Genomic DNA, 144,179 nt, shown 5'->3' with positions numbered 1-144,179 from the left:
AGAGGGCATTCTCAGTGGCGGCCCCCACCTTCTGGAACTCCCTCCCACAAGATCTACAACACGCCTCTTCCCTAAATGTCTTCTGCAAAGCCTTAAAGACCTGGCTCTTTCAACAGGCCTTCAGGATTTCTGGGGAGGGCTAACTGCTATGATTAAATGCCTCATGCCCTGCATTATTATTGCTTTTGCTGTTGCACTGTTCTATTTTGTATTTTGTATTTATTGTATTGTGTTTTAATTTTCCACATGTAAGTCGCCTAGAGTAGCCATTGGTCAGATAGGCGATGCATAAATTAAATTTATTAAATTTATTATTATTATTACCTTCACAGGCAGCAGCCTGGGAACAACAATGGTAGCCATACAAGGTGCATCATCAGTGGGTTTAAGGGGGTTGAGCTGAGTTCATGGAACCACTGTTGTTGCTTATGTGCATGTAAGGGAGTGAGGTTAAAGGTAAATGAAATGCAAACAGAAAAAGAAAAGGCAGTGATGATTTCCTAAATACAATACCATACCAACCACAACAAGATTCCTATGAGTAAGAGAGAACACTCAGCACCCCCCAACCAGTCAGGATTCCTAACCAAAACCAAAACTAAAAAAAAACATTGCAGCCAGTCAGCTAAGGTATCAGAAATCCCCATGCAGCACTACACTTTGGAACTCCCTGCCTATTGACATTAGGCAGATGCCTTCATTGTACTCTTTTCAGCACCTGCTAAAAACATTTTTGTTTAAGTAAGTCCACCCAGGCATGTAAAATCTATCGTGTTTTTTATGTGTTAACTCATTGTTGGTTTTATTATTTTGAATGTTTTTAAATACCTGTCTTTAATTGTTTTTGCCAATAATTTTATTGTTTTGTTCCTTCTGCAAACCGTGTTGAGATTTTTTACAATAAACCTATAAAGATATTTATAGTGCAATCCTATGTTTGTTTACTCTGAATCAAGTCTCAATGTATTTAATGGGGCTTACTCAAACGGGGAAGCGTGCACAGAACTGCAACCTCAAGTGACAAGGAACTTCACTCACCCAACCCAAAATTCAGAATAATGCCACTTTAAGCTGTTTGCTTGGTTGCTTATTTATTTATTTATTTGATTTATATTCCACCCTTCCTCCCATTAGGAGCCCAAGGCAGCAACTGTTTAGATGTTTTGCAATTGTTTATTCTTGTTTTTATGTTTATTGGATTTTAAAGGGATTTATTTCTTGTTGTGAGCTGCCTTGGTTTCCAGTCAGCAACTCTACCTCACAGGGTTGTTGGAAAGACTCCACACACACATTGGAGATGTAAAAATACATGCACCCTATATTTATTTATTTTATTTATTTTATTATGAGATTTGTTAGTCGCCCATCTGGCTGGATAGCCAGCCACTCTGGGTGACGTACACGATAAAACAGTATATAAAACAGTTAAAAAATTTAAAACACAGTAAAACTAGCCCATTCCAAAAGCCTGCCTAAAAAAACCAGGTCTTCAGGGTCCGGCGGAAGCTCATTATAGACGGGGAATGGCGTAGATCATTTGGGAGAGAGTTCCATAGGGTGGGGGCCACAATTGAGAAGGCCCTCTCTCGAGTCCTCACCAGCCTAGCTGTTTTGACAGGTGGGATCCAGAGAAGGTCTTCTGAGGCTGATCTTGTTGAGCAGCATCCCTGTCGATGCTGGAGGCGCTCCTTCAAATAAGCTGGGCCACAACCGTATAGGGTTTTAAAGGTTAAGACCAACACCTTGAATTGGGCTCGGTACACAACCGGTAACCAATGCAACTCCTTCAACACAGGAGTGATGTGATCTCTACGGTGGCTGCCTGTAATCAGATGCGCCGCTGCATTTTGTACCAGCTGTAACTTCCGAACCGTTTTCAGGGGTAATGTTGACCACTCATGAATGCAGAGATGTGTGTGTTCCATAAAGACTGTGGAGAACCAGCTATTATGGGGTTAACCAGCAGCAGAGAGGTGCCAAGGCCGACAGAGCAGATGTTTCTCACAAGGGCACTGTTTGTGTATTTAATGCTGGTAGAACCAAAAGCAAACTGTGGGGGTTGTGATAGGAGTTAGAGAGAGCTGGAATATGTCTAATGAACAGGCTAGTGGTAATAAAGCCTCTTAAAACTTTAGACTGTCTTGGTTTGTCTGATCTCTGGCAACCCGGCTACTAATCTTTCCTTGGTCTCTGGGCAACGCAACTTTCGCACAGCACGACAGGGGTTATGGGCCCAGCCTAAGGCCCAGCCTAAGGACAGTTTCTAGCCAAAGGCAAGCAAGACAGAAGCTTGGAGACGTGGCCATGTGTTGGAGAGGTGAGCAGAAGTGTGCTGCTGAGTATGGCTGTCGCGTTATCAGCCGGGATGCCTCTGGAACGGCTCACAGAGAAGAATTATGCCAGCTGGAGACTTCGTATGCAAGCGTTCCTGATGAAGGAAGACCTCTGGGAGGTGATTGATGCAGCCCCACCGGCGGCTCCTCAGCTTGCGTGGACAAGAAAAGATGAAAAGGCAAGATCATATATAATATTGGCGTTATCAGACTCTCAGTTGTTGTATGTTCAAAATGAGCCAACAGCAAGGCACATGTGGACAGTTTTGAATGGGGTTCATGTGAGACAAACAGCGGGAAGTAAAATATATTTGGCGAGACGGCTTTATCAGATGAGACTGGCTGAAGGAAGCTCGATGTCTGAGCATCTGATGGAATTTAGACGGCTGTTTGCTGAATTACAGGAGAGACAGGTAGAACACATGCAGCTTCAAAGGGTGTATATCATCCTGTCTTCCCTGGATGAAACTTGGGACTCTCTCGTTACGTCGATGGAAGCCATGCCTGACGCGGGTTTGACGGAACAGTACGTGATGGGCAAATTGATTGAGGAATGGGAGCAAAGAAAGGAGGCCAAAAAGATGGAGCCAAAAGGACGTAAACAGATGCACTTCAAAGACACAGCTCATGGACTGAAAGCATGTTATTCCTGTGGTGCTAGAACTCATCTTCAGCGAGACTGTGCAGCCAAGCGGAAAGGCCGAGGCTGGCAGCAATCAAGCGTGCAATGAGTGAGTGCAGAGACTCATAAATCTGAAAGCACGGCATGGGTGCTGGATTCGGGGGCAACCCATTCTTTGGTAAGGGACCGGAACTTGTTTCACACTTTGAAATCTGTGACAGAGACTGTTGTTTTGGCTGATGGATCAACACGGGACATTTTGGGATGTGGAACAGTGAAATTATGTAAGCTGAAAACAATAATTACTGATGTTTTGTATGTGCCACTGTTAGAAAGCAATATATTGTCAGTTAAGAAGTTGAATGACATGGGTTACATTGTAACATTTGCATATGGGAAATGTATTGTGCAACAGGGGAATAAGGTCTGTATGCAAGGGAGCTTAAAAGACGCTCTATTTGTCATTCCAAGTGAACACGCAGGGTGTGCTACACTGAGTGCAAACGGACAGCCACATGAGAGCTGCGTGCATAAATGGCACAGGAGTCTAGGACATGCTAACTATGAAACTATTATGAAAACACCAAAACACAGTGAGGATGTGAAGCTCAAGGAGTGTGGGCAGTTTGTTGATTGTGATGCATGCAACAAAGCAAAAGCCACAGTAGCTCCAATAAACAAAGAAGCAAAATGCACTACAGACGCACCATATCAATTAATTCACATTGACTTGGCAGGTCCATTGCAGAGTTCAAAGGGAGGTGCAAAGTACTTTATGGTTGTGGTGGATGATTACACATGGTTTTGCAATGTTTATTTGCTTAAGGGAAAAGACGAGGCAGAGAGGAAACTGCGAGAGTTTATAAAGAAAATAGAAGTACAGCATGGTGTCACAGTGAAACGCATACGTTCAGATCAGGGAGGTGAATTTACAAGCAAAGCATTGAGAGAATACTTAGAGAGTAAAGGCATAGAGCAAAACTTTACTGCTCCGCTTTCACCCTTTCAGAATGGGACCGCGGAGAGGAAAATAGGTCCTTGCAAGAGGCCACAAAAGCCATGCTAGATGACTCAGAACTGACAAACGCATTTTGGGGAGAATGCATCCTGTACGCTGCTTATATACAAAACAGGCTGTTGCATAGAGCCCTCGGTATGTCTCCTTATGAGAACCTGACAGGAAAGAAGCCAAGGTTGGCTCACATTGTGAGGTTTGGGGCGAAGTGCTGGGTGCACGTACCCAAAGGAAAAAGGCAAGGTAAACTGGCCCCAAGAGCACAAAAGGGACATGTGCTTGGATATCAAAACGCATACTACAGAGTGTGGGTGCCTGAGCAAAGGCAGGTAGTGCTTAGCAGAAGCATAAAGGTTCCAGGTCAGGAATGGGAACAAAACAAATGTGTTGAGTTAAATGGAGCAAATAACACACACACACAACAGGAGGTGAAAGAAGAAGACGAAATGCCTGGTACTAGTTCAGATAGTGGTGGCACAGAGAAAGGTGTGCTTACTCAACTGTTGAGACGCTCTGAGAGAGCTAATTTGGGGAAGCCTCCAGATAGATTTAAAGTAGAAAATGTCAGAGGCCAAGACTCAAACACAGACAAAGAAACAGATGGTGATACTCTGTACATGACATGTATGAAACCTCGTGTGTGTAAATAAAGGAAACTGAAAAATGTAACTGATGTAAAAGCAGGAATGTAAAATGCACTGTAATAGATGAAATGTGCTGATGTATTAGAGATATGAAATGTGACTGTCTTTATGGAAGGTGGGGGCTGTTGACCACTCATGAATGCAGAGATGTGTGTGTTCCATAAAGACTGTGGAGAACCAGCTATTATGGGGTTAACCATAGAGAGGTGCCAAGGCCGACAGAGCAGATGTTTCTCACAAGGGCACTGTTTGTGTATTTAATGCTGGTAGAACCAAAAGCAAACTGTGGGGGTTGTGATAGGAGTTAGAGAGAGCTGGAATACGTCTAATGAACAGGCTAGTGGTAATAAAGCCTCTTAAAACTTTAGACTGTCTTGGTTTGTCTGATCTCTGGCAACCCGGCTACTAATCTTTCCTTGGTCTCTGGGCAACGCAACTTTCGCACAGCACGACAGGTAGCCCCATGTAGAGCGCATTACAGTAGTCTAGGCGAGTGGTGATCAGGGCATGTACCACCGGTGGGAGCAGATGATTGCGAAGGTAAGGGCGTAGCCTCCGTATCAGATGGAGTTGATACAGAGCTGCCCAACTCACAGCCGAAACTTGAGCCTCCATGGACATCTGGGAGTCAAGAATGACCCCCAGGCTACGGACCTGGTCTTTCAGGGGCAGTCATACCCCGTTAAGCACCAGGTCTATATCTCCCAACCTTCCCTTGTCTCCCACAAACAGCACCTCGGTTTTGTCAGGATTTAGCTTCAGCTTATTCCTTCCCATCCAGCCACTCACCGACTCCAGACATTTGGACATGGTTTCCACAGCCAACCTTGGTGAAGATTTAAATGAGAGAGAGAGCTGTGTGTCATCCACATACTGATGACACTGCAGCCCAAATCTCCTGATGATTGCTCCCAGCGGCTTTATATAGATGTTAAAAAGCATTGGAGAAAGGATAGACCCCTGTGGTACCCCACAAATGAGGGGCCAGGGATCTGAGACCTCCTCCTCCAGTGCTACTCTTTGGTACCTCCCAGAGAGGAATGGAACCACTGCAATACAGTGCCCCCAATACCTAACCTCTGCAGGCGGTCCAAGATGATACCGTGGTCAACGGTATCAAAAGCCGCTGAGAGATCGAGAAGGACAAGGAAGGTGCATTTGCCTCTATCCCACACCCTTCTCATATCATCTACCAAGGCGCCCAAGGCTGTATCAGTCCCATGTCCTGGTCTGAAGCCCGATTGAAATGGATCTAGATAATCCGTTTCTTCCAAGTGTGCTTGCAGCTGTTTAGCCACCACCCGCTTAACTGCCTTGCCTAAGAATGGCACATTTGAGACTGGGCGAAAGTTGTTCAGATCTTGAGGGTTCAAGGAGGGCTTTTTTAAGATTGGTTTTATTATCGCCTCCTTGAGCACTGATGGCATTACTCCCTCTTCAAGCGATGCATTTACCATCAGCTTGATTCTCTCTCCCAGTCGATCTTTGCAGCTCATGATGAGCCACGAAGGGCAAGGATCAAGTAGGCAGGTGGTCGGCTTTAAAGTTGAAAGCACCTTGTCCACTTCCTCAGAGGGAAGAAGCTGAAACCGATCCCACGCCACCGAAGCAACACTGATCACCTCTGGCTCACTTCCTGTATCCACAGTGTATGGAATATCGCATTTAATACGATCGATTTTATCCGCAAAGTATTTAGCAAACTCATCACAGGAGACCTTATCACGTTCCAGCAGTACCAGAGCAACTGGACCGACCAGGCTCCGGACCACTTGGAACAGTCTCCTGGGACAGCACTCTGCAGATGCAATAGAGGCAGCATAAAAATCCTTTTTTGTTGCCCTTATTGCCACATGATAGGCTGCAGCAGCGGCTCTAACCAGTGTTCGATCGCAGAGCTTGGAAGTAACTAGTTACAAGTAACAAATTACTTGTAATTCATTACTTTTTAGAGTAACGAGTGGGTAATTCCTTTACATTTTGATTGTAACAGAACTAGGAGTAATTTTACTACTTTTGTGGAGTAATTGTAACTTTTCCAGAATTACTTTTGGGCATTACTTGGGGGGGAGCAGGGGAAGTCTTCTGCTCCTCTGATCTGTGGATGAAAATCATGTGCCTCAAACTGGGCTTCTGTGCAGTGTCGCTCTTTCCTCATGCTCTGTGGGTGGGTAGGAGGCAATGAGGGAGGAGGCAGAGAGTGAGATGGGGTGGAGTGGAGAAAACAATTATTTTAAAAAATGGATGGCGATGGTGAAGAATGGAGTGGAGGGAAAAAAGATCCAGAGGTCAAGAACATGGATAAAGGAGGAGAAGGAGGCAGCAGCAGAATGGAGATAAAGAACTGTGGAGGGTGTGTGTGTGTGTGTATACTGTGTTTTCACTTGGCACACAAAGTGGCCTCCACCACCCTCTCTGGCTACTGTGCAGCATTTGCAGAAGTTTAACTTTTTTGCATCTCGGGAAAATGTTTGCTTGAGTGAGTGTCCCTTAGTTGGTGGCAGGGCAGAGTCTGGGAGGTGGTTAAGTGAGAGAGATTATGCTGGCTGGCTGACTGGGGGGGTTGCACTTGGTTTGACGTGCAAAGATCTGAGTAGTAGCCTCTGCCTCCCTCCCCACCACCCGTACCAGCAGAGAGACCACCATTGCTATGTAATGAATAAAAGTAATTATTCCACTACCTCTGTATGTGTTTGTTTATTTTTAATGTTGTTTTAGGCTACTTAGATGTGCAGCAGCCAAGGCCAGAACCTTGTAGGTGTTTTTTTTAAGTAACTGAAATGTAATTGTAGTGATTACTTTGGAGGAAAAGTAAAGTAATTCGTTACTTTCAGAGCAATCGTAATTGTAACGGTAATTACTACTTTTTTGGGCCATGCAACTGTAACTGTAATTTATTACTTTTTAAAAGTAATCTTCCAAGCTCTGTTCGATCGTCCTCAGAGTGAGACTTTCGCCACCGGCGCTCTAGCCGTCTCACCTCCCGCCTCAGAGTTCACAACCGTGGGGTAAACCACGGTGCCGTCTGAGTTCTGTTCAGGGGGAGAGGGCATTTTGGAGCCACTCGGTTCAGTGCCCCGGTGATCATGGCATTCCAGCCCTCCACCAGGGCCTCAGCCAAGTGGCTGTTTCCTTGCTCCAAAGTATCCCCAAGCGTATTCAAGAATCCATCTGGCTCCATCAGACGCCTGGGGCGGAGCATCTTAATGGGCCCTTCAACCCCACAGAGGGTTTGCGGCAGTGAGAGGTCCATCCTCACCAGGTGGTGATCTGACCATGACAAGGGGGTGATGGATGTATCTCCAATTTTCAGACCACTCCCCTCCTCTCCCGAGACAAACACAAGGTCGAGTGCATGACCGGCTACATGGGTGGGGCCCATTGAAATAAGGTGCAGCTCCCAGGAAGCCATGGTTTCCAAGAAGTCCTGAGGTGCTCCAGTGAGACTGGCCTCCGAGTGCACATTGAAGTCCCCCAACACCAAAAGGTTTGGGGACTGCACCCGCACATCCGAGACCAGCCCCAGCACCTCGGCCAGGGATTCCGTTGTGCAGCGGGGTGGGCGTTACACAAGCAGAATCCCTAGACTGCCCTTTGGTCCCAACCTCCAGTACATGCAATCTGCCACCTTGGTCTCATAGAGTGGGGGTCTGGTGATAACCAAGGACCTTCGATAAATAACCGCCACTCCCCCTCCCCGACTACCAACCCTCGGCTGCTGTGCATACGAAAACCCAGCTGTGCACATGGCAGCCAGAGTAGGAGCGGAAGCTTCATCCAGCCAGGTTTCCGTAATGCATGCTAGGTCTGCACCCTCATCCAGTATCATATCATGGATGAGGGATGTCTTCTGGGCGACAGACCTGGCATTGCACAGCAGCACTCGAAGGCCGGAGCAATAGTTTATTGGCAAAACCAGTTGGTCACTGTAGAATATATATATATAAAAATCAGTGTTGGTTTCCTACATAATAAAAGCCGTGATACCTAAGTAAGCCCTGCCTAATTGCTTTAAAAATAGGATTGGAGGGGGGAAGAGAAAGATTTACAATACAAACCTAATTCTTTGCTATGTTCACTCAAAATTCCCATTAATTTACAGCACAATCCTAACCATGTCTACTCAAAACTTTCACATTCATACACAGAGATCGGGAATACCATGGTCTGAATGATCCTGACTTTGGTGTTCAGTGATACATTGTTGCATTTGAGGACCTTTTCTAGTTCTCTCATAGCTGCCCTCCCCAGTCCTAGCCTTCTTCTCATTTCTTGACTATTGTCTCCAGTTTGGTTAATGATTGTGCCGAGGTATTGGTAATCTTTGACAAGTTCAATGTCCTCATTGTCAACTTTAAAGTTACATAAATCTTCTGTTGTCATTATTTAATCTTTTTGACATTCAGCTGTGGTCCTGCTTTTGTGCTTTCCTCTTTAACTTTCATCAGCTTTCTTTCTTTTTGTAAATTAAGTTTCTAGGTGATGTGGTTCACCAGATATACACCAAAACATCACCTACCCACCCGCAACTTCTGTTAAATGAGCTCGTAGTTGGCTGTTCTAACCCTGCCCTTTCAGGTTTGTAGCCAATAAGTGAGTCAAGTGTGATTGACACAGGATTTTTTGACCTGCAAACAGTAGCTAGACCCCATTGTAAGGCCAGAAAACTGTTGTTTTTTCCTGCTTATCTGAAAATTTCAGAAATTGAGTATATAGCTTTCAACAGTAGCTAAAGTCTTTTTCTCTCTTGTGTGCAGGATACTGGCACTTGGACAGCACCTCAAAAGTTAGGACAAAAACCTGGAATGGATTTCACTGCCCCACTAACATGGAGCCACCAGCCACCACTTAGTTGTTGTTGTTATGTGCCTTCAAGTCGATTACAACTTATGGCGACCCTATGAATCAGTGACCTCCAAGAGCATCTGTCATGAACAACCCTGTTCAGATCTTGTAAGGGTCCCAGCCAGGTCCCTATGTACAAGCCAAAGCTAATAAGCATGAAAAGGGAGCGTTTTAGCCACTAAGAAGAGTCCTTTTTCTTTTATGCTGATTGGAGCAAATCAGAATGAAAGGAAGTGAGCCAGCCACTGAGAAGACTCTTCTCTGTAGCTAACACACAGGTTCTCCTTTCATGCGATTGGCTCGGGAGATGACAGGGAGAACAAGGGAGGCGAGGGAAAGTGGGAAAGGGGGAGTGGCTGTGAGGGGGCGTGGCATGACTACCATGAAGTTACCCTACACTTCTGAATTTGCCATTACACTACTGTCAGTATGGAGTGGTGTGGCATGGGGGAAAGTCCCAAGGGTGAGATAAAGAGGCTTGGAGCATCATATTTGACCCCTTGGCATGAGGTTTCCCATTCCTAAAGTCTAAAACCAGCACTCTGAGTTCCCTTGCCCAGGAAATTCTAGCATCTAGCACAAAAGAAACCTGCAGCCAAGATATATTTTTTTTTTCCTGGTTGACTGTCAACTCTGCTGTGCTGTGAGATACAGAATGTGGGGACCTGAAACAAAGCAAAACAGTTTTTAATTTGGCAGGTAAAGATGCCAATGGAACAGAGCACCTTGGCCAGTAGCTTCAGGATAGAAAGAGCTCTCAGGTTTCCTCCTCCCTGTCTTTTGCATGGCCTTCAATCAGCTTGGCTCCTGACATGTGGTGACACCAGACTAGAAGTCACCATCTGTTTTCCCCGGCATGGGGCTCCCTCTCTTTCCCGGGCCCAGACCGACATTTTAATTAACACGGCTGTTTTGCAGAGTGCAAGGCAAAATCCTTTCCAAGTGTGTAATTAAAAAACAGCAGAAAGGAGAGGGCAGAATGGGAGAAAGAGGGAGAGAAACTGACACAGAGCATGCAGCTGCCCTTCTGCAAGATCGGAAAGTGATGCTAGCAACAAGGAGACTTTAGCGGTCTTGTCCAGAGAAGCAGCTTGGATCTGAAAGGATATGGGCCAGACTGACAACTAATCTGTTAACAGAGTCCACCTTATTAATCAGAAAAGGGCTAGAGTCAGTGGCCCTACCTTCCTTCTCACCCCTGAGTAGGGAGGGAAGGCTCTGTCAATTTCGCTTTTCTTGCTTCTCACTTTGCCAATCTTAAACTCAGTTCTCTGCATTTCTGCAGCAATTTGTAATTTTTTTAAAAAAAGTCCTCATGAAAATTATTCAGCATTTTACTGTGAATTTCTCCTGCTAAACAAATTTTTGTATGTAGTTTTGACTAATGTACATTATATTTTTGCAAGCAATTCCTCCCAATATAATGCATTTTTGTATGTTGTTTTCACAAATATATTCATGTTTATGCACACTTTCCCCTAATATATGCTTTTTTGTAAAGATTCTTTGTGTGGAGAGGTGCACTGCAACATTCAGATATGTGCAAATTATGAAGGATGTCTGTGTTTCAGTTCTCATATTGTTTTGGAAAGCGCAAATTTGATTAATTTGGCTTGAAATGCAAACTGGTTGAATTCCTCCCCCATCCCTACTCCTGGGCGAGCTCAGGCAGGCAAGTGCTCATTAACTCATTCCTCCCCAACAACTGAGGCTTATTATGCACCAATGCATATTATGTTTCCAAGTGCCCGGCTCTGGCATTGACCTGCCACAGTGCTGTGGTTTTGATTTTTAAGGGTTTAGGACTAGGAATGGAGGAGAAATTTGATTTTGTTTGCATTTTAATGAGCAACTCCCTCATTCACATTTCTTGAACCAATATGCAATCCAAACACAGCTGTCCTTTGAAATCTGCACTTCTCTGAATGTTGCAGTGCACCTCTCCACTCAACGAATCTTTACAAAAATGCATATATTAGGGAAAGTGTGCATAAACATTAATATATTTGTGAAAACAACATACAAAAATGCATTATATTGGGAGGAATTGCTTGGGAAAGCATGTCAATCAAAACTGCATACCCAAATGTGTTTATCTGGAGCACTAAAATGCCTGCTTTAGGTGTTTAAGGGTCATCATTACTAAGGATTTGACTCAATTACATAGACACAACTAGAGGGGCTCTTATCCTAATCCTCAAATGTAGCATGAAGTCATGGCGTTCTCCATAATCTCTCCGGATTGGGCAGGATTGCTGCAATTAAGATTATGGTACTTCCAAAAATTCTATATTTGTTTCAGACACTATCTGTAAAAGCTTCCCTTATCTTTATTGAAGCACTGGCAAAGTTTTTTGGTGGACTTTTGTCATAGGGACAAGAAAGCATGCGTGGGAGATAGAGTCGTGCATAAGCATTCACTGGTGGGAGGAGTGAATCCCAAATTTAAAACTCTATTGGGAAGTGTGTCAATTTAGGCATTTACCTCCACTTTTGCATAATATTGATTTGACTTATAGAGTTTCCATGGAATAATCCTGTGCAATGCCCCCATTATTGGTGGTTCCCTTTGGAATGCTAACACCACACTAAACTCCTTAAAAAATCCTTTCTTGATCAACACCCTTAAAATATGAAGTCGTTGGCAAAAGCATATTGCCCCCTCCCTCTCCCCTCTGTTCCCTGCTTTGGATCACCTGAACGTCGCTCACCTGGGTCGACCTAAACAATTTCAACTCTGGGAGCAGGACAGAGTTCTGTGACTGCAATATATTTTTCTGGACAGGGCCCCTAAGTCCCAGGAGCAGTTGCTGGCCCTCTCCCCTAAGATCAATTACAGGCAAGGAATCAGCATATATCACTCCCGCAGAAGTCGGGTGCATGCAGGAGATGGTTTGACTAACAATAGTGCAAAGGAGCACACCTTAGGGCATGCAAGTCCTTTTAGGGAAGATGGCAGGTCATGGTCAAAGTCCAATGAATGGACCTCAAACCAGTGTCACCTTGTGTGAGGCCAGCAAGGCCTCCAGTTGTGGGTCCTTGGCAGCAGCAGCTCTCCGAGGCAAGGGGTCCTCCAAAGGTGGTCTCTGCAGTGGTTGCTAGTGTGTCCAGCGTATTCAAATGGCATGGTGGCGTAAGGAGTGTGAGGATGTTACACATAGCAGTTCCCGGATTGCAAGGTTACATCCCTTCTGAATGCTCATGGCTTCATGCTACCCAGCTTTGTAGTTTCGCTCTGAGTCGGATAGTCAAACGCCAAATAGATTATTGACGCCATTTGAGAGGGATTATATGCAGTGTCATCATAAGCTAGGGTGACTATTTCTTTAATGTATAACATGGTGATGTCTGTTCTTTTTGGAAACCTAGGAGGTCTAAAAGAAGCTTGGGAAAGGGATTTGGGTGCTACTATTCCAGATGAGGCTTGAAACATGATCTGACACAGACCTCCCTTTAAAACTGTTTCAGCGTCAGTCCATGAAGAGACTTTAAAAGTAATTCTCTAATGGCACCTAACTCCACTTCATTTGAGCTACGTGAACCCAGCTATAACCCAAATTGGTGGAGAGGATGTGCTGAGCAGGGTACCCTAATGCACATGTGGTGCTATTGTGCCTATGTGGCAAACTGCTGGGATAAGGTGTTTGGTCACCTCTCCAGGATTACATCCCAATCGGTGCCTAAGGATACAGACCCACTGACTGTTGTGCCAGTTCCAGTGTGTCTCCACGTTGCTTTTCTGAAAACAGGGGCACACAGCACTAGTCAAGTTCCACCCCCTTTTACTCTAAAACCTGGTCGGATCAGCCCGAGTGCATATTTCTTTTATTCAGCTTCAGACAGATTTCGCAACTGATTGATAGATCAACCCATTTGTTTTCGAGGGTGGCCAAAGGAAACTCTTTGCTGCAAGCTTCAGGCAGAGACAGTGGTTGGCCCAACACTTGCTGTGGGCGGTCCTTAAAGGTCTGAAGTCAGCAGTAGAGGTGTGGCCAGCAGAGGGCAGAATCGCTTCAAAACACACCTGGAAAAGCCATTCTTGCTGCTTTTGAAGCGACTAGTGTGCCCACAGCCTAAGTCTCCGGCCTTAGCTCTCCTCTCGCTGCAGTTAGGCCCCCAAGTGGTTGCATATGGATCTCACCACTTTCCTTTTGGTAGCTGCTTGCTCAACGATCACAAGCGGCTGGAAAGCTTTGGTGGACTTTACTTTAGAAAACTGGTATGGGGGGATCTGGTTCCTTGCTCTCTCTGAAACACTAACTGGCTCGGTTTGCTAGGCTAGAGGAGACCCAAATCTCATCTGAAGAGATGTGGTTTCCCTTCTTTTCTTTTATCAATGAATCAGCTGATGGTAAGCGCCCTCCACTAACTCACAAACCATTTTGGTGGGGGAGGGAGGGTTCTTTGTTGAGACCCTGCTGGATAAATTGTTCTCCGACCCTTGCTTGGTTCTTTCTCTTTTATCTTACCTGTATCATTGTAAATGTGAGACCTGATTTCTGTTTTGGTATTTTGTGTTTTGCTCTTTCTATTACGGAAAACAATAAAATACTTTTTTAAAAAAAATCACACACATACACTTTCCCCAGCCACACTGGCTACTGGCCCTCATTTGCACCCTTCTTGGATGCTTTTTCTTTCCTTGCTGGAATGGGTCTTTGAACCCTGATCATGCCTCTTGCTTGCCCGGATGAAAGAAAGAGAGATGTGTGGGAGTATGTATAGAAACTAGCCTACTGTACAAAGGTAAAATGTACATTATTTGCTCTGACCACTTTTGCCTCTGCTCCTGTCCACCACTGGCAAGTGGCCCCCAGAAGGTTACCCAGGAGGGAGTGTGGCCCCAAGTTTGAAAAAGGTTCCTTGTGCCTCAGGCAGAAGTGACCATGTCATCAGATCAGGGGCATCTAGTGAAATGGGCATCTCTACCAATGCTGGTGCGGTCTGTTCTTCCTGAGGGTGCCACAAGACTCATTTTCTATGTTTGCACATGAAATGTGGGGTTTCATGCTTCTGGAACATGTGCCCACCCTAACTTGCATCTTTGATGTACTTAGGCCTTTTTCCAAGAGATGCAGCCTGGGGTCAGAAAGAACCTATTCCATACCCCCAAGAGCTCCCTTTTCATCTTCATTCCGCTGCCACCAAGCTCTAGCTAAATTGACTTAACACAAAGCAACTGCATGTTAAAGCCTGGTTAAAAATACAACATAACTGGATTGCTATTGATATTTTCCATGGTGTGATGATTTTGAAGAGTTAGCACGGCCGTCAGCAGAAAGATTTGTTTTCTCTGCCAGAGATTGCAAAGCATGCATGCGTCAGAACAGACAGATCAGTATAGTTCCAGTCTGTAATAATGTGTTCACTTACATGTCCCTTTCATCCTGTTTTTGCATCAATCCACGTCGAGGGACACTACACTGGGTGCTCTGAGTCATTGAGGAAAGATGGCAATTCATAGTTGCCTGTCATTAGGGATGGGCGAGAATTTCGATTCAGTTCGCATTTCAAGCAGAATTGATCAAATTTGCAATTTCCAAAACAATATGAGAACCGAAACATAGCCATCCTTCAAAATGTGCACTTATTAGAATTTTGGGTTGCAGTTCGCCAACTAAACAACATTTACAAAAATGCATATATTAGGGAGAAATGTTCATAAAAATGAATACATGAGAGAAAATAACATGCGAAAAGGCATGAAATGATGAGAAATGACTTGCAAATATGTGTACCTTTGTCAAAACTGCCTACAAAAATGTGTTTATGTGGAGAAATTCGCACTAAAATGGTGAAGAATTTTCATGAGGATTTCTTTTAAAAAAACTCACAGATTGCTGCAGAAATGTAGAGAACTGAATTTAATATTGGAAAAATGAGAAACTGAGAGAACTGAATCAGAAAATCTCTACCTGTCATGTGGCAAAGGGCCCCCAAGGCATGTGTAGGATAACACTGTCCAAACAACAAGAACACGTATCCAGAGAAAGTCCGAGATGGCGTCAGCAACAAAAGCATGCTCACTTATTTATGATCATCATGATCACTTATTTACACATATATTTGATATTCATGATCACTTAATTATATACTTTCCACAAAGCAACACTTCAAGCAACAACACTTTCAACACACGCTTTTTCACAGGCTATCAAAGTGGACTCAAAAGAGCCATTTCAGAAATTACGATCGTTTTTTGTGTAACTCTATCATTCCATTCTATAATTGGACTCGAGTCATTATGCACATGCTACTGGGGAAGGCCTCGTAGCAAAAGCGGGTTCAGCGGCTGTGTGGACTGCTTTTGTGATCTAATAATTTTGCAATTGCTATTTTTAGAAGACTTTGATAGCCAGCGAGAATGAGTGTGTTGCTTTTTTTATTGCTTTTGAAATAGCTGCACATGTAAATAAATTAGTATCTACCGATTTACTATTGAGCCTAACACTAAGTTCCTTTGGGCATTCAGAGGAAGTTCATTTGCAAGCCTTGACTGTTAAACAATGTATCCCAGTAACACCCCATACTGGACCAAATCTCAAAAGGGGTGATTGTCATTTGGTCCAGCATCATGTTCTCACGGTGGCCAACTGGAAGCCTCTTGAAAGCTCACAAGCAGGGCACGAACACAATAGCCCTCTCCCACTCATGATCTCCAGCAACTGGTGTTCAGTGTGACATACTGACTCTGATGCTGAATATTAGATAGACAAATAGCTTGAGGCCCAGGAGCCAAATGAGGCCCTGCAGCCTTCTCTGTCTTGCCCTTAGGGCTCTCCCTAGAACACACCCCCTCTTCCCAGGCCTTGCTCCTCACTGGATCTGTTTCACACTCTCCTTGAGTATTTTTCGTGCCTGGAATGTGCCCTTGAACTCTGACCATGCTTGTTGCTTCTCTGGACAGAGGACAGCAAGCGGTGCCTGAGTGCGTGTAGGAACAAGCTACCGTACAAACATAACATTTACATTTGTTCAGAGCTTGGAAAAGTAACTTTTCCAAGCTCTGCATTTGTTGCTCTGCCCCCTTTTACTTTGTCCCCACCCACTGCTGGCATGTGGCCCCTGGCAGGTTGTCGAAAAGGGAATGCGGCCCTCAGACTGAAAAAGTTTCCCCATCCCTCATTTAGAGGATCTTCCTAGGCATCCTATGTTCTCAGGCTCTGCAACAGCTTGCCCACCCCCAGGCAGGCCACTGGACATTCCAAGATAAGATGGAATTGGAAAAATGAGAAAATGAAATTACTAAAATGGACAGATCCTTCCATCCTTCGTCCCCACAGCCGGGTGTGCGTGTGTTTCCCACCGTTTCGCTTGTAAGTATAGCAGGATGCTTTAAGAAGAAAGTAATGGGTAACTTAGGCAAGGCAGCCAGAACCACCACTGACGTGGGTGAGGAGTTGCTGGTTTCCTAGGTGGCCAAAATCTACATAGATAGGAGTGATATGATGCCATTATAAGAATGCTAATTATAAGACCTTGTGCTTGAGCTTGTTTTCTTCCTCTTCCCTCCCCACTCCTTTTTCCTCCTGTGTCTTGTGTTTTTTTACTGTAAGTGTAAGGGCAGGGACCATCTTGATACTGCCTTTTTGTAATCTACTCTAGGAGCCTTGTTGGCTAGAGTAGGGTATAAATGCCCCCAAATAAATGTTATTTCTTGTGGTTGTGCTCTGACAAACCCACCCTGAGCTGGGAAAGGGCCATAGCTCAGGGGCAAGCACCTGCCTTGAATACAGACAGTCCCAGGTTCAATATCTGGTGTCTCAAAACAAGGCTGGGAGAGACTCCTGGCTTGAAATCCTAGAGAGCGGCTGCCAGTCGGTGTGGACAGCACTGAGCTAGATGGACCAATGATCTGACTCTGTAAAAGTTGGGTGAAGATTGGAGCATTGACCTGTCTCAAACTAAATTGTACTCAAAGTAGACCCATTGAAATGAATGGCCTGCGTTAGTCAAGTCCATTAATTTATATGGATCTACTTTGAGTGGGGTTAGCATTGGATGCAACCTATTGCTGCCATTTTGGGGGAGAGTATTGGAGTAATACAGAATCAATAGTCTGGTAAGACAGTTGGTTGGAAAAAAATAAAGAAATTTAAGGTTTATTACTACTGGGAAATAAAGTCATCCTGAGTACAGGACATGAGACTCACACTCACAGCACTCTCTCTGACTGACTAGAAAGGAAGAGGAAGGAAGTAAAGCCTGAGAAAAACAAACAAGTACTTACTAAAGAAGGAATCCGCCAGGAAGAACAGGTTGCCTTTCTGTCTGTTGCCCCCCACTAGTTCAGGTTACTTGTTACCTGCATTGGTGCTTTACTCCCAACAGGGAGCACCAGCTGCTACAGATTAAAATCACAACAGCCCAGCACAGTTGCTGCTTTGAAACCAGCTCCCTTACTTTCAATGGAGCCTGTTAATATCCCAAAGTTTTTAAAAGGAAGTTTTTCAGAACAAAATCCTAGACCGGGCAAGGCAGTTGCAGCCATCTGGGTAGGGTAGCAGTGCACCCACTGGCCCCATCCTGGCTGCAGCCCTGGCCAGCCACTAAAAAAATCTGGGACTGCCTTGTTAAATAAAAACATTGGAGCATGGGGGGGCAGGGAGAGCTCCTTTGAAGCATTTTGTTGCTCCCTTGCTCCTCCACTGACCCGATTCCCGGATAGCCATCTCGCCTGGATGGATCAATAAGACACAGTTCAGCTCCATTATTCCCACCCTGCTCCCTTGCACTCCCAGTGTCTTTGCTGCAGCTGTCGTGAAGGCTGACAGAGCACCATTGATCCATCGCTGAGTGGCAGGAGCCCCTTCAGAATGACACAGTAGCAGCTGCTCTGTGGGCATGCCACAAAGATGCCTCCAACAAGGAAGATGAGGAGAGGCGTCACCCAGGAGGAGGAGGAGAAGGCATTCTGCACAACCTCAGAGTCAGTTTTTTTGCTTTTTGCCACCCAGACTGGGACAGCTCTCTTACGGAGAGAAACGAGACACTCATTTGTCAGAAGGAAAACGAATCCTAGGAGGAAAAGTGGATGGAATGGGGTATACTTAGCTGAAAGAAAAAGCCAGTAGTGTAGTGGCAAATTAAGAAGTGCAGGGTCCCTTCATGATAGTCACAGTCATGCCCCCCTTTTTTGCTGTGGGTTCAGAATGAGATCTTTGTTAATGTCTTCTCCCACAACAACAGATGCCCCTAGGAGCCAATAAGCATGAAAGGGGAGACTGCTAGCTACTGGAGAGAGTCTTCTCAGTGGCTGACTCATTTCCTTTCACTCTGATTGGCTCCAATCAGCAGGAAAGGACAAGGAAGCCCATTCGAAGACTTTTTTCAGTGGCTAAAACACTCCCCTTTCATGCTGATCAGTTCATAGGATGCTGGAGACATAGGGACCCTGCTCTCAAAAAAGTAAGGCGTCTCAGACACACACACCCAAGACTCCAGACAACTATACCACTGGTAGACATTTAAATCAATATCATACCTCTTTAAACAGGCATGGCTTCCCCCAAAGCTTCCGGGGAACTGTAGCTTGTAAAGGATGCTGGGAGTTGTAAGGAGACCCCTATTCCCCTCACAGAGCTACAGTTCCCAGAATTCCCTGGGAAGAGGGATTGACTGGTTAAAGCACTCTGGAGACAGTATTATTGTGTCATAATAAAAACATGTGATCTCCCCACATGCAATGTGAAGTGGTATATTCTCAGGTAATGTCTGACTCTGTGTGTGGAGCAGACAGTCTATAACTTACCTGGATTCCACCCCTTCCTTCTACCGCATGGGTAAACCAGTGTGCCTTTATCATCCAGGTTGCGCACATGTGATACATTTCAAGCACATGGTTTTCCCCAAAGAGTCCTGAGAATTGTAGCCTTGTGAGGGGTGCTACAGTTCCCAGGATTCTTGGGGGGGGGAATATAGGACACAGGATGATGATTTAATTTAGCATGCACTCATAAAATATAAATTTAATTCTCTCTTGGAGTCAATTTCCTTAACTGGTCTCTAGGGATGGAAGGATCTGTTAATGTTAGTTCTCTCGGTTTCTCCTTTTCCCAGCCTTAAATTTGGTTCTCTACATTTCTGCAGAAATTTGTGTTTTTTTAAAAAATCCTTATGAAAATTCTTCAGCATTTTGGTGTGAATTTCTTCAACTAAACCATTTTTATGCAGTTTTGACTAATGTACACATTTTGGCAAGCAATTTCTCCTAATATAATGCATTTTTGCATGTTATTTCCATGAATATATTCATTTTTATGCACATTTCCCCAAATATATGATTTTTTGTAAAAACTGCTTTTTTAAAACATTGCTGAAGCACCTTGTAAAGTTGAAGCTCCTTGAAAGTTCAGACTAAAACCCAGAGTGGATTCCACGGCTCCACTGACATGGAGCCACAAGGTGCCACTGCCAGAATCTAAAACTAACTACATCAGTGTCTGCAAGTGAATTTTTTTAAAGGATTTGTAGCAGGATCCGAACCATACTGGCTGCCCCCCCTTTTTTAATGTCAACAGCACATAAATCAACACAAAAGGAAGCTTGGTTCATTTTGCTTCACATTACAGTCACCTTATTTATTTATTTCCCCCTCTAAGACTGGAAAGGTGCTTTGCATTCCCTTCCTGTACATGAAGCACAACAGCGCATTGTTGTTTGATTAGATATTTTTTGCTACCTTCTTGAAAGATCTAATAAAAGAGATGGTCTTTTATCATACTAATTAGGCGTGATCTTCTAAGACCTTGGAGTTGCATATATGGAGGTGAGGAATGTATATACCTGACAGCAGCAGTGGATGCTTTGGATCTTCCCAAAAAGCAAATGACACGTCTGCAAGTCTGTCTGTCAGCATTCTGCTTCCAAACCCAGCTTTGACAGCGTAGGTGCGTGCAGGTGAGAAACGCACCATCAAAGCTGCATAGAAGAAGAGGGTTGGAATGGGCTGGAAAGACAGGTTCAAATTCCCACTTAGACTTAAAGCTCCTCTTGGGCCACTGGGAAGGGCTGTAGCTCAAAGGAGAGCATCTGCTTTGAATGCAGAAGGAGCCAGTCCCTGGCATCTCCAGGTAAGGCAAGGAAGGACTCCTGCCTGTAATCCTGGAGAGCCGCTGCCAGTCAGTGCCAACTTAGATGGACCAACGGACTGACTCAGAATACAGCGGCTTCCCTTGTTGCTGGAGCTCAGTGTTAGACTCGCTTAAACGGTGGAGTTTGCTTCCATAAGATGTAGCGACGGCCACCAACTTTGAAAGCTTCAAAAAGAGGATTAGCAAATTCATGGAGGGTAAGGCTCTCAGCCAGTGTGGTGTAGTGGTTAAGCCCCTCGCTGGATCGTTACCTTGCAGTGGTGAGTGGGCTTGTGTGTTCCAGTGAACCCTGTGAGTGATGCTGTCGGGAGTCATGTACTCCCAGCAGGGTCACCCATGGCGGTAAGGTCAAGGGAGAGGAACCAGACAAAGAACGATCCAAGAAAGTCCTCAATGGCAGAACAGGCAGAGGATAACAATGTGTAACTTACAACGGCTGTGAAGGCGGATGAAGGCTGCAGCAGATAAAAGACTTCCAATCGTCATGGTATCCATGCCATTGGATCAAAGCCTTTTTCTGTCAAGATTGTGTGTTGATCGTCATGCGCCGATCTCTCCACATAAAACAAATTCACGCACAGGCATCTTCCAACCAAATTATCTTGGAAGACAATCTTACTCGGTCATGAGTGATCGCCAACCAAAAGTGGTTAAGGTGTTGGACTACAACCTGGGAGACCAGAGTTCGAATCCCCACATAGCCATGAAACTCACTGGGTGACCTTGGGCCAGTCACTGCCTCTCAGCCTCATGAAAACCCTATTCATAAGTTCGCCATAAGTTGGAATCGACTTGAAGCCAGTACATGTACATTTTTAAGGCTCTCAGGGGCCGCTCACCTTCCTGGATATGTTCTACTTCCACAATTGGAGGCAGCCTGCTTCTGAATCCCAGTTGCTGGAAACCACAGGAGGAGAGAGTGCTCTTGCACTCAGGTCCTGCTTGAGGGCTTCCCACAAAGGGCATCTGGTTGGCCATTGTCAGAACAGGATGCTGGACTCGATGGGCCACTGGCCTGATCCAACAAGTCTCTTCTTATGTTCTTAAATTAATACATCCAATCTATGGTATTTGGGATGTATTGCCACCTTTGTTGTTGTTTGTTTTGTGGGCATTTCTAAATCTTAAAACTAATACAATTACAATTTTTAAAAAAATAGGTGGTAGGTAAAGCATCCAGGCAAAACGGAGGATGGAGTTCTTGCATGAATTTGATGTTGACCACCCAGCAACCCGCTGTCATGAATTTGTGCGATATTTTGCAGATAAAGTTGCTCAGATTTGCTCTGACTTAGACGCCAAAATTGATACAGCCTCTGTGGATGTAACCTTGGCCCCTGCTTGCTTAATTAAAATGGATTCTTTTCAGCTTGTTCAACCCAAAGATGTGGACAAAGTCCTTCGAGAGGCGCGTCCGACCACCTGCATGTTGGATCCTTGCCCTTCCTGGCTTATAAAAAATGCCAGAGGGGGACTGATTGAGTGGACCAGGGAAGTGATTTATGCCTCTTTACAACAAGGCAGAATGCCCCCTAGTTTAAAGGAGGCAGTGATAAGACCTTTATTGAAAAAACCCTCCCTGGACCCCTCACTATTAGGCAACTACCGCCCAGTCTCCAATATTCCTTTTTTGGGCAAGATAATAGAACGGGTGGTGGCTGCTCAGCTCCAGAACTTTTTGGATGACACAGACTATCTAGATCCATTCCAATCTGGTTTCAGGCCCGGTTTTGGAACTGAGACGGCTTTGGTCGCCTTGGTGGATGACCTTCGTAGGGAACTGGACAGGGGGAGTGTGTCCCTGTTAGTTCTACTGGATCTCTCAGCGGCTTTCGATACCATCGACCATGGTATCCTCCTGGGTCGCCTCTCTGGGATGGGACTTGGAGGCACCGTGTTACGGTGGCTTCAGTCCTTCCTAGAAAGGCGAACCCAGAAGGTGGTTATGGGGGATGCCTGCTTGACCCGTTGGCCATTGACCTATGGGGTCCCTCAAGGTTCAATTCTATCCCCCATGTTATTTAACATCTACATGAAACCGCTGGGAGAGGTTATCCGGAGTTTTGGGGTTCGGTGCCACCAATATGCGGATGACACCCAACTCTATTTCTCCTTTCCACCTCATGATACCAAGGAAGCTGTCCAGGTTCTGAACCGATGCCTGGTATCGGTGATGGATTGGATGGGGATGAACAAGCTGAAATTAAATCCGGACAAGACAGAAGTGCTCTATGTCAGTCGTAACGTGGATCAGGGAATAGGGATTCAACTTGTGCTGGATGGGGTTACACTCCCCCTGAAATCGCAGGTTTGCAGTTTGGGGGTACTCCTGGACTCAGCTCTGAGCCTGGAGGCCCAGGTCTCTGCTGTGGCCGGGAGTGCCTTTGCTCAATTAAGATTAGTTCGCCAACTGCGCCCGTTCCTTGACCTATCAGACTTGACTATGGTGACACATGCCTTAGTTACATCCCGATTAGACTACTGTAACGCGCTCTATGTAGGGCTGCCACTGAAGACTGCTCGGAAACTTAAATTGGTACAAAGAGCTGCAGCCAGAATGTTAACTGGAGCCGGGCTCAGGGAACATACAACCCCTTTGCTGTACCAGCTCCACTGGCTGCCAATATGTTTCCGGGCACAATTCAAAGTGCTGGTTTTGACCTATAAAGCCTTATATGGCTTAGGTCCAGGTTATCTGTTAGACTGTATCTCCCTTTATGAACCTGCCCGGACTCTAAGATCCTCCGGTGAGGCCTTACTCGCTATTCCATCCTTTTCACAAGTTCTTCTTGCAAAGACACAGAATATGGCTTTTTTGTTGGCCGCCCCCAGATTGTGGAATTCGCTCCCTAGTGAAGTGCGATTAGCATCCTTGCTTTTGTCCTTCCGTGCTAAGGTGAAGACGATCCTTTTTAGACGAGCTTTTAATTGAATTGGTTAATTAATTGTACTTGATTTTATTCATTCTAATTGTTTTTAATTTTGTATATTTACTGTCTTAATCTTTTTTATGATTATTCTTGTAAGCCGCCCTGAGTTCTCTGGGAAAAGGGAGGGGTATAAATATTTTAAATAAAATAAATAAATAAATGTAACAGTTACGCAGGAGAGGTAATTTCAGCAGCAAAACATACAATGAATTTATTTCATTACCTTTTGGCAATATGCTTCATATTAGAACTGTAAAACTAAAATAGCATTATAATCTGGAAAGGGCTCCTCTTCCTTTCAACACCTACAGAACAGGCAGGAAGTTTGCAAGTGAGGTTTCTCTGAGCAATGGGAAAGTTTCCTGTGCTGGATTTCTCTGTTTACCTTGCACAGATGTTAAAGGCAGAGGAGTCCTGCGGGGTGGTGGTGGTGCTGGCAACCCTTTTCTGAACTGAACTTCAGAACTGGAGCTTTGGGGGAACAAAGTTGAGGGGAAGGAATGAAGCATATCCAAATGAGAAAGAACAAACAGTTCAGCAGAGAATCCCGAGTGCTAACTCTGGGCATACAGGTATTATTTTTAGAAAGCTTCCAGAGGTTGCTGTTTCCAGACTCACTGTGTTAGTCTCTCGCAGCAAAAACAGTCAAAGAGTCCTGCGGCACCTTAAAGACTAAGCCCCCCTCCAGGCATCATTTTTATTGCGCGTTCATGATTATTTGTGCTCATGATGCCATCGGGGCGGTCACACACAATCCCGCTGTCAATACTGTTTGAAGAAAGATTAAGCATCTGTCTTGCATGCAGAAGGCCCCAGGTTCAATCCCCTGCATCTCCAAGTAGGGCTGGGAGAGACTCCCTGTCTGAACCCCTGCAGAGCTGCTGCCAGCCAGTCCAGAGAATATTGAGCTAGATGGGCCAATGGTCTGACTCTGTATAAGGCACTGTCCTATGTGCCTGCAAAGGTTTTGGGGCAGTCACACCCGTTCATTTCCAGTTAGTGCATATCCCATAACTTCCTGCTGAAACCCCCTAACTTTTTACACCTCAGACGTTCTGGCTTGCTTTTGTTGCGCTTTAGCCTCTCCGGACAGCAATAATGTGGTAGCATTGGGGAAGCATCACAGTACATACTAAAACAGAATAAATCCACCCCTAATGCACTATTATTGTGTCAAGAACTTGTTGCAGAATAGCCCCGCCATAAAGCACCACTCCAAAGGGGCCCCAACAAATTCATTATGGACTCTGCAAAAGCTTATGCCCTAATATATTTGTAAGTCCTTAAGGGGCCACAGGACTCTCTGCTTATTTTTAGAAAGGTCATTTCAGGTTATTCTGCCTTGAGATGGCCTAATTGCTTCAACTTGTCTTCTTGGTGCTTTTCCAAATCCACAAATAGCCCTCTCATGTTGTGTTAACCTTTCTTTAAATACCTCAAAGCAAATTCCGAGGAAGGTTGCCAACTTTTCCCCACTAGCCCAGCTGCTATGCCTTTTAACAGCAACCCTTTGTGTTGAAATGAAGCAGCTAAAGCTTTTCCTCCTACAGTGGGCAGGGGGGGACCTGCGGCCCTCCGGGTGTTGTGGGGCTCAAACTCCCATCAGCCCCAGCCGGCATGGCCAAAGGTCAGCAATGATGGGAGCAACATCTCAAGAGCCACAAGTTCCCCATCCGTGCCCTACAGAGACAAAGTAAGCGGGAACAGTTTGCTGTCTGAAATTACATCAGGCTGATGCTAAAAGGCAGAAGTGCAGAGTCTGCAAAAAAAAAGGAGGAACACAAATCCCAACTTATATAGTATTTTGAAGCTTTTAATGATGCATCCCTATTTCACTCACAGAGCTACAGTTCTCAGAGTGGTTTAACACTCAATCCCTCTTCCCAGGGAACTCAGGGAATTGTAGCTCTGTGAGGCGATCAGGGATCTTCTAACAATGCTCAGTACCCTCAACAAACTACACTTCCCAGGATGCTTTGGGGGAAGTCATGACTGTTTGAAATGGAATCAAAGTGCTTTAAAAGTAAGGTGCAGGTGGGGCCTGTGTGCCATTTGGAAGAAAAAGCTTCCATGTTTGTGTGTTTAGTTCAGGGGGGGAAATGACTACAAAATTATACATAGTTAGCAACCCCCTCACCCATCATACTAGAATTCATTGTTACCCAGTGAAATCGATGACTGACAAGAAGAGAGGATTTCTTCACAAAATGCATAATTTATTTATGGAATTCTCCACCATAAGAACTGGTGATGGCTACAGGCTTAGGTGTTTTCTTTTTTTAAATGGAATTAGACGAGTTTACAGGGCTTGTCCACATGGTGATTTACTGTGTATCTGGTCCTACTTGCATCCCCTTTTAATTTGCTTGGTTCACATGACGTTACTGGCAAACAGAAGAGATCGCATAGTTTCTCCCCTGTAAATCCATACTAACCCAATCCTCTGATAATCCAAAAAGGGAAAGATAAAACATCTTCACTCCATATCTCTAGGGTTTGCAGACGCTTTGCTCCGATGCTTTTAGGTGGGTGTGTCAATTGTTCCCTTCTCCATGCCCCCTCCCTCCTCCTCCCTTCGTTCATTTTATTTCCTGCAACTTACAGCTGTTCTCCCCCATTCTGCAATGCTTTTTTATGGTGCTGCAAACAGTGCCTTTATTTTCTTTCCTCCCCTAACTTGCGCACAAAAGCATAACACTGCTCAAACAAAGATTTGTATTTCAGCTGTATTGTACCAGTGAAAATACAAATAATCACACTTCCAGGTTGCTGTTTTTTTAAATGAAACTTACTGGTAGAACAAGCTGAGCATGCTTGGCTGCCAGGTAACGAGAGGGAGTGGGAATGTTAAATTAGAGGGTGTGGTCTTTAGGAAACTGCCTGATTGATGCTTCCCCCCAAGTGTGGCTAGAAAACACCATGTTTGCAGCTGGCATCAATCCCTTACTGATAGTGCAAACAGAAACAGAGATAAAAACAGTCTCTTCAGCACGAAGTCATGCTCCCATGTGGGCAAGCCCTTCTAGAAGACAGATGTATCAACAGGTTTTTAGCTGCAGTCATAGAATGAGAAAATTGTACAGTTGGAAGGGGCCTATAAAGCCATCGAGTCCAGCCCCCAGTTCGATGCAGGAATACAACTTCAAGCATCTCAACAGGTGCCTATCCAGCTACCTTTATTTCATCTGAACAGCAACATTTGTGGTTTTTCACGTGGAAATCTCCACCTTCAAACCCCCAATTTTGAAATGAACATTTCAAAATATTTGAATGTTAAAACCAGGTGGAGTGTTCAGCTAATTGGGGTGGGGACACACTTGCCTTTGAGATTCAGTTTCTCTCCCCCCACCCCAAAGCAGAAATTGAGTATCAAATCCTTCTCTTTTAAAACCAAACCAAACATTGATTTCTGGATAATAATTTAGGCTCTTCCTGACAGTGGGAAAACAGAAAGATTTGATTTAAGATGCCTTAACGACAGTTAAACCACAAATTTTGGAAGAAACTAAAGAACTTCAAACAATTAATGTGTTTGGATTTGTGTGTTGAATCTACACCTATTTCCCTACCTAATTCAGTGCCTTGAAGTACTTGTGAACGTCTGTCTCCAAGTCTTTGATTACATGGCTAGGATGAGATGGACATCCTCTGGACAAAATTGCACTTTTTGAAGAACAGAAGACAAGAGAAGAACATTGCTGGATCAGTCCCCTGTCCTTTTTTCACATGATTTCAGAAATCCCCATGCAAGACAAGGAGCGAACAGGAAAGATTTAAAAAAACGTGAAATGGTGGGGCCTATCAAAATCTGAAGATAGATGTCAGCAACAGAGCAGTGGCAGCTTGACAGCTCCTTCAAAAGGTTAAACTAAAACCTGGAGTGGATTCTACAGCCCCACTGATTTGGAGCCACTGGATGCCACTGCAACAGAGTGTGGCTTTAACTATCAAGAACATGGCTGCACACAGATCTGCCTGCAAATGCTTGTGACATAAATCTGCATATGGGGCTAAGCCCAGTTCTCTCTCCAGATGTCTGCAGTGCAGACAGCCAGAAAAGTGCAGCCAGATGTGTGCAGAGTGGCCAGATGTGCAGTATTAAAAACAGATCTGTCCGCAGGCTCAATAAATTGAGCCTCTGCATTCAGAGGCAGTCTATCTCAGAATAACATGTGCTAGGAACATGCAAGTTGAGGGAGGCTGATGCCGTCACACTCTGCTTGTGAGCACCCTGGACACATCTGGTTAACCACTGAGGGAAACAGAAGGCTGGACTAGACAGGCCACTGGCCTGATCCAGCAAGCATGCTGAGAAAATAAAGGTCCCTGCAAGCCCATAGTACCCACTTACAAAGGATGCTTCCTGATGGGTCTCTGCAAGAGTGACTGCTTTGAGCTTGCTTAATCAGCCTCCTCTAACCAGATGTCCTACAGATGTTGGACCCCAAGTCCCATCATCCCTGACTATTGGGTATGTTGGCTGGGACTGATGGGAGTTGGAGTCCAACAGCTTCTTGAAGCACAGGATGGGTAGTTTTTATATTGCTTTTAGGTGTAAATGAAGGATGGCTCCAATTTAATTTCAGGACAACAGAAAGCATGCTGCCTCTAGCCAATATTTGGGAAACACTGCCCCAAGAAATTTGCCTTCACTGTGCCATCACTTTTGTATAAACCTGGGATGAGGAACCTGTGGCCCTCCAGACAGTGTTGGATGACAACTCCCATCATCCCTGGCTATTGGCCATGCTGGTTGGTGCTGATGGAGCTTGAAGTCCAATAGGAGGGCTGCAAGTTCCCCATCCCTGAGAAAAGCCCATTCTTCCTCGCCTGTTCTTTATATTTGGCAAAACCAATCCAATCCACCCCTCCAAATGATGCTCACTGACACACTTCTTACAGAGGCTCTTTCTCTGTCATTCCCATAGAAAACTATCCTTATTGCTCTCTAGGAAATCTCTCTTATGATGTGTGTGCAAGAGCATCCTTAGAATTCTGGTCCATTGAGCAGGAGAAAGCTCAATTAGATTAAGTTCCTGGTTTAGCACAGCTGTTCTGAAATAATATAGCTAGCTTGGAACAACAAATGCATCAGGGATCTTTGCAAAACTGCCTCCTTTTTTGCTAGTGTCTAAAAAAAGAAAGGGTGGGAAAAAACCCTTTTGAGCTAATAAAGTAAATTTTAAATGATGGATGTCTGTCTCTCTCCTGTTCCTTTCCTTACTGAGGCCTAATGCATTTTTAATGCTTCTTGATGTGGCTATTAAGTTTGTAATTGAAGGAGAGGGAAAGGAAGACCGGCCTAAGTTGGACCTAACAGGCATGACGACTTCCGCTGAGGAACCGGACAGTCAATTTTGGTTTCTCATTTTTCCAGGCTGAAGTTCAGTACTTCCCTTTTCCACATCAGTTCGCAATTTTTTAAACAAAGCCCACAATATAAATTCATGCACATTTTTGCATGTACCAATTTGCCTAACCTATGCATTTTTGCCTGCAATTTTCTCTAATATAATGCATTCTGTACATTGTCAATTTTGTGAGCACTTTTCAATAATATACGCTTCTTTTGTAGGCATTTTTGGGTTGGAAAAACTGCATTGCAAAATCTGCAGAAGCGCAAATTTAAATGAATTATTATTATTAAAAAATTTATACCCCACTTTTTTGCCACATCCGGCTCCCAAAGCAACTCACAAAATAAAAACACACAAGACCCAAAATGTAAAACATAAATTAAGCACCAGGGATTAAAACATCAGAATAGCATTCATGATGCGAAGGCCTCCTGGAATAGCTGTGTATCAGTTTGCGTATTGGTTTGGGAAATGCAAATAAGGAATGTTCGTATTAAAATGCAAACTGCATGAATTTTTCTCTCCTCCCTACTTCAGCCCCATCTTCCATTAAGTCTCCTTTGGCTAGTTTCAATCTGACCCTGCTTTTTTCAAGAAGTCCTTTCCCACTTAGGAATACATGCAATGAGAAAGAATTTGCTTTAATTACACCGTCTGGTGACTTTGAGTTTGGCCAGTGTCAGTGGAAGCAACGCCTCTGCTAATACTTCCACTGCCTGCAATGACCCCATTGTACAGGGGAAACAATTGCTTATGTCTCCATCCTTTTCTCTGCTCAATCAAATTCCCCCACAACAATGACAACAAACAGCTTGTGTTAGAACAAACAGCACGTATTGTTGCTTCCCACACCTCCTTTACAATGGCAAGGGGGAAGGGAAAACCAGTTCTTCAAAACAACAGAAAACTCGAATCTGGTCAATATAGAAGCCTTTGTCCAAATCCACTGAGAGGGCAGGACCATGGGGCTGTGCTGAAAGAGCCAGAGTGGAGGAGATGGAAACTGAGCAGGGACTCCAGTCACAAGTCTCGCTGTAAAGTGGGTGGGTGGTGGCATCCAATTACAGGCCTTGTCATAAATTGGATGGGTGGGGGCATTGTGCCATTTTTAAACCTCTTATGCAATGTAGAATCATAGAATAGTAGAGTTGGAAGGGGCCTATAAGGCCATCAAGTCCAACCCCCTGCCCAATGCAGGAATCCAAATTAAAGCATTCAGATGGCTGTCCAGCTGCCTCTTGAATGCCTCCAGTGTCGGAGAACCCACTACCTCTCTAGGTAATTGGTTCCATTGTCGTATGGCTCTAACAGTTAGGAAGTTTTTCCTGATGTCCAGTCGAAATCTGTCTTCCTGCAACTTGAGCCCATTATTCCGTGTCCTGCACTCTGGGACGATTGAGAAGAGATCCTGGCCCTCCTCTATGTGACAGCCTTTCATGTACTTGAAGAGTGCTATCATATCTCCCCTCAGTCTTCTCTTCTCCAGGCTAAACATGCCCAGTTCTTTCAGTCTCTCCTCATAGGGCTTTGTTTCCAGTAATCAAAGTTTTGTGCTGTGGAGTGGTGGTAAATTTTGAAGTGCATGACAGCCATCAGAGCCGCATGCCCCAAGGATAGTCCAAAATGCAGCCAGGCTGGTCAACATATTTAGTTAAGTATTATTGTATTTTTTCCTAGCAGGTGGTTGTACAAGTTTGTGTTTTGGGTGCCAAAATCATTTTGCTGACCTTAGCTCATGGGTCAGCAACATGGTGCCACAGGTGCCCGCCCATACTTCCTATTATGCCCATGAAAGGTCTCAGTAAACAGTTAAAAGTATCTTGTTTTGTGGGACCCTTCCCTTTATTAAATCAGTTCTGTTCTGCTTTGATTGGAACAACTTTACTCGAGTTTCTAACTGTATAGCTGTATTACTGTAACCCTCCCATGGACATTATACAATATTGTCCTTCTCCAGACTAAGAATAGATGAATCTCTCAAGTTTGGTTTTTTTCCCTTTCTAATTTTTCCAGTCTTAAATTCAGTTCTCTGCATTTGTTCAGCAATTTGTGTGTTTTTTTGGTTTTTTTTAAAATCCTCATGAAAATTCATTTAGTGCAAATTTCTCCTAATAAACAGATTTTTGTATGCAGGTTTGACTAATATACACATTTTTGCAAGCAACTTTTCTTAATGTAATGCATTTTGATGTTACTTTCACTAATAACTGGATTTTAATATATGCTTCCCCCTAATATATATGCATTTTTGTGCACATTATGTGGCTGGAAAACTGCATTGTAAAATTTGGAGAAGTGCAAGTTTCAAAGGATACCTGTTTCAGTTCACCTATTGTTTTGAGAAGTGCAAATTAGATACTTTCTCATTAAAATGTAAGCAAAATCAAGTTTCTCCTCCATTCCTACTCCAGACAAAAACGTCTTGTGCCAATCCCTCCTTCCTTCTGTCTTTTTTGGGGAAAGTGAGATATACAATTGTGACAAATAGTTAACAAATTAAGGCTACAATCGGGTCTAGTCGTCCGGGGTCTTAGGGAGTCTTAAACCCATTAATTTTGGAGAGTATGGTCCCAGAAGGGTCCCAGCATCCGACAAGCCAATCAGCAAGAAAGGGGAGTGTGTTAGCCACTGAGAAGAGTCTTCTAAACTTCTTCCTTGTCCTTTCCTGCTGATTGGAGCCAATCAGAGTGAAAGGAGGCGAGTCAGCCATAGTACACAGACCTCCCTTTCAAGCTGATTGGGCTCCTAGTGATGTCTGCTGTTGTGGGAAAAGGCATTAACAAGAATCTCATTCCCAACCCCACAGCTAAAAAAGGGAGGGAGGGGGCATGGATGTGACTAACATGAAGGGACCCTGCACTTTTGAATTTGCTGCTACATTATTGACTACAATCCTAACTCCACTTGGTAGTAAACTCCACTGAATCCAATATAAATTCCTACTAAGTAGCCCTGTGGTTAATATTGCACTGTAACGCCTTCTCCTGTGGCACAGTGTTGAGGGCAAAGATAAGCCAACAGCACTATCTAGTGGTGTTTTTAAGTGCACATATTTTGTCAATACCTGCATGTATTTTGTTTTTTTTAAAGGCATGCATGTATTTTACCAAAAAAAAGTACATGTGTTTCACACACACACACAAATATGTGCATACTTTAAAAAACCCTGCAAGGAACACTGCCTCAGTTTTTTTAAAAGCTTTACAACAAGCTCACTTGATGGACATATGGAGGTTCTACAATTCAACAGCAAAGAATTTATCCTTTTTCTTTGTTCATCTTTGTTCACATAAACAAAGATGCTTATTCTTCCATAAACAAATATGAAATACCTAGAGTACATCGTTTCCAACTCTCCTTTTAAATGCTAAGAAATTAATAAGTAAGATTACTTTCAAAAATGGAGCTGAACCGATGACTATCTACCTGTGAGGAGCTGGAACAAAGATTTAACTAACTTCAGTCTTAATGTGCCACCATCAGAGTGGAAGTGGCTATTTGAAATGGTACCAAAATTACTAATAAGTGCTAACTTCAAGGACAATCTTTTAAAGTCATTTTATCAATGGTACCCTACTCCATACAAAAGTTTTATCAGACTAATGTACCCTGTTAGAGGTGTAGAAGCTAAGAGCAGACTATACTCACATTTTTTTTAGTTGCAAAACAATTAGTAACTTCTGGAATTCTGTACTCAACAAGCTATTACAGATTATAACATATCTAGAAATCCCAAAATTATACTCTTATGCATATTAAAAACTGAAGTTGAAAACATAGATCAACAAATGATTCCAACTTTGATTACAAGTGAAAAGATTGGCATTGTTCAGTTATGGCAAAGTAAGAGACCACCTACTTTGACCAAATGGCTGAGCAAACCTTGAGAAGTTTCTTTAATGATTAAAATGATGTATGAAGAGCATTGATTGATCAACAAAACGATCATTTCACAGAGAGCTGGGTCTTTTTTATCAACTACTGGAATGAAAAAATTAGAGATAATATCCCATTTTTTCATCTCTTTGGCCTAATTTAACCCACAGATTAGCATTTTTATTTTTATTTATTTAGGATGAATTGATTTACTAAATTATTACATTAGAAAAAAATTATAGATAGAAGTCAAGAACATAAGTCTGTTCTTTTGTTTTCTTTTTGCTTTCTCTTTCATTCTGATTCTCTGGCTTAATTCTCACTAAATATTGGGGGGGTTGCAATGATAAGAATATAAAGATACCCGATTCTGTATTATATAGAACAAGGAAGGCTGACTCTGAGCTTTTAAAAAAATTGCATATCCAGTTACCCAGGCTGGAGTTACATGTATGTTTTTTTAAAAAAAAATTACAGGCATAGAATCATAGAATAGTAGAGTTGGAAGGGGCCTACAAAGCCATCAAGTCCAACCTCCTGCTCACTGCAGGAATCCAAATTAAAGCATTCCCAACAGATGGCTGTCCAGCTGCCTCTTGAATGCCTCCAGTGTTGGAGAACCCACTACCTCTCTAGGTAATTGGTTCCACTGTCATATGGCTCTAACAGGAAGTTTTTCCTGATGTTCAGTTGAAATCTGGCTTCCTGCAACTTGAGTCCATTATTTTGTGTCCTGCACTCTGGGACAATTGAGAAGAGATACTGGTCCTCCTCTGTGTGACCACCTTTCATGTACTTGAAGAGTGCTATCATATCTCCCCTCAGTCTTCTCCAGGCTAAACATGCCCAGTTCTTTCAGTCTCTCCTCATAGGGCTGTTTCCAGTCCCCTGATCATCCTTGTTGCCTTCCTCTGAACCTGTTCCAGTTTGTCGCATCCTTCTTGAGGTGCGGAGACCAGAACTGGACGCCGTACTCAAGATGAGGCCTAACCAGTGCTGAATAGAGGAGAACTAATACTTCACGCGTGTATTTTTTAAAAAAAAGTTGTACAAAACTGTTGTTTTCCCGATACCTCTGTGTCACAGATATCCAGGCTAGAAATATATACATGTAAGTCATGCATACTTTAGGGGAAAATGTGCATTACAATCCATGTGTGAGAGAAAATAATTTTTAAAATGCATTGTATTCTGGAAAACTGCTTTGCAAAAATGAATGTTGGGAAAAATTCTTGCTAAAATGCTGATGAATTTTCATGAGGCCTTTTTTAAATAAAAAAAATCACAAACTGATGCGGAAATGTTGAGAACTGAATTTCAGATTGGAAAAAATGAGAAACAGAGAGAAACAGAAACAGTCATTTTCACCCATCCCTAATGGTGGTTAAGGCAAGGAATGAAGGCATAAGTTCAGAGTGGAGATGAAGCATGAGCAGCTTGGTAACAATGGACTCATTTGGAACCCACACTTTTGACCTCAAATCCACGCAGGCCAGGCCAGGCCAGGTCAAGCACAGCCTTACTCAGATTTGGGACTAGGGATAGGAGAGAAAGTTGATTCTGTTTGTATTTCAAGCTGAATTTATCAAAGTCTCACTTTCCTAAACATGAGAACTGAAACACAGCCGTCCTTCGTAATTTGCACACTTTAGGGGAAAGTGTGCATAAAATGAAAATAGCATACAAAAATGCATTATAGGAGAAATCGCTTGCTAAAATGTGTCCATTAGGAAAAACTGCCTACAAAAATGTTTTATTAGGAGAATTTTGCACTAAATCAGGAGAATTTTCATGGTTTTTTTTTTAAATGCAAATTGCTGCAGCAAAGTGGAGAACTGAGTGCAAGACTGGAAAAATTAGACGCGTAGAAAACTAAAATTGACAGATCTTTCCATCCGTCTATGGGTTACAGTTTCTAAGGTTAGTAGCGTCAGAGGTTGGCATAGTCAGGCAACTGATGAGGTTCATATCCAGTAAGGAAGCCCACCCTCAAGAGCTCCCTCAACCCACTTTGTTGCCTCCTCCTCCTCCTCCTCACCATTGCTACCTGCTTGCTCTGTGGTCCAGGGGAGCATGTACTATGGTGTGTGTTTCACTGGGAAAAGTCCTATTTGTGTTCTTCTAAGGTCATTCTTAGAGGCAGGCAAAGTGCACTTCCCCAATACGGCTGTTGATTCACATAAAATTTAGAGGTTATTCCACACGTTCAAGTGCAAATGTCCCATTGCTTTTTGAACCCACCCCCCATAGCACTAGTTGCCTTGGGGAATAGATTGTTGGGGGAGAAGGGAAGGGGGGGATGACCACTAAAAAAAGGCCATTGGAGAAGGATAGTTGGAGCTGCTCTGTGAGGAGGCTGGAGAAGAAAAATCTAGTCAGGGAGAGTCAGCACAATGGCTATGAAGAGCAACCTGCAAAGTTGTGTTAAGGAAGAGAGATATTCATCCCATGTACCTGGGCAACAAGCACAACAAGCAGCAGGACTCAGCAACTTTATTCAAGACTCACAAGACTCCGTTCTTTTTACAAGGCTCCAATATTTGTGAGGGGTTTGTCTAATAAAGTATTTGGGTTTTCCCCCGTAAAGACACACTCACTGTTCTGCCGGTTCCAGTGCTTCTCCACCTCTCTTTCCTGAAAACAGGGGCATACATTAGTCAAACTCGGTCCCTTTTTACTGTAAAACCTGGTGGGAGCAGCTTGAGTGCTTTTTTAACAAAAATCGCTTCAAAGTGATTTCGCAAGTGATCGGCAGATAAATCCGTTCCCCCTCCTGGTGTGGCCAACGGAAACGCCTTGCTGAAGGCAACTAGTGTGCTCACAGCCTCAATGTCTGAAATGCTTGCCTGGGTTCAGCTACGCCTCCCAGATTACCCGAGCCTTGGTCACACGAAGCAGACTGGAAAATGCAGTATAACAATCAAATGCTGGCAATGTCATTATGAACTCTGCTCAGATAAGTCAGGATGCTCAATAAACAGGTGCATAATAAGTTTTGTATGCAAACACCGTGTTATCAGCACGGATGCACAACTAATAGCCGCTTCCATCAGGCATTTGGACACAAGTCGGGAGGCTCTGGTCCCCTCCAGGTGTCCTCTTTATCATGCATTTATGATTATTTGTGCTCATGATGGTATCAGGGGAGCTCAATGTGATCCCATTTCAATACTGTTTGCACCTGCAAATGTTTCAGGGCAGACATACTGCTTTGTTTCCAAATTGGTGCATATCCCGTAACTTCTGGCTGGAATCCGGTAATTTTCTATGCCACAAATGTTCCAGTTTTTGTCCTGGTTTTGTTGGACTATAGCACAAGAGTGCCCCTCCAGACACCAATAATACAGTAATATTAAGGAAGCATCGCAGAACTAGTAAAGCAGAATGTGAATGACGACTAATGCACCATTACTATGTCAATATGTTGAATAAAATGACCACCACCACCCAAAAAAAAAAAAGTGTGGAGGGGCCCTTTTACTGTTGCTTTTAGTTTTAAATATATTGGAACACACTTCGATTTCTCCTTTTTCTGTATGCCACCTTGCGAATACTTAAGGCAGTCTAGAAATACTGCAAATCAATTGTCGACATCAGCTCTGATCTAGGTGCGACACACACAGTAATGACAGTCCTCATGACCAAAAGGAGCTGATCAAACAATATCCCCGTGTTCCTTCTTCTCCTGGCTTGGAATTCTTGCAAGATTTGAGTCATGCTGGCAAATGGTGATTTAAAATAGGAAGAACACATATCAATAGACACTGGGTTATTTTTAAATAATAATAATAATAATAATAATAAACTTTTATTTCTAGGCTGCCTATCTGGCCAAATTAACGGCCGCTCTAGGCGGCGTACACAGACTAAAATATAACATATAATACTAAACAAAACCCCAGTAGTCTATAGACATCCCGAGCAGCAGGTTCACGCACACATACACACACACGGTCTCTGGCCCCTTCAGCAGCTGCTGCTTTTGCAGCTGGAGAGAGACAGGGCCCCACCCTTCCAGGCCAGGTGGAAATCAGCCAGAAATGCAGGGAGCAGGTCTTGCAGAAACTCACACAGGTAGATGGTCTCTGGCCCCTTCAGCAGCTGCTGCTTTTGCAGCTGGAGAGAGACAGGGCCCCGCCCTTCCAGGCCAGGTGGAAATCAGCCAGAAATGCAGGGAGCAGGTCTTGCAGAAACTCACACAGGTAGATGGTCTCTGGCCCCTTCAGCAGCTGCTGCTTTTGTAGCTGGAGAGAGACAGGGCCCCGCCCTTCCAGGCCAGGTGGAAATCAGCCAGAAATGCAGGGAGCAGGTCTTGCAGAAACTCACACAGGTAGATGGTCTCTGGCCCCTTCAGCAGCTGCTGCTTTTGTAGCTGGAGAGAGACAGCCCCGCCCTTCCAGGCCAGGTGGAAATCAGCCAGAAATGCAGGGAGCAGGTCTTGCAGAAACTCACACAGATAGATGGAAATGTTTTAAAGAAAACTGCAAAAGAAACTGGATTGGGTGCTTCTTTTATTGAAAACCAAAGACCAAGTTAGTTGTTAGAATTCATAAAAGCACCCAGTCCTTTCTGAGATACAAAACTATTTTCCATCCCTGCTGGAGCACCTTTTTGGAAAGGAGGGAAGGGGCAGGGGAACAGAAAGAGGAAAAATGAACTAACAGAGGGAGTTCGTCAGAATCTCAAAAGATCAGCTAAGATCAACCCCAAAGCCCATCTCTGCTCCATAGTTTCAGCTCATTTACCTTGAAGTGGGGAAAGGTTTTCAACCCGTGGCCCACACTTCCTGCTGAGCAACCTTCTGGGGGCCACATGCCAGTGGTGGGCAGGACCAGGGGCAAACATCAAGGCATTGTAAAGTGATAGTTGTGTGTCCAAAGGGACACCCAGTGGACACATCACATTCCATCAATGAACCAAGAACACAAATTCAGGTTGGATGCCACTGAAACACAGACGAGGTATGAAATTTTAGTAAAACTGAATGGAAACAGAAGATAGGGGCACAAATTTTTAGGGTTACTACAAACCACCAGTCTTCCCGAAAAATTTGTTAACAAAATTTCTCACCCTGTACACTGTGATGTCTGGTTCTCCGTTATCTTTTTTTCCATAAGAATTCCGCTACAACAGGGTATGGATCATGAGCGGCAGTTTTTAATTTCAGTTTGCTTTTTAATTCATGTATTTGCTGGTGTGTGGGTAGGCTAGTAAGAATTTCGCTAAGCTAGTAACTTGCGTAAATGCATTTTCAAGGCTGTTCACTTCTTGGTTTGGTTTTAGTTTGAACCATTTTCGCCTCAGTCCAAATATCTGGACTTGTACATGGCAGGTAGAGGCTTCCACATGCAAGCCATCTGAATTAAGAAAAAAAATGGACAATTCCTTTAAAAATGCCCTGGCAAACATGAACGGACCAATGCATGTGAATTTTACCTTGATGCAGTAGGTTACTTTCTACATACCTCACCACCCCACTCCATTTGCCATCCAGGCAAGCAAGTTGCATTAGCCGCCACGTTCAAGGGCACATTCCGGCCAGGCAAAAACACTCCAGGAGGGTGTGCAACAAGGCCAGTAAGGGGTGTGACCTGGGGAAGAGTTCCAAGGGCCAGACAGTGAGCCCTAGAGGGCCGCATTCAGTCCCTGGGCTTGAGGTTTCCCATCCCCACTCTAGTGAGAAGTGATCATTTCATTTGCTGGGCTCAAAATGGAGTCTCTCTCGTCTTCCCAAACCAGGTTTTTATTGGAAAGGAGGGGCGGGGAAAAGAGGCTTACAATCCAAAACCATGCAGTTAAAAAAAAGTCCACCAAAGCATTAAAAAAGAAATTGGGGTGGGAGGTGGAGGAATACTTTCAAAGGAGAACCACAACATTCAAAACAGGCAACGATAGAAATGTTACAGGTGCGCAACAACCGCTGCAATTCAACTGTCACAAGGCGCCTCAGGAGAAAAGTGCGGCGCTTCGCCTGGGCACAAGAGAGGGGGGAAAGAAACAGCAGAAGAAAAAGGAAACGTAACCTAGTTTTGTTTTGAAAAAGACCATTAAGAACAGCGAAAGCATGGGTTTTGGAACAGACAAAAGAAAGTACTTCATCGTATGACATCTACTTAGTTTAAGGAAGTTGCTAACCCAACCAACGCTGCTTCTGCCCTGCTGCCTCACCCCTCTCAATAACTGGTAGCAACACACAGCATTGGGAAGCCAGGACAGCAACTTTGCCCCACCGGCCAGTGGCTTAGATGGCTATAAAAGGGGGATGAGGCAAAGTCAGAGAGGAAAAAAGGACTTATAAATGGCTACTAGCTATGATGGGTATATGCCACCTCCAGATTCAGAGGCAGTGTGGGTACTGAATACCAGTTGCTGTGGAGCAACCGCAGATACAGCCACCCCAAAGAACTTTGCTTCCTGCCTGGAAAAGGAAGTTGGCACCTCCCCTCACCCATTCTGCATACACATGCTAGCCGGATGAGTGACAGAACAGCATCCTCACCTGCACCCAAGGGCAGCTTGCTAGCTTAAGGGGCACCAGGTGTGTGTGGGGGTCACATGGCGCATACAACTCTGACCTCAAACACTTTTAAGACTGCTCCATGCCTGCTCGCACACTCCCAGCACCTGAGGCAGGCACCTCACTCTACCTAATGGCAGGGCGGCCCCAACAGTAGTAAAGGGCTGTTACCTTTAGAGCCCTGCTTATACTCTCCAGAGACATCTGGTTAGTCAATGAGATGCAAGATGCCAGACTAGATGGCCCTCTGGATGTGATCCAGCTGTGCTTACATTCCTGCAGTTCCAGAATCCTGGATCTCATTCCACAGAACTACAAAAATAGTTACGGCTGAGAACTTTTAGTAACACTGGAGGGAGGGAGCAGAGGAGGGAAACTGTAATTTCTCCAAAGGAGGTGGCCTCCTTCAAAGACTAAGGCCTACTTACAGGAATCCAAGGACACTCCTTTACAAAGGATTGGTTACAGATCAAGTGGCACTTGTGTTTTTTTAAGGTGTAACTGCAACACTTTGCCAAAGCTCCCTAAGCTTGGGTTGGGTGACTGCCTCCCAAATGCTCGCATTTCAGTTGCTAGTTGTTCTGCCAAACCTTCTCCCACCCATACATAATTTGAGTTTTCAAAATATAATTTATATATACAAATATATTAAAAAGGGGAAAAAGATCACTCAGGCGGGAAGATGCACACCACTGAAAACAAGTGGTGCCGCATCAAGTCATAGATAACACTTCCCCTGTTTGTGTGTGTGTGTAGGGGGGTGTTATACATTTCATTACAACTTTGAAACAAGTGTCATCTTTTCTGGGCAGAGGAGAGCGATACGGATCAAAATTGGACATGGGCCATAGCTGAATGGCAGAGCATCCGCTTTCCGTGCAGAAGGTCAGTCCCTGGAGTAGGAATATAGAAGGCTGCCTTATACTGAGCCATTGGCCCACCTAGCTCAATACTGTCTACACTGACTGGCAGCAGCTCTTTAGTGTTTCCGACAGGGAGTCTCTCCCACCCCTACCTTGAGATGCTGGGCCTTCTGTATGCAAAGCAGATGCTCTACCCCTGAGCTGTCACCAGAGGGGGCTGGAAATGTCCCTTGCCCAAAATCCTGGAAAGCCACTGCCAGCCAGTGCAGGCAATACTGAGCTAGACAGACCAAGTATCTGACTATTTCCTATGTGCAGGCAGATCTGGCATGACAGAAGAAGTGTCTGCTGGAGTTGGCATTTTTGAGGTGGGCGTGGGGGGGGGAGAATGGACACTGCACACACATTGCGAGATCTCACAGATGAATAAGTGATTCTATGGAATCTGCTAATCTCAGGGCGCAGGAGCAGTTACTTCAACTCCCATCATCCCTCTGTGTGTGGTGTGTGCACGCACGCACATGCACACAGCTGCAGCAATGTTTTAATGGGGCGGAACCTTGTACACGCCATCCTTCCAACCCCCTCCTGTCAGCTGTCTTTCCCCTCAACATGCCTTGCTGCCTTGGTTTCCCGCCACCGCGGAAGGCCCATCTGCAGGCACATTTACAAGGATGCAACCCCAGAAGGAATGCAGTGGTGGAAGGCAACACTGGGTAGAAAAAAAGACAGCAAAGGTTCACACCCCTCAAAACATACGCACACACACCCCACACCCAACTGTACTTCTCATTTTAAAAAACAGATCTGGAGCTTTGTTAAGACACCTCTGCACGTACGTTTTTTCCCTCAACCACAATGCTACTTTAAATATCCCCATCTGCGCTATGCTTCCTCTCTCTAGCATGGATGGGAAACCAGAGGCCCTCCCGAGGGACTCCAGCTCCCATCAGCCCCAGCCAGGATGGCCAACAGGTCAGGGAGGAAGGGTGTTGTAGTCCAAAAACTTCTGGAAGGACCCTTGGCCTGGCCTAAGAGGGGTCTGCGTTCCTAAGCCAGGGGAGATGTACCCCATCTCACCACTTCCAATAGGACTTTCAGGAGGACGGGAGGGAGAGGGTATGACGGTGGGGGGAGGACAAACCATCTTTGATTTTCCCCACAACTCTGAGGGGACAGAGCATAGAACCAGAGAACAGCAGAGTTGGAAGGGGCCTATGAGGCCATCAAGTCCAACCCCCTGCTCAGTGTAGGAATCCAAAATTCAAGCATCCCCGACCTGTGCCTGTCCAGCTGCCTCTTGAACACCTCCAGCGTTGGAGAGCCCACCACCACCCTAGGTCACTGGTTCCATTGTTGTGCCGCTCTAACAGTTAGGAAGTTTTTTCTGATGTTACAGGAAGCCAGATTTCAGCTGAACTTGAGCCCATGATTCCATGTCCTGCACCCTGGGATGATTGAGAAGAGATCCTGGCCCTCCTCTGTGTGACAACCTTTCAAGTACTTGAAGAGTACTTTAAAAGCATTTAAAAGAAACTGATGGGTGGGATTATCCCAGGAGATTATTACTGTCCCCCTCAATTCATCGCTGCCTTATACTAAATCAGATCTTTGGTCCATCTGGCTTAGTGTTGTCGGCACTGACTGGCAGCAGCTCTTCAGGCTTTCAGGTACAGAGCCTCTCCCAGGACTACCTGCAGAGGCCAAAGAATGAACCTGGGACCTTCTGCATTCAAAGGGGATGCTCTACAACGGCTCTATGGCCTTTCTCCCTAACATCCATTTAGACCTGGTTGCAGCCAAAACAATTAAATAATCCCGGTTGTTAGAATTAGATGAGTAAATGCTTGCGGTTGTAACAAAACTAAAAGGGGGTGCCTAAGAATCAAGTGTCATGTTAAAACATGGGGGAGATTCCTTCCCAGACTGCAAGAGTGGAGAAGAGAAGAAGCTCCATGGTGAAATGTTCCTCCTCATTTTCCTCATTCTGCTCTAGAGCCAGTTTTCTACATACGGGTGTGTTGGGGGGAGGGGGGTTATGGGGAGGAGAATTTTTTAAAAATGCAATCCTCCATTTGCAAGCTGATGTGGTGCAGTCCGGACACGTCTCTGCCACAAAATGTTTCCCAGACAGACATGCCCATTAACCCACGGCCATGGCATCTGTGGGCTTGAACACCTGCAGTTTCCAGTGGGCTCCCAAGTACCTCCGAGCACACGTGTGCACAGACACACAGAGAGAGCTGCATTTCAAAGTGCCTGGTTTTCAAAGTAACACCATGTGCTTCCCAAAACCCACCCAAAGGAGATTCGGCTTGCGCATGAACAGGTGAAGAGGCAAGCAACCCTCTCCCTTCAGGAGAATGCGCGTGACTGGGAACTGAGAGACTTCTATGTGCCGAAAACATGTCATTCACAGAGGCCTCTTCTTAAATAATAATAATAATAATAATAATAGTAATAAAATTGCAAGAGTCCAACACAATGCCTAAAAATAAAAATAAAAAAAAATTGGGGGGAGGCAGCGAAGACATTCATTCTCTTTTGTGCAAGCCACAGTTGGTGCTATAGAAATCCTTATTTCCTTTTCTCTCCAGCAGGAGGAGGCAAGGATCTTTCTTTCTTTCTTTGTTCGACAGCGAAGTCTGTGAAATTTAAGTCGTCTCCAAGGATTTCTGTGACGAAGGAGACCATATCGGTCACTTTGGTGTCGTGGAGGGTGAAGAAAGGGTGGGCCTGCATGAAAGGGAAAAGCAGAACAGTTTCAGCACGGTAGGCGAGAAGGGGCTATGTCTGCACAAATGGCAAAAACGATTGCAGGAAGGAAAGCAGCAGCCATGTCCTTCCTGGCACAAAGGAGGCAACAACCAAATGTGGAACCCAAGCCCAGGCCTGAAAACAGCAAATCTACCCCAGGGAATTAGCTGGCTAAGTAGCTAATTCCATCCTGTTCTATGCATCATACATTTAAAGCCCATGGCTTTCCCACCCCGCAAAGAATCCTGGGAACTGTAGTCCACACCTCAGAACTACAATTCCTAGCAACCTTTTTTTTTTCCTGCCTTCAAGTCGATCCCGACGTATGGCGACCCTATGAAGAGGGTTTTCATGGTAAGCGGTATTCAGAGGTGATTTCACCATTGCCTTCCTCTGAGCCTGAGAGGCAGTGACTGGCCCAAGGTCACCCAGTCAGCTTCATGGCTGTGTGGGGATTCGAACCCTGGTCTCCCAGGTCGTAGTCCAACACTCTAACCACTACGCCAAACCTTAAACTACCCTTAACTAACCTTAACTAACCTTAAACCTTAAACTAAAATTCCCAAGAATCTTGGAAGGGGAAGTCACATGCCTTAAATGTGTATGCTGCTTCTCACAGGTCCATTCTATCCCCTTTTCTGCAGATTCTTTTTAAAGAACGCACTAGAAACTCTTCATTTAAGAACTACAGACTTTGTGTGCACTCTGTATATTACATTAGCACTTTTCAATGCATTCGTTTTGCACACCTTTTGCATAATGCACATATTTTTGGTGGCCATCCAGAGAAGCGCATGATCCAGCTGGGAGCTGGGTTCTGATCTATAAACAGGTTCAGGAGCGTCAGATCGGGCCAGCCTGCTACAAAAAAGGGGATCAAAACAACCCCCATGCACAGGATACCCTTAACTTTAAATTAGTTGCACAGATTGTTTCCTACCTGTATTATTATTTATTTATTTAACAAAATTTATATACCGTTTGAATGTAAAGCGGTTTCTATGGAATTATAGGAATTCTGAAGTTGGCACTTGCCTTGCTTATTGAGACATTTATTTATTTTTCCCAAAGCCCACCCACCATTCTTTTTTTTAAAAAAAAACACAAAATTTTTTTTGAAGAATATCTTCCCATTACAGAATATAACACCAAAGAGGGAGCTCCCCCAAGGGTGATCCGCCTATTCCCACTCCCCCCATTCAATGTGTGTTTCCCTCATTTTATTTCACCAGGGGCCTTTTCCACCCCCCTGCCCAGCAACTTCATTCCAGGTAACTTCCCAATAAAAACATTTATGTATGTGCCTTAGGCTGCAGCCTCAGATAATGCAAAATAAGCAGGTTCTAAAAATAGATGACTTAGCAGTATTTAAAATGTTTCAAATCTTGTTTGTTTGTTTGTTTAGTGTGAGAGTGGCCGCATTCACACCATATAGCTATTCCACTATTATTCCACTTTAAAGGAGTCATGACTTCCCCCAAAGACTCCTGGGAAGTGTAGGTTGTGGGGGGTGCTGAAAGGAGACCCCTATTCCCCCTCAGAGCTAAAATTCCCATAGTGGTTTTTAACAGTCAATCCCTCTTCCCAGAGAACTCTGAGAATTGTAGGTCTGTGAGGGGGATACGGTTCTCCTAATAACTCTCAACTCCTTTCACAAATTACACTTCCCAGGATTCTTTGGGAGAAGCCATGACTGTTCAAAGTGGAATAATAGTAGAATAAATGTATGGTGTGAGTGTGGCCTGGATATATGTGTGCACGTCCATGTGCATAATTCAAAAACTGCCAACAGTAACTCTATGCACCATGCATGCACAGACACAGACATGCAGATACATACTGGGCAGCAAAGAGGTAAAGGGGAGAAACTCACCATAAGTTCCAGGTAGCTCATTCGTTCGGCAGGATTCTTCCTCAAACTGGGGGGGGGGGGGGGAAGAAAAGCAAAAACAAGGAAATTAGAGAGAAAAATAGGAGAGTCAGAGGTCAATCATTCAATAAGTAAAAAGAGATGGCAAGAGAGGGCGACGGGACAGATTTTTACACGAATGGGAAGAAAGTCAAGGCGATATGTAACTTTTAAGCATTATTTAAGTGTTGTGTGAATACGGTTGTTGGCTTAATTTATGTGGCAGTTTTATATAATCCTGAATAAAGTTACTTATATAAATAATAGTTTCGTGATTTTTGGAGGTTTAACACACACACACACTCTCTCTCTTAAAAATGAGAGAGACACACGGTATATGTATCACCACATAATAATCTTATTCAGAAAAATAGAAACCCAACAGTTTCCATCACATTATAGCTGTCAAGACAGGGGGGCAGATGTCATTATTCTGCTGCTTATCGTAGTCTCCTTTTATGGACACTATCTGTCTATTTACATGCGTCGCAACTGTCTTCATTAATCAGGGACAGTCCCTGATTTCTGTTATCTGTTCCCAGAAAAACAGTTTTTCTGTTTGTGCCTTTTCACATGCCTCGTTGAAAGGCTGTTAGTGTGAATGTCTAGATTTGCCATACTTAAGGCTTCAGCTTGCTACCATGAGTCTGTAAGGAGACAAATGTGGTACGCACTGGGGAAGGGGGGGGAGTCGAGGGCTGGGAAATACCCCTCATTTCCAAGGCACATACATGTCAATGTATGCGCAGGAACCTAGAGGCGCTTCCGCCAGTCATGTCACATGCTGGTGAAGCTCACTGTGAACTGCCCAAATGGTGCTGACCCATGACAGGATCTTTTCAGTGGTGGCTCCCCGTTTGTGGAATGCCCTCCCCGGTGAGGTGTGTCTGTCTCCCTCACTATTGATTTTCAGGAGGAATCTGGAAACATTCCTGTCAACCCAGTTATTTGATGGCTAAAGGGGACTTTCTTGGCAACCTGATCACGGATGAAAAGATTAATTAATTAATTGATTGATTGATTGATTGATTAAATTTATTAGTCGCCCATCTGTCTGGTTGTCCAGCCACTCTGGGCGACGTACAAGATAAAAAACAATACATTAAAACGTTAAAATTTAAAACCATAACAGTAAAAACCTAACCCACCCCAAAAGCCTGCCTGAAGAGCCAGGTCCTCAAGGCCCAGCGGAAGCTCATCATAGAAGGGGCATGTTTTTTAACTGTGTTTTAGAATGTTTGTAATGGTAATTGTTCTTTGGAATGTTTCTAACTGTGTTTAGTATGCTTTCCTTTTTCTCGTTAAATTGTTTTGTTTATGTTTGTCGCCCTGGGCTCCTTTGGGAGAAAGGGCATGATATAAATTAAATAAATAAACAAACAAACTGCTGATAATAGATTGTAGACCAATGAATGCATATTGGCACTGTGTAATGGTGGGGGTGGAAGACAGGCAGACAGTGATTCTTAATATGAAAGCACAGTTATTCCAAGTATGCTCCTTTTTTCATTTGGAAAAAGACAAAGGAGGTTATTTTACTGTTGGTCACTTTGCATTTTATATTGGGGGAGAAAAGCATTTTCTTTACACTAAACAAACAAAAGCAGTCAAAAATCAGCAGCAGAAAACAGTTTTAATAAAACAAACAGTCATTGTATTAAACTTCAAACCAGTAACAGCTAAGGGGTCCTAAATCAGTCTAAATGTTTGCAAGATAAAAACTTGGATAAAACTTATCTAAAGATGTGGAGGATTAAACCTGGGACCTTCTGAATGCAAAGCGGATACTCTTCCTTTGAACTATGGCCCTTCCCTTGGGCCATGTCCTACTTTTTTGCTATTTTTATTCTGCAATTTGTAGACATCTAGTTGTCCCCACTTCTTGCTCAAGTAAGGTTAGTTAAGTATTTTTGTGTAAGCTATCTTATTAGGAGAAGAGAAAAAACAACCCTTGGTGTTTCATTGGTGATAGCAAAAGCCCGGTCAGTGGCAGAGAAGACCAGAAAAGAAGCTAGTGAAATGGCACTCATCAATTGTATTTTGAGCCATTAGGCCAGAAATGGAGCTCTGGTTTTCTTGTTCCAGGAATTTTATTATTATTATTATTATTTCCCACCCTACCTGCCAGCAGGAATCCAGGGCAGCATTACCTGGGGCAATGGTTATCTTTTGCTTGCTTAGTACCGTACTGTAAATGGCAACAGTTCTTCTACACAGTAGTCATTATCTGCATCTGTACTGTTCCTAATCTTGGTCTACAGCAAGGCTGGGGAACTTTTTTTTTAAAAAAAGTCCTTATGGTCAACCTTCCAAGGGCCACATGCCAGTGGTGGGTGAGGTCAGAGGTCAAGTAGGCAGAAGAATCAACGCAAGTGTTACCTTTGTACAGTAGACTAGTTTCTCCTCACACTCACACACCCCTCCGTATCCTCCGTCCAGACAGGCAGGAGGCATTACCGAAATTCGAGGGCGCTTAACAGCCACGGAAAAACAGGAGGGTACAAAGCAGGGCCAGCAAGGAATGTGACCTGAGGAGAGTTTCAGGGGCCTGATAAGAGAGGTCTGGAGGGCCGCCTTTGGCCCCCTGGGGTGAGGTTCTCCAACCCTGGTCTGAAAATCACAATAATCTATAGGCTGCAGAGAACATCCAGAGTGTACATGTGTTGGGGTGGGATGTTCTGATGCACAAGCGCTGTGCTTAAGTGAAGAAGATTGGCGCTACAGCAGAGTATTCTGTTGGGTTTCTGTCCAACCACAGAAATGACGGTGGACATCTTGACAAAACCATTGCCAAGAGACTGTTTCTAGAGACTTCGGGTCAAGATGGGACTCTTGGGTTCTAACATGTCAGCTTGAGGAGTGTTGGGTTTAAGCAAGCTTGCATGCTGCCCCCTTTGATAGGGAGATGTTCCCTCTAGCTAATATTTGGGGAATCTCTCTATATACCTGTTTACCATGATGTAACTTTCTCAAAGGGTGGGCTTATTTACCTTCTTCCTCCTCCTTTGTCTGAGGATATTGTAGATTCCTGCATATCCACCATTACTGAGATTTTACCTCTAGCAGAGGCAGCATGGCAGATGCTCTTCCAGAAGCATCATCACCAAAGACTAAAATGGACTAAGACTTCTATTTTTTCCATCTAAGCTAGAGCCTAAGTTTCCTGAACATATGAAAGGTTGTGAGTAAATCGTGACTTCCGGGAAGTGGTGCTGGCTGGTGGTTGTCTCTGAGGGAGCTCTGCCTCAGAGGAAGCTTTTTTCAGGTTAAAAGTCAGCCAAGAGGAATCTTGGACTGGCTTAAATGTTCTCCAAGGTACAGGAGAACCGATCAGATCTTCCACAAGACTTCGTTGAGCTGTCGGCGGCTGGAATTGATCAGGAAATTCCTGAGATAAGAAGGCAAGCCGATCGGCTGAAGACGGAGTCAGGATTTTCACGCAAGCTGGACTGGAATGAAGCGAAGCGTTTTTTCTTTTCTTAAAAAAAAAACGTTCTTAACCAGCGAGCCCACTTCTGCCTAAACCTTATCATTTGGCTTAAATTACTGCAATAAAAGGGATTTGTTTATGAATCAGCAATTGAGAAACCTGGGTGAGTCATACTTTTTCTCTTTTAAATATAATTAAGGAAGAAAGAAAATATAAACAACTTATTTACTTTTCTACGACAAAAAGCTGGCTTGAATTTGGACTTTTAAAGTTTAAAAACGGATGAGAGGTAATTATTATATTTTGGACTATTTTTCTCTTTGGACTATTTCTTGTTGGATGAATCCGCTGCTCGTATATGCTACTAATTGTTTAGTCTTGGCAACCAGAATTGTTTTGCATTCTTGGATGCAGATAAGGACTGTGTTGTGCTGGCTGGATTCCAATTACAGGCCTGGAATATTAACTCTTCTTTTTGGTGGAGGGAAAAAAAGAAGAAATAGACTGCCCTTAGGTTCTGAAACAGTGATTAATTTTAGAAATTAAAGGCCTCTTTTTGAAAATGACAACTAAAAAAACAACTAAGGCCCAGGGGCGAAGAGGTTCTATTGATACACAGGAAGAGGATATACCCCCAGAAATGTTTCAAAAAATAATGGAAGGGATTAATGCTATAAAACAGGAAATTAAACAGGAAATGAAAATTGAATTGACAGATATAAAAGACTATATTAAAACACAAGTGGATGAGATTAAAGGGACAATTGGGCAAATAAAGGAGGATGCAAAAAATACTAAAGAAAAGGTACAAACCTTGGAGAATAGAACAGATATACTAAATCTGGAACTAGAAAAAAATTTGGACTATTTAGCTATGACTGAAATGAGAAATAAAGAGCATTGTTTGAGATTCCGTGCAATCCCTGAGGAAACAGGTGAAGACATTAGAGACAAAATTGTTAATGCTTTAGTAAAATTTCTGGACTTGAATGAAGATAGGATGGAATTTGAAATAGACAAAGTTTATAGAATTAACTCCAGATATGCAACAATGAAAAAAATTCCAAGAGATGTGCTTGTTCACTTCGTAAAGAAAACGACCAGAGATATGGTTTTACAGCAACACTTTAAATATACCTTTAAAATTGATGGTAAGGAAATACTGGTGATGAAGGAAATTCCTATTAGACTTTTACGTAAGAGAAAAGAATATGCTTTCCTTACAGAAAAACTTAAGCAATGCAAAATTCAATTTAGGTGGGACGTTCCAGAAGGAGTGATTTTTACATTCAGACAACAGAAATATAGATTGAATACTGTTCAAAAAGCAAGGGACTTCTTGAGAAAAGCTTCAAAAGATATGGAAGAAGATAAACTCAAAGATATGGATACAGTTCCTGGGAAACAAAGTCAACAAGGATACGCAGAGGAGGGGAAGGAAGATGATGGATCAAAAGGAGCATCAGGCAAATTTTAAAATACACGTTTAACGATGGATTACAAATACCTAACTTGGAATATAAATGGAGCCAACACGGCGCAGAAGAGAAAGAAAGTGTTTCATTATTTGAAAAAATTAAAATTGGATATAATTTGTCTACAAGAAACTCATATTCAGAAGAAAGATTCTAAATATTTGATTTGTAAAAATTTGGGTGAAGAATTTATTTCAGCTGGACCAAAAAAAAAAAATGGAGTTGTTCTCTATATTAACCCACAATTGCTTCCTAAATTGGTATTATTGGACGATAGTGGTAGATTTGTGGGGGTTGAAATTACTTTACAAGGTACAAACATTTTGATAGTGGGTATTTATGCCCCCAATGAAGATAAAACAAGGTTTTATACAGGACTTATGGAAAAATTGTCAGAGTTTTCATATGAGCATTGGTGTGTCATGGGTGACTGGAATGGGGTAATCTCACCAAAAATTGATAGGCTTTCTGAAAAAAATATCAAAGAGACACAAGGTAAATTACCGAAGATTTGTTTTGAACTCATGGAACATCTAGAATTGGTGGATACCTGGAGATATATAAATGATAATGCAAAGGAATTTACTTATTTTTCAGAAAGACATAAAACATTTTCGAGGATTGATATGATTTGGATGTCAAAAATTTTAGCGAAGGATATTTTTAAAATGGATATATTACCAAAAACTTTTTCGGACCATAATCCTGTGATATTAACTTTAAAAAAAAAAATCTTGGATTTAGATGGAGACTAAATGAATCTTTATTACAGAATGATAAAGTAGTACAAGAATGTAAGAAGAAATTAAAGGAGTTCTTTGAATATAATTTACATAAAGGAACAAGTGAAAATATTGTTTGGGATACAAGTAAGGCATTTATGAGGGGATACTTTATTAAATGTAATTCTGAATTTAAAAAAAAGAAACAACAGAAAATGCAATTAATTTTGGAAGAAATAAAACAAAAAGAGGAAGAATTGAAAAAGAATCCAGCTAAAGTTTCTATTGTAAATCAAATTAAAATGTTACAGAAGCAAGTATCAATGTTGACAGTTAGAGAAATTGAAAGGAAATTAAATTTTGCTAAACAAAGGACTTTTGAATTTGCAAATAAACCTGGGAAATGGTTAGCATATAAATTAAGAAAAGAACGTCAAAAAAATATTATTTTAAAGATACAAGAAGGAGATGAGACGCTGACAGACAATGTAAAAATTAAAAAGATTTTTCATCAATATTACTCAACATTGTATAAGTGTCAAGAAATTCCATCTGAAAAAATAGAAGAGTATTTATTTAAACAGAATTTGCCTAAAATTACAGATTTTCAGAGACAAGTTATTAATGGCCCTATTACGTCAAGAGAGATATCTGAAGCTATAAATAAAATTAAATTAGGAAAGGCACCAGGACCAGATGGGCTATCTGCAATGTATTATAAATGTTTGGAGGAAGAACTCCTGCTACCTTTACAGTCTACAATGAATTCTATTTTGCAAGAGGGAAAGATACCGGATAGTTGGAAAAATGCTAATATAACATTAATACCTAAAGAGGACCAAGATTTAACTAAAACAAAAAATTATCGGCCAATATCTCTACTGAACAATGACTATAAAATTTTTACAATGATTTTGGCTGAAAGATTGAAAATAATATTGCAACAATTTATTCAGGAAGATCAATCAGGGTTTTTACCTAAAAGACAATTACGTGACAACGTCAGGAATGTTTTGAATGTGTTGGAATATTTAGAACAACGAAATGATAAACAAGCAGCTCTGATTTTTTTAGATGCTGAAAAAGCATTTGATAATTTGAATTGGAAATTTATGTTCCAGGTTTTGGAGCAAATGGACTTTGGAGACAACTTTATAAAATGGATTAGATCGATTTATACATCACAGAAGGCCCAGATAATTGTTAATGGAGACTTAACGGACTCATGTGAAATACAAAAGGGTACAAGACAGGGATGTCCATTATCTCCCCTTTTATTTATTTTGGTTTTAGAAGTGTTGCTTAGAGATATAAGGCAAGATAAAAGGATTTCGGGATTAAAAATAAAAAAAGAAGAATATAAATTGAGAGCATTTGCTGATGATTTGATAATTGTACTAGAAAACCCTTTGGAAGGAATTCATATACTGATGGATAAATTAAAAGAATTTGGACCTTTAGCAGGATTTAAGATCAACAATCAAAAAACAAAGATGTTGGTGAAAAATTTAACTTTAAGGGAACAGAAAGAGTTAATGGACAAGACAGATTTTACAATAGAAAAAAAGTTGAAATATCTAGGCATCATCATGACAAATAAAAACTCAAAGTTGTTTCACAATAATTACGAAAAATTATGGACAGAGATTAAGAAAGACTTGCTAAGATGGGATAAACTACAACTGTCATTAATGGGTAGAATATCTGTGATAAAAATGAATGTATTACCGAGAATGATGTTTTTGTTTCAAACAATACCTGTAATATCCTCTGATTTACCTTTTAAACAATGGCAAAAAGATATTTCTAAATTTGTATGGCAAGGAAAAAAACCAAGAGTTAAATTTAAATTACTTCAAGACGCTAAAGAAAGAGGAGGACTGGGATTACCAAATTTGAGACTTTATTTTGCTGCCTGCTGTTTAGTCTGGATAAAGGAATGGATCTTATTGAGGAATAAAAGACTATTGGATTTGGAGGGCCACAATCTGAAGTGGGGATGGCATGGATATCTATGGTATGACAAAGTAAAAGTAAATGTAGACTTTAATAATCATTTTATAAGACGTCCTCTGTTGAAAATATGGAATAGATACAAACCAAGGTTTTATTCGAAAATACCATTATGTGTCTCAAGTCAAGAAGCTTTTTATAGAAGAGAAATGTCTGGAAAAGAGAAATGGTTAACTTATCAAGAACTATTAGAAAATGTACATGGAGAATACATAATGAAAGAGAGAGAACAATTGATAAAGGAAGGATATAGTTTTCATTGGTTTGCCTATTTACAATTGTTAGAAAGATATAAAATGGACAAGAAAATGTATGGGTTTGAAATAAATAAATCTGATTTTGAAATAGGTTTGTGTACAAATGATGAAAACATAATTGCAAAAATGTATAAACTTTTATTGAAAATGGATATGGAGGAAGAACAAGTAAAAGAGTGCATGGTAAAGTGGGCAAAAAATTTTGGTCATAACATACAAATGGATCAATGGGAAAATATGTGGAAAAAAGGCTTGAAATTTACATTATGTTATAATCTTAAAGAAAATTTTTATAAAATGATGTACCGTTGGTACATGACTCCAGAAAAGCTGTCAAAAATGTATAGTAATGTCTCTAATGTTTGTTGGAAATGTAAACAACAAGAAGGATCTTTTTATCATATGTGGTGGTCATGTAAAAAGGCGAAATTATTTTGGGCACAGATAGGTAGGAAGATGCAAAAAATTCTAAAGATAAATATTCGGTCAAAACCAGAATTTTTCTTATTGGGTTTTATGGATAAACAAATAGAAAAGAAATATGGAAGAATAATATTATATATGATTACGGCAGCAAGATTATTATATGCACAAAAGTGGAAAATGGAATCAACACCAACAATGGAAGAATGGTTATTGAAATTAATGGACTTAGTAGAAATGGATAAATTGACATGTTTACTTAGAGAAAAATCGACAGATACATTTCTTAAGGAATGGAAACCTCTCTTAGACTTTTTGTTGAAAGATCAAAATAAAATGATGATACTGGGATTTGACGATTAATTAAGACAGCCTATGGAGAAAAGGGACTCTGTATGTATACATTAAGGGACAGGTTTGATGTATATTATATACTTATAGCTGATCTGCGACAAATCGGAAGTCAACTATTTTATTTTCATTTTTTTGTTGATGTATTGTTATGTCTTTTTGACTTTGTTTTGTTTGTTTTTGGAAAAATTTGAATAAAAATTATTAAAAAAAAAAAAAAAAGAAAGGTTGTGAGTAAATCACCTTTATACTTTTTACCTAAGAAGATTCTCTTTGTTGTTATTTGTGTCTGAGGAAAGGTGGGCTGGTTGATTCTCAAAATCTGCTGTTGTTACTAAATACTTCTGCTAAGAAATAGGACTACATACCCTTCCTATTTCATTTCTAAACCAAACACATTCTGGGTGGGAGAGAGAGAGAGAGGGCAGGAACTGATGGGAAGGGCACCTACCACTGTGCTGTGAAGTCCACAAAGTCCTTTGAGAAACGGTCGGCAGGGAGCTGAGGCGAGGGCTCTTCAACCACCTGCTTCAGCTGCTGGAAAGGGGTCCCCCAAGATTCGTATGGGAAACGGAGAATGGCCATTTCAATCTGAGAGGGACAGGCCAGAACAGAACATAAGCAGAGCCCTGCTGGGTCAGATCAAAAGTCTACCTAGTTCAGCATTTTTCTTCCCACAGTAGCCAACCAGAAAGCCCCTTTAAAAAGTGTAAAGCTAACAGCCTCCTAAATCCCCAAAATTTCATATTCAGAGGTATACTGCCTTGGAATCGAGAAACTTCATTTAGCTATCAAACCCAGTGGTCACTGAAAGAGCTGTCTCCATTAAATTCATCTCATCCCCTTTCAAAGTCAAGTAAGCCAGTAGGCATCACAGCATCTAGTGGCAGGGAGTTCCTAAGTTGTGTGAGACACCAAGTCTAGACTGGGGCAACCAAATTAAACAGTGACAATATACCACAGAGACATTTCATGGACTCCCACAGTGTTCATGTGTTTTCTAGCTGAAGAGTTCTTAACCCCACAGAAAGACTTATCCCTTTCCAGCCCCCCCCCACAAACTGCTTGGAACTAAACAGGCTTGCTTCTCACACTGAATGAGAACCAACCGTCCTCTCTATTTCTTACCAAGGTGATGCCAAGGCTCCAGACATCCGATTTCACATTGTACCCCTGCTGGTTCAGTTCAGGATTTATTCTCTCTGGCTGCAAAGGAGAGAAATCAAAGAGGGTTGGTGTGCTGCAGTGGCGGAACTATGGACCTGGGTTAAAATGCCTGCTTAGCCATGAAGCTCACTGGGTGACCTTGGGCCAATTGCTGTCTCCCACAGCCTAAACTACCTCACAGGGCTGTTGTGAGGATAGGAGGGGGAAATGCATATACCCAAGTTCCTTGCAGGCAGAGAGATATACATACTGTAAATCTGCTAAATGTACATACGTACATGCAGACAAGGCAGGCCCACAACTGGAAACACACACCCCAGAAGGGGTATGCAGCGAGGGCTCTCTCTCCACTTTCTCTGTGCCACGCACAAAAACGTCCCATCATTCCCCTCATCCCACCCAGGCATCTTTTTTCTAAACTGAAAAGGGCCCAAAGTTCTAACATGAATGGTTACAGCAGACCAAGTCCAGTTTATTTCAGCTTAAAAAACAGCCATTTCCCTCTAAAGGGCAAAGCAAACTACTGGGGGCCCCTCCAGACGTCCTGTTTATTGTGCAATCATGACTATTTGTGCTCATAATGGTTCTGGAACGGTTATACACAATCCTGCTTCCAAGACTACTTGCGCCTGCCCAAGTTTTAGGGCAGACACGCTGCTGTGTTTCCAATCAATGCTTGTCCTGTAGCTAAAATCCTGCTAAAATCCTTTAACCTTTCATACCATAAATGTTCTGGTTTGTTATTCACCCTGCTATAGAGCAAGAGTGCCCTTTCAGACCACAATGGAACCCCACTGGGGAAGCATCGCAGAACAACTAATAAAGCGAAATGAGGAGCGGATGGCGGTCCAGTATAAATTCATCACAGAGGCATGATTATTGCGCCAATGGCATGGTTGCAGAAATCACTTACAAAAAAACACCAGTCTGGAGGGGTCCTTGGCGAAGTGATACTCTCTATTCAAAAGAAAAATAGGGGGAAGGGAAGACACCCCAACAATTGCATAAAAACTCACAGCCATGTAAGGTTTGCAGCCGGCATCCAGGGTCTTTGCAACCGAATCTACCAAGTAACCACTGATGCCAAAGTCACACATTTTGACGTGTCCTTGTTTATCGATAAGGACGTTGGACGGCTTCACGTCTGTTAAGGATGAAGAGAAACGCACAAAGAGACTGATGAACGCTCCTTTCTCCGCAGGGGAGGTTTCCCTGAGTAATGTGCGCACATGCTCAAAAAGCAGACAGCTGGCATTGCAAGCGCCTGATCTGTAACTCCCACTGCTCTAGCTGTGGGCTAGCACACAGGAAGCTGCCTTACACTGAATCAGACCAATGGTCCATCTAGCCCAGTACTGTCTACTCTGACTGGCATTCTCTCTCCAGGATTTAAGATGAGATCTCTCAGCCTTACCTGGAGATGCCAGGGATTGAACCTGGGACCTTCTGCGTGCAAGGCAGGTGCTCTGCCACTGAGCTGCGCCCCCACCCCCTCAAGACTTGTAATGCATGAAGCATTAATACAGAACACCTACCTCTGTGAATCACAGACAGCTTACTATGCAAATGCTCCAGTGCTCGGACAATCTGGAGAGAGAGAGACGGACATCTGTTAGCTGCAGACCAGCATTTGCCAACCTGGTGCCCTCCAGATGCTGGGGCTAATGGGCGTTGTGGTACAAAACATCTGGAGGTCACCAGGTTGGCAAAGCCTGTTGCAAAGCTTCACAAGACAGCCCACCAGAGAAGCCAGGCGGGCAGGCAATCACTGGAAAGCAGCCAGGACATTGGTGCAAATCACCCAGTATGTCTTAAAAGCTTTTAAGTTGCAATGAATATTATTGCATTATTTTTTTTAGAATCCATTAAGGCCCCAAGGATAGTAATTTTTCCCAGGGTCTTTGCAAGAATAACGGAAGGCAGGGGTAAGTTTACTTCTTGGTGAGGAACTGGGCAGGATCCTGCCCGCACAATTTTCCTTGGATCTCCAGCAGGAGAACCAGATCAGGGACGGGGCAACTTTTTCAGCCTGAGGGCCACATTCCCTTCTAGATAATCTTATGGGGGCCACATGCCAGTGGTGGGTGGGGCCAGAGCCATAAGTGGGTGGAGCAATGAATACTAATTTTACCATTGTACACTGGGACAGTTTCTCTATACATACCCTTCTCTATCCTCCATCCAGGCAAGCAAGAGGCATTATCAGATTTCAAGGACACCTTAGAATCATAGAATAGTACAGCTGGAAGGGGTCTATAAGGCCATCAAGTCCAACCCCCTTCAGGGCAAGCAAAAACACTCGGGGGGGAGGGGAGCAGAGCCAGTGAGGGGCGTGGCCTGGAGAAGGCTTCAAGGGTCAGACAGAAAGGTCTAAAGAGCCACATTTGCCCTCCCAGGCCTTCCCCACTACTGTATTAGACTTACTACTCCCTCTCAAAATGTTTAGCTTAAAAAAAAAAAACATCTCCAGCTTCCAGGCATCAGAACAGGCTGGCCACCGCTTCTTCCCCAGAACATCAACATATCCCTAATTTCAGCAAGGACTGTAATTTCAAATATGAGAGGCCCCATCAGTATTGGCATTCCACCGGCTCTTGAAAACACACCTGTTCAGGCAAGCAAGCATTCCCCTGACCTTGAACTTCTTGATTGAATAGTTTTGATTGTTTTTTTTAAAACTGGTTTGTTATGCTTTTTTGTTTGTTTGTTTGTTTTGACTGGCTTGTTTTATTGCATATTTTAATTATGGATGCTTTCAGTGCTTTGATGGAATTGTGTATTTTAATGATGTATGGATATTATAATTGATTTTATACTCACAAAACACTTAGATGCCATTTTGGAATCTAAACCGCATATAAATAATAATAATGTATTATTAATAATATTAATAATATTACTATTATTAATAATAAAATAGTAAGTTAGTAGTATGAGAATATTTTGCAGGGACATTAATTGTAAGCAGTTTCAGGAGCCAATTAATTATATATTAATTATACTGGGTATATAATTAATAAAAGTGCTTTCCCTAAACCCACCCCACTTTTAAATGGAAGCTCGGGCTTCCATTCTGAGTTGGCCGCTAGATTCTATGCTCAGCAGCCGCACAGACTGTCCTGGCCCACTTGCTACAGACAGCAGGTTCCGCCCGCTCCACCAAAACAAAAAGGTGCCACTCACAGACACGGTTATTTTCCCAAGTATATCTTCGGGGATCGTTTTCTTCTTTTCCAGGACCTTCTTATAAAATTTATCCAGTGATGTATCCATTAACTCCATGCAAATCCACACATCACCCTGAGAACAAGCAGTGAGATAATCAGTCGGCCTTTACCAGGGACCGAGTCTTTGGCACAGCAGGCCCTGCCCTGTGGAACTCCCTGCCAACAGAAATCCAGCAGTAGTCATCCCTGCTTTGCAGTGCATCCAACTACATCCTACTCAGAGTAGACCCACTGAAATTAATGAACTTAAGTCAGTTGTGTCTGTTAATTTCAGTGGGTCTCCTCTGAGTAGGGCTAGCATTGGAGACAGACGTTTCTTTTTAAAAAACACACCATTCAGAAAGAACTTTCAAACCTGAATTTCTTTTTAAACCACCAAGTTTCATTGATACTGATGTTTTTGCCAAATTATTATTGTTGCATTACATTTTTATGTTGTATACCCTGTTGTTTTAAATGAAAGTGCGGTTTATAAATAAATGCTGCCCTGGGCTCCTGCTGGGAGGAAGGGTGGGATATAAATCAAATAATAAATAAATAAATGAATAATAAAATACAGTAATACCTCAGTTAACAAAGTAGATGTGTTCCTGGGCATAACAGAAACTTTGGTACCAGAGGAAGGAATAGCATGGAAAGAACAGGAATAGGTTCCTAGACCCACTCACAAATGGTGGGGGCAGCTTCACCAGGGGCTTTAAAGGGTTTCTACCCGGCATCTACCTCCTCCCCCAGTCCCCTTCTTCTGCTTCTCTGAATGTATTGGATCCTTCCCTCCCCAGCCCGGGAGAAAGCAAGAGATCTCTTTAATGCAAAGCAAATACACAGACCTGTCAGTTTCACCCTAGCAAAGCAAAGGCACAGGCGTTAAAGTTTATCCATAGCAAAGCAAAGACACAGGTGGTCAGTTTCAACTTAAACCAAAGACACAGGCTTGGTAGTTTATCCACAGCCAAGCAAATCCGGTCAGTTTCACCTCTGAAAAAGTGGCCTTCAAAAGGAACTTTGTTACTGGAGGATTCTTTAACTGAGGCATTACTGTACTTAAATAAATCAATCTGGGAGGGCACCATCTTAGCTCCCCCTGTTTTGAGAAAATTCTTGTGAAATTTAGCTGCCTGTGTCAGGCTGCCAGCAAAAAAGACTGCATTTCCTGCTATTCATCTACCTCTCTGAAAAGGGCTCCGTAGAAAGTGACAGTGTAAAAGCAGTCTACTGTCCTCATAGAGATGTCCAAGTCCATCACTAGCCTCTTTTGCTCCTGACAGTTCACAGTGGCTCGGATTCTCTAGAGAGAGCAAACAAAAAATAAAAAGCAAACCATATGATGGAAGAAATTAAAGCTTTCCAGAACCACCAGAGAGCCTGCACCTCTCCCAGGCTCTCCTAAATTCCTAGTCACTGGAAATATTCATCTCATTGCAGCATATGACTTTTCCCTTCTGTCTTCCCTCTGCTACTTCCTTCCCTGTAGCAATTTAATTAGGATGCGCCTTGGGGCACAGACCTGACATTAACTACCAATGCGGTGTGTAGCAACTGAAAAACACATCAACGATTGCCAGAGATTTGAAACAGTGAGAGCTCAGCGACTGAGCCAAATGAATGGGAGACCGCAGATACCATATTTCTGCCTCCAGGTGGTCTCAATCCAGGGGCCTCACACAACATAATTAGAATTGACGCTAGGGTGGGATAGGAACACACAGGAGTTCTCATGAGAGATCCCAAAGGATTGTGGGCAACCACCCATTACCACTTACTGCAGAGGGAAGGGGGAGCCTGTGGCCTTCTGGATGTCAGTGGACTTCAGCTGCCGTCAGCATGGCCAACAGTGAGGGATGAGGAGGGCTGCAGTCCCAACAAAATCCAGAGAACCACAGGTTCTCCGTTCCTGACATACTAGGATTCTTTGAGCTCTGAACCACCACTCAAGAGCGGCCCCACAAGAATCCTCCAGGTTCTAGTTGTGTGCCAGCATTTGATGAATGAAACCTTCTCATTTTATGAGTGAGTTAAGCAGCCACGCTTGAGTGGCTGAAGCTTAGATTATCACCCCCACGAGGCCTTTTCTATAGGCTCTTCAGCTTCACACTGGGAGAGAGCTGTAGCTCAGTGGCAGAGCGCCTGCTTTGCGTGCAAAATGCCCAGGCGTCAATCCTTGGCTACTCTAAGTAGGATCGGGAAAGTCCCATCTCTGAAACACCGGAGCCATTGCCAGTCAGTGTAGCTCAGGAACGGCCAACCAGTGGCCCTCCAGATGCTGTTAAACCCACTCATGTTCTTCCTGACTATTGACCATGCTGGCTCAAGTGCAACAACATCTGGTTGCAACAACATCCAGTCAAGATTCTCACACATCATCGCAGAAGGACCAAGTACTTCATTGTGGATATTACCTTCACAGCCATGGTGGTGTCGCTCTGCGCATGGTACACTTTCTCCACCACACCATAAGCGCCTCTTCCCAACTCCATAATGCTGACCAAGTCATCTGCCTCTACTTCAAAGTTCTGTCGATTGGGAGAGAGACACACAACAATGTCAAACTCATTTAGATACCTGTTTGGACATACGGACTGCATATATTAAACTATACGTTCAAGTTAGGATTGATAGAATATTCTTATCGCTAATGTCAGCTGGCCATGTTGTTCCTTCTCTTTGCCTCTTTGTTTCCTTTTGTTATATTTACAAACTATTGTTTGAAGTGCTAAAATTAAAAAGAAAACACATGCACAGAAAAAAAAATGGTAAATGAAGTATCTGCAAGTTAACAAAAGAAGGTGAACAGGTTACACTGAGACCTGAGCCCATGCCAACTCCAACAGGGCCCCAGACGACAATGGATCAAGTCTAATAAACAAAATCCCACACTATGACCATCAGAGGTATTTGCCAAGGGTAAGTGAGAGCAAGTGAAGGACAGTACATGGATGTGGAAACTTGGGTTCAGAACTCCACTTTGCCACGAAGCTCACTGGGTAGCATCAAAAAGAAAGTTACAGCCCTAGTGTTAAAGGAAATAATTACCTCCATATATTTAAAAGTAACTCCATCAGAATTGGTCAACTACAGCAGGTTTGCAAATTGCCATTCATTAATTTATTTAACAAAATTTATACACTGCTAGATTGTAAACAGAACCTCTGAGTAGTTTACAAAAAATAAAACAAGCATTAAAATTATCAATAAGAGTCAAGAGTGAAAAACAGGATTTTTGAAAAAAATAATTAAAATCTACGATAAGCTAAAAAAATTGAAACACAAATTTACTTCTACATGTCTGGATAGGCTTGCCTAAACAAAATTATTTTTAGAAGGCACTGAAAAAGAGTACAGTAAAGGCACCTGCCTGATGTCAAAGTGTAGATGACGCCATGCTAAAAGATCAATTTCTTACAACTTCGGAACAAATATTATGTGGCACCTCCAACAGTGCCCATTCCACAGATAAAGCAGTCAAGCAAGCATATATAGGGCGAGGTGATGCCACAAGTTAACTGGTCCCAACAGGCAGGGGTGGGGAACCTGGGGCTTCTGGGCCAATCGTGGCCCTTCAAGGGGTCCCATTGGCCCCTGAGCTTTTCCCCAAAGACACGCCCACCTGTCCATCAGTTGACATGAAGTAAGCTCATGGTTGGGACAGGGTTTAATCCTGCCTTGCTGGTAACAGGATAGCACAGCCAAAACAACCAATTTAAATGCAGCTCATCAGCTGAGCAGGGATTAAAGCCCTGTGCAAAAGCACTGTTTGGAGCATCTCACACATGAGAGCTATTTCAAAGAGGCTTTTGCAAAGACTTCTGTGCTCCTGTTTGCTCAAACGGGAGCGCGAGGGCTGTCTTAAAGCCTTTTCCAAGTCTCCCTGTGCTTTTCTTTTAAATCCTCCAAGATCAGCGACTTAAGGGGGGGAGACTTGGAAAAGCCTGTTCCAAGTCTCCCCACACTTTCCTTTTGGATCTCCAACTTGGAGGAGGCTTTTGCAAGTCTCCTCCCTTTCCCTTTAAGTCCCGAACCTCAGAGATTTAAAAATGAAGAACAAGGGATTTTGACAAATGGCACACCTGTTCATCGGTCAATCATGCAATGACACAATAACATCATGTGATGAGCACCCTCAAATTATTGTTGCAGAAATGTGAAGAACTGAATTTAAGGCTAGAAAAATGAGAAACTGAGAGAACCAAAATGGACAGATCCTTCCAATCCTAATCTGCTGTATGGACCACATTGAACTAGGTGGCTAACGAAAAGCTCCTACGTTCCTAAGATGAAGGCTGCTATTCTTAGCACTATGACTGGTAGCTCAGCGGATATCCAGTAACAAGAGGAAGCGAAGAGGCAACAGCTCTTTCTAGCCAGTGATGCATGCATGAGGTTTCATCACCACCACCACCTCCTTAGCCCCATGCTGGGTTGGAAGTGGAGCCCTGCTGGATCAGACCAAAGGCCCATCAAGTCCAGCACCCTGCTCATAGTGGCCAACCAGATGCCTATGGGAAAGAAGGCAGGAACGCAACCGCACTCTCCCCACCTGTAATCAGTGGAGGCTGGTCCATCAGGGCATATGGGGCTCTGCCCTACCATCCTCAGTCGGCCCTCAGCCAGCCCTCACTCTGCCTGCCTTCTTAAGTACAATCAGTCCAGAGGACGGCTGTGGCAGTGAGCTTCCTCCTCCTACAAGGGCAACGTTGCAACTAAGAACTCAGCAGGGAGGAGACTGGGGACAAAACTAGCATTACTTGGCTGTGCCTGTTGATTGGCTCTGGCTCCACCTACTGTTGGGCTCCCTGCCTTCCGCCCTCCCAGTCCCAACGGGCACCAGCCACCACGGCCTGCAATTATCTTTAGCTCCCTTGGAGTTTTTAAGAGGAAGATGGAATAAAAATGTTTGAAATGAGGTTTATTATTTTAAAAAGGAAAAATTAAAATTAAAAAACAGGAAGTAGGACATCAGGTAACGAAGATTGCCGAGTGCAACCAGGGGGGGTTGCTCATCAAAATGGGCAGTGATAAAATTAAAATGAGAGGGATGAGAGCAAGAGAGAGGGAAGGGGAAAGGCATCCAGCTTCCCTTCTCTAAGCCCAAGACACACACACGCCCCCCAAAAAACCTCACCAGAAGAAAAAGAGCAGAGGGGGAAAGGAGATTTTTGCTTGCCGTGAAGAGGAAAGTGAGAGGTGAGGGGGTTGATATTACAAAGAGGCATGGGAGTCCTATTCCCTATCCTGATTAGGTCTGGCTTTCTGTTTTACAAAAGCAAAAACATAAAAGCAAAATAAAACTATTTTCGTGGAATAAGAAAACAGTAGTAAAAATAGAAAACACAACATCAGCATCAACATACCTTCTCACCAACAGTAATAAAAGTCCTGGAATCCAAGTTCCTGGGAGGTCTGCAAGCGAAACAAAACAATTTCTTCAGTCCAATATCTATCACATGGTCTCCATTTTTGGACACGTGTATTTCAGTGGCTGGTGAATATCAAATGGGTACTCAGTACTGGACGATGCAGCCCCTCGGCTCCAGCAAAACGCCACCATGGCTGAGGAGTGCCCAAATGAGGAGGAGAATCTAAAGCAAGGTTGAGGAACCTGTGGCCCCTCCAGAGATATTGCTGGACTCCAACTCCCATCAGCCCCCAACCCATCATGGCCACTGGTCAGGGATGATGGGAGATGTAGCCCAGCGCCACAGGTTTAGCCACCCCTGATCTAAAGGAAAAAATTTCCATGCAAAGTACATACCAGTTAATCGAACAGAATACTTTGCACTGGCCACATTCAACAATATCTTGGCTTAATAAGCAAGGCTCCAACCCTAACCCCACTTCCTTCGGGATCGAATCTTATTGAATGCAACCCAACCTAAGATGCATGGTTAGCACTGCACTGTAAGATATGAACAAGCCTTTTGGCCATACACGCAGCCCTGCTCCTCCCTCCAGATGAAGGAATGAACAAACCAGAAAGCCCTCCACTAACAATGAATCCCCATTTCATGCCAACTGCAAGAGTGCACGTTAACAGCTCCAGAACGTATAGTGTGGATGCGGCCAGAGAGAGAGAGCGACTATAGAATCTCACCTTTAAAAAAAAAGAAAAAAGTTTCTAGTCCTTATGGCATTGATTTATTTAACCATGTGCTCTATTGCACATTCCTATTTCTACTAGAAGCCACTTTGATTATTTCTGCAAGAAACATTTGGAGCTCAGTGGCTACTCAGCACAGCTCCACCAAGTGGGTGGGCACATGACATGCTTTAATTGTCAATGCAAAGTGCAGATGGGGCCAAAGCCCAACAGTATGTGAATACAGAAAGGGGGGGCCCTCTAGCCCACAGGTCATATTAAGTCCGGCACAGGTCCCAGTTTGGCCCATGAAGCCATTTCCTCCAAACCACACCCACCTGCTCCACACCAGATGTCTTATGTGACATCAGATGTGGACAGAGAAGGGCATGGATGCAAAGGGACAATCCAGAGCTTGAAGTGGCCTGTACTAGCACTTTACACACTAGGAATTTGCATGACAGCAAAGCAGGTAACCTTACGTTGGGGGGACAGATGAGTGCTTGTTGGCCGAAGGCATTCTCAAGATGGGCGGCCGCTTCCTAATCCCTGGAAGAAAGAAGACACATATATTTCTTACAAGAGAGCCAGCAAGGAGTGTAATGTCTACAGTGCTGCAATGAGATTAGGCAGACCTGGGTTCAAATCCCCACTCATCCACAATGCCACCAGGTAATCTTTGGCAAGTCACTATTTTACAGTCTAACCTACCTCACAGGGTTGTTTTGGGGGATAAAATGGGGGGAGTACAACACAGACTTCCTTAATCTTTTTGGAAGAAAGAGGAGATAAAAAATGTACCCCCTCCCAATAAAAACCCTGTAAAAAACATCAACTCCTAGGCCACAATATCATGGGTATATAGGCAAGTCAGGGTCTTTTCAGTGGTGACACCATGATAATGGAATACACTCTCCATGGAGGTCCACCAGGTCCTTTCTCTTTAAGAAATCAGTTGAAGACTTCCTTAATGTCACTATACTATAAATGTAGTTTTAGTCTGCTAACCTGCTAAATATTATATTAAAGCTCTTTAATTTTAATATAAATTCACTAATAGGTAAAAAACCTTGTGGTTTAAGAACATACCTATAGCCCACAGATATTTCTATCAAACTTTAAAAAACAGGGAGATTGGGCACCTATGTGAATACACCAGGAGACAAGGAGACCGGACCTCCTCTCTGACATATGGCACTGCGCCCTACAAATTTGTCAAAATGCAAAAACAATTTGGGTGGGTCATTCACAGTCCAATCCACTTGCTGTGTAGCTTGAAAGAATTTGTAACATGTGCCTCTGAGCATATGGTGAGTGGTGACAACACCTGCCATCTCCAAAGATGGAGAATTACATTTCTGTATGTTTGTTGGTGTTCTTCTTACTTTGCTTCTTTCCTGTGTTACTACTGTTTCTACAGAGAATCTAACCTAGAAAATTACATTTCTCTCATTATTCATCCTAGAAATCTGTGTCAAAATTTTTATTAATTTCAAAGCCTTTTTATTGGTCCATGTCATATTATGGTGAAGACAGCCTTTTGTGTTTCAAACTGGAAGTTATATTCTATTTCTCTATTGGGTGCGTTAACAGTTAAATCTGAAACTGCAGTTTGATGTAAAATCAGACTGATTACAGTATGTTGCTACTTAAGCAATGACATCAGCTGTTGGAAAAAACACACTTGGCCTCCCCAAGATGCATGTGTTCAGCCTGCTATCCTTAAACCACTCCACTTAAGGAAAGGAGGCCATGGTCAATTAAAAACACAGAGCACACCTAGAATTTTGCTAGAATATATTTCATCTCCTACTGTTTTATCTTGTGCAAACTGAGACACTCCTCATGTCATTGGAAACTATTCTGCAGAACAGTTAGTGCCATTATTCCACAATTGTTTTTGGAGATTTTTAGTGTTGCAAAGTGTTGCTGTACTTCACATATTCACAGAAACAGAAGCAAAAGAAAATGATTTACTACAGGAAATTTCACTAAAATGGCAAAGTAAATCAAGCATATTTAAAGTGACTATCTAAACTATATCAACTCTCTTAATATTGTTGCTTTCTCCCTGCTAAAACAAGATCAGCACAGCACATGTCTTGTTTCTGTTATTTGGGCTGATTACAGGTGTTCCCACCACTAGAGTAGAAGGTCCATCTATCTGCTAACTGAAAGGTAGTGTCCCAAGGGTCATGCTAAAAGGCTCTTTGCAGAGGACTGGGAAGAGATGGGGGGGGAGTATTATGGAGAGGAGGAAATGATTTAGAAAAATTAGGTCATTTCTTACCTCCTTTTGGCTTTTCCAAGGATCCTTTAGAATCTGTAAGGAGGAGGTGGGGAAGGAACAGAAAAAAATTAAGGATTTGTATGGTATAATTAGAGAGCATAATTCTAGCCATGCCATCAGGTGGGCACACAAATCCTAACCAGAAAAATAATTTGCAGAATTCTGTGACTAAACAACCAAGAAAGATACATGTACATAACAGTGCTCAAAAAACTAATTTTCATATAAAATATAACATTTAAATCACATTAAGGCTGCAAACACATGTAGCATTTGAAATGCACAGGGGGCTGCTTTTTCCACAGTGCGCTGTTGCATATTGCGATTTGCAGTTGTATACATGGGATAACGTCATCTGAAGAAGCAGCTACTATCTCAAAATGCATCCAGCTGTGTGCACAGACAAGACAAACTTCCCTCTGATCCTCAATTAGTGTTTCTACAGACCTTTTTTATTATTGTTCACAGTCTTTCAAAAGAAGGGCTGGAAACTGGTGTGTTGATATACTGATATACAGATAGATATATCAGCATATAGAGACAGCTAAGTTACTGCACTGCTTCCTGTTTTGCTTGATTCATTCTTAGACAAGTTAGACATGGGGAGGGGAAGTGGCACAGTCTTGCAAACTCAGTAGATCTGCCCCAACAAGAGGCACCCTGAGAAACCCTTCTCTGTGTACGCAGGTATACAGCAAGCGCTTGAAAAGTGCACTCTCAGCGCAACATGGATCACAAGCATTCCAGCAGAATGTGCTTTAGTGCAGGACAGGGACAACATGGGGATTATGTTGTGGGCACAGCACCCCAAAAAGGCACTTGTATCGAACACTGAATGCACATTTTCCCGGAGTTTGTACATGCCCCAAGGCTGCACTTCTAGACACATTTATTGGGGAGCTGCAATCCACCAAAATCCATGGGACTGACAGAACAGAAGCTTGTTCTGCCAGCGTGCTTTATTTAATTCCAAATCCCCTATGTACTACTGCATGGGAACCCACATAGAAACTTTGTACAGTTTCCTAGTGACTTGAGAATCAGGACCCTGCCTCCACCTGCACTACAAGGTAACCGGGTCCTTCAAACTCATGAACGAGAGAAAGCCTCTAAAAGGCAATAAAATGTAATTATTCAACCTGATATATTACAAATACAATCAGTACTTATGCAAAAGAACACATAGAGAGTTTTGGCTTATTTTACCGGTGTCCCAATGAAGTGAATTCGAAAGGGGGTTGGGATGAATAAATTGTATTTTACCACACCTTAAAAATGGGGAGGAAGCCTGCAACCAACCAGATGTTGTTGCTCCAATTCCCACTGGTTCCAACCTGTGTGGTCAAAATGTTATGGATGCTAGTCTATCAACATCAGGAAGGCAACGGGTCCCCCACCCATGCCTCAGAATAGCCTCGCTGAACCTGCTGTCCTCCAGATACTGTTGAACTACAACTCTCATAATCCTTAGTGGGCTGGGGTTGATGGGACTGCCGTCCAAATCATATAGAGGACACTAGGGCCATATTTGCGGCCATGGCTTCCCCCAAAGGATCCTGGGAAATGTAGCTTGTGAAGGATGCTGAGAGCCATTAGGAGACCCCCTCTTCTCCTCACAGAGCTACAATTTTCCAGTTTAACAGTCAGTCCCTCTTCCCATAACTGAAGATAAGATCACCCAATCCATCCTTTTAATTTGTAAAAATGATTTAAAGAAATAAAAATTACTTAAACTGAGTCTATTTCATATACAACTGGACCTCAAATATATTTAAATCTCTGTCCAATCCTCTCTCTCTCAATAAGCTATAAGGATTTATCACCTCCTGCAACCTCCATTTTTCTACAAATCTATCGTCTTTATGTCGACCTTCTCTAAAACGTATATAACATTTGTAAGTTGATCCTCTCAGCCACAGCCCAAAACGGAATTAGCCAATTTTTTATCCCTGGATGCCACACTTTTAATTTTGGCATTTGACTTTGGTGCTTTTTGCGACTAGCATGAACCAGATCTGGGCTGTGGACACACAGTAAAGACTCTCTGAAGGCAGAGAAGGGTCTAAATTAAGATTCCCCAAGGCTCGCTGCATGGGGAGCCAAGGGTGAAGAAGGTCTGGGTTGTACCACTTCATGCTTTTTGACCACTAGAGGTCATTACATCTCCAGCATTCAAAAAAAAAACAAAAATGGAGCAAGAGACAAAACCCGGTTTGGGACAACACTGCCTTTTTCGACTGTTTGCACAAACAAGGCTTTAATTCAATTGCTAACAGGGGGTTACGCTAGTTCAGGTCACGAAGTTTCCAAAGCTGGTTCAAACTGGCAATGACTTGCGTAACTGTCAAGTGTTGCTATCTGCTGGATAGCTCCAGAGACGGTGCAAGATTCCCATCCATTCCAAAAAGAATTTTGATTCTGGCTGCTCCATCGCCAACAGGGTGTGGATGTGCAGGGCCACGTCTGCACATTATGACATTAACGGTGTTATACCACTTTTAACAGCCATGAATTCCCCTGAAGAATCCTGGGAACTGTAGTTTGTTTACAGTACCGAGAGCTGTTAGAAGATCCCTATTCCCTACCACAGAGCTACAACTCCCAGAGTTCCCTGAGAAGAAGAATCGATTGTTAAGCCACTCAGGGAATTGTAGCTCCGGGAGGGGAATCGAGGGTTTCCCAACAACTCTCAGTACCCTTCACAAATAACAAGTTTCTAGGATTCTGTGGGGAAAGCCATGACTATTAAACGTGGATTTAGACTGCTTTAAATGTAAAGCACTCTTACAGAGAGCTATAGTGAATTTCCACATACGAACACTGGTCAGAGGAGGGAGTCCTTGAATTAAGGAAACTAGAAGCTCCTTTGTATGAAGTCAGACCTTCCATCCTCAGTACTGTCTACACCAGGAAAGGGAAACCTGTGACCCTCCAGGTGTTGCTGACTCCAGCTCCCAGCATCTCCATCCATTGGCCACCGTGGCAGCGGCTGACAGCGTTTGAAAGCCAACGAACATCTGGAAGGCCACAAGATCTCCATCCGTGGTTGAAACCAGAGGTTCCCAAACTTTTCCCCCACGGACCACTTGGAAATTGTCGATCATCTTGATGGACCACTTGATTTTTCTGCCTGTTTTAGTCATTCTCATGCTCTGTGCTAGATGCAGTATGATTTTTAATTGTATTTTTATTGCATATTTTATTTCTTATATTGTTATTACAATTTGAATTGCACAGAATTCAAACTGTAATACGAGAAAACACAAGAAATAAAAGAAGCAGTAAAAATACAACCAAAAATCAGTATGAATGGTTAAAACAGACATGCTGCAGACCACTGGTGACCCATGGACCACAGTGTGGCAGCAGCTTTTCAGGGTTTCAGACATGGAGTTTGTCCACCTTCAGCTGGAGATGCAAGGGGTTGAACCTGGGAACACTGGCATGCAAAACATGCACTCTATTTTTATTTAGGGAGTTTTAAAAACTGCTTAGCAAAAGGGCTTCTAAACAGCGTACATAAAAACGCAGATAAAAAAACATGGCTCAAATCCACAAAACTTATCAAAAACATATATACAGAAAATATTAATAATTAAAAAAACACATTTTTGAAAAAAACAGTAAAACATTTAGAACAAATATGGTGCTGGCTGAGGCTGATGTCCGAAACATCTGGATGGTGCCAAGCTGACGAAGGCTGCAGTACTTTATAGCTTGGCCTTGGTAGTATCTGTTGATGACCCTCCGTCTGATTAACACCTGCAACTGGGTCCCCCAATATAAAGCACTAATTTGGCACCTGCCAAAACACAGCCGACAATCATTCTGCGGGAGTACCCTGATAAGCACCAAGATAACGGCAGTGTTGTAATAACTCTGGCTAAACAAGGGTCGGCAGCTGTGCAATGGCAGCTCTAATACCGGTGCAACATCAAATGGAAAAGGCTGTCGCTGAGTGACAGAACACGTGCTTTGCACGCAGAAGGTCCCAGGTTCAATCCCCTCATCTCCAGTAAGGCTGGAAAAGATTTCCCTTCTGAAACCCCAGAGAGCTCCTGTCAGCCTGTGTACAGTTAGAAGGATCAATGGTCTGATTTGGTATAAGGCAGCTTCCCAACTATAGTATAAGCTCCAAACCACGACTTGAGTCCCAGATATCCCAGTAAACCGTAGTTTCTATGGTTTTCTTTCCCCCGTTCTTTCCCTTAGCAACCCTCAAATGCGATCTCAAAAGAAAGCCTCTCAGGTCAAAGCCACAGCTTGGAAAAGTTACTTTTTTTGAACTACAACTCCCATCAGCCTCAGCCAGCATGGCCACTGGATTGGGCTGATGGGAGTTGTAGTTCAAAAAATTAACTTTTCCAAGCTCTGGCAAAGCAACATCGCAAGTTGCAATTTGTCAATTCGCAAGCAACACCAAAACACAGTTTGCCCGAACTATGGTTTGGGGGGGGGGGATCAGCTTCAAACCATGGTATCGCATCCTGGTTTTGACAGCCACTCGTAAAACCATGGCTTGACAGATGGGAGCCAGTTCAGACATCGCAACAAACCAAGTCTGCAGCAAATCATGGTTTTGGCATCAAGACTAAACAATTTTAGTCTCGACTCAGTGTCCTCAGCAGCTCACAGCTCTCAGGCAGTTGTGGAAGTGTACCATGAAGCTTGCAAAAGGCACTTGCCTCAAGAGATAACCAGGGAGGAGACTGCAAGTACATCAGACTGAAAAAAACAAGACAATGGGACAATGACTATCCATTGCAGGAGGCTGCAGCGACAATGGAGATTCCTCCTATGTTCCCCTAGCATTTAAAGATAACAGAAGCCATTAACTACGAGGGACCTCTGCTGCCCTGGATACGTTTACATGAACAAAATGTTCCAAAACACAAAATGGCCTTCATGCATTTTTCAAGCCATTTTTTTTAAATCAGGAGAGAGGGAATTGGCCTATATAGGGCAACAGCAGTCAAACTGCATCAATCTACTCTTCACAAACCCTGGGATTCCTCAGAAATTTATCAGGGGTTACTCAATAGAAGACAGCTGGTATAGCACAGTGGGGAGGAGAGCCTGGCTGGGAGCCCAGAGTCTGAGTTCAAATCCCTGCTCGTGTCTCCTGGGTGTCAAGGGCCAGCTAAAGATCACCCCCACAGGGAGTGGCTCGGGGTGACATGCCCTGCCACCTGTGCAGCTGTGGGCAAGCTGCACAGTCTCAAGGAGCCCAGTTGCCCCTCAGCTGGAAGTTGCGGACAAGGAAGGGGCTGGCTTGTGCAGCTGTGGCAAGCTGAGCAGGCCCTAGCCAGTTGGGGAGGACTAGCCTCAGAGGGAGGCAATGGTAAACCACCGCTTACCATGAATACCGCTTACCATGAAAACCCTATTTATAGGGTCACCATAAGTCGGGATCGACTTAAAGGCAGTCCATTTCCATTTTCTTACTCAATAGAAGGCCACATCTGCCCCATACAGCACTATGATATCACCTTAACGGCCATGGCTTCCCTCAAAGCCTGGGAACTGTAGTTTGTGAAGGGTCCTGAGAGTTGTTAAGAGGCCCCTGTTCCCATTCCCAGAGCTACAACCCCCAGAGTTCCCTGGGAAGAAGGATAGAATGTTAAGTCACTCAGAGAATTGAAGCTCTGCGAGGGGAACAGGGGGCTCTTAACAACTCTCAGCACCTTTTACACACTACACTTCCCAGGATCCTTTGGAGAAAGCCATGATTGCTGAAAGTGGTATGATACTGCTTGAAATGTATAGTGTGAAGGTGCCCAGAAAGAGAGAACCTATCACAACCTGCCTTCCCTTGCAAACACACAGCCAGAGCATTTTGGCATATAAGCGATATATAAATTCACTAATAGGCAAAAAAACACTTGCAGTTTAAGAACGTACCTATAGCCCACAGATATTTCTATCAAACTTTAAAAAGCAGGGAAATTGGGCAGCTATAGTGAATGCACCAGAGGAGCAAGTGATGGTGATGCTAATAATGTGGGGAGAGGGGGCTGTTCCAGCCTTTGCCCTTTTCAATAGCTTGCTTTAACCCCAAACCCGGAAAACATGGGACCCAACTCTTTGCACAATGCATCCATTTTGACAACCCACAGCTGCTGCCTCCGCTCTGCCCCCAAATCCAGTGGCACGAACGAGAGGGAAGGTAGGAGGATGGGGAAATTGACAGCATTATGTTTGTTAAGCTCAAACCATTACAGTTGCCAATTTAGAGATTTTCCCACTAAATCTAGTGCTTTTAAGCATGCGTCTGGCGGCAAATTTTCCTGTCTAGTGGCTAATGGGAAATGTAGTGGATGTCAAACATTTTATGGTGAGAATCAGGTCATTTTTACAAATATTCTACTTCACTTTTTTTCTCTTTTATGTAGTTCATGAAACTGTCTAGATAAAATCTAGCCTTTTTTAAAAAAATCCCCTTTCAGACATATTCTTTTTTTTCCCCTATGTACACTCTAAAGAACTACTTGACTATTGTTTAATTTCTACAAGCCATGGCTAGCTGGCTACCTCTTTGATCGAAAGGATAGATACCAGAGTAATGCACCCACCACACAATGAGCCAATGACAGAGGAGGATTTTAAAGGTAAGTCTCCAGATCCTCTGGTGTGCTTGCTTTTAATTATGCTGCCTGACAAGATCAGCCACTCAGGACCTTCTCTCAGTCCCACCAACTAAAACAGCTAGGTTGGTGGGGACTAGAGAGAGGGCATTTTCAGTGGCGGTCCCCACTCTCTGGAACTCCCTCCCATATGATCTTCGGCATGCCCCTTCCCTGAACGTATTCCGCAAAGCCTTGAAGACCTGGCTCTTCAGACAGGCCTTTGGGACTTCCGGGGAGGGTTAATTTTTAGCACAAATTGCCTATTACTCTGAACTGTTACTATTTTACTGTTATGTTATATTTTATTTGTATTTTATTGTGATGCATTTGCAATTGAATTGTACGTCGCCCAGAGTGGCCATAGGCCAGATAGGCGACACACAAATTAAATTATTATTATTATTAAAGACAAGGAGGTTCATGCCAATTGGCTTACTGAGAAAGAAAATGTACAGGCAGTATATTACTGAACCGGCTCCCACAGACTTGAGCAGAGGAGACATGATGATTAGGACGTATTCTACAATAGGTACTCTTTGTATAAACAGTACATCTTATAATCATCACAGGAAGAGTCTTGTGGATCAGGCCAAATATTCTGATTAGCAAGCTAGCTAAATGTGGGCTGGATGGAACAACTATCAGGTGGATCCACAGTTGGCTACAGCATTGTACTAAAAGAGTGCTTATCAATGGTTCCTTCTCAAACTGGGAGGAGGTAACGAGTGGGGTACCGCGGGGCTCGGTCCTGGGCCCAGCGCTCTTTATTTTTGGTAATGACTTGGATGAGAAGGTGCAGGGAATGCTGATCAGATTTGCAGATGATAACAAAACTGGGAGGGATAGCTAATACCTGAAGCCCAGAAACAAAATTCAAAGTGAACTTGATAGGCTGGAGCACTGGGTTGAAAGCAACAGAATGAAATTTAACAGAAATAAGTGCAAAGTTCAACACACAGAAAAAAGAAACCAAATGCACAGTTACTACATGCGAGAAGGATCTTGGGATTGTTGTTAATCACAAGCTGAATATAAGCCAAAAGTGTGATGTGGCTGCAAAAAAGGCAAATGCTATTTTAGGCTGCATTAATAGAAATATAGTTTCCAAATCCCGTTAAGTATTGGTTCCCCTTTATTCAGCAACAGTTAGGCCTCATCTTGAGTACTGCATCCAGTTCTGGACCCTGCACTTTAAGATGGATGCAGACAAACTGGAACGAGTTCAAAGGAGGGCAACAAGGATGATCAGAGGACTGGAAACTAAGCCCTATGAGGAGAGGCTGAAAGAACTGGGCATGTTTAGCCTGGAGAAGAGAAGACTGAGTGAAGGTATGATAGTACTCTTCAAGTACTTGAAAGTGGCCACACAGAAGAGGGCTAGGATCTCTTCTCAATCGTCCCAGAGTGCAGGACACAGAATATGGATTCAAGGTGCAGGAAGCCAGATTTCGGCTGAGCATCAGGAAAACCTTCCTAACTGTTAAAGTGGTATAATGGAACCAATGACCTAGGGAGGTGGTGGGCTCTCCAACACTGGAGGCATTCAAGACGCAGCTGGATGGGCACCTGTCGGGAATGCTTTAATTTGGATTCCTGCATTGAGCAGGGGGTTGGACTTGATGGCCTTACAGGCCTCTTCCAACTGTGTGATTCAAAGGCCCATCTAGATAGCTTCTGGCAAGCTGAACAAGCCTCAGGCTTTCCCCCAACTTTGGTGGGGAGAAATAGGTGAATATGTCAGCGTTCCTCAGTTTCTCTCTTCTCCAGTCTTAAATTCAGTTCTCTGCAATTCCACATCACTATGGATTTTTTTAAAGTCTTCATGTAAATGCGTGGTGCAAATTTCCCTGACAAGATATATGTTTGTGTGCAATTTTCCACACTACAATGCATATTGGACATTTTTTGCATTGAAAAATTCATTTTTGTGCACGCTTTACCCTGGTATATACATTTTTGGACACACTACTTGGGTGGAGAACTGCACCACAAAATTTGGGGAAGCATTTCGGGAAGTGTGAATCAGGTAAGTTTGCCTTAAAATGCCAACCAAATCAAATTTCTCCCTATTGACAACTGGGGCCTACAGCAAGAGGGATGGTCTCTTTCGTCCCTTCACAGTCGAAACGTTCAGAGGAAGCTTGGGATTTGATTTGGTTCCAATCTAGAAAGGGGAAGCAGTCAGCTTGCAGCACCTGGAAAGCAAAGTGCTGAAGCAACCCCCCCCCAATCTAGCTCCAAGCGAGAGAGGAGGGGGCAGAGGCTCCCGGCCCCCTTTGTGTAGGATCCCTTTCCAAGAGATATGGGTTCTCTGGAAAAAAATTGAAATGCAAAGATTTTCCATTGCCCTAAATTGTGATCTGAACTCCAAAAGGCAAAATGTATGAATTGAACTATTTTATTTTGGGGGGGGGAATCCATTAAGCAAATTTTAATGTAACATTTAAACAATGCAAAGCTTTACTTGGAAAGTAATTTTACTGGAATGCTTGGAAATATTTCAAGACACAGCATGAGGTTTCCTTACATTGTTTAAACATTAAGGCAGGGTGGTGGTGGTGAATGAAAGCACTGAAAAGCTTTTAACACATTCAATGTTAGCACACACACACCCCAAATCAGTACACCTATGCATGCTATCTAGCCACTTGCAATTTTAAGTTGCAATTAATTCAACTTTAAAACTGACCAATTTGACTGGTGTCACACCTCTTCATAATGCTACTAATTCAGTTTAACAAAACAAAGCATTTTTAGAAATGGGATGTTTCCTGATTTTTTTTTTCCCCATGAAAAATTTTCCATCCGCTCCCAAGCTTAAAAATGTAGGTTAGTGGTGGCTTGAGAGTAGTGTGGTGCAGTGGTTAACAGTGTTGGACTACGACCTGGGAGACCAGGGTTTGAATCCCCACAGCCATGAAGCTCACTGGGTGACCTTGGGCCAGTCGTTACCTCTCAACCTCAGAGGAAGGCAACAGTAAACCACCTCTGAATACCACTTACCATGAAAAGCCTATTCATAGGGTCGCCATAAGTTGGAATTGGCTTGAAGGCAGATCATTTCATTTTCAATTGTGGCTTGCGGTGGGGGCAGGAGAGAGGGTGACCTGGCCCACCTAGAACCTGGCACGGGCTAAACCCCAGACCGAGTTATTGTGTGAACAATCCCTTAGTCACTCTAAGTGACTAACTACAAGGCTGGTCTGTCTAGTGTCATGTACTGTAAATCTTTTCATAGCTAAGGGTGCACATTCTCCATGGCGACATTCCAAAAGGCATGGAAAAACCCTTAATTTTGCCCTCTGACTAGACACCAGTTTCAAAAAGAATGTCCTTCTGTTATCATTTATTAGTGGACTCTGGTGATAGGAACTTCTGCAGAATTTATGTATGTAATTTATTCTGAGTTTCTTTCCTGGACATTTTTTTCCTTAATAATGTTATTTGTTATTTAGTTTAATTTTTGTAAATTGTATTGCTTTCATTGTTGTATTTTTATACTTGTGTTTACATTTCTTTGTGAGCCGCCTTGAGGGCCCTTGGCCAAAAGGCGGGGTATAAATACATAATATATAATAATAATAATAATAATAATAATAATAATAATAATAATAATAATAATAATAGAAGGGCTGGAAATATGGAACAGGTGGCAACAAAAAAGGTCCTGAGAGTTAAGGGCCAGAAACAAGAAAGACAGACAGAGACCCCAACAACAGTCCATGGGGCATGGGCATATGCCCCCCACGCTAAAAAAAGAAAAACTGTAAAAATGAAAAGTTTGCATCTTTCTAGGCAACCCAAAATCATGCATCAAGAGAAAATGAAATTCTGCAGCTTGCATAAATTACGCCAGTTGGCTTATTTTCCTTGAGTGATTCTGCAATGCTTTGCTATTTTGCTCAATTTATTTTCACTGTGCTTATCATCGGGAAGGGCAAGGAACAATGCCAGCCACTGAAGCCCTGCCTCCTGGAAGTCTTACTGAGATGCGTCTTTGGCCTCTGAGGTTTCAACAGGCATCATCCACATGCTTCCAAGCACATCCTAAGAATCTTGAGGTCTAGAGATTTATTCTATAAGTAAAAACTGAGCTTATCAGGAAGCTTGGACACTGTGACCACAATTACATTACATGTCACACTTCTCCAAAGTTCCCACATGAGTGCAGAGAGAACTCTGCTCACCAGGAAGAAAGCACAGCTGCTCATTCCTGTAACACTGGAAAGTCTTTCATAGGCTTCTGAATCTTCACACCCTTTCCTCCACAATCATGAGTGCTAGTACCATGTTTCAAGCAAATCCTAATTTTTCAGGGATCAAGGGCGAAGGGGCCCCTCCAGATGCCCTTTTTATTGTACATTCGTGATTATTTGTTATCATGATGGTATCAGGGCAGTTACATGCAATCCCACTTTCAATACTGTTTGCACCTGCAACCCTTTCAGGACAGACAAATTTGATTTGTTTCCTGGTGAACTCCTGTAATTTTTTATGGCACCAATCTTCTGCACTATAGAGCAAGAGTGCGCCTCCAAACGGTGATAACATAGCAACACTGGGGAAGCATTGCAGAACTAATAAAGTGGAATGATGTCTGGATGGTCCACCACTATTATAAACAGTATAAATCCACCACTATTGTGTCAGTGACATGTTGCAGAATAACCTGGTGGGAAAAAACACTCTGGAAGGACCCGTCTAGGTTAGAGTCGTCACTCCACAGGGTGGCAGAATATTGGCAAATTAGATGCCAACCTTGTCCTACACAGATCTTCAGGATGCAGCTTGTTTAAAAAAAAAAGGAAGAAATCTAAACCAACCACCACAGTCCTTGCACACTAGTTACATTTGTATTTCCTCAGTCCCATTGCAACACTAAGATTATAGGATGGTTTGTAACCTCAGGTTGCATTGCTATCTCCACCCTTCTGACCCATCAGCATCTAGGAAACACCTCAAGCCAGGAACATGCATGAAAATATGCACATTTGGGTGACCTGTTCCTAACCCAACAAGCTGTGCTGGAAAATCCACCTTTTTGTTGCGGAGGCCTTGTCAACATTGCTATGGCTACAGTTTCACATTGCTTTCCCAAAGCTGCAGCTTTTCCCTCCTTGCCTTGTATACCTCCTCATCGCCACACAAACACACATGCACGCGCACATACACACCGGGTGAAGGAAAATTATAAATAGCACAAGGAGATTTAGGCTCAGCTGACACTTGTCCGAATACTTTGTGAGCAATCAGAAGGATGACAAACCAAAAAGTACAGAGAGAGAATTCCAACTGGTTTAAAATTCCCCCCTCCAGCAGGAATTGCACTTTAAGTAAATGCCATGCGGGGTGGCGGTGGTAAAGTCATTGCTCTGGGAATCACAGGACTGCTCACTTGCTGAACCAATTAGCAGATCACATGAAGCTTTGGAGCCTGCCTTCCTCCCGAGGTGCTTAGACAGAAGCACTGTGCCTCTGAATGTCAGTTGCAGGGAATCACAAGTGAGAAGAGCGATGGTGTTGCACTCAGGTCCTGCTTGCGGGCTACCTACAGGCAATGGCATCTGGTCAGCCCCCGTGAGAACAGGATGCTGGACTAAATGGGCATTTGGCTTGATCCAGCAGAGCTCTTCTGTTCTGTCTCATGGAGGGTAAGACTATGGTGGCTGCTAGCCACAATGGCTATGTTCTCCCTCCACTGTCAGTGGAAGTATGCCAATGAATTCCCTTTTCTGGGAATTGCACATGAGAAGAGGGCTGCTGCACACAGGTCCTGCTTACAGGCTTTCCATAGGCATCTGGCTGGCCACTGTGAGAACAGGATGCTGGACTAGATGGGCCACTGGCCTGATCCAGCAGGGTTCTTTTGTTCTTAAGACTACCAGAACAAAGGTTTTTGCTGATGCTCCGTGAGCTTTGCAAAGCCAGTAGCAGACGTTTATTTACAAACAGATTCCTAACCTACCTTTGAGGGTGGGGATGGGTTTTCACAATGCAATAACAAAAACCATCAACGATTTACACGCTTTATTACTGGCCTGCACACATGCCAGTGTTGTGTGGCCCAGAATGAGAAATGTGCTGACTTTTGTGTAGCTGTGTTGGGAATTGGGTCCTGCAACATTTTGCTGGCATTAGTAGCCAAAACATGACTTTTCTCAAAAAAATGCCTGCATTTAGAGCAGACAGCCATAGGACACACTGTTCGATGCCAAAGGTTTGCCCCAAACTGGAGCAGGAAGAGGAGGCAAGTAGCCCCCACACATACCCTTGTTAACAAAACTGACACCAAGAATCATATTGAAAGATAAGCTGCCACCTGCACAGTGGCATTCTGGGCTTTGCGGAATATTTGGTGATTCTTGACCATGGACAAATTCACTAATAGGCAAAAAAAACCCTTGCGGTTTAAGAACATACCTATAGCCAACAGATATTTCTATCAAACTTGAAAAAGCAGGGAAACTGGGCAACTATAGTGAATGCACCAGGGGAGAGGGAGACCGGACCTCCTCTCTGAGATATTGGACTACCCTACAAATTTGTCAAAATGCAAACACAATTTGGGTTGGTCTTTCACAGTCACCTGATTAGCCAAGCCAAGCAGCTGTTAGTCTGGTTTTTAGAACACTGACAGTTGGTTCTTACTGAGTACGCCCGAAATTATAATAGACTTCAATGTTAAATTTCTTAAATTAATTAAATATCAGCCATGCAATTTTTTAACTTTTAAACTGCAGAAGATGATAGTCAGAGTATGGGGCCAAGTCAGTAACAGAATTAGAGGTATGCTACCTTCTCTTTCACCATTAGGCCTTCCTTCAATTTTCCCAACGCACAGCTTGTGCTAAACACATGAAAACTCTCCATGTATGCACCCAAAATCATCCAGGGAATTAGGCTTGCTATTTTTTACATTAATGATATGTCACTGCCATTCACAGATAGAAAATCTGTTCCAATTCTTGGAACTCAGAATTAAGCATTTAGCAACAAGCATCAAATGTCTGGGAAGCAGCTGTACACTCAAGTCTTTCCCCAAAATTCTTAAGATTTTTGTTGTTATTGTTGCAGTTAAGATTATTCGAAAACCTGAGCCTGGATTTTCCCGAGCCTTCCTGGTATTCATTCCCAAAAACATTACACAGCTCCTTCGTTTTATTCTGGATTACCAATTCTGCAGGGGACAACACAAAACATTTCACTTGGTATTCTCCAGCCTGCAGATCTCAATGTGGTAAGAGGAGGGCTTTGAATCTTAAGAGAATCACAGCTCCTCTCTCCAACCGACATGTGATAGGAAATCTCAGCAGAGGGCAGGAAACTTCTGTTACCAGTCTGAAAAAAACTAACATACTGTTAGCACAAGATTCTGGCTTTCAGAGAATGTAGGTTGTTGGAGGGTGAATGGGAAAAAATATATCTTTAGAAAATAAATTAAGATCAGGGCAGCATATAACCAGAGTGGAGCAACAGGGCACATTCCCAGGGCACAAAATGATCAACTGAAGTCATGTGCACCCAGGAGACCTGGGTTCAAATTCCCACTCTGGCCCAAGGTTGCCCAGGAAAATTTGTGACCAATCATACTCTTTCAACCTGAGCAACCTCACAGGGCTGGTAGCAGGCTGCTATGAGCTCCTTGAAAAAAAGAAATAATAATAGTAATGATAAAAATAGGGCCTGCAACAAAGTGTTGCAGTGTGAAGCACTCCTGTTCAAGGTTCCAGCCAGCCAGCCAGCGTCTCTTCCAGAATACACCATTCTAGTCTTCCCTCCCCACAAATAGACCTCGGCATTATGTGGTCACTGAGCATCCTCAGTCTTCATTAGGGAAGTGGGACTGCTAATAAAGCATTGCAATGTGGAGTGCCCCTGTTGAGGGTTCCATCCAGTCAGCTACACCCCCTTCCAGAGTAATCCATTCCATTCCCCCCACTTAGCATTCCACGAGTCCTCATTGGGTTTTCAAAAGATGGGTATATTTCTGCAAACCTCCTATTTCCTCTGAGCATACCAATATCTCCCTCTAATTTCTCAGTAGCCCCAATTTAACAACAATCCTGTCATCTTTCCCCAGTCAAGTTTGCTATTAGATGGAGCAATACTAACAATTATTCATGTCTGGTCCCATTCTAGGTTTTTATTGCCACTGGAAGTTAGGAAGGTGGTGATTATCAACAGGGCTTTCTCAGTGGTGGTACCAAGGCTAGAGTTTCCCTCCCTAGAGAGGTTTTGCTTGATGTCTGCTCTCATCTTTTCAACACCATGTAAAAGCAGTATTGTTTGATTCTGGGGAAGGGCTGGCACTCTCCAGTCATTGTCCTGCGGCTGTAGGTTAAATTGGGTTCTGTTTGACAATTTCAGGCATTTTGATTTTTCTAAAATGTCTTAATCCAGTCTTCTGCAACCTGGTGACCTCCACATGTTCATGGGCTACAAATCCCATCAGCCCCAGCCACCATAGCTAATTATAAGATGATAGCTGTTATCGCCCAGCAACATCTGGAGGCTGCCAGATTGGGAAAGGCTGCATTAGCCACCTTGAATGCTTGGGTAAAAAGGTCTGGCAGAATTTAAAATATATATTTTTAAAAAGGCAAACAGCTAAACTCATTGTGAAGGTTGTTGGTGAAAAGCTAAATAGCTGGCTGAGAGAGGAACAGCAAGGATAGGCATACTTTTAAGTCAGGGGTGAGGAACCTCCGGCCCGCGGACTTAATTGGCCCCACAAGGCAGTTTCTGCCAAGCCACACTCACTTGAACTACACCTGTCATCATGTAGGACGTCAGACGCAGAGCAGATAAAGGCAAGGTTTGGACAAAAGGGGCTTGACAGGCTGGGCCAATCAGCAGATCAGCGCTACCCAAGCACCAACAATCAGCTGACAGACAGGGCTAGGGAAGCACTTTTTTGCCCATGTGGTTTGATTTCAAACTGGGTGAGTAAAAATAGGTCACCGGACATCACTGCAACATCGGGCAATTGTGACAGGTGGCCAACTCCCACCCACCTGCCAAATTTGGCCCCACAGGGGCAGTAGAGATAAGGATCTGACTTGCCAGCCTGATCCAGTTCCCCACCCTGCCTTAAATCAACAACCCTTCCTTATTTCCCTTAGATTTCACCAAACTCTGCCCACTGGGATTAGGCCCTCTTTAAGTATCTGAAGGAGTACATCCTCCATACCAACCTGACCATGTGTTAAAAACAGGGGATACCTTTCTCCATGTTTCATCTTTAGGGTCACATCCATGCCATACATTGGCTTCCCCCAAAGAATCCTGGGAACAATAGTTTACCCCCTTCAAAGTGGAAATGGACTATGGCGACCCTATGAATAGGGTTTTCATGGTAAGCGGTATTCAGAGAGGGTTTACCATTGCCTTCCTCTGAGAGGCAATGAGCCAGTGAGCTTCATGGCTGTGTGGGGCTTCGAACCCTGGTCTCCCAGGTCATAGTCCAACACCTTAACCACTACACCACACTGGCTCTCTTACCCCTACAGAACTACAATTCCCAGGACAGTTAAACTACAGTTCCCTTGGTGAAGCCATGTGCTTTAAAAATATGGTGTGAATGTGATCTATGAAATATATGTTCAAAATGAAGGATCCCCCTCAAATGAACAATGCCCTCCCGAGAGAGGCACACCTGACACCAACACTGTGTTCTTTCAAGTGCCAAGTTAAAGAGCTTTTTTATTTGCCCAGACATTTTAGACAACAATATTTTTTGCTGGTTGAATTACTTCTCTCAGTCTTGTTATTATTGTTTCTTTAAAAGTTTTACATTTGGGGGGGATATGCTGCCCTCGAATATTGAAATAAAAATAAATTGATTGCCCAGACCACTCTTCTTTTTAAAGCTGTATGGGACCAGGTATTCAGGTGCCAAAATCATTCCTTGTGGCACATGGATGAGAGAAGGGAAGGTGGGCTGAGGCCACAGAGATCATGAAATGTTCGCCAAGCACATATCTGCAAATGGAACTCCAGCTTCCTTTGGTTACTTTAGGACAGGGGTGGGGGGACCTCAGACCCGAGGGCCAGATGCGACCCTTCAGGTCTCTCCATTTAGCCCTTAGGATTCTCCTCAGGCTACCTCCCACAACAAGCCTACTCCTCACCGTCCTTGAGCGCTTTTGCATGGCTGGTCAAGAGTCACATATATTTCTCCACCCATTTTTGCCTCTGGCCCTACCCACCACTGGCTTGCCATCCCTAGGAGGTTCCCCACATGTGAATGTGGCCCTCGCAATGGAAAACATCCCCCACCCTACTTTAGGAGTCTACCAGAATTGCAAGAAGCAGCTGGGGACAGTAAGAGATGGGGAGAGACTATTCCCTTTCCCCTAAAAATTCCCCGTGATTAAAGTCACCGCTGTGCGTCCTAGCCTGAACTGACATTGGGTGAGCAAGCCTAGTGGTTAAGGGCCCAAGTTATGACCTGGGAAGGCTTAAATTTCAGCTCTGCATGAACTCACAGGGTGGTCTTTGGTAAATCATCCTGCCTCTGCCTTACCATCTGTAACAGGAGGATAATATTGGCCTACTTTACAGGAGTGCTGCAATAAGGTGTGCAAAGTGTTCTGAAGGCTTAGAGTCTGACCACCCCAAGGATGGCAGAAGGTGCAGGGCAAGGTTGAGGCCACAAAGCCAAAGCCAGTCTGTGCAGCGCGCACTGCAAGCATGCATGTAAGAGGAAAGGACAGAGAAAGGAGGAGCACTTGAAGCCCTACCCTACCCCTTCCTGTTAGAGATACGACAAATGTTTTGTACGCATTTGCAAACTTTTCTTTCTACTGATGAACTATTCTCTTCAGGCATGAGAGCTGGAAGCTTGCTTAATGCACATATGCAAATTCAATGAATTCTCAGGAATTCCATCCAGACACCAGAGATAGTTGGCAGTCATGCACTAATCCAGCAGACATGCAAGGACGCACATGGAATCCTGAACTTGGAGACCCAATATGGAGTTATTTTCTTAGGAGACCTTTCTGCACAATCAGGTTCCCCACACACACACACAAAATACACACTTTGCAAGTCATACTGTGCACTTTGTTTCGAAAGCATGCACAAGAGGCAAAAGTATGCCATTAAGCATGTGCAGAGTGCATAGCCCTGCACTCCAGGATATAACCACAACTGACTCTAGCATTAGAGAGAGGGGAGGTAAGGGCTTAAGAGGAGTAAAATACGAGTTGACAGCACACGTTGGTTTGAAAACTGAAAACCAGAGGTGCTCTTAGGTGCGCGAGCACAGGCGCGCGCGCACGCATACACGAACTGTGGACATTGCAAGGCTCTCAACCGGTGGGGGAAGGGAGTTGGAAGCTGACGCCCATCGTCCAGTCCGACCCTTAGAAAGCTTTCTCCTGCAAGGCCGATTTACTTTTCTGTTTGCAGAAGTTGCAAAGGAGGCGGAGGGGGAGGAAATAAAAAAAAGCAGAGAGGAAAAAGCAGCTCATAAGCAGCCCCCTTCAAAGTCACAGCGGCCTGTGCAAAGAAAAAAAAGGGGGGGAACCATCAGCGGCAGCTGCAAAGGCAACCCCAGAGAGTGTTACCTGTCAACTGCCAAGCTAAAATCAGAACTTTGAAAGGGAGGGGAAGCTGCAGGCACCATGCAAAATTAAAATGCTTTCGGGAATAATAACGCGGGGGGAGGAAGAGAGAAAACGGGGAATTGTGCAATAGAAAAAACGTTTCCGCGCGCGCACACGTACAGAATACACCACCACCAAGTCTCGTCTTGCAGAACTTTTTGCACGCTCATGGTTGTACCAGGATGACATTTCAGCGCCCCCCCATCCTACCCTCCGGCTGTTCCCAGCATCTCCCCCCCCCAAAAAAAGCATACAAGTTTCCTCCAACTCTTGGCCAGACTCTCCTTGCAAAAAAAAAAAATGGGTAGCAACTGCAGAGGGCATTTTAACGAATCTTGGGGAAAATATCTGAATTGCAATCGCTCTCTGTTGCGGGTTTGCTTTTTCCCTTCTTTCTTTCAACCGTTGCAACACATCTACCTTGTTTTCTGTCCATGGTGGTTTCCCAGAAGCGAAAGAACAGCAAACGGCACGCCTCGGAGGGGTGATTTTGTGCCCTGCAAAAGGCAATTCCGGCTGGCTGCAAAAAGCGGCGGCGGCTAGTCGAGACAGCACGGATGCATGCTCCCGAGTTCTTGGGGACTAGCACCTTGAACCCGTCAAGTGCTTTGCTTTTCGCCCCCTCCTCCCTAAAAATCTTCCTCGCACTCTTGGCGTGCACAGAACCGCAGCGAGAGGTGGGGGTGGGGAGGGAAGAGGCAAAGCAATCCGGATTCCCCCCCCCCGGCAAGAGAGAGAGAATCAACTCTCCACGGGAGTAAAGCGCAGTGCGTTCCTTCCAGGCGGCAGCTGAGGTTGCCCCGCTTGGGGAGGGGGGGACTTTTCGGGTTACATCTGAAATGCAGCCCAAGTTGTAAAAAGAGCAGCAGCAGCAGCAGCAACAAGCTGGGGCAGCAGGAGGCGGAGGCAGCGGTAGAGCTGCCCGTGACGTCAAACAGGAAACTGGAAGGGCGCCAGCGCTGGGAGGCAGCCGCCGCCGCCAGACTGTCCCGTGGGGAGGGACGTAGGAAGCTGTCTTCTATTGAGTCAGACCAATGGTCCATGTAGCTCCATACAGTCTACTCTGGCTGGCAGCTGCTCTCCAGGGTTTCAGGCCAAGTGTACCTGGAGATGCCGGAGATTGAACCCGGGACCTTCTGCATCATGCAAAGCAGATGCTGTGCCGCTGAAGTACAGCTCATCCCCAAGGGAAGCGGCAATCCAAGAAAAAAACAACACTGGAATGAAGGTGTGGGGCTGCCCTGGACTGGGTCGGGCCACCGCTCTCGCCAAGGAATTGGACCAGCGAGGGAGCCTTTGTAATGGAAACGCCCGCGGGCTTGAATATGCGACCTTCTGCTAGGGATGGGGGAGAAGTTCGCTTCAGTTCGCATCTCAAGCAGAATTGATCGAATTCGCAATTTCCGAAACGATATGAGAAAACCGAAACAGGCAGATCTTTCCATCCCTTCCTTCTAAGCGCCAAGGGGGCAAGCGCCTCCTCTCCACCGCAATCGCCCCTACTGGACTTCTCTGGTTGTCTGAAGGACAGTCACGTTTATATACACAATTATAACCGATTGGTAAACTAGACGGGAAAACCAAGATGCTATCCTAAATATGCTTGCTTTCTTATTGATCATGAATTCCTGTTGAACTTGTTAGTCGCTTGTTAGGCAAAAACTGCCTCCAAGAGACTTGCAGCAGAGCATAAGTAAAAATACATGATAATCACCTTAATTAATGAAGCATCTAAAATGTAAAGTCCTGTAAACAGATTAAGGAGTTACCTGAAAGTCAGCTCCACCAAGGTGAATAAGGCGTACTTCAGAGGAATGTGTTTAGGACGGGAGCATTTGTGTGCAATGCAGTGTTAAGATTTATGGCAGAGAAATGCCCTCCCAAGCCAAAGTGTGCCCACCTTCCTAGAAATGTGCATCTTTGCACACGAATCTGAAATTTTTGTCACCCCTCTTTTTAGATTTGGAAGTGGAAAGGGGGGGGTTAGTTTTGAGAAGTGTTAAGGTGCCTCCCATAAATTAGCGTGCAGAAATAAACCAAATTACTCTCAAATACTTACAAATAAATGCAGCTAGCAAGTGCCTTTTTCATAAATGCATTTAGAATGAGAGTGTGTGAGAGTCCAGAGAAGGTGTGATTGCCCCATCAAGGATGATGGTAGGCTGCAAGACATGCATGCATTATCCTAAACACACACACTCGGGGTACATCTTATCTCTGTAAAACTATTCTCTCATACTCAGATTTTTAGTTAACTGAATATATATATTTATTTATTTAGTATTGCATTTCTATCCCACCTTTCTTCCAAGGAGCTCAAGGTTCTCCCCCATAGGTCTCCCCCTCTCCATTTTATCTTCACAACTGCCCCAGTGACTGCCCCAAGGTCACCGGTCGCCCAGTGGTTAGAGTCCAACACTCTAACTGCTTTGCCACATTTAACTCATATAGTCAATCAAAGATACTATTAAAACAGTTGTTGCCTAATAATTGTGACTTTTAAAGCTGGCTGCTGTCTCAAGAGGCGGAGCCTTGCAGTGAGGGGGTGGGGCCAAGTACCATATCATGGGGTGTGGAGAAGAGGATGTCACCAAGTGGGCCCTGGGGCACAGCCTAGCTGAAGCCCTGTGGGGCATGGGGTGCAGCCAATAGCAAGAAGAGAACTTCTCAAGTCAAATAGAAGAAAGCCATCCTTTTATTCCAACATCTCTCAGATTTTAACTTCTTGCCCTGAAACTTCAAATGAAACACAGAGACATGGCAAGCCTACTTGACCATTTCAAAGCCGAGTTTCCCAACTCTGTCCTCAAACAGGAAGGCTTGGTCCACAAATTCATGTGAATCGCTTGGCTTCTCTACCCTCACATTACTCTTATGAGGTTTCCCTTGGAAGACGAGATCTATAAATGAAAGGGCCACAACAGAGAAAGCCCTGCTAAGAGCTGTCCTATTATTTTGTCACACCAAGACTGAATTCACAGGTGGGCCTAACTGATCTGGTCCACACAAAATAACAGGCAAGACTACCGTGGCTCAACTGCTTCAGGCTGCAGATACAGAGAATCACATGGTCAAATGGTCCTTTATACAAAAAAAACCCTTTACACACACAAGCTGCTGCATGTTAGGGAGAAATATGCTAGACTAGCCTTACCACCCCCTAGTTTTCTACGTGTAGCCATTTCTTATGTATGTGGCCAACTGGTGAGCCACTACCCACCCTTCTAAAGTGGTACACTTCATGAACTGTTCCATGGCCACATTGAATACTCCTATAAAAGCAGGTCACAGTCTTAATATGCAAGGAGCTTAATAGAAAGGAGAGATGCGCTGTTAATGTTAATTTATATAGACCAAGGCGGTTCCAAACTGGTTCATGGACCACCAGTGGTCCACTAGATTCATTCATTCATGTGGTCCGTGGCATGTCTGTGGAGAATGTTTACAGTCTGAATTCTGTAGAATTCTGAGGAATTCAAATTGTAATACAATAAAATACAATATAAGAAATAAAAGCAGCAATAAAATACTATTAAAAGTCATAGAGCATCTATGATGACACCTTGCAATTCCTGCATGAAGCAGAAAAAACATTAAATGGTCCACCAAGACCGTAAGCATTTTTCAGGTGGGCCATGGAAACTACTGATATAGACTTCTTGTACCCCGCTCTTCAGGCCAAAAGGCTCCCCAGAGTGGTTTACATACAATTAGTTAAAACAAGACAGTCCCTGTCTGCAGGTTTACAATCTAAAAAACAGAACACACAAAGGAAAAGGGACAGGGAGGGAAGAGGAAAAAAGCAAACTTGGGCAACTAGCAGGTCTTATAATGGCCAGTTGGCATAGAACGAGTTCAGGGGCAGGAGTTGCCTGATGGAGCTGGTCTTCCAACAAAGCTGATGGGATGAGCCCCATTTCTCATCTTTTCCACTGAGGCAGCCTGAAGGAATATGCCCAAAGGATGCATAAGTGCTGATCAGTTTATTCCTCTCTGTATCATGCACTTATTTTTAAGTTGCAATCTGTTAGCTCATATTATAGTCTATTATAATTTATAAGTTTTTCCTGTCCTTGTTAAATTTTGCTGCCAGGACCCAATACCCCCAAGGGACGGGGTTCTGTCCTCACCCTTACATACAGTAAACCAAGGGAAGTTCTCCTGCACCTCTTTTCCTGGTCTTAAGTTTTGAGCTGAGGAGGGGGCAGGCAGACATTAAGCACTCATACAACATTGCTGAACTAGAATTTATGTAAAAGTTTGATTCCAACTCATTTCAGACTCAAGAGAGACCAAGGATCTCTGTCCAATTACAGATGTTAAATTAGCAGAGCAAGACAAGGAATATGGCATCATAGAGATGGCTTAGAACAGGGAGCCTGTAGCTCTCCAGATGCTGTTGGACTCCAACTCCCATCAGCCCCAGCCATCAGCCCAATGGTCAGGGATTATGGGAGCTGTAATCCAGCAGCATCTGGAGGGCCACAGGTTCCCCATCCCTGGTCTAGAGGCACGCCGTGCAACAAACTTGATTGAAGCGCAACAGGACTGGGTATGCTGCCTGATCAGCACCTGGATGAGAGAACACAAAGTATTACTGTGTACGTTGCTTTGAGTTCAAGAAACAAAAAGTAGGATGTAAATTAAACAAGCCACCCACTACTCTCACTGTGCGTGCTTGTCTCATATACATTTGAACTTTGCACACAAACATGTCTGACCTTTATTCCATTTCTTAATAAATTATTTCTTCTTGTTGTTACATGCCTTCAAGTCGATGACTTATGGCGACCCTATGAATCTTTTTGGATGTATTCATAGGGTTTTCATGGTAAGATGTATTTAGAGGTGATTTACCATTGCCTTCCTCTAAGTCTACGGCACCTGGTTTCCTAGGCAGTCTCCCATCCAAGTACTAACCAGACCTGACCCTGCTTAGCTTCCGAGATCGGACGTGTTCAGGGTAGCCCTTTCTCTGAGATGATCTACGTGGCCGCCGCTAACACTATTTACAACTACAGCGGCGGGATTGGGAACAACATCCAGGCTATGACCCACCCTGCTGCTGCAGGAGCGGCTGGTGCTGGGGAAAACTTACTCGTATTTTGCAGTCAGAGAAGCTAATCAGAAGTTCAACTGAAGGTGTCGGACTTGCAAGCATAGAAGGAAAGAGAGAGAACCAACTCACAGCTTTGTTGGGGGCAACCTGAGATGTTTCTGCCGCTCCAGGCGCCTGCGCCACCCTGTATTTTCACTGGAAGTTGTAATCGCTGTTTTTTAATAATGTTATTTGTTACTTAATTTTTGTAAATTGTAATGTTTTATAAATTGTATTTCTATATTTGTGTTTTTCTTGTAAACTGCCTTTCGCGCCTTTCAGCCATAAGGCGAGGTATAAACAACAACAATAATAAAAATAGTATGACCGTAGTTGTTATATGCTTTCAAGTCGATTACGATTTATGGCGACCCTATGAATCTTTTGGATATATTCATAGGGTTTGCATAGGAAGAGGTATTTAGAGGTGGTTTACCATTGCCTTCCTCTAAGCCTATGGCACCCAGTATTCCCAGGTGGTCTTCCAGCTTGTTAAATCATCAAATAATTTGAATGGTCTGTACCTCTTGCATGCTGCAGCCTTGGCTGTACTGTTAACACCCCGCCTCCCCTTTACCCATCTGTGGGTATGACTGATATAAAGATACATTTAATGCATCTGATGCAATAGGCTCTAGGCCACAAAAGCTCATGCTTTCGTGTAGGGGTTGTCACACTTCGGGGACATGTGAACATGTCTACAAACCAGTGAGGCTGTAGTGGGCACCTCATGCAGGCCACAACTCTCCTCTCCCCAACAGCCCCCATGCTGTGATTATTCAATAGAAAGCTTTTTTAAAAGCCTAAAAGTGTCTTCTTTCCAGCCTAGGCTGAATACGCACTATACTTTAAAGCACCCCCCCAAGAATCTTGGGTACTGTGGTTTGTTAAGGTTACTGGAAATGGTATCTCTGTGAGGGGTAAACTACAGTTCCCAAGATTCTTTGGGGGGTGCTTTAAATGTGTGATGTATACACAATCCTAATTTCAGCAGCAGGGGAATGGAGCCCTACAGGAACCAGGGAACGCCTTTGTGGACACATAGGCGCCCGCAGGTGCCATGTTGGCAACCCATGTTAGTGCTACAAGATTGTGTGTGCGCACACATACAGGCATGCACACACCATCCACACGTGTGTGCAAGCTCACCATGTGCCACCTCAGAAGCATCCTAGTCTTTTTTTTATTTCCACTCCAAAGTATCAAAAGGAAGCTATCGAAAGGAAGCCAACAGCAGAAACAAAGACTACCCAGTAGTAGATGTTGGTTTTTAATGGCACTCGTGAAAAGGTTTTGTTTGTATTCAGCTGTAGCCGTGTTGCTATGGAACTTTTGGAGAAGAGGGAGGAGTTTGTTCCTCCTGGTGACAGCTCTCACCTATCCGGTGGATGCCAAACTCCCAAGCCCAGCCTCCTTCATCGCAACCTGCGTCAGGAGAGAAACAGGAGCTCTTTTGGAACACGGACAAGCCAGCTGCCAGCAGGAGAGCGGAATGGGTAACCCTATGCCAGCAATATGTTCCTGGTTTTTTGACTTGGAGGGCAGGGAAAGAGACAGAAAGAGAAGAGATACCAAGGACTTGTTTGAAGTTAGGCAGATGGACACGGGAGGAACACGCTGCTTGGTGCAGGATGTATGCTAGAAGGAAGCACAGTTAGGAGGAGCTCACCTTGCCCACATTGCATGGTCTTGCACATGTATCGGTTGCAGGGTAGAGTTTGATTTGTCCTGAAGGTGTCACCGCCACCATCACCACAACAAACAGAAGCAACTGCTGTTACGTTCACAATACGCACACACACACACACACACACACAAAGAGGACACAGCTTTAGAAAGCCATTCCAGAACAGCAGCAGAAATGCATTGCAAGAGGCCAGCTTTAATTCGGAATGTAGGAAGCTGCATTACACTGGGTCAGACCATTGGTCCATCTAGCTCAGTATGGTCTACACTGACTGGCAGCAGCTCTCCAGGATTTCAGAAAGGGAACTCTGCCAGCCCAAATGGGGATGCCGGGGACTGACCCTGGGACCTTCTGCATGCAAAGCAGATGCTCTACCACTGAGTACTCTTACTTGGGAGTAAATCCAACTGCATTCAGTCTGGCCTACTTCCAAGGAAACATTGACAAGATTATTAGGCTTTTTACAGCGCAGTGTGGTTTGGAAGTCCGTATTTGGAGCTCATGACATATTTTTATCTTTGAAAAGCAGCTAGGTTGGGGATTTCGACTGGAGCCACATTGGGGTGCAGAAGAAGGGTAACCTCCTTGGCTGTGACAGCGCTAGTTGCCTATAGCAAAGGGTTTCCATTGGCCACCACTGGAGGGGCAACAGGTTGATCTGCCAATCAGTTGCGAAATCTAAGAACATAAGAACATAAGAAGAGCCTGCTAGATCAGGCCAATGGCCCATCTAGTCCAGCATCCTGTTCTCACAGAGGCCAACCAGGTGCCTGGGGGAAGCCCGCAAGCAGGACCCGAGTGCAAGAACACTCTCCCCTCCTGAGGCTTCCGGCAACTGGTTTTCAGAAGCATGCTGCCTCTGACTAGGGTGGCACAGCACAGCCATCATGGCTAGTAGCCATTGATAGCCCTGTCCTCCATGAATTTGTCTAATCTTCTTTTAAAGCCATCCAAGCTGGTGGCCATTACTGCATCTTGTGGGAGCAAATTCCATAGTTTAACTATGCACTGAGTAAAGAAGTACTTCCTTTTGTCTGTCCTGAATCTTCCAACATTCAGCTTCTTTGAATGTTCACGAGTTCTAGTATTATGAGAGAGGGAGAAGAACTTTTCTCTATCCACTTTCTCAATGCCATGCATAATTTTATACACTTCTATCATGTCTCCTCTGACCCGCCTTTTCTCTAAACTAAAAAGCCCCAAATGCTGCAACCTTTCCTCGTAAGGGAGTCGCTCCATCCCCTTGATCATTCTGGTTGCCCTCTTCTGAACCTTTTCCAACTCTATAATATCCTTTTTGAGATGAGGCGACCAGAACTGTACACAGTATTCCAAATGCGGCCGCACCATAGATTTATACAACGGCATTATGATATCGGCTGTTTTATTTTCAATACCTTTCCTAATTATTGCTAGCATGGAATTTGCCTTTTTCACAGCTGCCGCACACTGGGTCGACATTTTCATCGTGCTGTCCACTACAAGCCCGAGGTCTCTCTGCTGGTCGGTCACCGCCAGTTCAGACCCCATGAGCGTATATGTGAAATTCAGATTTTTTGCTCCAATATGCATAATTTTACACTCGTTTATATTGAATTGCATTTGCCATTTTTCCGCCCATTCACTCAGTGTGTGAAGTTGACTTAAAAAAAGAAGAAGGACTTGAGCTGCTCTCACCAAGTTTTACAGGGTCTGACTAGGGTTGTGTGTCCCTGTTTTTAGGAAAGAGAGGTGAAAATGCCAGTTGTAGTCTAGCAGCATCTGGAAGGCCACACAGGTTTTCCATCACTGGGATAACAGATGCTTGACTGGGAGGTGTCAACACTTTTCTTGCAAATACATGGTGCCTCACCTTCTCCCCTAAAACAGTGTCAAGAACCAGTGTGGTGTAGTGGGTAGACGGTGCTAGACTAGAACCTGGGAGGCCAGGGTTCAAATCGTCACTTAAACACGAAGCTCACTGGGAGACATTGGACTAGTTACTGTATTTTAATCCAACCTACCTAACAGGGCTGTTGTGAGAATAAAATGTGGAGGGGGAAAAGAAGCCTAACCTACAGGGCTGTTGTAAGGATAGCACTGCAGGTTGAGCTCTTTGGAGGAAAAGTGGGGTATTAATAGAAATGGAAAGATCTGTCCATTTCAGTTCTCTCAGTTTTCCAATCTAAAATTCAGTTCTTCATATTTCTGCAGCAATGCGTGTTATTTTTTTTTAAATCCTCATGAAAATACTCCAGCATTTTAGTGCAAATTTCTCCTATTTGTAAGCAGTTTTGACTACACATTCTTGCAAGCAATTTCTCCTAATACAATGCATTTCTGTAAGATATGTTCATAAATGCATTCATTTTTATGCACACTTTCCCCAATACATGCATTTTTGTAAACACCATTTGAAGAACTGCATTGCAAAATTCAGGTATGTGCAGATTTTGAAGGATGGCTGTGTTTCGGTTCCCATACTGTTTCAGAAAGTGCACATGTGATAGATTCAGCATCAAATGCGAACTGAATTGAATTTCTCCCCTATTTCCAGATATAAAATGCATTTTTAAAATGCACAGTTTATTACTGCTTGCCAAGAGCTTACAGGAAGGCACCTGATCAAAGCCAAAACCAAGTTTCAGTGCAGCTGGAGAAACTTATTCATCTCTCTTCCCCCCACCCATCATTACCAAGTGCATTAGTCTAGGAAACAATAGGACACCAAGTTGCTTTACCTTCAAATGGGGGGGGGGAGAGAGAGTTTTGCCATCTCTGAAAAATGCCACAATTACATTATGTTAAGCTAAACCATACATGTTGAGTCAGCCTTAGAGGGAAAAGAGAGGGAGGGGGAAAGCATCGTGGCTGAGGTAACCACAAAATTCTTGCATTATGAGGCTGTGCCTCTAAGCCCCTCCATAATGGGACCCAGATGGTCCACAAAGGGAGAGATTTCCATATACAGATGCACTGAGGTTTGCTGCGCAAAAAAGCCTAAGAAGTGCATATCAACATTTTCCCCAAGGCTGGCTCTGTCAAACCACTTCTGCTGATTGGGGTTTGGGACTGTGATCTCATAAACCCATGCCAGGGGGGGGGGGGGAGGGGAGAGATTTTTTTTTGTCAGCTCAGCAAAAATTTCCAGCTTGCACAAGGCTCATGCATACTAGGTGACCTGGCACAAAACTGGAAAGATCCAGCAGGCTCTTGCAAGGAGGCTGTGGGCAGAGCAGTTTCACTAGCTTAGAGGAAGGGAAACTAGGGAGAAGCGCAGCTGTTAAGCTTTGGGGGATGTTACTGAAGCCTAAAGAACCAGCAAAGAGGCCGTTTTTTAAGACTTTCAGCAGAACTAAGCAGAAAAGCCATTTCTGAACAGTAGGGGTATGCGTGGAAGGGGACTGCACACTTGTGGCATGCCTCCACACTGGAAAAAGAAGCATCACAGGTACAAGCACGGGTGTTGCTGGGGGGAGGCAAGCCCATGTCATGAATTTGCATAAAATTTGCATGTGCCTATATATATAGATAGGTATAGATATATAGATAGATATAAATATAAATATATAGATGCTAGGCTGCGTACACACCATACACATCCCCCCTCAAAGAATCCTGGGAATTTTTTTCCATCCCTAGTGAAGAGTAAGCAAATCAGTCAATTTCAGTACTCTCGGTTTCTCATTTTCCCAACCTTAAATTCGGTTTTCCACATTTCTGCAGCAATTTGATTAAAAAAAAAAAACCCTCATGAAAACAAGCATTTTAGTGCAATTTTCTCCTAACACACGCATTTTTGTATGCTATCATGACTAATGTGCACTTTTTTTGCAAGCAATTTATCCTAATCTAATGTTATTTTCACTATTCATTTTTATGCACATTTTCCAGTAATATATGCATTTTTGTAAACATTCCTTGACTGGAGATCTGCATTGCAGAAGTTGGATAAGTACAAATTTCAAAGCATGGCTGTGTTTCAGTTCTCGTATTATTTTGGAAAGTGCAAGTTTGATAGATTCAGCTTTAAATGCAGACTGAATCTAACTTCTCCCCCATCGCTAATCTTCACAGAACTACAGTTCCCAGCACCTTTAACGAACTACAACTCCTAGGAATCTTTCAGGGAAGCGATGTGTTTTAAAGGTATGGAATGTACACGGCAAATTAGGTCTCCAAGCAAATTAAGATGCTGGGCCGCTGAGGTCTTGCCAGCACTCTGCTTTGCAGCTTGACCACAAACCCTGTAATCAAGTTTTGGGATATGGGTTTTTTTTGTAGTTGTTTAGTTTTTAAAAAGGGGGGGAGGGAGAGAAGGGAAAGGAGATCTGGAGTCCAGCTCAAGAGACCCAGGGCTTTCCTACCACCATCCCCAGGCTGAAGGTTCCAGATTAGGCTCCCTAACACCACCACACACTGGTTTTCTGTTTGCATGGAACAGTGATATAAGGAGGCGGTGATTGCTGTCCAGTTCGTCACAATCAGCTCTGTTTCCATTCCACTGCAGTTCAGCTTCTTCTGAAACGTATGTTTGTCTCACTCTCCACTATGGTCAAAACTAATGTAATTACAAATTATTTTTTTAATTAAATTCAGTGATCCAATGGAAGGGAAACATCAAAAATTATTTCAGGGACTAAAAATGATAGCAAATACCGCTTGTATCCCCTTACATGATTTCCATTAATGACCTTAACCAAACATGCAAATGTGACAATTTCTGCTCCCATTCTAGACAGAAGTTTCCAACATCCCTAACAAGCAGATACAACAGACACACACACAAACACACACACAGGGTGTACCTGAAGACATCATTTGGGGTAATGCTGGTTCTACAGAATATATAACGAGATTCTCAAAGAATTAAAAAATTCAGTATCCCAAGAATTTCATTCCCCCCCCACAAAATTTATTCCAAAAAAATGAAAGAGGAAGAGTCCCAAAGCAGATTTCTATGATTCATTATTGTATTTCTATCTCATCTTTTCCTCCTCAATTTCTTGTACATGATTCTCTCCTCCTTACTCTTTATTTCATCCCCATAACAACCTTGTGAGGCAGGTCAGGCTGAGAGAGTGACTGGTCAAAGGCGACCTAGTAAATTTCAAGGCCAAGGAACGATTTGAACCCAAGTCTCACCGGCTCCAACCCACAACTAACCACTACCCCTCACTGCCTCTCCTAGTTCTGATGTTTGCAGAGATTAGCTTCCACACTTGGAAGCAGTATTTGTTGAAAGCTCAGAAGCCAGGAGAGGAGGCAAGGAGGCCTTCCAAACTACAGGGACAACATGGTGCTGGATATTATTTACCCCTCCTCTGTAGCAAGCAAGAGATGCAACTGAATGCATTTCTGCCATCTCAGAATTAGAGTTGCACAGAAGAATTTGGTTTCTTCAAGTGGATGGCAAGAGATAGTGACTGGAGCAGGAAAAGATTGGGAAGTGTAAGGGTTAAGCAGTTCCTCTCCCCACTGCAAGGCTGCATTCCAGGAAAGAAAGAAAGAAAGAAAGAAAGAAAGAAAGAAAGAAAGAAAGAAAGAAAGAAAGAAAGAAAGAAAGAAAGAAAGAAATTTGCAACTGCAGATCACATAGCAAGGTCCCAACATGGTATCTTTCTGCATGCAAGCAGTTTGACAGGTGGGGAGGGGAATACTGAAATATGCAATTCTCCCAACCTGCAGTCTGAAGTTGTACAGTTCTAGGAAGACTGTGGCACTTGTTTTGGTTTTCTGCACTTTTTTGGCATTACTATCAACATTCTTGGGCTCTCCAGGTCACCTCAGAAATAAGTAGTACCTTGAGACCGGGTCAGCCAGTACAATGGCTAACCTCACTCAGAACACAGCCTGAACACTCACTATTCCTGAAAGGGAAGCGATTCTCCAAACTAGGATCAACTGGAACAGACGCAACAGTGACTCAGCACCTTACCGCAAGTCTGGCACCCAGCCCACGCTCTGTCCTAGGACAAGGGCCTGTCCAGACTCTGTATATGTGTGAAGATAGCACTTGCATTGCAATGGAAAGGAGCAGCCCTGCTGGAGCGGGATAACAACGGTTTTCTTTGACACATGCAGCAAAAATGTGCACTCAGCATTGTGGGGAAGAAAGAATGCAAGAGGCACAAAGCGAAAAGCACAGTAGCCCATTATGCATGGCTCAGTATACAGTGGGGGCACAAGACAGAAGCTTCTAAGGGTCACAAGAAAAAATAAGTTATAGGCACAAAAGGTTGCATGTAGTCAGCCTAAGCTACCCTACAGGGTTGTTGAAATTTTAAAAAAAATGAGGAGATGGAAAGGAAAGAGTTGTGTATGCTACCTTGAGCTCCATGGTGGAAAGGCAAGATATAAATGTAATAAGTCCCGTCGATTTCAGTGGGTCTAGTCTAAGCATGGCTAACAGCACAAACTCATCTAAGATGCACCAGGATGAGAAGATTCAGCAGATTTTGGGCTTTCAGTTATCCTGGCATAAGTACATCACCCCAGCTGAGCTGGAGATACAAGATACACCAGTTCTGCTGGAAGAATTTATGCTGGCATAAATTCCCAAAAAGGGGCATACCAGGGTGGGGGACAGGGCAAGGAGCGACTTACACCTATTCCAAACTCCATTCAGCTTGCTCACATGACCTAGCAACCCAGAGGAAGTTAGCCAGCAAAAAGGGTGGTGCAAGTCAAATTCCTCCAAATTCTTCCCAAACGAAGCTTGGAATAGGGGTAATTCAAGCTTCTGTAGGTTATGCCAGCTTTCCATACTTAAGATTGCTCTGTTAGGCTCAAATCTAGCTGTATTTATCTTTTCTTTTAAAAAAATAATGCATTTCTTGAAAATGGAAATGGACTGCCTTCAAGTCAATCCCCAATAGGGTGTTCATGGTAAGCGGTATTCAGAGGGGGTTTACCATTGCCTCCCTCTGAGGCTAGTCCTCCCCAGCTGGCTGGGGCCTGCTCAGCCTGCCACAGCTGCACAAGCCAGCCCCTTCCTTGTCACAACTGCCAGCTGGGGGGGCAACTGGGCTCCTTGGGACTATGCAGCTTGCCCACGGCTGCACAGGTGGCAGGGCACGTCACCCCTGAGCCACTCCCTGTGGGGGTGATCTTTACCTGGCCCTTGACACCCAGGAGACACGAGCGGGGATTTGAAGTCACAGACTCTGGGCTCCCAGCCAGGCTCTCCTCCCCACAGTGCTACAAGTGCCCTTTATTCCAGGATCCCTTCTGCCTTTTCTTTTTTTCTTCTGCTTTCGGCAGTCAAAGTGCTTCAGAAACTTCCACTCAGATGGTTTGTGAATATTGTTTCATTTTTTTACAGTGCTGAAAATTGCTAAGCACTACACCTCAATTAAACCAGCCCTTCCTACAGGGCTTAGCAACTAAGTAGCCAGTTTACTTTGTTTGGATGCTTGCTATTTTTCTGTTGGTTGGTAGTGTGTGTGTGTGTGTGTGTGTGTGTGTGTGTGTGTGTGTGTGTGTGTGTGTGTGTGTGTGTGTGTGTGTGTGTGTGTGTGTGTGTGTGTGTGTGTGTGTGTGTGTGTGTGTGTGTGTGTGTGTGTGTGTGTGTGTGTGTGTGTGTGTGTGTGTGTGTGTGTGTGTGTGTGTGTGTGTGTGTGTGTGTGTGTGTGTGTGTGTGTGTGTGTGTGTGTGTGTGTGTGTGTGTGTGTGTGTGTGTGTGTGTGTGTGTTTAATGTTCACTGCTTTGGGAATTATTGAAAAATAGTATGATTTTTAAAGCAGAAGCTGAACCCATTCCAGACAGAAAACTGTGGCAGCTTGTCTTCAGCAATGCAATGTGAAACCCAACAAATATTTCCATCTGTTATGTTCCTAATAGTTTCACATTTCCCATTGTATGATGAAACAAAAATCCTGATGGAAGACCCTCCTGTGTCCAAAATGGCACCATCCTTCAGTAATAACTCGAGGAAGGTGCCATCCAGGCCTAGCATTAGCGCATGGCATCTATAAGCAGCCAACATGCACCTTGGCCTCTTCCTTTAAAAACATGCCTGGGAACTTCCATTACAATTTCTCACAGTGCCTCCTTTGTAGCACTGCTCTGGGGTATTGTGGGAAATTGTTACCAGAGGTTCTGTAGCTGCTCTGTGCTGATTCTAGGGCTGCCCACCGCTGCTACCACCAAGATAGGCGGGGCCCTGCTTGAGGACACTTTGCCGAGAGCCCCGACAAACCTGGAGTTTGCCCTGGCTCCATCTTTGCAGGTTTTCATCATCTACCATCACGTGGAAGCAGTGGCAGCTGATGGCTCCATGTCAGTGGGGCAGTCTGGGGTTTAGTCCAAACTTTAGAAGAACTGTCCAAGCTGCTGAACCTGTTGGGGGAATCGATTTCAGCACCTTGGACAGCTCATTCAAAGTTTGGACTAAAACTTGGAGTGGCCTCCACTGCCCCACTGATATGGAGCCACTAGCTGCCATTGGGCGGAAGGGGGTTAAAAAGGCTGCTGGAGCAAAGGGTAAGTGCAAAGACTGGCTGGATGTGTAATGTGGCCTTTTATTATATGTTATATTATATTTATAGTGTGGTATTAATTCTTGTATTGTTGTAATATTTGCTATTTGTTTTTTATTATTATTATGGTTGTATTGTTTTGCTTGAAATTGTTTTGCAATTATTTGCTCTTGTTATAAGTTATTTCAATTATTGTGTTTTTTCTTATTGTAAGTTGCTTTGAGTTCTACTGTTGAAAAAAGCAACTAACAAATGCCAGTAATAAATAAATAAATAAATAAATAAGAATGAAGAAGTGAAGAGGTGAACTGGGATGTGGGCTGAAACATCCCCACCATTTTTCCTAGCTGAGGCAAAAAGATTCATGCCCCTCCAGATTCTCAGGGTTCAAAACCACTGACCAGTAGGGATGGGCAAATGTGTCAATTTCAGTTTCTCATTTTTCCAATTTCAAATTCAGCTCTCCACATCTCTTTGCAAATTCATTATTAAGAAGTCCTCATGAAAACTTTCTGGCTAAAGACCATCAAGTAAAAAAATGGGGTAGAGGAAGAGAAAAGGGATCTGTGTCTTTTTTTTTTTAAAGAACATCAATCTAACTGTGATGGGAGTTTCCCAGAGTTGCATGGAGATCTAGCTTTACAGGTTTTTCCTTGTACTCCACACACTTATGACTAAGCAAAAAAAAGAAAAAAAAGGTCACTCAGTTCTACGGAAATTAAATTTTCCTGCAGCAGGCTAGTCCCTACAAAAAGGTATCCCTGAATCAGTCCTGCTAGTTAAACTGGTGCAGGACTTTCAGGCAAATGCCCAGGCCCTACTCAGCAGAATGAGCAAGGTGGTCTCCCAGTAGAGCAAGGCTGTCTCACCACATTTTGAGGCAAGTGAATAAACAGATGCTACAATCTGGAGGGGGAATGGTGGGGGACATTGCACCCATTCACGTACAGTTTAAAATTATCTAACTGCATCCAAGCTGTTCCTGCTACATTTTCGTCTCCTAACAATATTCCAAAGAACAACCTGGTGCAATTCAGGTGCCACAAATCCCAGCCTCCGAACCTTGCTCCCTGCTACCTACGCTTTTAGTTTTCCTCACACCAAAGTTTGCCATGATGCCCAAACATACAAAACAAAAAATTACAAGTCCAGCACAGCACGCAAAAGACAACGTTCATTTCCCACACACTCTAATCAACACTGGAGGTCCTGCTGCATGTTCAGGTGCAGCAGGTGGACACAGAAGAGGACCTTTCAGATGTGGTGCCAATGCTCTGGAATGCCCTGTCCCCAAGAAAGTCCATCTGGCTCCATCATCACAAACATTTCCCCCACTAATTAAAACCTGACTTTCAGGATGCCTTTGGGGAGGTTGGTATTGATCAGCTGCACTGATTACAGCGGGTGTAGGGAACCTTCCATATGTTGCTGAACTACAGCTTCCATCAGCTGCAGCAAGCATGGAGATGGCCAGGGATGATGGGAGCTGCAGTTCAGCAACATCTGGAGAGCCTGAGGCTTCCTACCCCATATAAGGAAGTTCACCTTATATGCTCTGCAGGGATATAGAATCTCCAGCCCTTCAGATGTTGCTGGACTACAACTCTCTTCATCCCAGACCATTGGTCAAGCTAGTTGGAGAGGATGGGTGTTCGAGCCCAACAACATCTGAAGGGCCACAAGTTCCTGGCCTCTCTCATGCAGAGTCCACTGGTTAGTCTGCCTCAGTAATGACCAGGATTTCTGCAGGGTCTCAGGCAACAGTCTTTTCCAACCCTTCGCTAGAGATGCTGGGGATCAAACCCAACCAGAGATGTCACAGAATTTCAGCAAAAACAGGAGTGGAAATTGCCAATGTTCATTTATTTGTCCTATATCCAGAATGGAAATCAATCTAGCAAATAAGATTGGTATTCGCTGTTGTTGCTCCTTTCAGTCCACAAACAATATGTAATTGATTACATTCCCCAAACACACATGTGCATTGTGTTTCCTTTGCCCTGAAATGAACGGGGTGGAATAACGTAATGACGATGTAATTTAGGTAATTAATTATGCAAGTTACATAATTTTATCTCATTGGACAGCGAGATAAATAATGCCATTTTTGGCAGATGAACTGCAGCAGAAAGGCAACGGTGCTGTCTGCAATGAGTACAGGATGGAACAGAAAATGTTGTTTTCTTACATCCCTAAACACAACACTTTTGGCATGCAAAGCGAGTGCTCTATGACTAATCTACTCGTCCATTTCTTTGGGACCTTTTTTATGGTTATTGGTTGAAATATGTTTTGCTGCTAGCTTCTTTGGGCTTCTGAATGAAGAAGAAGAACATTTGTTTTTGAAAATACATTAAAAGGTAAATAAAAATATATAGGACCAATGAACACAATTTTTAAAAAACCAGGTTTGCCATGAAGCTCACTGGGTGACCTTGAGCCAGTCACTCTTAGCCTAGCCTACTCTGCAGGGCTCTATTGACATTAAAGTTAAGGTGGGAGAGGACCACGGGGACTGCTTTGAGCTTCTTGGAAAGATATTATTTTTTAAAATATAATTATTAAAATGACCAGTAGAGAATGCAGGAGCGGAAAAATTAACCAACCAGTCAACTCAAAGATTATTTGGAAAAGAAGGTCTTGATCCAGCAGGGAAGGATTTATATTTACATACTCAAGAGCTAGCATCTTGCTTTCTATGCTTAACACCTTGATTCCAAAAACTAATATATAAAACCCGCTTCTTCTTTTTCATGACTTGAGCCTGAACAATAGCAGGGAGGATTGAGATTCAGGATATCTTGAATTGGACCAACATCCCTTTGCTTGTGTAACAGAAACCCTGAATAGGTGCAGGAGGTGGGGAGGAGGGGTGTACAATCCTCCAGGGAGGAACTCAAGAATGGCGCAAACAAGAATGGTGGTGGAATGGTATGCACAGAAGTCAGACCATCTGCAAAGATGAAAGAGGGAGAAAGCATGCCTCGGCTTCTTTCCATGTAATTGTTACTAGCACAATTCAAGGAAAGGAAGTTCAACAACAAAAACCCAACTTGTAACTAAAGCCTTGTCCATCCCTATCTTAAAAAAAAAAGTAACCAAGGAAAAACTTTGGTTTTCTTGCAGATAAGACAACAGACTTGGAGTCTGAACACCTGGAGAGACAGGAAGCACATGTCCCTTATGCTTGCTGTTCCCCCATCTCTCTGTATATCTGACACGGACATTTTGCATCTCTCCGTGCATTAGAAACAGGTTTGTATCTTAGCTACGGCCCTCCAGATGTTGCTAGACTATGGCCACATTCACACCACTATTATTCCACTTTAAGCAGTCCTGGCTTCCCCCGAAGAATACTGGGAAGTGTAGTTTGTGCAGGGCAACGAGTTGTTAGGACTCTTCCTCACAGAGCTACAATTCCCTGAGTGGTTTAACAATCAATCACACTTTCCAGGGAACACGGTGAATTGTAGCTCTGTGTCGGGAAGAGGGGTCTCCTAACAACTCTTCGCACCCTTCACAAGCTGCACTTCCCAGGATTCTTTAAGGGAAGGCAGGACTATGTTAAAGCTGTATGACAATAGAACAAATGTATGCCATGGTTGTGGTCTACAACTCCCATTAAGCCCCAGGCAGTGCGAGTAATGACCAGGGATGATGGGAGTGGTATTCCAATACTGTCTGGAGGGCCGTATGCTCCCCATGTCAGAAAATGGAAATGGACTGCCTTCAAGTCGATCCCAACTTATGGCTACCCTATGCATAGGGTGTTCATGGTAAGTGGTATTCAGAGGGGGTTTACCATTGCCTCCCTCTGAGGCTAGTCCTCCCCAGCTGGCTAGGTCTTGCTCAGCTTGCCACAGCTGCACAAGCCAGCCCCTTCCTTGTCCGCAACTGCTAGCTGGGGGCAACTGGGCTCCTTGAGACTATGCAGCTTGCCCACGGCTGCACAGGTGGCAGGGCACGTAACCCCTGAGCCACTCACTGTGGGGGTGATCTTTACCTGGCCCTTGACACCCAGGAGACACGAGCGGGGATTTGGACTCACAGACTCTGGACTCCCAGCCAGTCTGTCCTCCCCACTGTGCTGTATCAGCTGTCCCACACCAGAAAAAATGTAAATGTACTGCCTTCAAATTGATTCTGACTTATGGCGACCCTATGAATAGGGTTTTTATGAGGCTGAAAGGCAGTGACTGGCCCAAGGTCACCCAGTGTACTTCACAGCTGTGTGGGGATTCCAACTCTGGTCTCCCAGGTCGTAGTCCAGCACCTTAACCACCACACTGGAGGGAGAATTAAGATATCCTTGTCTTGGATGACACAGGGCTCCTCCAGATGACCTATTTTTTCCAGCATTCATCCCAATTTGCTCACACAAAGATTACGCAGTGGTTATACTATGGCTCGTCTTTATTGAGCATTAGTTCTGATTTGCTTATGGAGCACTTATATGACAATGCACATTCATCCTGATTTGCTCGTAGGGCATTTCCTTATCTTCCCATTAATATTTCATTCATCCCATACTTTTCCAATGTATTCACCTGTCACTTTCCAAATAGCAAAAAGTCATCCCCCCCCCCAAGTGGATTTGTTGTGCTAGGGTGACAGCACTCTTTCATCCACTTTCAACGCACTATCCAAACATTTCAGTAGGGACTCAAATCCCTCCCACATGATACTGACTGGAGAAGGGCCCTAGCTCAATGGGAGAGCATGTGCTTTGCATGCAGAAGGTCCCAGGTTCAATCCCTCGTATCTCCAGGCAGGGCTGGGAACGTTCCTTGCCTGAAACCCTGAAGAGCTACTAAGAACATAAGAACATAAGAAGAGCCTGCTGGATCAGGCCAGTGGTCCATCTAATCCAGCATCCTGTTCTCACAGTGGCCAACCAGGTGCCTGGGGGAAGCCTGCAAGCAGGACCCGAGTGCAAGAACACTCTCCCCTCCTGAGGCTTCCGGCAACTGGTTTTCAGAAGCATGCTGCCTCTGACTAGGGTGGCAGAGCACAGTCATCATGGCTAGTAGCCATTGATAGCCCTGTCCTCCATGAATTTGTCTAATCTTCTTTTAAAGCCATCCAAGCTGGTGGCCATTACTGCATCTTGTGGGAGCAAATTCCATAGTTTAACTATGCGCTGAGTAAAGAAGTACTTCCTTTTGTCTGTCCTGAATCTTCCAACATTCAGCTTCTTTGAATGTCCACGAGTTCTAGTATTATGAGAGAGGGAGAAGAACTTTTCTCTATCCACTTTCTCAATGCCATGCATAATTTTATACACTTCTATCATGTCTCCTCTGACCCGCCTTTTCTCTAAACTAAAAAGCCCCAAATGCTGCAACCTTTCCTCGTAAGGGAGTCGCTCCATCCCCTTGATCATTCTGGTTGCCCTCTTCTGAACCTTTTCCAACTCTATAATATCCTTTTTGAGATGAGGCGACCAGAACTGTACACAGTATTCCAAATGCGGCCGCACCATAGATTTATACAACGGCATTATGATATCGGCTGTTTTATTTTCAATACCTTTCCTAATTATTGCTAGCATGGAATTTGCCTTTTTCACAGCTGCCGCACACTGGGTCGACATTTTCATCGTGCTGTCCACTACAACCCCGAGGTCTCTCTGCTGGTCGGTCACCGCCAGTTCAGACCCCATGAGCGTATATGTGAAATTCAGATTTTTTGCTCCAATATGCATAATTTTACACTTGTTTATATTGAATTCCATTTGCCATTTTTCCGCCCATTCACTCAGTTTGGAGAGGTCTTTTTGGAGCTCTTCGCAATCCCTTTTTGTTTTAACAACCCTGAACAATTTAGTGTCGTCAGCAAACTTGGCCACTTCACTGCTCACTCCTAATTCTAGGTCATTAATGAACAAGTTGAAAAGTACAGGTCCCAATACCGATCCTTGAGGGACTCCACTTTCTACAGCCCTCCACTGGGAGAACTGTCCATTTATTCCTACTCTCTGCTTTCTGCTTCTTAACCAATTCCTTATCCACAAGAGGACCTCTCCTCTTATTCCATGACTGCTAAGCTTCCTCAGAAGCCTTTGGTGAGGTACCTTGTCAAACGCTTTTTGAAAGTCTAAGTACACTATGTCCACTGGATCACCTCTATCTATATGCTTGTTGACACTCTCAAAGAATTCTAATAGGTTACTGAGACAGGACTTTCCCTTGCAGAAGCCATGCTGGCTCTGCTTCAGCAAGGCTTGTTCTTCTATGTGCTTAGTTAATCTAGCTTTAATAATACTTTCTACCAGTTTTCCAGGGACAGAAGTTAAGCTAACCGGCCTGTAATTTCCGGGATCCCCCTTGGATCCCTTTTTGAATATTGGTGTTACATTTGCCACTTTCCAGTCCTCAGGCATGGAGGAGGACCCGAGGGACGTTACATATTTTAGTTAGCAGATCAGCAATTTCACCTTTGAGTTCTTTGAGAACTCTCGGGTGGATGCCATCCGGGCCCGGTGATTTGTCAGTTTTTATATTGTCCATTAAGCTTAGAACTTCCTCTCTCGTTACCACTATTTGTCTTAGTTCCTCAGAATCCCTTCCTGCAAATGTTAGTTCAGGTTCAGGGATCTGCCCTATATCTTCCACTGTGAAGACAGATGCAAAGAATTCATTTAGCTTTTCTGCAATCTCCTTATCGTTCTTTAGTACACCTTTGACTGCCTTATCATCCAAGGGTCCAATTGTCTCCAGTTGACTGCCAGTCAGTGTAGACAATACCGGGCTAAATGGACCAGTATCTGACTCAGTATAAGTCAGCTTCCTATGTGGGCACCCGCAGCAGCACAGGAGATGTGCACTTGGGTGTTGCCAGCATGTATTACCCAATGTCCAAGGCCACCCACAGACATTTTAATTTTAAGTTACTCTACATTACAGTTACTCTACACTTTCCTCTTTCAACAAGCCTTTTAAGCTGAGACCTATCCCAGTCTGCATCTGTGTCAGAATTGTTTAATATGTTTTAATGTTTTTAACCCTTTTTTAATATTGTTTTTTAAAATGTTTTTAATGCTGTTTTGTTTTAATGTATTTTAAGATCTGTTTTTATGATGTTTTAAAGTGTTTTAGTGCTTTGTTTGCCGCCCTGGGCTCCTGCTGGAAGGAAGGGCGGGATACAAATAAAATAAATAAATAAATAAATAAATAAAATTTTAAATGCATATTGCTGCTGGTATTTAAGTTTGCACTATGTCACACTGACTGACGATGTCCCCCATTGTACCCTTAGCACCCCCATCATCTCCCTTCTAGCTGTGGGCTTGACCCTTTAACAAGCAGCAATAATCTGAGACCCCCATCTGCACTATACATTCAAAGCAGTTATTGTACCACTTTGCAGAATTCTCAGAGTGGTTTAATAGTCAATCCCTCTTCCCCGGGGATCTCTGAGTATTGTAGATCTGGAATAGGGGTTTCCTAACAACTCACCAACTATAGTTCCCAGGATTCTTTGAGGGAAGCAATGATTCTTTAAAGTGGTACAATACCGCTTTAAATGTATAGTGCAAACATAAGGCACGATGGATGAGAATATTCAGATAACCAGACACTGTTAATCTGCAATTAAATGCTTACAGATGTTCAAGGCTGAAACTGTGTTCCAGTCTGTAAAAAGGAAACAAAACAAGGGGAAAAAAACCTCAATACTACCAGAAAGATAAGAGAGAGCCTTAGCTATCATCCCATTCACAACTTAGCCGCCCACACAAAGAGCTCTTTCCACAGCAGCTGCCCAACATCCTCTCTTTTTATACTGTTGCTTTATTTGGCATCTATGAAACATCAGCCAATAAGGGAGGGAGTCAACAGGAAGTGTAGCTAGCTGACCGGGTGTGAATTAAATGGGCAACGCCAGGTGGAAATAGAATGATTTTACATAAAGAAAGGAGGAGGAATACTTTTTTCCTTTCTCTTGTTTTTAATAAACAGCAAATCAAGCTTGCCTACATGTTTTCTAAACAGTTTTAAAAATAAATCCAAAACCACTACAGACAGCTCTTTTGTAAATGCACTCCAGAAAGGCAAGTTTGTAACATCCAGCAAGGCAGTCAGTCTATGCAAAAGAACTGTGCTTGTGCATAACATCCAAAGCTTTCCAGGAATTCTAAGGTTTGCTGAGATTAAATCAGTGTTTCTAATCCAGAGGATTAGGCAAATTCATGGGAGATTAAAGCCATCAAGAGAACCAGTGTGGTGTAGTGGTTAAGCTGTTGGACTACGACCTGGGAGGCCAGGGTTCGAATTCCCACACAGCCATGAAGCTCACTGGGTGACCTTGGGCCAGTCACTGCCTCTCAGCCTCAGAGGAAAGCAATGGTAAACCCTCTCTGAATACCGCTTACCATGAAAACCCTATTCGTATGGTTGCCATAAATCAGAATCAACTTGAAGGCAGTCCATTTCATTTTTCAAAGCCATCAGTGAATACCAGCCATGACGGCTACAGTCACTTTCATAGCATACAACCTGAAGATCCCTGATGAAAGAATGGTTTTAACCTGTGTTTTAGAATATTTTAACTGTGCTTTACAATATTTTTAACTGTTTTAGAATGTTTTTAATTGTGTTTTGGAATACTTTAAACTATTTTTAGTAGGTTTTTCTTTTTCTTGTCAAATTGTTTTATGTTTGCCGCCCTGGGCTCCTTGGGAAGGAAGGGCAGGATATAAACTTAATAAATAATAATAATTTAAACCACATGGCTTCTCCCAAAGAATCCTAGGAGCTATAGTTTGTTAAGGGTGCTGGGAATTGTAGCTCTGTGGGATAACCTACAGTTCCCAAGATTCTTTGCGGGAAGCCATGTGCTTTAAACATATGGCAGTGGAGGTTAGTCTATCAGGGCAAGAGGAGCACTGCCCCACCAACCTCAGCTTGCCCTCAGCCAACCTGCACCTGCCTTCATACATCCAGTCCAGCGGGTGGTGCTGGCTGCCAGCTTTCTCCTCCTCAGTCTCAGTGTTGCCCTAGAACTCAGCGTCAGTTGGCTCCGCCTATCATTGGCTCTGGCTCCACCTCCTGTTGGGCACTCTGCTTTCCGCCCCACAGTCTCAAGGGACACCAGCCACCACTGAAGTACAGAGGACGTAACCCCTATGCTCCCTCCAGGATCAGAGGCAAAAAAATAGCTCTGAATACTGGGGGACAACAGCAGGAGAGGGCCAGTGCATCCATGCCACAATGGACTCGATCTGAGATGGAGAATCTGTGACCATCCAAAAGTTGTTCAACTGCAACTCCCATCATCCCTGACACATTAGCCATGGGGGCTGGGGCTGATGGGAGTTTGAGTCCAACACTGGAGAAGGGGGGATGTACCATTTGCCTTGAAGGAGGGTGTGGTGTCCCAGGAGAGGGCATTCTCTGTGGCAGCCCTTAAGTTGCGGAACTGCCTCCCCATGGAGCTGCCTCTGGCAACTTCACTGTACAGTTTTAGACAAATGCTGGAGACACACCTCTTTGCCCTGGCCTTTGACACCTGAGACATGAATTTTTAGGACCTGCCCTGTTTGGGGATTTTAGGTTGTTTAAATGTTGTTTTCAATGTCGTATTTCAAAATTGTTGTAACCCGCCCTGGGACCTTTGGGTGAAAGGCAGATAATCGAGTCCCAACAACCACGAGGGCCACAGGTACACCCTCCCTCAACTAGATGGACCACAAGTTCTGGTCTGATCCAGCACAAGTCTTCTGTTCTTAAAAGCAGCAACAGAAGAGCAGGGTAGAGACTCTGGGCTTTCAAGGGTTGGGTGGGCAGTTTTTGCAGAGGAGCTGCCAATTGCAATAGCTACCAGCCATGATGATGATGTTCTGCCTCCACTGTTGGAGGCAATTTATTTTATTTTATTTATTTATTTATTGTATTTGTATACTGCCCCATAGCCGAAGCTCTCTGGGCAGTTTACAGTAACTAAAAACATTAAAAACAAATATACAAATTTAAAACACATCTTTTAAAAACAATTTAAAAGACAATTTAAAAAATTTAGAACAATTTAAAAAACACAAGCTAAAATGCCTGGGAGAAGAGGAAACTCTTGACCTGGCGCCGAAAAGATAACAGTGATGGTGCTAGGCACACCTTGTCAGGAAGATCATTCCATAATTTGGGGGCCACCACTGAGAAGGCCCTCTCCCTTGTTGCCACCCTCCGAGCTTCCCTCGGAGTAGGCACCCAGAGGAGGGCCTTAGAAGTTGAGCATAGTGTACAGGTGGGTTCGTATCGGGAGAGGTGTTCCATCAGGTATTGTGGTCCCAAGCCGTGTAAGGCTTTATAGGTTAAAACCAGAATATACTTCTGAATGCCAGTTACTGGGAATTGCAGGTGAGGGAGAGCGCTGTTGCGCTCAAGTCCTGCTTGGAGGCTTCCCCTGGGCCAGGAGTGGGGAAGCTTTGGCCTTCCAGATGTTGCTGAACGACAGCTCCCATCAGCCCCAGCATGCATGGCCGATGACAATGGAAGTTCTAGTTCAGCAACATCAGGAGGGTGAAAGCTTCCCAACACTTGGCCTAGACATCTGGCTGACCCCCGTGAAAACAGTATGTTGGACGAGGTGGACCTTTGGCCGGATGCATCAGGGCTCTTCTTTGGGCTCAGCATAAGAACATAAGAGCACAAACTTTGAAAGATCCAGATCAACACCTCCCAGCACGAGCGTGGCGAAAGTTCAGAGTAACTTCCGCATTCACCGTACACAAAAGGGAAGGAAGAGCTGGTGGGTTTCAAGAGCTGCACGTGTGCTTTATGGGTGCGGGCACCTGATGGTTCTCTTGGTCCTTCCTTCCTGTCTTGCTGAAGAACTTCAAGCCACAAGAGAATGCATTTCCTTCCACTATCTTCAGCCACCACCAGCAGAGAGGATCTTGCCCCATTTCCAGCGCAGCTCTTTCAATGCTTGCTACACTTTTAATTTCCTGCAGACCACGTTCCAAAACAGTATGTTTGCTTCCCCAGAGATAAAGCACATCTCCCATGCCTTACTCATCACATTCTATTAATAGAACAAACAGCACTTGGGCTGGCCATCCAACATTACTGATTTTTACCTGGCTGGTACCAAAATGAATATTGCAGGGTGGGGGTGGGGGAAGAGAGGAATTCTGTACTGCATGCTAGCTTCCACATTGCATACTTGTTGCAACATCAGAAATCTCAGTTCTTGTGCCACTTTGGTGCTAGCTTACATCCAGCACAAATTCAGGTATGCATGCTGCGCAACCTTCCTAGGGTGATGACACAAAGGATTCTGGGACACCCTTCTCCCTTTGTGCTTCAGCAACACACCAGACCAATTTGAGTAAGGCTGTCAAGGAAGTTTGGGGCACTCCCCCTTTGATGGAACAATATCGCAGGCCGAATTTGAAAGCAATGCAACAAAATGGGAGGTTTTTTTAAAAAATGGTGGAGCAGTTTCTTCGCCAATTAGTACAATACATTTGGTGCCCATATTGTTATCAGTTCAAGCATTAAAAAAACTTTTATTCTGTCGACAATCAGGTCTTGCTAGCTCGCAAGATCTTTAAAAGCGCAGCTGAACTGAACAGTCAGCTATTTAAAAAAAAAAAAAGGAATGAAGCTGCAAATTAATGTCTTCACTCAGAAACAAAGCCCAGCCTACAATAGTGGGCATTAAGTGCATCATACTATACATTTAAAGCACATGCTTCTCCCAAAGAAGGGGTAGTCTACCCCTTACAGAGCTACATCTCCCAGCACCTTTTATAAACTACAGTTCCCAGGATTCTTTGGGGGAAAGTCATGTACTTTAAAAGCATGCTGTGCACAAAACCAAAATGAGAAGTGCAGGGATGGCTAACCTATGACTCTCCAGATGTTGTTGGACTACAACCATACTGGCTAGGGTTGATCAGAGTTGTCGTTCAGCAACATCTGGGAGGGCCAAAGTTTCCACACCCCAGACTTAACTGGACAACCAACTATAATTTTATACAAAAGAAATACAACACTTCAGAAAAGCTGCACATCTTTTATCACTTTCTTTCTCCCCTGCAGAGCGTCTGCCATGCAAGTTTGCAGAGGCTGTGCAGACTAATGCTTCCCTTATAGTGCCAGCATTCTCAAAGGCTGTTCTGCTGAAGTGATACAATAAGAGGAAAAAGTTCACAATTGCTGATTTGGGATCCTGATTTTATACATTCAGATGATAGCTGGAATTATCAGGTGCGCACACACACATATGTATATAGGTCATCCTTTAAGCCTGGCATTAGCACCCAGTACCCAATGGTGGCTCCCATGTCAGTGTGGCAGTGGATTCTGCTCTAGGTTTTAGTCCCAACTTTCAAGGAGCAGTCCAAGGTGCTGAAATCCTCTGTGCCTGGCAGAAGCAGTCATTTTATGTTCCCAACAATGTCCCAGAGTAATGCTGCGTCAGATGCTCTAAAGAAGAAGTGGGGAACCTATAGTCTATGGAACAATCTTGGCCTGCCAGAAGGTCCAATTTGGCCAGCAAGGCCGTTTTCCACAAACCACACCCACCCATCAGCTGATGTCACTGTCAATGTTAGCTGATGGGCATGAAGATAAGGTTAAGTCCTGCATTGGCTATGAGGGAACAGTCTCATGTAGCCACCTGATGAGTGGGGATTAAATCCTGTTTAGTCCAAGCTTCAAACAGGAGCAGGGTGCTGTCCGAGAGCCTGAAAAGGCCTTTCAAACAGCGCTGCACTGTGCTTTGAAGTCCCGACAGCTGGCAGCCTACCAAAATCAAAGGTCGTGTTTTACCAAGTGCAACCTCAGAACTAGAGCCAGCTCTAGTGGTAAACTCGGGGGGGGGCAACACAATCAACAGAATCAAGGAGTTCTGAAATGAGCTCTACCACTGTAGCTTATCCCAGAGATTGTTTTTAATATATGTTTTTCTTGCATTGCAAAATTGCTTCTAAATGCTTCATAGGAAGCAATTCAATAAATAAATAAAGTATGTTGGGGGAAGTTGCATGTTTAAGAGCCCCCGTATATAAACCCCCCCCCCGAACCTAAATAAAATAGCATGTCACGGTAAAGATTAAGCTAGAGCATTTATCCCTATCATGTTTGTTTTTACATAGGGCAGCATCCAAATATGCAAAAGCACAAACATGGTATAGCCCCACCTGAGCTGCACCATGTGACTCTACTCTTTCTATAGCTCTGCTGTACTACATCACACCCAGCTGTTTAGTGTTGCTGCAGCTGTGCTTAAACAAAAAGCAAAGAAGAAATCTAATTCCCCTCTAAGCAGTTTTGCTTTATTCTACATAAGGAATGTATTCTGCCTGTGAGGTTTATAAATGCTGATCCACACCTGGGTGTGTGAGAGAGACAGACCCCCTAACCCTTCCCTGTCATCTCACATGTATGCATCACGTTCAGAACTTTGAAACTGGAGAACTGAATTCCGAAAGGTACAAAATCATCACCACAATTATAATCAATGTATTTACTGCCTTCCACAATAGTCTCACAGCAAAACAATTTAACACACACAAATTTAAAACAATTTTTAACACACACAAAAGTAAATATATTTTTAAAAAGCTAAAATTGACACCCATGGCAGAGACCTATTCATCCAGCTGGGAAAGCCTGTCTGAACAAAAATGTCTTCAGTTGTTTCCAGAAAGTACACATAGTGGCCCGTCTATCGTGACAGGGATGCAGCTACACTGAAAGCCCTGCTCAGAGTTACTGTGGAGAAGGCTCCTGATATCTTGCAGGAGAAGCTCTCCCAAAGACTGCAGTAACCTACTAGGTCACTACCTACTGGGTCACTATATAAGGACAACCAGTGACGGCTGGTGACTCCATGTCAGTGGAATTCACTCCAGGTTTTAGTCTGAACTCCTTGAAAGTTGAGACAAAACCCAGAGTGGATTCCACTGCCCCACTGACATGGAGCCACCAGCCGCCATTGACGACAACCACACAGCAGGTAGATCAAATGGAATGACTACCATCAGGAGATGGGCAAAATTCCAGCCAGCCAAAGGCATTGGAAGGAACTGACCAGTCTGCTAGAATGTCTTTGTACTCAGCTGCTAGAAACCTGGGCGAAGCCGCTCCGCAATAAGAGGTGGAAACTGGCATCATCCTGGTGGCATCAGCAACTCCTCAATTCTTATTTGAAGGTTTAAAAGCCACACCGTTTTCCATTTGTTTTGGAAAAGGCTCGAGCACAGGGCCTAGACTTAGCAATAAGAGCTGTTCTATTGTTCTTTTGCTTTTTAATAGGATGATAACCTTTCCTCTTTCAACAAGCCTTTTAAGTTGAGACCTATCCCAGTCTGCATTTGTGTCAGAATTGTTCAATATGTTTTTAATGTTTTTAACGTTTTTTTTTAATGTTTTTAATGCTGTTTTGTTCTAATGTATTTTAAGATTTATTTTTATGATGTTTTAAAGTGTTTTAGTGCTTTGTTTGCTGCCCTGGGCTCCTGCTGGGAGGAAGAGCGGGATACAAATTTAATGAATGAATGAATAAATAAATAAATAAATAAATAAATAAATCTTATATTCTGGTGTCACGACTCCTGAATCTAGCAGGGCTCAGGACACGGGGGCTGCAGGAGTACCAGATGGGAAGCCGGGTCAGGTTAAGGGCTAAACACTGAGAGGCCAGTGCACCCAAGTCTGTTGGGAGGAGCCCCCAGAGGAGCCTCCCAGGCCACCAGGACCCAGAGGGCCAGAGCCCAGACCTTCGTGAGCACCTTTCCCCAAGCCTGAACAACCAGATGCCCTCACCACACATCACCAATCCGGTGGCACAGGGAGCACACCAGGAGAGAGGCTATGGCATGGAGGAGTGCCTGTCTTCAGGCCAGAGGGTGGGTCCTTTACGGCTCTGACATTCTATATAATGGGGTGGCGCCTAGAGGAGGTAGTCTGGAGACAGAGTCTTTAAAAAGCCTCAATCTGCTGCCAACCTTTGCTGGGGCAAGTTGCTCACTCAGAGCTATCCATGGTCCAGCAAGCTCTGACCAGGCTTGTCTCTGTTTCTGTGGAATCTAGCATCAGACCTGAAGATAGCATCTGCACTCAGCAAACCCATCTCTCTGAAAACTGCCACCACACCCATTCCGAGTTCTGTAATATGTGCAAGTTTGGCATCCTATATTAATTCAACGACAACAGTGGTTGCCCGAGGACTAGCAACCTGAACAATTCCTCAATTATCCTGAAGATACTGTTCTACCATCTAATGTTGGGGAGGGAAAAAACCTAGTTGTGAAGATTCCAGGTTATGTGACTCTGTTTTCTTGTGCCCTTTAATCTTTTGGTGCAGTACATTAGGGTTAAGTACAAGTTCACCCACCAAGGCCTAGCCCTGAACATTTTCAGAACCATGGCCTACTATGGAACATATAAAGAAAAAAGAAGCACCCTTGAGCAAGTACAGAGCGCCTTTTTCACTGCAGGAACCGGACACAATATCTAGACGCGGAGGATGTTGGAAGAGTTACTGACCTCCCATGTCTCATAAGGACTAAAAGAAATGGCCTTATGGGAAAGGAAACACAGGTTGCTCCACCCTGCCAAATGGCCGCTTGAGAAGAGACTGGGCCAAATTCACACCATACATTTATTCCACTTTAAACTGCCATGGCTTCCCTCAAAGAATCCAGGGACAGGGAGTTTGTGAAGGGTGCTGAGAATTGTTAAGAGACCCCTTTTATCAGAGTGGTCTAACAGTCAGTCCCTCTTCCCAGAGAACTCTTGTTTAAAGTGGAATATTTATATGACGTGAATGTGGTCTTGTTAACATATTTATTATTCCAAGGCCAGCATGCTGGATCTGAAAGCACTGCAATGGCCATTCGGAGACATGTGCTAAGATAGTCCTAGCTCAGGGGTAGAGCACATGCTTTGGTTACCAAGCATTCCAGGTCTAAGTCCCTGGCATCTCCACCTAAAGAGATCACAGGTACTGGTGAGCGGGAAGGATTCCTCTGACGGGCAGTGGTGGAACTAAGAGCCCCTCCAGACTTGTTTTTGGTGGGCGTTTTCCGCAACATGTGATTGATGCAATAATAACGCATTAGCGGTGAGTTTCCACTGGATTGTCCACACAATAGTCCACTTTATCAGTTGTTCTATGATGTTACCCCAGTGTTACTACATTATTGCTGTCAGGAGCAGCGCTCCTGTGCTATAGCACAGCAAAAGGAGATCAACCGCCGCACCTTCCCAAAAAACATTTGTAGTATAAAAAGTTACAGGATTTCAAGAGGAAATTACTGGAGGTGCACTGACTGGAAATGCAGCAACACACTGAAACAGCACACAGTTAAAACTATGGAATTTTCTCCCACAAGAGGCAGTGATGGCCGCCAACTTGGATGGCTTTAAAAGAGGATTAGAGAAATTCATGGAGGATAAGGCTGCTAGCCACAATGGCTACGCTCTGCCTTCATAGTTGGAGGCAGCCTGCTTCTGACTACCAGTTGCTGGAAACCGAAGAAGGGGAGAACACTCTTGTGTTTAGGTCCTGATTGCAGGCTTCCCATGGGCATTTCGTTGGCCTCTGTAGGAACAGGATGCTGGACGAGATGGGCCACTGGCCTGATCCAGCAGGCTCTTCTTATGTTCTTATGAAAACATAGCAGTATGCCCACCCTAAAACGTTTGTAGGCATAAACAGTATTGAAAGCAGGATTGACTATTACTGTCGGTAATACCATCATGAGCGCAAGCCACAAATGCACAATCAGATTTCTCTTGCTTGGTATCCAAACAACTCACTTATCAATCACAGCTCTGACTTAACACCATCATGGGTAAAAACAATGCATGAAGCAACCACCAGGCTGTGCAGGCTAAGGCCACTCCCACCGATAATGCACCTGCCAGCCGCATATTTGGGAACCAAAAGAACAAGCCCTACATGCATGCACACACCTCCTCCAGGATGGGAGGGGTGGAAGCTGGACCACTCAGAATCTAACCTTGTACCTGCACTGCGATACTTGTCACACCTGAAGGCAACACCATTTCCCCTTTAAGGAGCCGAACAGCATATCTCAAGGCCAGGAAGCCAGGCTCACATGCTTCTGCCTGTGAATCAGCTTCTTCATTCAGAAACATGACTGGTGCTGACTCATAAGAGCGTTACACACCAGCAGGCAGGAAATGCAAATCCAGGTTCTCTCTAGTTAAATACACACATAGCTCAACTCACAATGATGTGTTGGGAAGCCCTTCAACTTTCCTTTGCACCACCTCCCTGGAAGGATGAGTCCCTGACTATCGAAACCGAGGTGAACTCTAATGGGAAGAGACTGTAGCTCAGTGGCAGAGCACCAGCTTTGCACGCCAAAGGTCCGAGGTTCAGTCCCCGGCATCTCCTGTTCAAAGGATCTCCACAGTGCTGGGAGAAGAGCATTCTCTGCTAGAGTCTGTAAAGTGCCACCAGCCAGAGCTGACAATGCTGCTGAGCCAAACAGACTAAAAGGCAGCTTCCTAGGCTCAAATGGCAACACACACACACCGCTCTGTCTCAGCTAGCAGACCTACATCCCTGCCAACTCCTTGCCATATTGGAGCCATCATCACGTCGTTCTGGGTGGAGGCTACATGCCCTCCAGTCACTAAACAGGAGTGCGGGATGTCTCAGGCCCAGGGGCTCAATACAGCCCTCTGTTCAGTCCTTGGGACTCTCCGCAGGCCACACCCACTCTCTGGCCACACCCCTCACTGCCCGTGCTTTGCAGCCTCTTTAAGTGTTTCTGCCGGGCTAAGAAGTGTCCTTGGACTCTGATGATGCCTCTTTTGCTTGCATGGATGGGGGATAGAGGGGGATGTGGGTGAAGAAACTGCCCTGCTGTACAAAGGAAACATTTACATTCATTGCTCCACCCACCTTTGCCTCTGGTCCCGCCCACCACTGGCATGTGGCCCCCAGGAGGTTACCCAGAATGGAATGTGGCCCTTGGCCTGTAAAAAATTCAATGGTTCCCCAGGCCTGCACTTAATAATACTGCCAGATGCAGCTTCCTTTGACTCTCTAGTGAACCCCTACAATTCATTCCCAGCTTTGCTAACTGAATCAGCACACACTCCTGTGCCTCACCAGAGACCCATGCGCTCTGTTTAGCTTAAAGCCAGATCTGAGTAACTGCTCACTTTCATACACACAGAGAAAGTTAGGGAGAAGTGTCATGGCATGGAGGGTAGAGCCTCTGCTTTCACAGGTCAATCCCTGGCCTCACCAGGTAGGGCTGAGAGACAGCCCTGCCTGAAACATGGGAGAGCTGCTGCCAGTCAGTGTAGACAATACTGAGCTAGATAGAGCATTGATATGACGCAATATGGGGCAGCTTCCTCTATTCCTACACCCAGGTTTACACATACTAAGCCAGTGGCAGATCCACATCATACATGTAATCCACATCCAAAGCACATGATTCCCCCCAAAGAATCCTGGGAACTGCAGTTTTCCCCTCACATGATTACACATTCCCAGCAACCTTAAGTTAACAAAGTACAGTTCCCATGACTCTTTGGGGGAAGCCATGTGATTTATAAGTGTTTGGATGGGCTTTAACTGAATGGTGTGGATCTGGCCTCATATTGTCTAGCGAGTCCAACTGCAAGGCTTTGTTGCTAACCTTTAAAGCCCTCAGCAACTCGGGACCAGGATACCTAGCAGACTACCTCCCCCAGTACAGACCAAACAGATTGTTAAGTTCTTCCGAGATGACCCTGCTGGTCACTTCTTGGTGGAAGCATCCACTCTCTGGAGTGCCCTCCATCAGATAATTTGCGAGGTGGAGATAGTAATGACTACCTTAGGCCCATTAGTTTCATTGGGTCTAAGCTGAGTACAACTGAGTTGGATGTAACTCAGTTAACGCAAAACCACTTTCCGAATTCACCATGCAACTTCCAGCTACAGTATGGAAAATATAACTTCCTTTTGTCGGGCCATAAATCAGTGGTAGAACTTCAGTCCCTGGCATCTCCAGGGAGAAGCCCTGGAGAGCCTCTACAGGTCAGGGTAGGCCAGTGTTCTTCAACTCTGGATCCCCAGATGTTAGACTACAACTCCCAGGATCTCTTGACCAGCAGCTAAGCTGGCTGAGGATGATGGGAGTTGTAGTCCAAGAACATCTGGGGACCCACGGCTGAAGAACAGTAGTGTAGGCAACACCAAGCTATAAGGACCAATGATCTGACTCAACAAAAGACAGCTTCCTATGCTTTAGAAAAGTACTTCAAGTTCATTGTCACCACACTCACCTGTAAAGGCACATGGCAAGCCAATGATGCCCTCTAGGCAGTGTGGCTCATTCACAAGCACAGGTGATCTCCTCCAGCATCCTTCCCACATGAGGTAAGCAGCCAAGAGCTTAGATAGGCTCACATAAAAACAGCCAGCACCAGCATGTACATACACACCAACACAACCTAACAATATTATTTTGGAAGCTAATAGGTAAGAGGAAGAATGGGCCCATCTGTCAGTTACTGCTTTGCTCCATTTCTTGTCTTTCTAGCCTTAAGTCCAGTTCTTCACATTTATACACCAGTCTGAGCTTTTTTTTTTAAGTCCTCATGAAAATTCATCCTCACCTAATATACAAATCTTCCTATGCAACTATACTTAATATGCACATTTTTGGAAAAACATTTTCCCTTCATGTAATGCACATTTAACAATCAGTTTACTACTGCATGCATTTTTATGCACATCTTACACTAGGACATGCATTTTTGTACCAATTACTTGGCTGGAAAACTGCATCGTAAGATTCAGAAAAGTGCAAGTTTTGAAGGACAGCCGCGTTTCAGTTTGTGTATTGTTTCGAAAAGTGTGAATTAGGTAGGTTCGCCTTTAAATGTGAACCGAATCAAATTCCTTCCCCATCCCTAGATAAGGGAGAGTCATAGAAAGGGCCATTCTTTGGTTGTACCCAGTGATAGGAACATAGAAAGCTGCCTTATACTAAATCACACCATTGGTGCACCGAAGTCAGTATTGACTGGCAGCAGCTCTGCAGGATTTCAGGTAGGGGACATTCCTGGCTCTTCCTGGAGATGCCAGGGGTTGAACCTGGGACCTTCTGCAAGCAAGGCCACATTTACACCAGACATTTATCCCACTATTATTCCACTTTAAATGCTCATGGCTTCCCCCAAAGAATCCTGGGAAGTGTGGTTTGTGAACACAGCTGAGGGTTGTTAGGAGGCTCATATTTTCCTCAGAGAGCTACAACTCCCTGAGTGGTTTAATAGTCAATCCCTCTTCCTAGGGGACTCCGGGAATTGCAGCTCTGTGAGGGAATTAGGAGTCTCCTAACAACGCTCAGCATTCTTCACAAACTACACTTCCCAGGATTCTTTGGGGGAAGTCGTGACTGTTTAAAGTGGAATAGTAGTGGAATAAATGTACAGTGTGAATGCAGCCAAGTCTAATGCTCTACCACTGAGCTATAATCCGTTCCCCAGTGATGTGGCTTTTCAGATTTTTTCTGTTGCCCCCAGTTGATGGCGATCTGATACTTTATAATTTAAACAGTTTGTTATATTAACTTTGCGTACATATAAATATCTTCAAGGGTTTTATTCATAATAGCCCAAAGTAGTTGAACTGAAGTGTTTTATTAGGAGTGAACATTCAATAAAGTGCACTTACAGTGCAATCCTATAAAATCTTCCGTTAATCCCGTTAACCCCTAGCAAGCCCATTAAACTCAATGGTCTTACTTCTGAATAGACAGGTACAGGAATGTGCTGTTAACTGTGATTTTCAATGTTATATCGCAAACCAGATTCAAAGCTTGATTTGGGAGTTATTTTTATCAGAATACTTGTAAATATTTTAAGGCATGACAACTCAGCAGCACACTCTTCCCTTACACTAGAATTTTAAGGGGGGGGGAATAAAGGCACTGAGAACAATTAGCAGACTAATTATAGGGTGCTTGAAGAGCTGAGGGCATAACTATATGCGTTTCCTAGTAAATCTGAAAAAAGTGGGCTACAACTTGCATGTTAGATTTTCAGCCAGTATTGTCATCCATTCCTGTCACCCACCGACTCGTAATGTACTGAGTTCATTTATTATGTTACTAAATTAGTTTTGGTATGCAATGCATTTTTTTTCCAGTAGAAAATTTCCCACCCCACATCACGGGCCATGCCACAGTCCAACGGACTCTGCTCTTCTTTTGGTTCTGTTGCTGTGAGCTAACCTATAGTTTCAGTGACAGCTGGCAGCTCCATGGCATTGAGGCAGTGGGATCCGCTCTGGGTTTTAATCTGAACTTTCAGGGAGCTGCACCTTGGACAGCTCCTTGAAAGTTTGGACTAAAACCCAGAGCGGATTCCACTGCCCCACTGACATGTAGCCGCCACCCGCCACTGCATGGTTTAGCTTAGCATTGCATCCAAATCTGGGCTCACGGTTTACCTCACTCCAGACAAACCACAAGCAGTAAGCCATAGAACAAACCTTGGCTACAGCTCATGGTTTGTCTGGAGCAAGATACGTCCAAACCCAGGTCATGGTTTAACAGTAAGCCAAGGATGGGGAACCTCCCGATGTTGTTGGACTACAAATCCCATCAGCCCTAAGTAGCACAGCCAATAGTTAGAATTATGGGTGTTGCTGTCTGGCAACAATTGGCTCTCCATCCCTGCAGACAAACTGGAGGAAGAGAAAAGCAACCTCCATCTTCTCTCAGGGAATCCACTGAATAATTGTTCCTTCACACTAAGCCATGGTTTAGTGTTACATGCAAACTGTTTCACTGCATGTTTTTAGGCAGTGGTGGCTCCATGTCAGTGGGGCTGTGGAATCCACTCTGGGTTTTAGTCCAAACTTTCAAGGAGCTCCTTTAAATATCGGACTAAATCCTGGAGTGGGTTGCACAGCCCCACTGACACGGAGCCACCAGCTGCCACTATTTGTAGGTGCTTAGTTTAAAAAATTGTTATCAAAAGTGGCTTTCAGGCAAAAAAACCCCTCTTTTGTAAGTTGTGTTAATGCTGTTCGCTTTCAAATTGCTTTTTTATATATCATTATTTAATTGAATTTTGGGACTTAGTGTTTAAAATGCTGCTCTTCCACAACTGCTGATTTAGTTATCCCTGATGTATTTGTTTTATACATTGTTCCAACATTTTATTGTTGTAAACTGCTTTGAGTTTATTTTGCTGGGGTGGGGGCGGGGAGGGAGGAGAAAAGCAGGGTATAATTTTTTTAAAAAATAAAATGCCACCCTGGGGTCCTTCTGGGAGGAAGGGTGGCTTATACATTTATTATTATTATTATTGATGATGATGATGATGATGATGCATTTGTTAAGTGGCAAACTGAGCCGATCCCTTTTCATTTCAACTTATTTTACAACCGCATACAAAGTGGTTTTGGAGTTGTTGGGTTTTTTTTAATGGACATAATTAATTAGTCCACATCACTAAGTGGCTTACAATGTCACATGCAGGCCCTCTCATCATCCAAAGAGATTTCTGCAAACGTGCCAAAAAGGAAGTGAGTGATGACAGGCCTCCAAGTATGTGCTGAAAGTTATTAAGGCCCAATTTTACAACTCGGCAACCTTTTTCATCACACCAGATTAGGGGCATTTCCAAATGCTTCTGGTTGTCTCCAGCTAAAAACTATTCAATAAGCAGGTAGAATTTCACCAAGTCTAAACTGGCTGCTTTGTTTATTTATCCCTGCCTGCTTGCTCCAAAGCTCTTTCCGAGTAAACAAAGGTGTTTTTTAAACAGGTTGCTGTAGCAGCTACTTAAAAGATCCATTCATTGTTTGCCATTTAGCCACGCGAGCCAGTATGCAGCAAAGTCCCTCAGTTTAAGCAGTGCTTTGCCCTGTACACTCAACGGTACAAATCTTTAGGGAAAACACCGATTTGAGGGTGGGGAGGGGGCAGAGACTCAAAATAGCCCAATGAGGATTAGGCATGTTCAGTGGGCATGGAATGCTGACCAACTGTTTGGGCTGAAGACAGGAGTTGGGGGAAGGTGAAATGGAATGGAGTATCCTGAAGAGGGCATGGCTGGCTGCTACCCTGAGCAGGTGCATTCCAGTTTGCAACATTTTGTTGCAGGACCCACTTGTAATAGCTAGTAGCCATTACATAGGTTTCTCCTCCTACAGGAATCTGTCTAAGCCCCTTTTAAACTCCCTAACTATCTCTACTCCTTGCAGTGGATAAGTGTGAATTTCAAAGGATGGCTGTGTTTCATTGCTCACATTGTTTCAGAAACTACAAATTTGATAAATATGGGTTTAAATGCAAACTGAATCAAATTTCTCCCCCATCCCAAGGTTGTATTTATTGTATTTATTTAAAATATTTAAATTCTATTTATTTAAAATATTTCTATCCTGTCCTTCTACCCTACAGTTGGGCACTCAGGGCAGCTCACAATGAAATCATACACAGTAAACAAAACAAAACAGGAATATAGATAAAAATACAGAACGATTCAAGGGGAGCGATATTAAAAGGGGATTAAAGAGGTAACGGGGGGGAGGAAATAAGGGGGGGGAATAAAATCAGTTTCAGGCGATACTTTCAGCCCCGCCCAAAGGCTCTCCGGAACAAGGTGGTTTTCAGAAGTCTCTGAAATACTATCAGGGAAGGAACAGAGCAGGCTTCTGGAGGTAGGGTATTCCAAAGCCTGGGGGTCATGGCTGAAAAGGCCCTCTCCTGCACAGGGCCGGCACCAGCCTGTCCCGGGCCCTGGTGCATGCACGTATGTGCACACGCACACACACACCCTACCTGTCTCTCCTGTCTTTTGCAGCTGCACGCGCAGGGCTGCCATTAACCAAGATGGTGGGCGAGGTTCCCCTAAGGGGCTGACGCCTCCGCCACCATCTTGGTTGATAGCATGCATGCACGCTACATGCGCACATCCCTACCATCAACCAAGATGGTGGCACATGTGTCTGCACATACCTATACCTGGGTTGTAGTCAGCTAAGCAATACTCAGAGTAAACCCATTGAAATTAATGGACCCAAGTCTGTCACCCACTATTTTCCAATGGGTCTGCTCTGAGTAGGATTAGCACTGACTGCAACCATTAGACTGCAATCCAGTACACACTTCCCTAGGAGCAAGTCCCATTGAACCCAATGGAGCTTACGTCTTAGTAGATGTGTATTGGATTGCAGCCTTAGCCTTTGAAACAAAAGAACTATCCTCCAATTTTCAAAATCTTCCCCAGTTAGGTTGCGTGCAGAGGATCTTTAGTCACTCTGGCCATACTAGGCAAGCTATTGTTTACAAGCCTGCCATAAAGCAAGGTTGGCAAATGAGAACATCGAAACACAAGAAACATTTTGGTATCTTCTCACCAGTTATGCAAGTAGTAATTACCCTATTATGTGTAACTATGCAAACAACATGCCATCCATACCTCAGTAGTCATTAACAGAGTACTTGAAAGGGTTTCCCAGCCTTTGATGTGGGGCATTAACAAATAATGAAACATTATTGTTTTAACCTTCATCCCCAAGCAAGGGACATGCCCTTATAATAAAAGTTTTTAAATGATTTTACAAAAACGCACACGGAAACATCAGATGGGCGGTCCAGTCAAGAGTGTCAGAACAGCACGATTCCATGCATGTTGACCAGTCCCACTGTGTTCATTGGAGCTTACTCCTAGGCAAAAGTGTACAGAACTGCAGCCCAAGGGATGATTTTGCATGTTTTGACCGTGCTGTCAATGCAAGCTAAGCTGCCCATATTTCCTTTGCAGCATTATTTCAAACAGAATTAAATGCCCTCGAGAAACCCCAGAAACAGTGGGTCTAAGGCTAGGGCAGCCTTTCACAGCCTTTGGGTCCCAAGATTTTTGTTTATTTATATTTATATATAAATATATTTGTACACCGCTGTTTCGTTGAAAACAAAGCAGTTTACAAGTTCAAAACCAACCATACAATAAAAACAAACATCAGCTATTGAGAAAAGACATTGTCTTAATTGCCTGCATAAGCCTGGCAAAACAGAAATGCTCAAAAGCATATAAAAGTTAAAACGGAAGGCGCCTGCCGAAACTCTGTCTGCAGAGCATTCCAGAGAACTGGGCTGATGACAGTGAAGGCTCGATTTTGTGTCGATGTGAAATGAGCCCTGCCAACTTGGGGAACAAGCAGAGCCGCTCCTGCAGATGATCTCAGTGACTGAACTGGGATATAAGAGTTCAGGCGGTCCCCAAGATACCCTGGACCTAAGCTGTGCAGGGCTTTGTAAATGAATACAAGGACCTTGAACCTGGCTCGGTAGCAGATGGGCAGCCAGTGCAGATTTTTTAAGAGTGGTGTGACACGTTGTCAGCCATGTGCTCCCATCAGCCCCAGCCAGCACGGCCAATGGTTAGGAATGATGGGAACTGTAGTCCAGCAGCATCTGGGGACCCAAAGGTTGGGAAAGGCTGGGCTACGGTAAGGCTGAGGAAGAGCTTGGAAAAGTTACTTTTTTGAACTACAACTCCCATCAGCCCCAAGCCAGCATGGCCACTGGATTGGGCTGATGGGAGTTGTAGTTCAAAAAAGTAACTTTTCCAAGTTCTGCCTCAGACCTAGACCTCAGGGCTAAATGCAGCCCTCCAGGCCTCTCTGCCTGGCACTTAGGAAGGCCCTTCCCAGGCCATGCCCTTCACTGGCTCTGGTCTGCCCCCATCAAAAGCTTTTGCCTGGCTGGAATGTGAACTGTGACAATGTGGCAATGCTTGCCCGGAGAGGGGATGGAAGGGTGCGTGTGTGTGCATTAGAGGTAGAGAAGAAATTTGATTCAGTTCGCATTTAAAGCTGAATTTATCAAATTCTCACTTTCTGAAACAATATGAGAACCGAAACACATCCATCCTCCAAAATTCACACTTATCCAAATTTTGCCATGCAGTTCCCCAATCAAACAATGTTTACAAAAAATGCATACTATTAGAGGCAAGTGTGCATAACAATAAATACATGAGTGAAAATAGTATACAAAATGTATTATATTAGGAGAAATTGCTTGCAAAAATGTGCACACGACTCTAAACTGCAGACAAAAATGTGCATGTTGGGAGAAATTCACACTAAAATGCTGAAGAATTTTCATGAGAATTTTTTTAGAAAATCACAAATTGTTGCAGAAATGTAGAGAGCCAAATCTAAGATTAGAAAAATGACAAACTGAATGAACCAAAATTGACACATCATTGTTTCTCTAGTGTGCAGGTGCATATATAGATATCCAGCTTTTTCACAGCTGGAGATGTATCTTGCTATACAAAGATAGAAACAACCCTTGTGCCCCACTACTTTTGCTCCTGGCCCCACCCACCATTGGCATGCTGCACTCAGAAGGTTACCCATGAAGGCTGAAAAAGGTTCCCCATCCCTGGGCCAGGATGTCCACTAAACAGTCCTCTGCACCACACAGAACAACTACATTTCTTAGAAAGTTTTTTGCAAGGTAAAGTCAGGACTATTGAAACAGGTTTCAAACTGGTTCTGACCTTGTAGTGTAAACATACCTCGAGTGACAACGGCATCTCTGCACAAGTAGCGAAGCAAGTTCATCTAGCACCAGAGAATTATTCCATCTGGAGTTCAAGTGTGAAGTGGGACACCCCAGTGCAAGTGTCATTAGGGGAGCTACAAGCTCATTCCCCAGCCAATTTGCATGATAATCTTAACAGGCAAATCACCAAGGATCTTCTCACTGTGTAGCTGATATTCTCAAGTGCATACTCACAATGGAGAAGCATACTTAAAACCAGGCTGTGTACACACCGGACATTTAAAGCACATGGTTTTCCCCACAGAATCCTGGGAACCATAGTTTAAGGGTGCTGGAAACTGTAGCTCTGTGAGGGGTAAACCACACTTCCCAGGATCATTTGGGGGAAGCCATGCACTTTAAATGAATGGTGTGTACGCAGCACCAGCCAAGGAAGGGGGACCCATAGCTGAGAGTGGCCAGGCACAGGCTTTGTGTGCTAATCCCAGGTTCAATCCCAGCCATTGCCAGTTAAGGATTTTGAGTAACAGCCTGAGTTGCTGAGGGACACCGGACACAGATGCATGTAATTCTGCACCAGACTAAGCCTTGGCTTCCTGTTACATCAGAACAGTGGCGGCTGGTGGCTACATATCAGTGGGGTGGCAGAATCCTCTCTGGGTTTTAGTCTGAGCTTCTGCAGCTTGGACAGCTCCTTGAAAATTTGGGCTAAAACCCGGGGTGGATTCCGCTGCCCCAGTAGCACAAAGCCACCAGCCAACACTGCATCACAAACAGACAGAGACAGCTGTTTGTGACTCCCCAGTCAGCAAGCCATTACCAAACCATGGCTTCAGGTTGGCTGGCAACCACAGCTTGCTGGGAAGAAGCTGTCACGACACCACCAGCCCCAATTCCAAAACAACAGGAAGGAAGCCAAGATTTTCTAGTTTGTTTATCCTGCTCATGCCACGGAAGGAGCAAAGAGAGAGCCATCAGGCAGCATGAATCTGCATGCTGCTCATTTTACAGCAAGCCATGATAAGCCAGAAAAGCATTACATGCAAACAGAGTCACACTGCCAAAGTAGGCAATACTGGGCTGAAGGAATGAATTGTCTGAATCAGCTTAAGGGAGCTTCAAATCTATGCCTATGTCCATACAGGAGAACAACTCACAACTGCGTTAGGACTTGTTTCCCCCACCACCACAATCACAGAAATGGTTGTTGGGTGTAGCCATGAATAGATTTGATAACTGTTTCACATATGAACCAAACAACTGCTTTGCTGGACCAAACCGTCATGTTGCTTCCCACAGGAGAAGCCCCTGCAAGCCCACAAACAGGGCAGAAAGAGAATGACCTGCTTTTTTGTCCGTTCCCCAACATCTGATATACTGCCTCTATACATGGAAGTTCCACCAAGCTGTCAAGCAAACAGCCATTGGGGGACCGGCCCTTTAGGAATGTGCATAATCTTTTTCAAAAGCCATTCAAGCCAGTGCAGCACCATCTTGAAAATGACATCAATATGTAGTCGCGTTTAGATGATCAAATACAGAACTGGTCCACTAAAAGATAGCTTTACACTCAAGTGACAATCCCTGCTGCATCAAAAAGAACATCTGTCTAGTCCAGCAGCTTGCTTCTCATAGTGGAGAACCCTGAAGAGCGGCTGCCAGCTAGATGGACCCGTGGGGTCTGACTCTGTACAAGACAGCTTCCTGTCCAAGCACCATTCAGTTAAATCGCTGTTATGGTACTTTCACAGTCTTGGCTTGCCCTAATGAATCCTGAGAACTGTAATTTAAGGGTACTAGAAACTGTAGCTCCTGCGAGGGGTAAACTACAGTTCCCAGCATTCTTTTGGAGCAAGCCATGACTGTTAAAGCAGAATAAATGCATGGTGCGGATGTGACCTTAATGCTGTGCGAAGAACACTTAGTGCTGTGTCCTGAATCTCCATTCAGCTTCCTTGGATGACCCCCATTGGGTTCTAGCATTATGAGGGAGGGAAAGAAACCTTCAATCCACATTCCCCACCCCACACATAATTGCAGGCACCTCTCTTTTATTAATTTTCCCCCTGAACTAAATAGCCCCCAAAGTGATGTACCTTCTTCTCACAAGGAAGTGCTCCAGCCCCCTGGATCATTTTTTATATGCAGCAGCCAGAAGCAGACACTGCATCCCAAGTCCATAGCTCAGTGGTAGAGCCTCTGCCTTGCATGCAGGAGATCCCGGGTTCAATTCCTGGCATCTCCAGGTAAGGTTGAGACAGACTCCCTGTCTCAAACCCTGGAGATTCACTGCCAGTCAGTGTAGACAATACTGAGCTAGAATGGTTTGATTCAGTATAAGGCAGCTTCCTGTTTTGTTCCTATGTCCAAGTGTGGTAGCACCACAGAGTGGTGAGGAGGCCTTGCTCTAGCCTTCACCAACCTGGTGCCTGCCAGTTGCTTTGGACTACAACTCCCATCAGCCACAGCCCCACCTTGCCCCTTTGGTTTGCCATCACCATCTGCTCTTCCCAACTGATTGAAAGCTTCCTCTTTGCCCATGCCCACCGATGTTGCTGCTTCCTCTTTGCCCATGCCTACCAATCTTGCTGCCGATTTTGCTGCTTCCTCTTTGCCCATGCCCACTGATCTTGCTGCCGCCAGCCATAACACCCGCCAGCCACTTAGCAGCTGACCACCTACAGGAGGCTAGGAAGCCAGGCCATCAGTCCATCTAGCTCAGTATTGTCTACACTGACTGGCAGTGGCTCTCCAGAGTTGCAAGCAGGAAACAGTCCCAGCCCCTACCTGGAGACGGCAGGGATTGACCCTGGGACCTTCTGCATGCAGGGTGGATGCTCTCTGCCAGAGGTACAGCTCTTCCTTGCGCTCATGCCTCCCTAAATACAGCAAGCTGTGAGATCAGCAGGAGCTGTGGGATATAATGCAGCCAGATCTCATGCAACTGGCCAGTTATTTGAAAGCTGAGGGTTACAGCAATGTGAGCAAGCATCCCAAAACAAAGCATGACACAAGCTGCCCATCTCATCAAGGTTGGCTTACCACTCAAAGCCACTGCATGACACAGAATGCAGCTCCCCAGCCTGTCACAACAGCAGATATATAAAGCTACTCCATGGTGTGCCCCTCCCCCAGAAAAAGCTGACACAAGAGAGTCACAGAATTGTAGAGTTGGAAGGGACCTATAATGCCATCAAGTCCAGCCCCCTGCTCAATGCAGGAATCCAAATTACAGCATCCCCAACAGGTAGCTGTCCAGCTGCCTCTTGAATGCCTCCAGTGTTGGAGAGTCCACCACCTCCCTAGGTAGCTGGTTCCATTGTTGTATGCTCTAACCATTAGGAAGTTTTTCCTGATGTTCATGTGAAATCTGGCTTCCTCTAACTTGAGCCCATTATTCCATATCCTGCATTCTGGGATGATATCTGTACCATCCTCTTAGGAGCTCAACATGGTTCTCCACCCACCCGCTTTATCTTCACAACAACCCTGTGAGGGAGGTTAGGCTGACATCAACAAACTTGCTGGGTGAGCCAGCTGCTAAAAGGGGATATGAACCTAATACAACACTCTAACACTCTAATCCTTCTCTAAAGGTTCAGGAGAGCTGCTAAGAATGTTTTTATTTCCCAAGCATTTCATGCGAGTTCTGCCTCCCTGCTTTTTTTTATGCTGAATTGTTTTTTAAACCCTGCTATTGGGTTTAAGACACAAACTTGGTTTTTAGTAATTTGAATTTGAATTATCTTATTGTGTTTTTAATGTATTTTTTCTGTAAGCTGTTTAAGTCTATTTTGGAAAGAAAGGTAGGCTATAAACTTCTTAATAAATAAATATAATACACACCATTTTGTATGAGATCAATTCTTCAAATTCTACTTTACCACAATGAAACACCCTCACAGGCTAGTAATGACCCTATGTATGTGTGTGCATGTGTTTGGTGGCAGGGAGAAAGAGGGCTATCCCCTCCATCTTTATGCCACGTTTTACAGCTCTTTAACTAGATGATGGACTTGTTTATATTCTTTATCCAAAAGGGGAGTGGCACCGAGACATCTTTTGGAACAACTCACCAGAAAGAAATATAGGGTTGTAGAGTATACCCCCTGAAATTAATGAACCTAACTTTGTCATGAGCCAGTGTGGTTAGAGTGATGGGCAGGGGCCTGAGAGACCAGGGTTCAAATCCCTGCTCAGCCATGAAACTCACTGGGTGACCTCAGCCAGTCACTGTCCCTCAGCACAACCCACCTCACAGGGTTGTTGTGACAGTAAAAGCAGGAGGGAGAGGACCACATTTGGATGCAAACTATTAATTTAGTAAATAAACTTCAGTGGGTCTGCTCTGAGCAGAAGTAGCAGCCTAGGAGGACACCAAGCTGGTTTACAATCCGCTAGAGATGGGCAAGAGGTCAGAGCTTAGCCATTTGTCCTGGGATAGCAGAGAGGCACAATAACTGATAAACTAGGTCTATTAACTTCAGTGGGCCTACTCTGAGTAGACTAGCATGAAATACCAGCCACACTATAATTTACAGGGACAGGGGAGGGAGGAAGATTAAATCATTTCTGTCTTCTACTTTCACACCAGAACATCTTACAACAAACACTTAAAAAAAAAACCAGCCATCCTAAAATACAACACACACAATTGTTTGCAGCCATAGCTGCAATTACAGAGGATGTACAGGATTACAGAGGTCATGGGACTGAGAGAAAAAAGAGACACCCAAAGAGGAAGCGGGACTGGAGAGCAGGGCTCCCCTTCCCGACGGTCAAACTCCTGCGAACCATCCTCCAGATGATGATGATAAAAAACAGCACGGGTAAACTGCCTTTTTCCCAACACAATCCCAAAGGCAGCGTACTAACATAACAACAACTGAAAATAGAATACATTCAAGAAAGTTCAGTTCAAACAAGGGTCACCAACACATTTACAGCTCATTTTAAAAAGGGTCCACACGAAACATGGACAGGCTGCAACTCGGAATCGTAACAGACGGCAGCAAAACCACCATTCGGCCTGACCCCCAGGCTTCCAGGTGCCCTACAGGAGGGCAAGTTATGAAGATCCAGCTTGCAGAGGATTACTCCTGCTCCCAGATCGCTCTCGTCCTGCTCCCAGACACCTCTTACCTTTTGGAAGAGACATGGCGAGCTGTGGCGGCCGGTTGTTGGGTTGGTTAGTTCCTTCCTCCCTCGCGGGTTCTTCTGCCTGCTTAGATCCGGCTAAACGCCCAGGTAAGGCAGTGGGAGACGTCGAGGCACGGAGCACACCGGCGGCACCCAGGACATGTCCGAACACCCTCCGCGCCAGCCTCAGGAATCAAGCGCAACAGCCTCTGCCCGAGCAAGCCGCCGAACTTGCCTCGGCCACGGCCCCGCCCAGGCCGGGACGCTCTCCACTCAGTCATTGGCTGACTCCTCTAAAGGGGCGGGGTCAGTATGGAGCCACGCCCCTTCTCGGCCCGCCTCTACTTCTTTCTCAGGTAGCCTGTAAGGAAATTCCAGCCGCCCGCCCCGCTGCGGTTAAACGTCGGTCCCGGCGCTTAGTTGCTGACGCAACAAAAGAACGAGCTCACCCTCGGGTGGCACAGGAGTCTTCATAGGTCTCACCTGCGAATTAGGTTTTGGGACGCGCTGTGTTGCATTGGAGTGCTCTGTTCAAGTGACGTTTGGCCGGAGATTACCAGGAACGTAGGAAGCTGATCATCATCAGTACCAGTGGTGGTATTATTCGTATTAGTTATTATTAAATTTATTACCACACTTCTTCCTGAGTTCCCAGGGCGGGTTACAACCGTTTAAAATAAACAAAAAATTATCCATTTATACCGAGTCAGACCAAAGGCCCACCTAGCTCAGTATTATCCACACCAGTGGTTCCCAAACCTTTCCCGCCACGGACCACTTTAACATTGCTGATGGTCTTGGTGGACCGCCGAAGGATTTTTCTGCCTATTGAAGCAATTGTAATGTGCTGCACTAGGTGTTTGATGACCTTTAATTGCATTTTTAATTGTTTCTTTTATTTCTTATAGCTGGTATATTGCAGTGGGGGAGGAGAGCCCGGCTGGGAGTCCAGAGTCGATGAGTTCAAATCTCCGCTTGTGTCTCCTGGGTGTAAAGGGCCAGCTAAAGATCACCCCCACAATGAGTGGCTTACATTGTGTTTTATTGTATTTTTGTTTGCATTCCATAGAATCAAAACTGAAAAGCAATATAAGAAAGAAAAGAAGCAGTAAAAATAGTTGAAAATCAATGTGAATATTTAATGTGGGCACATTACGGGCAACCTGAAAGAAGTTCACAGACCACTGGTGGCCCATGAACCACCATTTGGGAACCCACAACTCTGACTGGTGTTAAGTAATGCACAATAGTTGCCCTCTCTCCAGATGTCAGCCCTGACAAATAGCGATTGCATGGATACTATCTCTCCACACACTGCATGCAATGACTTTTTGTACTGGGGTGGGGGATTCAATTCTTCCTCCCATATAACACATCCGTTGCTGTTGTGAGCCACCCATGCAATGTGTGGTTATGCCCAAGTTACTGCCTGGGGCATATCATCAGTGCACATATCATCAGTGCACACCCTTTCTAGGCTTGTGCCTCTATTTGTCCCAAAATCTGTTTGTCACAAAAGAATAACACCAGTCAAATTTATCTTCCCTTTGGTTGGAAATGGTGTGTGAGACCTTGGAATACATTATGGTTTGACGATCCCCAAAGTCTCTCAACATATCATTGCAATAGAATAAATGGACACAAATCTGACATCAGAAATTGGAACATTCAAAAACCAGTAGGAGAATGTTTCAGCCTTCCAGGACACTGTAATTTAGCTTACAATGGAACAAGGGAGACTGCAAAGTGAAACAGCGTAATCGCAATACATCAAGAGCTTGCAGTCATTTTGGGCTGAATCTGGACAAAGGATTTTTATTACACCATATGTGCTAATTAGTTTATCAATGTCAGACCATCTGTGTTATCTACAACTGTTTTGTTGATAACGGTTTTATTTATGGCCATAGTTAATTATTTAATTATCACTGCCTGTACTTTTCTGCATTTCATTTTTCACTCTTTCCAATCCCCCTCCCCAAGCCATGTGTATATATACACCTGTAACTCAGGATAACACATCATGCATCTGACAAAGTGGACTGTAAATTCATGAAATGACTTATGGCATAACAAATGTGTTGGTCTTTAAGATGACACAAGATACTTCGTTGTTTTCCCTGCAACAGACTAACATGGCCACCTTTCTGACAATCTTAAGCATGCTTGCTTCCAGCACAGTGGCTTCAGTGGCACTTACAGTCTTGTTGTGCATGCCTGACATATTCATAGGTTATTGCATTAAGGGAAAACATGTTCACCTATTACCTCCAAATGTATCATTTGATGCATCATCATGGGACAACATCACCATAAAGCAAACTGTTGCAGCACTGAGCAACATGACATCCACGTGTATCACATCCCATCAGGTTGCAGCCGAATGATCCTACATTAGAATAGCCCATTAAGAGTTGCACCCAAATGTTCTTACAGTGCATCACACCACATGGAGGTGTTGCATCATAGTTGTTGCTGGGTCTGTAGGCAACTCCCCATGTGGTAAATCAGTGAGCTGCAGGTTGTAGCCTTCCCAATGAAGAATCACTCAAGCTGGGCCATTGGATTTCTTGGACAGGATGGACTATAAAAGTGGCTTCCTGATTGAGCAGTTGATGCATTCCTAACCATCAAGGCCACTTGAGCCTGAAGTAATAATGTTGGATTCAGGAGTATCCTCAAGCCATGGACCTCCTCTATGCATCTTACAAGTCCACAGTGTGACAAGAATCTCCACAGTAGCATCAGCCATGTCAGATGGAAAAATCCACAGAGCATCCAGGAATCCATCAGATTCTGCAGATCTCCCAGGGCAGATCATCTCATAGAATCATAGAACAGTAGAGTTGGAAGGCTCATATAAGGCCATCAAATTGAACTCCCTGCTCAATGCAGGAATCCAACTTAAAGCATACCCGACAGGTGGCTGTCCAGCTGCCTCTTGAATGCCTCCAGTGTTGGAGAGCCCACCACCTCCCTAGGTCCCATTGTCATACTGCTCTAACCATTAGGAGGTTTTTTCTGATGTTCAGCCGAAATCTGGCTTCCTGCAAGTTGAGCCCATTATTCTGTGTCTTGCACTCTGGGATGATTGAGAAGAGATCCTGGCCCTCCTCTGTGTGACCAGCCTTTCAAGTACTTGAAAAATGCTATCATATCTCTCTTCAGTTCTCTCTTCTAAATAGGTTCTTCATCCCTGCAGCATGAAGAAGCCGTGTCCATCCCAAACCTCACCAGGGAATGATCCATTCATGACAACGGATTCAGGTGGACTTTACTTCCCTTATCAGGCTGGTACCTATTGGGCATAGCCAGAGCAGGGATATCAGGAGCCCTGGCTTACCTAACCACCCACCCACCCATTGCACCCTAGGAAGGCATAGGAGCCCTTAATTTCAGTTTGCCAAGCGTTTGAGGGCAGAAGACTCCTGTCTGCACTGGGGGAGAACCTCCCCTGGAATACTGAAGCAGCTTTGAGAACAGTGGAGGCTGCCCTATTTGGGCAAAGGGGGCACTGCTCCACCAACTGCAGTCACACACACCCCCACCTGGCCCAAGCTGTTAGCTGCCTTCTCTTTGGTCTCAGAGTTGCCCTTTGTAGAACTCAGCAAGGAGGAAGATGGGGACAAAACTAGGACTAGTTGGCTCTGCCTGTTTGTTCCAGCTCCACCTGTCATTAGCTCTGGTGCCACCTACTGTCAGGCTCCTTGCCTTCTGCCCTACCAGTCCCAAAGGGCACCAGCCACCACTGCCTGAGAAGCAAAGGTCTGCTCAAGGATGTGGAGCTAGAAGAAAGTGAGGCCTGCACCAGGGGAAGTGAAGAAACCGTTCTGTAATAAAGCTGGATCTACAACTGAACACATTTGAGTAGGCGCCTTTATTCTGATCTCCTCAGGTGGGCCTCACAAAGGTATGGAGCAGGGCCCCTGTGATGTGCCCCTTCCCTGGGGGTACAGGGCAACAAGGACGATTCAAATGCAAACTGGCCCATGCATCTGTGTGTGTCTTTATCTCTGGATGGACAGAGTTGGTGTACAGGAAAAGAAAGCGTGGAGGGAAGGAAACATGAAAGGAGGGGATGGAAAGGGTTTGGGTGGCATGCGTGGGTAGCAGAGTTATTCATTTCGGTAGGAAAGAAAGGAGTGGCAAGGAAGCTCTTGGGCTGCTAATTTGTCATGTCATGGATTACTTGAGTACAGCAAGCCACCACCATCGGGGAGGAAAAATTCAGAAAGATTGCACGTCACCCCCAGGGCCAAGCCAGGCGGGATGTTTAACACATCTTTGCATGAAACATGCCATTTTATTTTGTTTTTAAAAACACTTCCACTGGGGAAGAGCCGATGTGTATCTGGACTGCAGCCGATGCGGAGAGGAGAGTTTAACCTTTTCCCACCCTACTGTGTTCCTGAGGAAAGTCCCTTTCTCTGAAGCTGGGGCATCTGCGTTAGGAGGAAATCCCCCACTGATGCACACTCAGAGTTCCACCACAGCTTCCTGCACTGAAAGGCGGAGTATAATCCAGGGGTAGCCAACCTCGTGCTCGCCAGATGTTGATAATTAGAGTTAGTTGTTAATCACCTTCCACATATATGTCTGAAGGCAATGGTTTTCATTTATTTAACAACATTTATAGGCCACTTGATTGTTGCACAATATCTAAGCACTTGACCAAAATAAAACATTAGAATGATCAATAGAAGATGATTAAACAATATATAATATACACAATGTAATAGTACACAATCTACAAAATATAATTCAAAAAAGCTTTTAAAAACGAGTTAAGGCAACACAGGAAAGGACAGCAAATGAATTGGAAAAAACAATAAATGAAAGGAGACACATAGCAGTGACCTGTCTATCCAGGTGGGAGAGATATTGTGGACAATAACTCTCATCATCCCATCTAACACCTCGGCTGAGAGATTTGCACTGGTTGCGGATTTGTTACCGGGCCACATTCAGGGTGTTACTTTTGGTATATAAAACCCTTAACTGCTTGGGACTAGTTTACTTACAGGATCGCCCTACTCCCTATGTGTCCACTTGACCACTTCAATCTGCAGAACTGTTACAGGTGCCGCATAATCCTTGTTCTGCGCTCGTAAGAACTCGATCTTTTAGCATGGCAGCGCCTACACTTTGGAACTCCCCGCTGATTGACCTCAGGCAGCAACAACTCAGCAAAAGACAGCTAGCCACAAACACCATCATAGTCCATCAAATGCTTGGGGAAAGAGGTACATGTTTGCCTGGCGCCAAAAAGATGTTAGTGATAGTGCCAGGTGGACCTCACTGGGGAGAGCATTCCACAAACAGGGAGCCACAACTGAAAAAGCCCCTCTGCCTCGTCATCACCCACTGAGCCTTCCTCACAGGGGGGAACCAAGCAGGGCCAGGCCAAGCAGTGGCAGGAAAGCAGAGGAAGGGGAAACACGTGAGGAATATTAGGAACATTCCAGCGAACGCACATGGACGCCTTGGCATGAGCCAGGGAAAGGAGGGGTCAGCGTTCTGCAACCTTCTAGGTTGTCGTTTGGTCCTAACTTGCTCTGAGGTCCTCCCCACATGCCTCATAAGTTCTAGTTACTGGCTCACCTCAGATTGCACCCACAGCCCATCCCTGAGAAGACCTCTAGTCACTTTGCTGCTCTCTGTTGAATACAGAATGTTGGACTAGACTGACATTGATTGCTCCAATGAGGCAATTCTGATTCTAAATTTGTTATGTTACTTGAGAATGGGAAATCATTTTCAGTCCAAGGGCCACATTCCCTTTCAGGTAACCTGTTGGGGGCCACATGCCAATGGCCAGTGGGGCCAGCAGCAAAAGCAGGCACAGCAAAGAATGTAAATTTTGCCTTTGTACAGTAGACTAGATTCTTCACATGTCGTCCTCTATCTCCCATCTAGGCAAGCAAGAAGCATTCTGAGGGTTCAAGGACCCTTTCCAGCCAAGCAAAAACACTCAAGGAGAGTTCAAAGCAAGGCTGGTGTGGGGGGTTGCCTGGGGAGAGTCCCAAGGGTCAGACAGAGAGGCCTGGAGGGCCTGCATTTTGTCCCCAGTGCACAAGGTCCCCTATTCCTGTGTTAGGCAAATCATCTTCATAGTAAGATGGGAATTCTCATGGCCTACCTTGGAGGGTTGTTGTTGCAAGTCTTAAGAAATATAAGGGCTATAAGGCACTCCCTTTTTCATTAAAACACTAAGCAGATTCTAATCTAGATGAGTGATGTCAAAGATCTGTATGAAAATATTTCTTCACAGTGTTGTTTTTGGTTGTGTTCATTCTGCCACCTAGTGCTGAATGCTTAGTCACAGAAATTTGGCACCAAACTTGATTAGATTAGTGCTCTGATTAAACATTCTCCTGTGTCGTCCTCCTGCGCCGCAACAACCATTCTCCATCAATTAATGGGAAAAGAAATTGGATTCAAACTTTATCAAAGGGGAGAAAAAAATTAAGTGAAATGCTCATGGGTGGGGTGCAGGTGTTTTGCTTTGACACACTTATCTTACATTTGAGGTAGCTGAGGGGTGTTTGTGGTTGTCCTTTCACTTTATTTGTTGTTATTAATTAGACTCATTACTCACTTGTTACACAGAGGTCACCAAGTGACTTGGAACATATTTAAAAACATAAACATAAATACATTATAATATTAACACATTCATACAAAAATGCATGCATTTCATAAAAATATACAAAGCCACCCCACCAAAACAGTCACAGGCAGCTTTGGCAGCACCCTGACAGCAAAAACATCATCACCCCAGGCTGCGTACACACCATACCTTCAAAGCACATTTCTCCCCCCACAAAGAATGCTGGGAACTGTAGTTTGTTAGGGGTGGTGGGAATTGTAGCCCTGTTAGAAGTAAACTACAGTTCTCAGGATGTGGGGGATGTGTTTTGGATATGCTTTAAAGCTATGGTGTGTATGCAGCCCTAGTCCATCAAATTGTGGGTGGGTGGAAGGTAAATTTTTCCCTGGTGTAAAAAATATGTCAGTGAAGGTGCCAGGTGGACCTTACTGAGTAGAGCATTCCACAGACGGAGTCACGACTGAATAGGCCCTCTCCCTGGTCATCTACAACTCAGCTCACCAGTGGCCGCACTCTGCAGCCTCCCCAGATGCTGGCACTTCAGACAAAATCAAAAGGAAGATGCATGCAGTTAACACCTCCCCTGAGGCTGTTTCAGATCAGGAAGTGCGGGCAGCCAGGGAGGTTCTAAAGTGCTGGAGAAATGTTTACTGGAAAGATAAGCACACACACGCTACTTCATCACAGTGAAGTAAGCTCAAGACTCTGCAATGACAGCACTTCTAAAGAAATCCTAAAGTAATTTTCAAGTGCCCTGAGAATGAGGCAGAAAAATGAAAGCTTTTTTCATGAAGGAAGAAGACTGTCAAGAGGACAGATTTTTTCTGGGTTGGTACTAGGTTAGATTAAAGACAGTGTGGCTTTTACACAGGAGTGGGGAAGCTTTGACCCTCCAGCTATTGCTGAACTGCAACTCCCATCAGCTCCAACAAGCATGGCTAATGGACAGGGGAGATGGGAGTTGTAGTTCATCAACATCTGGTGGGCCACTAGTTCCCCACCCCCACCCCGCTTTAACAGATACTCCATGAAAAAAGCCATACTTTTATCTGATGTCTCACAAAGAGATTTGGACATTCTAATTTCTAAGCTTCTAGTTTAAAATTATCCCCATCAAGGATGTTTCTGACTAAATGTTTTCAAATAACGCGGTAGAGCCAGGTGCGGAAACTCAATGGGTGATGTCGATAGGCATTGCAGATGCTTAGCACATCCAAATATCAGCATAAAGTACCATAGAAGAACCAGCCAAAACCTGAACAGAGATTACAGTTTTAAGGCTGTTTTACATATTGCAAAACATCTGTTTCAAGAACGCGGGTGTAATTTAGAATCAAAGGGTAGTACTCAATGCTAGTCCTACTCAGAATAGTGCCACTGAAGTTAATAGACATGACAATAACTTAGGTTCATTCATTTCAATGGGTCTGCTCTGAGCAGGATTTAGTTGACTACAGCCCTAAGGCTGCAGTTCAAAGCAGAAGAATGTGGGTGTCATTTGATGGTTTAGTCACTAGGTGGCACTAGAGTAGAGTCAGGCATTTCAGGAGACAGAGGGAGGGCGCTTCCAGATGAGGCATTAAGTCAGATGTGGGGAACCTTTGGCCCTCCAAATGTTGCTGAACTAAAACTTCCATCATCGCTGGTCCTTGGCCATGCTTGCTGGGGCTGGTGAGAGTTGTAGTTCAGCAACATCAGGGCCAAAGACTCTCCACTAGGATTGCTAGGTCAGAAGCATCCCAAATCCTGAGATTTCAGGGGTGGGCCCTAGTGATGTCATGGGGTGGGCCCTAGTGGTGTCATTAAGCATGATAGATTAAGTATCAACCACAGTTGCTTGCAGCATACCACTCAAACAAAAAAGATCTCTGATTGGAAATTAAGATAGATATCTTAGCTAAATGAGGGTGTTTCCAGGTCCAGCTAAAGTGATGGGATCATTCTTCCTCACCTGCTTAGAGAACCCGGGTGAGGAACATTTAATCTAGTCTACTTGCTTCTGGCAAGAAGGGTTTAAGGGCCCTCAGGCCAGCCCAGTCACCAGAAGGCCATTGATGGGAGCACTGAGGACTAAAAATGAATGCCCCTGAAGGCTGCAATTCTAAGCACACTTATTAAGGGCCTAAGCCCCATAGAACTCAACAGGACTTACTTAGTAGCTATTGTAAAGATTGTGCTGTTGGTAAGGCTTGACTAGGGATCCTCTGCAACAATATCCATATCAAAGCAAGACTGGCAACCCCCTGCCTGGAGTGCCCTGCCTGCCTTTTAAAGTGGCTGCTCCAAGCTTCTTTACAGACTTGACTCTTCACTGCAGAGAGAGGTTTGAGAAATGAGTAAGAGTTAAGAAGATTCTCTACTCTTTCCTGCCTACTCTGTGGGCTGCTATAAACTCATTTTGACAGCCAACCTAATTCCAGTAAGTAATAACTGACAGAGAGAAAACACGCATGATATGGTTAACCTTCACTGGCAGTAAATTGGGAACAGCAGCAATTGAAGTCATACTTCCCAGTATGTGAATTCTCTTTTACCGCTATTGGGCAAGAAACAAACCATTATTCAAATAACAAGGTGGATCATCGGTGGGCTTAAGGGGTTTGAGCTGACCACATGGAATCACTGTTGTTGCTTCTATGGATGTAAGAGAGTAAGGTCAGAGGTAAATTAAATGCAAATAGAAAAGACAAAAGACAGTGATGCTTTTCTAAATGCAATACCATACCAACCATAACAAGATTCCTATGAGTATGACAGAAAACTAAGCAACCCACAACCAGTCAGAGTTCCTAACCAAAATTTTAAAAATCCGGGCAGCCAGTCAGCCAAGGTCACAGGAATCACCATGCAACACAACCTGACCCGAGGGCTGCAATTAGTGCAGAATGCTTTGGCACCATTGCTGACATGAGTGAGACCCTATCAGCACATAATACCTCACATAATGCTCTGAAATCTGCACTGGTTGCTGATTTGCTACTAGGCCAAGTTCAAGGTGTGCTTGTTCTGCTCTTGTAAGAAATCAATCCTTTACTGTGGCAGTACCTACTCTTTGGAACTCCCTGCCTATTTGCATTAGGCAGGGGCTTCATTGTACTCATTTTGGCACCTGCTAAAATCATTTTTATTTAGACAAGCCTCCACTCATGGAGAAGCTATTATGTTTTTTATCTCTTTTTAACTCATAGTTGGTTTTATTATTTTGAATGTTTTTAAATACCTGTCTTCAACTTTTTTTGCCAATAATTTTATTGTTTTAATTCCTTCTATAAACCACTTTGAGGTTTTTTTTACAATAAAGCAGTATATAAACACTGTAAATAAAATACTTAAATAAATTTCAAAGTCACTGTGGCCCTTGAGTCTCTTTCCTCTTTTAGGCAAAAGGGAATCTGGCTTATACTGAGTCAGGCCACTTGATACCATCTAGCTCATTGATCACATGGACTAGCATTGGCTCTCCAGGATTCCAGGCAATAGTCTCTTCCAGAGATTGAATGTTGGACCTTTGCATGCAAAACATGTGCCACTGAGCTACAGCCCTGTTTTAAAAACTATCTTTTAAAATTGTTCTTTTCAATTCACTAATGAATCCACAGTATACTAGGGCAGATCCACACCATGCATTTAAAGCACATTCAACATACATTTGAAGCAGATGAATCCCACCACAGAATCATGGGAACTTTAGTTTGTTAAGGGTGATGGGAACTATAACTGTGAGGGGAAAACTTCACTCCCCAGGATTCTTTGAGGAAGTCATGCGCTTTAAATGCAAGTTGGATGTGCTTTAAATATATTATGTGGATCTGCATTACTTCATAAACTTTGCCTGCATATAAATCATTTTAATTAAATGTTAAAATGGAAATAAGCTACAAAGTTTACTGGGTGACCATGGGCTACGCACAATCTCTCAGCCTAATCTGCCCCTCAGGGTGAAAACAACAGAGGGGGACTGTGACCATGCCAACATAGAAGGGCACACTTAAAATGTAGAGGAAATAATAATTTACAACCATAGTGTGAAATCAGATCCATATCAAGACGTAGTATGAAGAAATATTTATATAAGCATGAATATCAAAGATTATTATATACACAACCCGTAAAGATACTTATAGTGCAATACTATGCATGTTTACTTGGAAGCAAGTCCCAATGTATTCAATGGGGCTTACTCAGACAGGGAAGCATGCTCAGGACTGCAATTCAGTGATAAGGAACTTCACTCACCCAATCCAAAATTCAGAATCATGCCACTCTGAGCTGTTTTGCCACTGTTTTATACTTGTTTGATGGTTACTGGATTTTAAATGGCTTTGTTGTGAGCTGCCTTGGTTTACAACCCTACCTCATAGGGTTGTTGGAAATATTCCGTATACACACACACACCAGAGATGTAAAAATACATACATCCCATATAATAGTTTATTGTCAAAACCAGTTGGCTATTGTAGAATATTTTTTTAAGTATTAGTTTTCTGCCAAATAAAAGCAGTGACACCTAAGTAAGCCCTGCCTAACTACTTTTTTTAAAAAAAGGATCGGAGGAGGAGAGAAAGATTTACAGCACAATTCTATGTTCACTCAAAAGTCCCACTGATTTTCAGCACAATCCTAACCATGTCTACTCAAAAGTAAGTTCTACTGAATTCAACGGGGTTCACTCCCAGGTATGTGGAATCAGCACTGCAGCGTTACTCCCAGAAAAGCTTGATATTGGGAAGGTGTTCAAAAAAGGTTATGAATAACACAAATAAACTGCCCTTTTCAACAGTCCAGTAAAATTTAAACTTGTTTGACTCCTTAATTAGAAAAGTATAACACTTCAGCATGTACACTTTTTAAAACTTCTGTTCAAAATTTAATTGAAAGATAACATGTATAATGTGCTATTTTTTGCAAGTAATTAAAAAAACCTCCATGCACACTTTTATAATAATTATAACTAAAATTGTTTACTGTGTATGCCAAGATCCTGCTGTGATCTTCTGTTGTAGTGCAATCCTATGCATGTTTACTCAGAAGCAAGTCCCAATCCTGTAGAAAGTACTCTTTATGTTGCTGAAAGCTATAAATTTACTGAATTATTGATGTGAGACAAGCAGGAAAGGAAACTGTTCTCAGAACTTGAAATAGGGTTTAGCTATTGCCTGGGGGTCAACAAATCTTGTCAATCACAACCCTGCTTCACTTATTGCCTAAAAACCTGAAAGGGCAGGGATTAGAGCAGCCGGTACTAACAGAATTTGCCGGAGGGGCAGCTGACATTTTGGTTTATATTTTTTGAACCAGACCACCTAGAAACTTACTTTTTTAAAATGAAAGCTAAGAGTCTGGAGATTAAGGTGACTCACCCAGAGAGGGCCCCCCAAAACCAGTCTCCAGGTGCAAATCGGAGCACTGGCAACCCTACTCTCTACACTTGAGTTAAGTGGAACTGTCATGCTTTCATAGAATCATAGAATAGTAGAGTTGGAAGGGGCCTACAAGGTCATTGAGTCCAACCCCCTGCTTAGTGCAGGAATCCAAATCAAAGCATTCCCAACAGATGGCTGTCCAGCTGCCTCTTGAATGCCTCCAGTGTTGGAGAGCCCACTACCTCTCTAGGTAATTGGTTCCATTGTTGTATGGCTTTAGCAGTTAGGAAGTTTTTCCTGATGTTCAGTTGAAATCTGGCTTCCTGCAACTTGAGCCCATTATTCCGTGTCCTGCACTCTGGGACGACTGAGAAGAGATCCCGGCCCTCCTCTATGTGACAACCTTTCATGGACTTGAAGAGTGCTATAATATCTCCCCTCAGTCTTCTCTTCTCCAGGCTATACATGCCCAGTTGTTTCAGTCTCTCCTCATAGGGCTTTGTTTCCAGTCCTCTGGTCATCTTCGTTGCGCTCCTCTGAACCCTTTCCAGTTTGTCTGCATCCTTCTTGAAGTGCGGAGACCAGAACAGGATGCAGTATTCAAGATGAGGCCTAACCAGTGCTGAATAGCCTTGTTTGCCTTGTTTTTCTAGAGGGCTCCACCTGACATTGTCATCCATTTGTAAAGCATCTTTGCTTTTCCAGTTTTACATGCAGTTCATTTTGAAATGCATTTAGTGGCAGCAATTCACAAGGTTCTCTAACCTTCACCAACCTGGTGCCCTCCAGATGCTTTTGAATACAACTCCCATCAGCCCCAGCCCTTGGGGCTCTCAACAGGCCACCCTTTCTCCTCAGGCACACACCCTTT

General features: G+C 44.0%; 1 protein-coding gene across 2 annotated transcripts; it reads right to left on the bottom strand.

Annotated features, from left to right (window-relative positions):
- Window positions 1-38,440: 38,440 nt before the first annotated feature.
- MAP2K3 (mitogen-activated protein kinase kinase 3) lies at window positions 38,441-131,583 on the bottom strand. 2 transcript variants are annotated; one of them, XM_061599569.1, is made up of 13 exons: window positions 131,339-131,583; window positions 66,193-66,225; window positions 64,385-64,451; window positions 63,178-63,226; window positions 60,226-60,339; window positions 58,995-59,114; window positions 57,783-57,899; window positions 56,135-56,186; window positions 55,616-55,743; window positions 54,561-54,638; window positions 53,884-54,023; window positions 44,726-44,771; window positions 38,441-42,831 (listed from the first exon to the last, which is right to left on the bottom strand). In XM_061599569.1, the coding sequence occupies exons 1-13, from the start codon at window positions 131,352-131,354 to the stop codon at window positions 42,673-42,675; spliced, it is 1,119 nt and encodes a 372-aa protein (XP_061455553.1). In that variant the 5' UTR covers window positions 131,355-131,583; the 3' UTR covers window positions 38,441-42,672. The 2 variants fall into 2 exon arrangements, with proteins under 2 accessions (XP_061455553.1, XP_061455554.1); XM_061599570.1 differs by lacking the exon at window positions 131,339-131,583 and adding an exon at window positions 84,851-85,342.
- Between the last annotated feature and the right edge of the window lie 12,596 nt (window positions 131,584-144,179).

This window comes from Rhineura floridana, chromosome 17 (assembly GCF_030035675.1).
Source record: "Rhineura floridana isolate rRhiFlo1 chromosome 17, rRhiFlo1.hap2, whole genome shotgun sequence".
In the NCBI taxonomy this organism is placed as follows: domain Eukaryota; kingdom Metazoa; phylum Chordata; class Lepidosauria; order Squamata; family Rhineuridae; genus Rhineura; species Rhineura floridana.
Note: the sequence above shows the minus strand (reverse complement) of the source record. Positions and strands in the feature narration are given on the sequence as shown.

Bases quoted from the DNA above. Each gene is read 5' to 3' on its own strand.
- MAP2K3 (XM_061599569.1), bottom strand. The intron at 63,227-64,384 runs GTAAGGTTACCT...TTTCGCTTGCAG, and splicing joins CACTCATCTGTCCCCCCAAC to ACCTCCCAGGAACTTGGATT. The intron at 54,024-54,560 runs GTAAGAAATAGA...TGTCCCTCTCAG, and splicing joins GGAGCCTTGGCATCACCTTG to ATTGAAATGGCCATTCTCCG.